The 111,082-nt window shown below is 42.3% G+C and overlaps 2 protein-coding genes and 1 long non-coding RNA gene across 11 annotated transcripts; 1 reads left to right on the forward strand and 2 right to left on the reverse strand.

Moving 5' to 3' along the window:
* Positions 1-2,136: 2,136 nt before the first annotated feature.
* On the reverse strand, positions 2,137-54,825 carry Tmem87a (transmembrane protein 87A). Of its 6 annotated transcripts, none has more exons than XM_028854473.2 (20): positions 54,614-54,825; positions 53,358-53,418; positions 48,173-48,258; positions 42,457-42,570; positions 41,826-41,879; positions 41,694-41,738; positions 34,106-34,223; positions 29,643-29,704; positions 28,480-28,663; positions 26,992-27,091; positions 23,912-24,005; positions 21,971-22,039; positions 20,128-20,236; positions 19,065-19,123; positions 17,858-17,961; positions 12,037-12,110; positions 11,589-11,650; positions 6,716-6,768; positions 6,222-6,252; positions 2,137-3,356 (listed from the first exon to the last, which is right to left on the reverse strand). In XM_028854473.2, exons 1-20 carry the CDS (start codon positions 54,767-54,769, stop codon positions 3,315-3,317), a joined length of 1,677 nt encoding a protein of 558 aa, XP_028710306.1. In that variant the 5' UTR covers positions 54,770-54,825; the 3' UTR covers positions 2,137-3,314. The 6 variants fall into 6 exon arrangements, 5 of the variants coding, with proteins under 5 accessions (XP_028710306.1, XP_028710305.1, XP_028710307.1 ...); XM_028854472.2 differs by having other exon boundaries at positions 6,716-6,771; XM_028854474.2 differs by lacking the exon at positions 21,971-22,039 and adding an exon at positions 23,072-23,143 and having other exon boundaries at positions 6,716-6,771.
* On the forward strand, positions 54,355-109,480 carry Ganc (glucosidase alpha, neutral C). Of its 3 annotated transcripts, XM_028854468.2 has the most exons (24): positions 54,355-55,779; positions 57,022-57,084; positions 59,725-59,833; positions 64,588-64,715; positions 67,842-68,024; positions 69,345-69,390; positions 73,361-73,427; positions 74,462-74,558; positions 75,813-75,993; positions 76,193-76,346; positions 78,928-79,163; positions 81,099-81,225; positions 82,092-82,171; positions 85,061-85,204; positions 86,951-87,047; positions 89,995-90,096; positions 91,930-92,173; positions 95,235-95,299; positions 98,090-98,166; positions 101,336-101,410; positions 104,640-104,753; positions 106,045-106,157; positions 106,914-107,017; positions 107,604-109,480. In XM_028854468.2, exons 1-24 carry the CDS (start codon positions 55,751-55,753, stop codon positions 107,711-107,713), a joined length of 2,745 nt encoding a protein of 914 aa, XP_028710301.1. In that variant the 5' UTR covers positions 54,355-55,750; the 3' UTR covers positions 107,714-109,480. The 3 variants fall into 3 exon arrangements, with proteins under 3 accessions (XP_028710301.1, XP_028710302.1, XP_028710304.1); XM_028854469.2 differs by lacking the exons at positions 85,061-85,204; positions 86,951-87,047; positions 89,995-90,096; ... (6 more) ...; positions 106,914-107,017; positions 107,604-109,480 and having other exon boundaries at positions 55,691-55,779; positions 81,942-82,170; XM_028854471.2 differs by lacking the exons at positions 81,099-81,225; positions 82,092-82,171; positions 85,061-85,204; ... (8 more) ...; positions 106,914-107,017; positions 107,604-109,480 and having other exon boundaries at positions 55,691-55,779; positions 78,972-79,075.
* LOC119087880 lies at positions 65,240-87,640 on the reverse strand. Of its 2 annotated transcripts, none has more exons than XR_005091390.1 (3): positions 87,488-87,640; positions 82,106-82,195; positions 65,240-65,315 (listed from the first exon to the last, which is right to left on the reverse strand). It is a non-coding gene; the product is annotated as an uncharacterized LOC119087880 (long non-coding RNA). The 2 variants fall into 2 exon arrangements; XR_005091389.1 differs by lacking the exon at positions 65,240-65,315 and adding an exon at positions 81,449-81,647.
* Positions 109,481-111,082: the final 1,602 nt, after the last annotated feature.

Raw genomic sequence — 111,082 nt, forward strand, 5'->3', positions numbered from 1 at the left:
TTACAGTTAGCCAGGCTAGCAGGCCAATGAGCCACAGGGACCCACCTGTCTTCAGCCCCAGAGCAAGGGCACCAGCTTCATCACATAGGTACCGTGGATCCAAACTCAGATCCTCAAGCTTGTGTGGCAAACGCTTTACCATCTGAGTCACTCCCTAGCCCCCTGGGCCATTGCTTCTTAACGTACTTACAAACCACCTGGAGATGTTAGTAAAATGTAAACTGGATTCAATAGGACCAGAATGGGATCCTCAACTGAGAACCTTGAATATACTTCCAGGTATGGCTGACGATACTGATCTCTGAGACCACATTTCAAGTAGCAAGAGTTCATACATGTGCAGCCTTTTGACAACTTTGGACCAATGTTGTCATCTAGAGTTTATATTTGAGAAATATAAAGTCGAGTTACAAAGATAAATAAATCTTGTTTTAAGAAAGTTTTGAACTACACTCAGTTATCCTTGCCTGCATGCCTCTAGCCACAGGTTATACATGCCTGAGAGTTGATTCACTAACTTTTAGAGGGCTTTGAAATTGGTGATAAAACTCCTAAGCAACTTGATTCTCCCATATATCCTAATACTCATTTTAGGAAAGCAGGTAACATGGCTCTTTACTCTTGGGGGTCCTTAATGTTAGAGGATAACTTTATTCCATTTGTAGAATTAAAAACCAACTCATTTTAAGCTGTGCAAATGGTCTGTATCTAACAATCAGGCATGAAATAAACTTAAGCATTTGGGTATAATGCAAAACTAATAAAGGGTGAGTATGATATTTGATGTCCAAAAACTGGTCCTGGAGTTTTTACTTTTTGTACTGTATCAATTCCTTCATATGTAAGGGTTGCTTGTCCTGTCTTTATCAAATACTGTTCAGATAATCAAAGTATACTGTCAAGCAGTTAGAAACACAGAATTTCTAATCAAGTCTTTTCTTGGAATTTTAGAATGCCAATTACTATGTTAGGGAAAGATCTAATATTTTGAGTTCCAGATACAAGGACTAAGACCAACCAATATTAAACTCTAAGAAAGGAAGAGACCAATTCTGCCCAACTAAATTACCTTTCTGGTCTGTCCTTAAAGTCACACTCTATGTCCAACCCCAGTATCATAATACCAGGCCCAAGGGGCTATAAACTGTATTGTGTTTCTGCTTAACACAACAGTTTTTCCCAAAGTCCCAAGTTAGCATCCAAGCAATCCAAAGAATCTGTGAGTAGCTACCCTGCTACACTGTAGTGATGACTCCATCTGGTAAGCTTTGCCTGCAACCAGCCATTTACACTGGGTTAGCTTCAGAATACACTCATTTCCTCACAGTATTTTTTGTTTGTTTGTTTGTTTTTTGTTTTCCGAGACAGGGTTTCTCTGTGTAGCTTTGCACCTTTCCTGGATCTTGCTCTGTAGACCAGGCTGGCCTCAAACTCACAAAGATCCACCTGCCTCTGCCTCCCAGTGCTGGGATTAAAGGCGTGTGCCACCACCGCCCGGCACATTATTTGTTCTTTAAAGGCACTGCCTAAGGTAGGTTTCAAACAAGCCACCATAGCAAAAAGCTGTAGAGAAATGTTCCCTAGATGCTATTAACATTTTACTATGGAAGGTGAGTTAGTTTTTTGTCAACCTGACATAAACTAGGGTTACCTGGGAGGGGAAACTTCAGTTAAAAGAAATGTCTCCATCAGATTAGCCCGTAGGCAAGTCTGTGGGACATTTTCTTGATTAATGATTGATGTGGAAAAGCCCATCCTGCTGTGGGCGGGACCACCCCGGCACGGCACCCCAGGGCAGGGTGTAAAGAAAAGAAAGCTGACAAGGCATGGAGTAAGCAGTTTCCCCATGGCCTTTGCTTCAGTTTCTGCCTTGATGACTTCCTGCCTTGGCTTTTCTCAATGATGGATTATGATAGGACGTGAAATAAATGCTTTCCTCCCCAAGGTGCTGTTGGTCATAGTGTTTATCACAACAACGAAAGCAAACCAGAACATATAGTGTGTCTTATTTTAAATTGTGGTCATCAGTTTCAATAGAAAATAAGATAATCTGTAAAGCCACAGAGAGAAAGTCTCCTCTAGCATCTGAAAGAAGAGTGTACAGAGAAAATTTGAAATAAATGAGGAAACCAGTAATTTTGTTAAAATTTTTATATTAAAAAGTGGCATGAACTTTTCATGTAGAACAAAAGTCTTGGGAAGGCAAAACTGGACAGAACTGTTAAAACAGAAATTCAGCGCTTCAAGTGAATCCCAACACCTGGTGATGCTCCTTATAAGCAGTCTCTAAACCAACACCAGATACTAGAACAGTCCATCTTAAAAAAAAAAAAAAAAAAAAAGAGCAGCAGTCAGGGCCTCCATACCACTCATGCAAGAATAACTGCTTGAAAAGCAATGGGGCCTATTCCCTTTCTATAAGCTCCCCCTTCTGAAGCAGGACAGTTCCCTCCTACAGGGTGAATAATCCTAGCACTTAAACAGAGTGCCTCTTGGCACCTAGTGCAATCCCAAAGAATGACATGAAGGCAAACCAAGCATTGTCTGTGACTCTGCAATGCTTCCCTTGGAGGCCAACTAAACGGTAGTTAAAATTTTTGGAGTGTGCACCACATTGCCAGCAATGGGATGTGTCATAATATCAGATGTCAGAAGAGTTAAGCTAATATTTCTCTTTAAAGCACATCTGAAATAGAAAAATCTTTAATATACACCATTTGTAAACAAAATTGCACTTGATTTTCAAACACGTGTAACCTTCTCTCTCTTTTTCCCTCTCCCTTTTGGTCACTGATAGGTCTATGGTTCCTTAACTCAGAAGAGCCTATTTCACTCAAACTACTTCTGCAGATGTAACCTTGACTTCTCGGGAAACTGAAAGATAAATGACAATTTCTCCCATCACCGATACAACTTCCTAAATAAATGAAATCACAGGCAGTTGCTCCTAGAGATGACAAATTATGGTGCAGATTGACATAGTCCTTTCAGAAATATTAATCTTCCTAGTCTGACAGATTAAACAACTGAAGAGAAAGTCCAGGGACAACATGTAGGTTGCAAAAACAGCCACGATAGGGTTTGGGAGGGAAGGGTGTCAATGATGGAAAGAAGCTTGTAGATTTTCTCATCCTATGAACATGTTTTCAGTAGGCTGCTCTTGGCTGACACCTCTCCCCAGCTCTGTGCATAAAGATCAAGGAACAGAGCGAGATGCCGTTGCTTCCTTGAATCCCATGGCGCAGTGCAGAAGACTGACGCCCACGCTGGTCTCCTCCCTGGTACGAGCCATCTTCAACACAGTCTCCCGTTGCTCACTCCATCTTCGACCTTTCAAAGTGTGTGATCATTCGTTCCTAAGGAGGGAAAAGATGTATTCTAAGTACAGAACTTAAAATGGTCTACATTCCAAACAGTTTCAATAAAAATGGCTCAAACACATTTTTCCACAAATACTTTTCTGTGTTAATTATTTACAGCAGCGTATCTATGACAATACTGAAATATTTCAGGCCCCAACCAAGGTTAAACAACTTAACTACAACTCGGAAGGAAACTTAGTATCCTTACAGTTTTTAGTGTATAATACTGTATTGTCAAAGGTAAACACAGTGTTATACCGTAGATATGTGGAAATCTTATTTTAACTAAACTGATGTGTGTGTGTGTGTGTGTGTGTGTGTGTGTGTGTGAGAGAGAGAGAGAGAGAGAGAGAGAGAGAGAGAGAGAGAGAGAGAGAGAGAGAGAGATCCTTGTACCTTCTTCTGGCCTCAGGCACCAGACACGCTCATGATGTATATACATACATGCAGGCAAACACTTACATAGAATAATAAATAAATAGGTGCTCAGATCTAGGGTCACACTGCCCAGACAGTCTGAAATATCAAGCTGCAGGTTCAACGAGATATCTTGTCTCAAAAAATAAGGTGGACATACACGGAGTTAGACAATGACATAGACCTCTGGCACACATGCGCGCGCACACACACACACAAGTATTGTACACTAAAAAAGATTGCAAGGTTGCTGGGCATATGGGAATACACCTTCAATCCCAGCACTCAGAACTCTGAGTTTAAGGCCAGCCTGTTGTCTAAATTGAGTTTCCAGACAGCCAGGAATATACAGAGAAAACCTGTCTTGGAAATGAAAACAAAGATTTTAAAGATATTAAAGTTTGTGTTTTCTTACCACATAGAGGACTGTGGTAGCCATTTTGTTTACTTGCAAAGTCTTACAGTTTTTCCACAAAAGCAAATATTAAACGGTGAAATCAATTCCCAAAAGCACTGTAATAACCCTGTATTTTCATGTAAGCCATAGATGGCTTCACACAGACTGTCCTATTTAGCTGCACACAGTAGAGCTAGAGAGATGAGACCAAGGGGGTCCATGATGGTAAACAGAAAGCAGAAGAACGTTGTTTTTTAACAAAATTTCAATTGTTCGATTTTACCAACAAAGGCTTAGGAGCCAGATTCTGAGGTGAAAGCCTGCTAGCTCAGAGAGGCAGAGAAAGCACCCAGCTGGCCTTCCTCCTCAGCCTACTTCCAGAAGCCTCTCCCCTTCTCCTGTGCTGTCTCAAACCCCTCTCCTCAAACTGAATGTCTCCTCCCTTCTACTTCCTGTGCGTCTTTCTATCCGTCCTCCTGACTCCCTTTACTCTACGGTTTTTCCTAATAATCCTATGTTCACTTCCTGTCAGCTGGTTGCTTGCTCCACCTCCTGACCTATGGTTGACTTGATTTAGTCCTGTTTACAATATTCAAGCAGAAAGCTCTTGGATTAAAGGTGTGTGCTAGAGCTGAGCCAAACCACAACTAGAAACAGGTTTTTCTAGTAAATAACGCAATCTCGGGGTCCACAGTGTGATATACTATCCTGCAACAGAGGAAGATCCTGAGAGAGATCCAGGAATCTAAAGAATATAACCCAGAAACCAAAGTGTTGTGTGGAATAATTCAGATCAGAAATGAAGGGTATTCATTGTTCAATATATCCAACAGCTTCAGGATTTGACATTTTTATACTGTCATACAGCAGGCCAGTAAAAAAAAACAACAACAACAACAAATTGTTTTGGTAGACAGTTCAACACAATGAGTCAGAATCAGGCAAAATGTTTCTAAACACTTTGTAACAATGATTAGAACACCCTAACACTCAAAAGATGTACATAGCAGGTTGGTGGCGCACACCTTTAATCCCAGCACTCAGAGGCAGAGGCAAGTGGATCTCTGTGAGTTCAAGGCCAGCCTGGTCTACAGAGTGAGTTCCAGTGCAGCCAGAGCTGTTACAGAGAAATTCTGTCTTGAAAATAAAAAACAGCACACCAAACGATGTATATAGTCAGTTCCGTAGGGTCAGGTCATAATTCTTATATAAGACCATGTGAAAGCTTCTTAATAGACTGTATGGAATCAAAGTAAGAGATTAAAAACTTCAGCAGGAGAGATGGCTCAGCAGGTAAGAGGACTAACTAGCAGCTCTCTCAGAGAATCCAGGTTCAGTTCCCAGCACCCACATGGTGACTAACAACCACCTGTAACTCCAGTTCTAGGGGACCAGATGTCTTCTTTTGGTCTCCAAGGGCACTAAGCACACAAGTGATGCACAGGCATACATGCAGGCAAAACACTCAGACATATCAAACAAATTTTAAAGGGAAAATAGATTTAAAATCAGCATAAATACGAGGTGCTAATTATAATCTCATTTTATAGAACAATAACACAGAAACACTGAATTTAGTAGTAAGTTACTTGAAATAATTTATAATTTGTTCTAATCTACTATATTCTTTTTTCAGCATTATTCCTAGTTTTGCCAAGATTAGAGTACGATAAATTTGAATTTCTTAAAGACAAAGGAACAGAGTTCAGTGTCCGTTACCCAACTTTTTAGTTTTGTTTTGAGACAGGGTTTCTCTGTGTAGTCCTGGCTGTCCTAGAACTCACTCTATAGAACAGGGTGGTCTCAAACTCAAGAGATCCACCCGCCTCTGCCTCCTGAGTGGTGGTATAAAAGATGTACATCACTACACCTGGCTTGTTACTCAACTTTTAAATGAAAATATTCCTAAGTCTGACCACATAACTCTGGAAAAGGGAGTATGTTACACAGACATACAGAAAGGATAAGACTCCTCAATAGAATATTCATGAATACTATTTAGTTACCAGATCCACAGAGATAATGTCCGTGATTTGATTACTAACCTCATCTGAATCCAGCAAGGCCGGAAGTGCTCTGCAGAGAAACATGACATTTAATAAGGCCATAACCAGTTCATGAAGGACAACAGAACAATAAATGCATTTTAAAGCTTTTTTACAACTCAGCTAGGATTTTACCTTATTATAGCCCTTCAAGAGGAGAAACAAAAGCAAGTAGAGAATCAGAGTCACTCAAGTTCTATAGAAAGAATAAAACATACTCTACAGTGCAGCAGGATCAACGCCCCATTAACATTACATTTTAAAGGCATGCCCTATGGATTTTAGACTGACCTAGATAGAGCTAAATGTTTCTAAGCAGATGTCATTTGAATGAATAATCCTAATTATTTTTGTTTTTATGTTACTCCTAATCTTTCAACCAGTGCTTGATCCATATTCTCATTAGACTTCTCTTCAGTTTGTCCACTGAACACAACAATGAAGTAGTACCAGCACTGAAACAGGGCTCATATAGTAACGATTCGAACACTTACACATCAGTCACGGAAGAAGGAACGTTCTCCTCCACCCACTTCAAGTCATCTTCCTGCTGCGAACATAAATACCAACCGTTACTAAAACATACCAATATGTCTCAAGAGCAAATCCGAGTTCATAAGACCTTTGTTCTTTTAGCAGCCTTTTGTTATATAGTACATGCACATGCCAAATGAGGCTGACAAAAAATTTGATTAAAAATGTTCTTCAAATACCTTTGACTAACCCTCCCCAGTATCCCAACCCCTGACTACTACTCAACTTTCTTTCCCTGTGAGTTCAACATTATCGGATTTCATACAAAATGTCTTCTAGTTCAACAGTGTTACTGAAATTGCCAGGATTTCCTTCTGTTTTAAGAATAAATGCAATGTGACTGTGGATATTCTCTTCATTAAGTCATCCACTGAGTGAAATTTTTTTTCCTTTTTTTTTTTTTTTTGGGGGGGGGGGTCAAGACACAGTTTCTCTATGTAGCCCTGGCTGTCCTGGAAATTCTATTTGTAGACCAGGCTGGCCTTGAACTCAGAGATTTGCCTGCTTCTGCCTCCTGAGTGCTGGAATTAAAGGTGTGTGCAAGCATGCCCTGGTCACTGAATGAACTTAACTGAAGTATCTTTGCTGCTGAGGCTGCCACAATGAGCCTGGGAACACGGGCATCCTTTCAGCACGCTGACTTCTTAGGACTGCATGCCCAGCAGCAGGATTCTAAGTCACGGAGTAAGTAGCTTTACTTGATTTTCAGGGACTCCCCACACTAACTCATGCTTAGCAGTGCACATATAGGTTCCTGGTACTCCCCCTTCTCACCAAGGTTTTCATCTTTGCCTTTAGGATAACGGCCACTCTACCAGCTATAAGGTGACAGACAGCTCACTGGGGTTTTATTTTGCACTTCTTGATTAGCTGTGGTGAGCATTTTTTAAACATACATTTGTAACATCTTCCTGTGAGAATTTCTATTCAAGTCCTTTGCCTCTTTTTAGTCAGCATGTTTTCCTGCTACTGACTTGTTGTGAGTTCATTATATATATAGATATTAACCATATTTTCTCTCATTCCACAGCTATTTACTGTCGACCATATAGCTTTCCGGTTTGATGCAGTTTTATGTGACAGCTGTTCCAGTTTTGGTTCTGTGGCCTGAGCTGCTTGAACCAAATTAAAAAACAAAAAACAACTCATTATCAGACCAATATGATGCAATGTCTCTCCTGTCTTCTTCTATGAGTTTTACAGTTTCAGGCCTTATATTTAAGACCTTAATCACACACACACACACACACACACACACACACACACACACACACACACAACTCACCCCATTTATGGTCCTGGGGCTTGAACCTAGGACCTCATTCAGGCAAGGCTGGAACTCTACAACTGAACTATATCCCCTAGAGCCTTTACGTCATTTTGACTAGACTCCTAGTTTCTCTAACATGACTTACTGAAAAAAGAAAAAAAAAAAAAGTCCTTTTCTTACTATCTGTCCTTAGTACCTCTGTCAAAATTCAAATGACCAGGAATGTATAAATGTAACCTCTAGGCTCTCTACCATGTTCCATTGGTTCACTTCTCCATTTTCATGTTTTGATTATGATGGCTCTATAAGTTTGTTTTGTTTTAGCTGTCCTGTGGGTTATACCTAGGACTCATGCATGCTGAACATACTCTACTGGGAACTAGAGCTCTATCCCTGTGGAATGTTTTGTGGAAGTATATGTGTTTATATACACGCAGGTATGTATAAGTGTGTGTGCACTCAGGCCAGATATTAATAATAATATTAATATTAATTTGTCCTTCTCAATTATCCCTCACCTTAGCTAATTGTTTTTTTTTTTTACATTTATTCATTCATAGCTTTGTGGGACAGTTTAGAGGAGTTCTCTCTTTCCACCAAAACTCGAGTCATCAGGCTTGGCAGCACAAACCTTCAACTGCTGAGCGACCTTACTACCCACTTTTTTTTTTTTTTTTTTTGTTTTGTTTTGTTTTGTTTTTCAAGACAGGGTTTCTCTGTGTAGCTTTGCGCCTTTCCTGGAACTCGCTTTGTAGACCAGGCTAGTGGCGCCCAACGAGAGGGCAAGAGTTTCCACCTAAAACCTGAGAAAAGATTCTAAAATGGAGCTAAAAACAGCTTCCTAATTGTCTCTCTCAAATGAGCAGCAGCTGCCGGTTTGAGTTCCTGTCGGGTTCCTGGAGTGTGCGCTTGACCTGCAGTATGGCGGGAATGAGGCCTCTGCAAGTGGCACATTAAGCTGAGTGGTGGATTTAGCCTTTGCTAGTACAAAACAAAAAGAGGTTTCTGGGCTACACACTGCTTGGATAAAAGCACAGACCCACGATGGCTCCCAGAGCTGGCGGAAAATGTACCACCGCCATGTTGGGAAGCTGAAGTGGGTGGAGCCAGCAGCCACAGCACCTTTTCAGTCTTAGAAGGCTGCAGTTTAAAGCAATAGGCTCAAGGTAATATAAAACATAAGCCATGTAAAGATGGCTACCACATAGAGAATCTGGATTATGTTCTCTTTGATATTTGTAACTGAAGAAAAACATTTGATTGCAAAAGCTGTTGAGTTATGCCAAAATGTGTATTTTAAAGGTACCTTGACTTCAAAATTTGGATATAAGGATATGTTGCTTTGGAAAAGAGGCTCTGCTTTTGTTTCTACAGAAAGCCAGAGGCTATGGATTTGTTCCAGATTAAGATACATCAGGTTTGACCAGCCAAGACCCCCTGAAAGGTCTCTGATGACACCATGGCCCAGATGATCCAACATCCAGAATCGTTTCAAGGCAACTGGCTCAGACGATACAGTCTCACGGACTACTCCATGATCCTAAAATTTTCTTTGTGTCCCCATAAGATACAGCGCCCCCCTCCAGCAGGAAGTAGTAAGAGAAGCTACGCCCAAATTCCCAAATATACCAAGCTGACTTTGGAGATGTGTAAAAGTTAAAACCTTCCTTTTAAAAAAAAGAAAGGGGAAGTGCTGTGGGACGGTCTGTATGTCAAATTGCTCTGATTGGTCAATAAATAAAACACTGATTGGCCAGTGGCCAGGCAGGAAGTAGGTGGGACAAGGAGAGAGGAGAATTGTGGGAAGCAGAAGGCTGAGGCGGAGAGAGACACTGCCAGCTGCCGCCATGACCAGCAGCATGTGAAGACACCGGTAAGCCACCAGCCACGTGGCAAGGCATAGATTTATAGAAATGGATTAATTTAAGCTGTAAGAACAGTTAGCAAGAAGCCTGCCACGGCCATACAGTTTGTAAGCAATAGAAGTCTCTGTGTTTACTTGGTTGGGTCTGAGCGGCTGTGGGACTGGCGGGTGACAAAGATTTGTCCTGACTGTGGGCAAGGCCAGAAAACTCTAGCTACAGGCTGGCCTCGAACTCACAGAGATCCGCCTGCCTATGCCTCCCAAGTGCTGGGATTAAAGGTGTGCGCCACCACCGCCCGGCTCACCCACATATTTTTTGAGACAAGGTCTTTCACTGCATCTGGAGTGCAGTGATTAGTGAGATTAGCTGGCCAGCAAACACTAGAGATACTCCTACCTCCACCTCCCAGGACCTGGGTTACACATGCTTGCCTGGCTTTTATATTGGGCCTGGGTATCTGAACTGAGACCCTGATGATTATACAGAAAGTGCTTTACCTATGGAGCAGAGCCACCTCCTCAGTCCCACTGTGGTACATTTTGAAGTCACATTAGTGTGATGCCTTCAGCTTTATTATTTTTCTCAAGAACACTTTAACTACTTAGGTGTTTTACTTGTATTTTTGAGGATTCTTACAAATATTAGTTGCTTTCTTAAAAAAGTTGTGAAAAATGTCCTGGAATTTTGATAGTGATTACAATAACTGCTGTAACGGTTAATTCACGTAGGCCAGCAAGATAACTCAAGGGGGTCAGGGTGTTGCCGCCAAGCCTGAAGACCTGGATTCAATCCCTGGAACTCACATGGTGGTAAGGGAGAACCAACTCTCTCTCATAAGTTGTTGTCTGATCTGTACACAGGTATAACACATACCCTACTCCACTCACACACACACACACACACAGACACACACATCCACACACACACACACACACATCCACACACACACACACATCCACTCACACACACATACACACACACATACACACACACACATCCACACACATACACACACACACATACACACACACACAGACACATACACACACATACACACACACACAGACACATACACACACATACACACACACAGAGACACATATACACACACACACACACACACACACAAATAAATAAATAAATAAATAAATAAATAAATAAATAAATAAATAAAAAAAAACAGAACTAGAGTAGCCAAGCGGTGGTGGTACACGCCTTTGATCCCAGCACTCAGGAAGCAGAGGCAAGTGGATCATTGTGAGTTCAAGGCCAGCCTAGTCTACAGAGTGAGTTCCAGGACAGCTATGACTGTTATATAGAGTAACCTTGTCTCAGAAAACCAAAAAAGAAATAGAAACATAGTAAAATTAAAATATTTAAAAGCAAACATAACAGCCAGGTGGTGGCGCACGCCTTTAATCCCAGCACTTGGGAGGCAGAGGCAGGCGGATCTCTGTGAGTTCGAGGCCAGCCTGGTCTACAAAGTGAGTTCCAGGACAGGCTCCAAAGCTACACAGAGAAACCCTGTCTCGAAAAAAAAAAAAAAACAACAACAAAAAAAAAAAAAAAAAAACAAAAACAAACAAACCAAACCATAGTTACAAAAAACCATTAAGGCCTACCCCTAACAAGCTTGGGTTCCACCATGGGCCACAGACCAGGCAGAGATCACAAAGAAAGGAAGAAAGTCATACTTACTGCTTTGCTGACTTTACTATTTCCATTTGGTTCCTGCTTGGTACTTCTCATTTTCATTCCTTCTGTAAAAGGGAAGGAAAAACAACAAAAGGCTCGCGGATTGTTAACTCTGTCAGTACACCAGCCACCACAGCAAAACCATCCTCAGACTTATGTTAAGCTCACTGACTGAATTATGAACAGATGCTCCTCTATCCTAACACCATGTGTAATAAAAGTGCAAGGCTAAATGTGTGTCTCCTTTCTACAAGGGATCTGGACATCATGCAGAAGTGTTACTGGGTTCATCATGGCTCCCCTTAAAGCTTGGTTGTTCTCCCTGCACCCTAACTTTACCAAACAGGAGAACTCACATCGTTTTGTTTTTTCTTTTAAAATTATTTTCTTTGAAAAAAAAAAAAAATACTGAAAGCCCAAATAAGAACAGTGAGTTTTCTCCAGAGCTCACCAAAGCTTTCCTTCAGCATCGGTTCCTTCTGCTCATCCTCTTCATCTTCCTCTGACAAGGGTGAAAAGGCAAACCTGGCGGAAGAGCACAGAGGGAATGCCACAGGGAACACTGCTCTCTGAGCGTCACAGAACTCAGATTGGAAGTGCAGCCGCAACAGCTCTGCCCTTCACAGTTCCTGATGCCTGTCCCTCAGCTCTGCCCTTCACAGTTCCCGATGCCTGTCCCTCAGCTCTGCCCTTCACAGTTCCCGATGCCTGTCCCTCAGCTCTTCATCACACAGTTCCCGATGCCTGTCCCTCAGCTCTTCATCACAGTTCCCGATGCCTGTCCCTCAGCTCTGCCCTACACAGTTCCGATGCCTGTCCCTCAGCTCTCCTCACAGTTCCGATGCCTGTCCCTCAGCTCTGCTTCACAGTTCCCGATGCCTCAGCTCTGCCTCACAGTTCCTGATGCCTGTCCCTCAGCTCTGCCCTTCACAGTTCCTGATGCCTGTCCCTCAGCTCTGCCCTTCACAGTTCCCGATGCCTGTCCCTCAGCTCTGCCCTTCACAGTTCCTGATGCCTGTCCCTCAGCTCTGCCCTTCACAGTTCCTGATGCCTGTCCCTCAGCTCTGCCCATCACAGTTCCTGATGCCTGTCCCTCAGCTCTTCATCACAGTTCCTGATGCCTGTCCCTCAGCTCTGCCCTTCACAGTTCCTGATGCCTGTCCCTCAGCTCTTCATCACACAGTTCCTGATGCCTGTCCCTCAGCTCTTCCCTCCACAGTTCCCGATGCCTGTCCCTCAGCTCTTCATCACACAGCTCTTAAATGCCTGTTCCATCAACTGAGTAGTTGATGGTATGAGCCACAGACTACCGGGGGACTTAGACAAGTTAATTTCCTCGTCTGTAAATGGAAACAATAGACAGAGTCCAAACACTCAGTAGTGTTTTCTGAAAAGTAAAGTCAAGCTAGGTGAGGCAGCACAAACCTGTAATCCCAGAACTAGGGAGGCTGAGGCAGGACAGTTAAGAGTTCAAAGCCGCTGGGCGGTGGTGGCGCATACCTATAGTCTCAGCACTTGGGAGGCAGAGTTCTATGAGTTCGAGGCCAGCCTGGTCTAGACAGCGAGATCCAGGACAGGCTCCAAAGCTACACAGAGAAACCAAAAAACAAAACAAAACAAAAAACCAAAAAACAAACAAACAAACAAAAAACCCCAAAATAAAATGCAAAAAAAAAAAAAAAAAAAAGAGTTCAAAGCCAGTCTAGTCTGGATGGCACAGCAAGACTCTGTCTCTTATTAAGCAATAAAAAACCTTCAATTCAAGTCACTATGAAATGTTTAAAACAATGTATTTCAAAGACATATATTTAGAAAAATAACTCTAATTTAAAACTTCAACTTTCAAGCTGACTGAAAAAAGGAGATCTAACTTTAGGTGCCCCGGGTAATTTAAAATCTCAGTCTCCACACGAGAAAGCTACTAACTGAGCACATCTCCGATGCCTTTCCACAGTATTCCCAACAGACTTGGTGATCCCTAGGCGGCTTTAGTTTTGACCTCATTCTGTGCTTCTCATTTTATTCCTAACACTTTCATTTTATTTTGTTTTAAAATCTCTCATGAGGGAAAAAAACTATTAGTAAGACAGGAACAGGGAATGTTGGTCACTTAGTAAGGGCTAACTTAACTGGAAAAGATCACACTTAATGTTTGAAAAACACCTGAAGTGACAGTAAAACAGAGACCCCCTCCCCACATAACAACGTAAGGATGAGAAGGAAGGCAGAGACTATTGCCAAGAAGGACTACACCAGGCCCAGGCCAATCCCTAGCACCACTGCTCAAAAAGGACAGAGACTGCCTGAAATCTAGCATGACCACAGTTTAACACAAGGAACCACAGGTTTAATTATAATCATGTGTTGGGAGAGTGACTTAAAAGAATCCCCAAGCTGTAACAATCATGGCAAAGGGCTGTCCATGGAAGAAATGGGTTTACTAGAAGCCACCTCAGTTTTATGCTACACAGTCTATATAAATATCTTCTAAGTATCAAGCCTAGAAGATCAAAGGATTAAATGAATAATTACAGCAGCAAAAAAAACATAAAAATGTTATGTAATGTTTTTATTTATGTGTGTGTGTGTGTGTGTGTGTATAAACAGTAAGTACATGGAGGTCAGAGGACAACATGGAAGAGTCAATTTTTCCTTCTACCAGATGGGTTAGGGGGATTGAACTTAGGTCAGCAGGCACGGTGTTAACAGGTGTCTTCACCAAATGAGCTATCTTGATGGCCCTGCAATGGTTTGAGAAGACATATTAGTTAAGATATCCCTACCACAAACTGACTCCCTTACATGCTAGTTATATTCATGGTGTGTCTGTGTCTGTCACATAAATGTGGTAGCATCTGTATAATGAAGAATCAATCTTACATGAAGCAAGGTCTGATTTCTGCCCTTGGACATTGGGAGGGGATCTCCACGCCTACAGAAGGTTCTTTATTTTTTTATTTTTTATTTTTTGGGACAAGGTTTCTCTGTGTAGTCCTGACTGTCCTGGAACTTGCTCTGTAGCCTAGGCTGGCCTCAAACTTAGAGATCTGCCTACCTCTGCCCCGGCCTGTACTGGGATTAAAGACATGTGTCACCACCACCCAGCCAGAAGGTCCTTGCTTAATGGGAATATCTTTGTTTCCCTTGGGATCTAACAGTGTGGTCTGTAAAAGGGCCTCAGGTCATATCTTATTAGAACTAATATCCATGTTAGTTCTGACCTGTCCAGGAAATGGAGACTAAAGGTGCTGTTGGATAATGCTCTTGTACACTGGTTTAATAAAATGCTGATTGGCCAGTAGCCAGGCAGGAAGTATAGGTGGAGCAAGCATACTAAGAGAATTCTGGGAAGAGGACAGGAGAGTCAGAAGTCAGCCAGACACAGAGGGAGCAGAACTGAGAAAAGGTACCAAGCCATGTGACTAAACATAGGTAAGAATTATGGGCTAATTTAAGTGTAAGAGCTAGTCAGTAATAAACCTAAGCTAATGGCTGAGCAGTTATAATTAATATAAGCCTCTGAATGATTATTTTATAAGTGGCTGTGGGACCCTGGGTATGGGTAGGACCAGAGAAAACCATTCAAGTATATAAAGGTATTAGCCTGACCACCAGAAAGTGTTAAAAATGTAAGGTCAGACACATAGCTACATGTAATAGAGGCCCAACAAAAATTCTGGGTGCCTAAGGTTCAGGTGGGTTTGCCAGACTGGCAATACTCTGCAGTCTTATTCGGCCAAGAGAAAGTATAGTACATCCTGTGATACTGCAGGCAGCCAGCCGGAAGCTTTGGTTTGGTTCCTCCAGACTCAGCATCCTCTGTCTTCTCCTGGCTTATGACAGCTTTTCTTCTTTGTTGGAAATAAACAGAGGCCATAAGCCTAACACTTACAGTGATCTCTGTGTGTGTCTGTCTAGTGAATTACCAAAGCTATTAGAGGTGACAGGAACCATAAGTTTGCAATTAGCAGGAGACTGGGCACAGTCTTGTCAGGGCTCTTTTCCCAGACTCTGGATCTTGAGTAACTCTGGTTAGAAGTAGAACAGTTCTTTGCTATTACAGGATCACATCTGGGGCTTTGTTTGGGGTATGGGAGGATAAGGCAGATATTAACTAATAAATGAATGAAATATATATGATTTAAAAAACTGTTAAGTAAGGGGGCTGAGAGGAAGTGTAGTGTAAGTTTCTATCCTGCAGGGGAGGCTCCTTAAACAGGAAGGCAAGAAACTCAAAACAGCTTCCAGAAGTTCCTGAAATCAACCAGATTCACTAAGCCCCTCCCTGCCAGAGTAAGCAATAAAGGTTGAGAGTCCCTCTCATAGAATGAAAGCTAAGTTGAAAAAAAAAAAAAAAAGATTCAAAAAAAGCGAAGCTACAAAGACTCTCTGACCAGCCAAGCTGCAAAGATTCTGATACGAGACCAGCTGCCAGAAGAAGCGGAAACCAGCCAAGCTGCTGAAAGAGACTTAGACCAACTAAGGCACCTGGAAAGTATGTTCTCCAACATGCCAAGCTCCCTGCAGGCTGTGCGGTGTGCTCCAGGTTCCAAGCTTTTGTGAAATGTGACCCATGTTGGGGTGGGCTTTGGTGATGCAGCTGTCTTTGAGTCATTTCTGCTCCTGGAAGTAACCCCTCACCCATATTCCTGTTAGTAACCCAAATAAAGCTCATTGGTTCACCAAGTTGGAATTTGTCTGTGCTCCCTATCTGGAGTAAGTAGACGTGTGTGCTGCTTTCCCAGGAAAAGTTCTGTCACCCAACAGGGTGGGGAGAACAGTACAAGGGGATACTGGAGTACATCATCAATATACAGGCTATTTCCCTTATCTTCCTCATATATAACACTGTTAACATAACTAAGTGATTAATACGAAGTCACAGGGAATGCAGGCAGTGTTTGGAAAAGAAAGCAAGATGGTAATACAAAAAACTTTTTTTTTTTTTTGTTTTTTTTGTTTTTTGAGACAGGGTTTCTCTGTATAGCCCTGGCTGTCCTGGAACCAGGCTGGCCTCAAACTCACAAAGATCTGCCTGCCTCTGCCTCCCCAGTGCTGGGATTAAAGGCATGTGCTACCATGCCTGGCTAATACAAAAAACTTTTAAAGACTGAGGAAAGGAAACATGTTAAACCCAATTACAGCTAATGAGCAACAAGCTCAGGGTGGATATAATAGAGGCTCCCAAAGTTGTACAGTCTTCCCTACCAGTATGGCTTCAGCTTGCTTTTATTTTCTTTCTTAGCTTTTCTCTATTGAGTTTGTGTATCCGTCTGATTATTAAGTTCTAGCCCTTTCCCTTTTGGGTTATGTGGTTTAACATAATCTTTTAATCATCTAAATATAAGGGAGGGAAAAACAGAACAGAAACAAAGGTATGGACTCTGATAAGATAAGGATAGGGCAGCTCCTAATCAGGATTTGCCTGCACTGAACCATAACCTGATGACCTTAAACTCCACAGTTGGTAACATGACTTTCATTTCACCCTATCATCACAGTAAGCTAGATTTTTTATTTCTATTATTTTTATTACAGAATCTTTTTTTATTTCTTTCTGAACACCAGAAAGTAGAGAGATCCTCATTTATTTTCTCCCATATTTGCAGAAACCAATGATTTATAGTGTAAAACGTTGTCAGAGTTGAAACATGTTCGGCTGGAACCTCCAGCTCACGCCTGCTTGATCCAGAAAGCCCCATTCCTCTCTCTCCAAACCTCAACGTCTCAGAGAATCTCCAAGAAAGAAAAGGCGCCAAAAAGCCCAGTTCTTCATTCTCACTGGCTGCTGCAGCTCCTCCCGTAAAGTTTCCAGCCATCCAAGTCCCCATGTGTGGGCATAAACCCAGCTTATGACGGACGGACACCTCACCACTGCTCGCCTATAGGCCAGCTTTATTTTGGGCGTGTGACTTCTCCTGCCTCGATCTCTGGGCTGGAGATCTCACCCAGGAGTTGCTCTGCTCAAATAAACCTGTTCCTTTACTTTTCCAATTCGGCCTGATCTGGCTTACTGCCTCAGCAGAGAAACCTATTATCAGGGGGCAGACAACCTATTAAAAAGGACCTAAGTCACTTGGTTTTATTCTCTTTCATTACAAAAAAGAAACTAAGACCCGAAGAAGCAAAAGAGACAGCATGCCAGAACCACAAAGCAGTAAATGGAAGGGCTGAAGTGTCCACTATGCAACCCAGACCTGACACTGCCCCTAACACAGCACCCCTACTTGACAGCATGGTCATTCTGGTAGCAGAATAAAGAGTCCCAGTACCTCTGGTTATTTGCTGATGGTCGCCAGAGAATCATGATGACAAAGAGGATCATGGAGAACAGCAACCGCCAAATGGCATCATCCACCCACAGCTCCCGCCAGTCCTGCAACAAGGGGAAATGTGCAACAATTATCACTGTTCACAATCCCTTGGCATAGAACAAAAACCCCTTATTTATACACTTGAGCTATACTTACTAGAAGCTACTGTACTAGGCACCTGGCAAGTGCTGGGGCTATAAGCTTGGAAAGAAAAGCAAGTCCTTGGTCATGCCTACTGTTGCTATCGCAAAGGCACGGGCAAGCTGCATAGAGTACCTGTCAAAGTGTCACAGCTCATATAATCCTCAAGGAAAGGAACATTTGGCTGCTAATTTTAAATTTTTATTTATTTACTGTTTTTTTACCAGGCTGGCCTTAAACTCACAGCGTTCTGCCTATCTCTGCCTCCCAAGTGCTGGAATAAAGGTGTGTGCCACTATGCCTGGCTTATGTTTAAATTTCTTTCTTTCTTTTTTTTCTTTTTCTTTTTTTTTTTTTTTTTTTTTTTTTTTGGTTTTTCAAGACAAGGTTTCTCCATGTAACAGCCCTGGCTGTCCTGGAACTCACTTTGTAGTCCAGGCTGGCCTTGAATTCAAAGATTTGCCAGCTTCTGCCTTGAGTGCTGGAACTGAAAGCGTGTGCCACACTGGGCTCTAGGTTTAGATTTCTAATTCTCCTGCTGGATTAAAATTGTGTGCCATCATGCCTGGCCCTATTGCTAATTGTATAGTTGTCATCTGTCACTTATCAGTATAAACCAAAAGAGAATTCTATCTCCAGAGAAATCCTATTGGCCACAGTCTCTGTCCAGATCTAAAGGATATAGCTTCTACTCAGATAGGAATCATTTACACATGATGTTCAGCACTTCCTGAGATTTTGAGTTAAGGCAAACTTGCAATAATATCACAGGCTGTGGTTACCATCCACAAAATTCTTTTTCTATGACAAGTATGATCACATAAAACATACCAATAGGGCTGGGAGTGTGGCTTAGTGGCAAAGCTTCTTAAGACCAATAAATAAACCAAAACAAGCACACCACACAACATGGCAGCACAGAATACTGAGGGGTAGAGACCTAGCCTTAAATTCTTACACCTCTTAAGAATCTTGGACTATAATCAACATTATCACGCTCCTAACCACAGTGTTTATAACTTACCGACTGGCAAGTCACGATTCTGAACTTCATGGTTGTCCAGATGATGAACACAATAGATGCTAGCATAAAATGAAAAACCTGGTCAGATGATGAATGACCGTTTACAACCCCAGTTACATTCGATGATCTTAAATAAGTACAATTCGATATTCCTGACCCAAAACATTACTATCACTTAGTTATTTTCAATATAAATTTATTAAACACCTACCATAAGCAAGGCCCATAATACATACTATTGCCAACATTTTCTGTAAAGTAGATTTACAGTTTTTGTCATTTTGTCTTTACCATCTGGCTACTTCAGTAGCTAATGGAATTTATGCTAACTGTATTAGCATTATCAGAATAAATTTCTCCTTCCTCAACTCATTGTTTGAGGAAGTACTTCTCACTGAAACTGGAGCACACGGGCTGGCTAGACTCGAAGGTCACCCATCTGGAAGTCTACGTGACCAGCAAACTCCAGGGACTCTCCTGTTTCCACCATGGCTGCGGGTATCAGAACTGTGGTCTCCAGGCTTCTCTGACATGTGCTTTATCTACTGAGCCACCCCAACCCACAGCTGGCTTTTCCACATCAGGACGGGGGTCTGAACTGTTGGCCTCACACTTACATAGCAAGCATTTGGCTGAGCCATCTCCTCCCCCGACCCCCTTAATCTTTATAAAAGATCATAAACCCTTTAGAGAATTTGATTAGAACTATGACTGCTTTCCTTCAATGAAAAACAAAACTTTCTGTAACTACCAATGGCCCTCTCAGGTTAAGAATTTCTGTTCCAAGGGCTGGAGATACGGCTTAGCAGTCAGGAGCACTGGCCACTTTTCCAGAGGACCCACGTTCAGTTGCTAGCCGCCTACACAGTGGCTCACAACTGTCCATAACTCCAGTTCCAGGGGATCTGACACCTTCTTCTGACTGCATCAGGCACACGTGGGGTGCACAGATACATGCAGGCAAAACACTATTCAAATAAAATATAATAATAAAATTTAAAAATTCCTGTTCTAAAGGAAATCATAGGATCATGACATAACATTTAAAAAGTTCCAAACTTACCTGCCACCGCTAAGATCAGTGTATTGGTGAAATGTCGGTACAGAGAGAGCTTTACAATGTTCCTCCGAAGTTTTAACAGCTTCATTGTTTGAGTGAGGCTAATGAATATGTGTTTGCAAGTCAAGGAATAAAACATTCAAAAAGGTAAGTAAATTAACTCTCAGGTTTGAGGATTTAGGGTCATCCTTGTAAAGTTAGATTTCAGAGATCTTCTAGCTCTTGCTTTTACCTATTCTCTAACCTCCCTAACCTCCCCATGATTAGTGAGAAAAGACTACAGAAAGAAGGTGAGAATGAAGAAAAATACAGGGAAACAAAGAAAGGTAGAGGCTGGCTAGAAAATTTTAAAAGATTAAAAACAAAACCAGGCAAATGGAAATGATCAAGTGAGTGACATGCAAGGGCGGGTAAACACCATCTCTCTTTGAGGAGATTCTATCTGCTCGGCTGATCCACTGTAGGATCACAGTCACACTTGTGCCCACAGCTTCCCAGAGTTCTATACACATCCCCAAGTAGCACCATCAGCAGCCCACACTGTGAATTAACTAAAAGCACCCAACAATTTTCTGAGAATCCCAGGCAAGTAGGCCACCAAAGCAATGAGGCTTGATTTTAAGAACTTCATTTCCAAATAAGAGTTCTCATGAAAGGACAAAGAGAACTGATGACTACTACAGATGATGCCTGCTCTCTCTCATGCCCAACTATCAGAGAAGCAGATATAAAAATGAAGGAGCTGGGGGCCGATGAGGAGCTCACCATCCAGCAATCAAGCCTGGCAACCTGAGCTCCAGATCCAGAACCCACATAAAGGTGGAAGGCAAGAACTCTCTAGGAAGGTATCTTCTGACCTTCATACGCTGTGCCACGCACTCCCCAACAAATAGAAATTTTAAAATAAAGTATAAAGGGCCCGGAGAGATGGCTCAGCAGTTAAGAGCACACACTGCTCTTGCAGACAACCAGGGCTAGGTTCCCAGCACCCACAGCAGACAGCTCACAGCAGTCTGTAACTCTAACTGGAGGGGACCCAGCACCCCCTTTCTGGCCTCTGCAGGCAATGTACTCATATACACATAATTAAAAATTACATCTTAAAAAGAACATAGAAATAAGACAAATTAAGGGAGCCAGAGCTTACTGTAACTTATCAGAGCTGTCACTGATACCAAGCCCACTTTACCCTTCACTACCCCAGAGCTCAAGGATCACAGTACTTGGCAGACTGGGCCCAGACACCCGAATTACAATCGGGTGACTGTACAACTGAATAACTGAGTGGTTCCTAAACACAATTTGGGGATCAAATTCTTTTCACAGGCATCAATTTCATAATTGGTAAAGACCAAAAGAAAGAGCAGGACCAGAGTAGCCAATGATTCTAATACAGAGAGATGAGCAAACGATAAATCCAAAATCAAGGTGAGATGTCCATTTTAAAAAAGAGAAAGCAAACAAAACAAACAAAAAAGCCAGGTGGTGGTGCACGCCTTTACTCCCAGTACAGATCTCTGAGTTTGAGGCTAGCCTGGTCTACACAGAGAAACCCTGTCTCAGAGAGAGAGAGAGAGAGAGAGAGAGAGAGAGAGAGAGAGAGAGAGAGAGAGAGAGAGAGAGAGAGAAGCAAAAGCTTTGATCTTGTGCTTAGCAACCAAATTCTGTGATTTTTTAAGAATGATAAAACAAAAATAAGCGAAACTGCTTACCTGAGCCCTCAGGCCGTTAACATGTAAAATAAACCACTTCCCAGATCAAGGAGAAATCAACAGAAAGATTAATGGAAACCCATCTCCAAGGGAAGAAAGTGTACGGCCATCAAACAAGCCAATGAGAAGGATATCCACCAGCACAGGGCAGTGTCTAGGAAAGCCAAGGGTATAAAGGCCAAGGAAGCAAGATCAGTCTGGGCCTGGAGACAAAGAAAAAGAAGTGGTGAAAACAGATGAATAGAGAGGCAAGAGAAGAAACCAGCACATGGCTCTGCATTTATACTGACAGCTGGAATGGGTTTGCATATGAACTGAAGAAAACCACAAGGGCTAGCACTGGGCAAATAAACATTCCTCCCTTCTACACAGCTGCAGACAGCAGACAGCTAGAAATGATTCATATCAACTATCAATTCTTCTTAAGTCAATGAAACTGCTATAAAATACTACCATAGAGTTCCTACGTAAAAGAGAATGACATGGGGCTGGAGAAATGGCTCAGTGGTTAAGAGCACTGGCTGCCCTTTCAGAGAACCTGGGATCAATTCCCAGCACCCACATAGCAGTTCACAATTGTCTGTAACTCCAGTTCCAAGGGATCTGACACCCTCACACAGAATATATACAGGCAAAAACAAAAAAACAAAAAACAAAACAAAACACATTAAACAAAAATTAAACCAGCGCACATTAAATAAATAAACATTTTTTAAAAAGAGAGAACACAAATGTCCTTGTATTTATAACCTCACGCCATCTTGATTTCCTACTCTTATTTTTATACTAAAATCTTAAAAAGATATACCTCACAATTTTTTTTTTTTTTTTTTTTTTTTTTTTTAGTTTTCCAAGACAGAGTTTCTCTGTGTAGCTTTGTGCCTTTCCTGGAACTCGCTTTGGAGACCAGGCTGGCCTCGAACTCACAGAGATCTGCCTGCCTCTGCCTCCCAAGGGCTGGGATTAAAGGCGTCCGCCGCCGCCGCCGCCGCCGCCGTCGCTACCACCACCCCATCCCTCACATTTTAAATAATTATTGCATCATTAACATTCTAATTATTGACTCTCAGAGGAATGTGATGAAATTTTACTAATAAAATGTTAGCCTACCCTAACATACAACATAAGTAATTATCTTTCCCCAAAACATCATTCCTAGTTTCTACAAATTTGCATCTAAGCTGCTTTGTATTTAATTCTAACAACCCAATCACCAGAGAATTATTAAAGGATATCCACAAAATAATACAGGCATCAACTGCAGAGAGGGCCAGGCTTACTATCAGAGCCAAGGAGTAAGAAAAATACTATAGCAATGGTGGAGGAGGGAAAGTGAAATTGACAGTTAAAGCCGCTGAGTATCTGCAGAGACTGCCACGGGGCGGGGGCGGGGTGGTTTGGAAAACAAATACTATTATCAAGTGTTGTAGGAAGGGGAAGTGCCGAGGGCAAAGCCAAGTGTACAGAACCCAACACCTTGAATCTAATGGGTTATGACAGAATCTGATTTTTTACTAAATGAAATAATGGCCCAGGAAGGCCTACTTCTTCCTTTTTGGCAATGGGCTATGTGAAAGTTAACTGAATTTAAGCTTTTAAATTTAAGTTCTGGGTAGAGAGCACTGTTGCTTTTGATTAGATGAACCAGTAAATGGGGGAAAGAACCAAATAACTACCTATCTGGGACAGGTGGAAAAAAGATATTCATTACAGATGAATTTATGAAGCTCTAATAGATGAGATCAGAAAAATGGAATTATACAGGCTGAGCATTCCTAAATCAAAACTCCAAGCCCACAACACCCAAAGTTTTCAGATTTTTGAAGGAGTTCAAATGTTGGACTTTTAGATTAAGGAATGCTCAACCAGTAGGTTCTATGCAAACACTCTAAAATCAAAAGCTTCTCAAGTCTAAAACACTCTTGGTCCCTAGCACTTCAACCTGTTCATGTCTACTGAAAATCGGAACCCATGGGTGACAGAAGAGCAGCCCACTGACTCAAGACAGAAACAAAACAATAACATTCAGACTAAGGGAAAAAAAGAATAAGTAATTCAGTCGAGGCAATACTGACCCCTGTGACTCTGAGGACTCCTTCCATGCCAGAGAACAAAAGATAGAGGGCTCCTGCCACCACTACCTTGTGAAGAGTGACTCCAAGGCGAGGCCTGAAACGGAAGCAAAGAGACGACGAGTACAGAAACCGCAAGCCACAGAACAAACCAAGTGAGAGTGTCAGTGGCCATTAGTGCAGCGCATGAACTAAGGGAGGACATGTTCCTGAGGGGAAGAAAAGCACTCCTGAGTGTCTGTGTGGGAGTCTGAAGGTAATTGGCCCCCATAATCTCATAGGAGTGGCACTATTAGGAAGTGTGGCTTCGTTAGAGTGGGTATAGCCTTATTGGAGGAAGTATGTCACTGTGGGAACGGGCTTTGAATTTCCTATGCTCAGGATACTGTCCAGTGTCTCAGTCAACTTCCTGTTGCCTGCAAGATGTAGGACTCTCAGCTACAACTCCAGCACCACATCCACCTGCACGCTGCCACGCTTCCCATCATGATGATAATGGACTGAACCTCTGAAACTGTAAACCAGCCACCCCAATTAAATGTTTTCTTTATAAGAGTTGTCATGGTCATGGTGTCTCTTCACAGCAATAGAAACCCTAAGACAGTCTGGTCATAAATGATGACAAAGAATACTAGAACTTAAAATGTGGTCCCTGGTTACTGTATTAAATATATACATATTGTATATGTTAAATATACAATATATAATCATTATATATTTTATTAAATGTGTTTTCCTAATGTAAATATACATATATTACTTATCTATACATAATATATATATTAGAAAAATTGGAAACATTCAACAGTATAAAAACCCCCAGTCAAAAAGCTCATCACTCGGTCTTAACAACAACTGGTCCATAGCGAACTCCACCCCATGCACACAATACTCATTTGCCATCTTTTCATACTATCTAGAAAAAAATTATAAATAGTGTAACTATTTGTGTATGTTTTTTAAAAGATGAGGACTTTAAAACCAAAACAATCAAAAAAGTATATAGACACACACACACACACACCCTCAGCAAATAATCATAGAATCAGGCTTGGCAGTGTAGTCCTCATCTCAGCACAACTGAGCCATATGATACCCTGCTTCAAACCAAAATGCATGACAACAAAACAACCACAATATCATTAGCAAATCTCAAAATGTTAACAATTCCTTCACACACTCAAATGTCGTGTTGTAGTCCACCAAATAAGCTCAAGCTCAAAACCCAACTAAGTATAAATCTTTGAGCAATCTCTATTCAAAGGTGGAAAAGCCTCAGATCTTTAATATTTAAAATCCTACTCCACCAGAATCTGTATTTTAACAAAATTACTAGGTGGTTCATTACAGTGCATCTGCCTAAGGCAAACAAATCTCTATGGCTATTTCCAGTTAAGAAATGTCCATAATGGTAGGGAATTACCTTAAAATCTTGAATACTTCATCACATGTAGAAGGCATTTAAATATTTAAATAAAAAATGTTAACCATCATACTCCTTACTCTACTTAATGTCTCTGGACTATTCCTGTCCTAGTCTCTCTTGAATTCCCTCTAATTCAGGAGACAACTTCTGTCCCTACTCCTTCCCTCAAACTGACTTGTTATGGCCACTAACACTCTTCATTAACTAAATCCGATAGTTAATTCTCAATCTTCTTGCCCGGCCTATCCGATCATCCGATTCAGTTAAGGACTCCTCCTTGGAACAGTCTTCATTTTGCCTCCTGCCTCCAACGGTTACTCAACGTCCTCTTCCCGTCACTGACATCTAGACAACAGAAGATATCCTAACACGCAGTCTCTGACCCGTTCTCTCTCCAGATTCACTTCCCTGGTAACCACGTGTAGTGTCGTAACCGAGTACCTCCATCTTGATAAGCCTAACCTAGCCCTGGCCTCACTCGTGCTTACCTAGCCTACCTCCTAATCTTGCCATTGTGCCAAGCCGACTCCTTGATCTTCCTGGGCTTGTTAAATGGCAACTCCTTCCTGCCACATGAGCAGACCATCAGTTGGCACCATCCTCAGTTCCTCTTCTCTTTCATACCCCACATGTGACCACCATGGAACTCCACTGGTTCTACCTTCAAAACATGCACAGGATCCAATCACACCCCAGAATCTCCTTCTCTAGGTGAACTAATAGTCCCTTTGCTTTTCCCGAACCCTTGTTTGGATGTCACTAAGTGAAGCCTTCCTGGGCCACCCTATCTACAGCTCCAAGTTCCAACACCTGCCTGGCATCCTTCATTGATTACTAGATATTTAACTCATTTACTTCAATTTTGTCTGTGCTCCCTCCCTCCCTCCACAAATGTAAAACCCAAATCTTTTATTTGTTGTATGGCAGGGGCTTAGAACCATGAGTGCCTGGTGTGAGGAAGGAAGGCACGTGGTAGCTCTGGCTTAGGAAGAGTTTGCAGAGTGCATCGCAGGGAGCAGTGGGCTCTGCAGTGACTGCAGCACTGCATGCTTCAATAACTTTTTTTACTAAAAGAATTAAAGTTTCCTAAAACAATTACCATAAGAATATTCTTTTGATAAAAAATCTAATTTGTGAGATGGAGAGATGCCCAGCAGTTTAGAGCACTTATTATCTTGAAGAGGGCCTGAGTTAGATTCCCAGCATTTTCATGGTGGCTCACAACCATACGGAACTCCAGTTCCCAGGGGATCCAATGCCCTCTTCAGGCTTCCACGGGAAGCAGGTATTTACACACTCATACACACACACACACACACACACACACACACACACACACACACACCACCCATAAACATAAAATAAAATATATCTGTTTTTAAAACTATGACTTGCAAAAACAGTTTCAAATAGTCACCAAGTTCATCGTGAAAGTCTGGTTTTTCTGCATTATTTCCCCCACTGTACATTTTTCTACAGGGGCACTGAGTTTTTAAGAAGACGCAAAGTAGCATTTCTAACACTTAAAACTGCTATGAAACTTCATACATTTTTCTTATCTCACTACTATTTCTTTTATCAACCTTCTCAGAACCAGCACTGCCTAGTGGCTAATGTTTCAATCGAACTGGCATTTTCATTCAAAGTGGATACTCACTTTACTATGCCATATCCCAGACTGACTATGATGACCAGGGTTCGAGCCAGTGAGCGTTTCACTGCTGAGAGCAGCTCTGCAAGGACCAAGGCATCCTGGACTATGTGAAAGAAAGGGAGAAATGGTGCTGAGCTCCAGTTTCAACCTCCTCACCACAGAAGGTCGTCTCTTAACACTTCAGAATGAGCACGAGTATCAGACTTACTAAAGAGAGACTATGTCTTATACAATTTTTACATGCACACACCTGATATCACTAATGAACTTAGTTGTGTACATAACAATCTGGGTGTGCTCACTCATCAACTCACCCTAACTTCCCTCAAACCTTAGTAGAAGTAGACTATCTTACCCTATATAGAAAGTTTGTAGTATCAAGGGCATTTCTCTACCATTTTCTTTGCAAACTGAAATACAGTTATGCATGGAGAGCACACACACATACTCTAGTGCACGTGCATAGTTTTCAACTTTACATCTTCTACTTTCAAGTCTTTCCAAAGACCCGGGTAAGATCTAATTAGCATATCTTGCAACAATAATTATTAATGAACAAATAGTCTGAGAGAAAACTAAAACCATCTCAATAATCTACAATACCAAGTAATTTGTGATAAGCAGTCAACCTTACTAAACCATAAGCATCTTCCCAGTTTCTTGGTATTACTGTATTTTATTAAGTCTAAGAAGCACCCCAAACACACAGGCACAAAAATCTATGTGTCTTGCAATCAGTAGCATCTTACAATTAAATTGGCATTGTTTACTTTCTTTCTTAATAGTGGCTTGGCTAATCAACCACAATTGGGATTTAAGAAATATGATGATCGTGTCCTAAATGACCACTTTTCTGTGTGTGTTTCAACAAAATTATTTTTGTATCATTGTACCCATGAAACATGAGATTGAGAGGAAAAGTCACAATGACAGTGATTCTGCTTTAGTTATTTTAATAAGTAACTTTTGAAAAGCAGACCTATGTAACCATTGCTGACTTGACAGAAGTTGACATGCATTTCATCCACCATCAAAAAGTGGCAAATCAGGGGCTGGAGAGATGGCTGAGCAGTGAAGAGTTTGTACTGCTCTTGCAGAGGACTTACATGGTTCCCAGCACTCACACTGGGTGACCCTTAACTGCCTATAACTTGGGTTCCATGAAGATCTGCTCCCTCTGATCTCCACAGGCACCTGCACTTATGTGCATGTAATACCCTCCCCATCCGCCCACAAATACAGTTAATTTAAAAAATATAAATCTTTAAAAAAAAAGCAAATTTGGGTCTGGTGAGATGGCTCAGCAGGTAAAGGTGCTTGCTGCCACACCTGACCGCCTGAGTTCAGTCCCCGGGACACTCATGGTGACAGGAGAGAACTGACTCCCATAGTTGTCCTCTGACCCCCACAGGCACACGGACCATGCCACAACACATGGACCCACACAAAATAAACAAACACAATCTTTAAAATGGCACTTTTTTAACATACCAGATTCTCCTTTGTATCGGATATTCTGAAATTCTGCATAAAACACGGCTTTCTCAAACATTCCCAGAAAGATGACAGCACCAATCCAAAACTGAATTCTCAGCAGATCTCTCCAGTAGCAAGCAGACCACGCCAGCCAGAGAACACCAAATAGGACGTACACAATACACATCACCATGAAAAACTGTGGTCAATTGGGAATGAAATAAAAAAGGAGAATTAGGATCAAGAACCAAGTATTTAGATTTAAAATCAACATATGGTATAACAAACCCCAAAAATAGACTCGACCTGCTTTTTGAAAAGAAAAAAAATTATATCTCTAGTGTGTAATACTAATAAACAAGAAAGAATGATCCAGTCTTGAACAGAGGCAGACTACAGAAGGAAGAACTTGTCCTCAGGCATGTCTGCTCTTTGCATTAACTGGGCCTTTTTAACTCACAATCCAGTGATAAAATGAAGACAACAGTGAAGAAGAAGAAGAAACAGGCCTGACAAGCTGGGATGCAGAATCATGAGGCCATGGAGCACAAATGAAAAGGAAAACTATTAAAGGGCAAGGAAGAGGGAGCAACTGTGAGCAGAAGTCTGCACACTCACGATACTAAAGAAGACTCAGGCTTTAGTCACCATGAGTGGGCTCAGAGCTAGATGACAGCAAGGTGTACCCTGCTCAGAACCCAAATCTGAGTTGTGAGGTGGTCACTGAGATCTTTCCGAGTCTACAGGAGTCACTGGCCTTTTCATTTACAGATAAACGAGGCCCAAGGGCTAACTCTTTCAAGGTCACTGTCTGGGTAGATGGCTCAGCATTTACTGTTCTTGCAAGGACCTGGATTCAGTTCCCAACACCCACATGGGGGCGGGCTCGCAACCATCCTTAACCGGAGGTCCAGTATATCCAATGCTTTCATCCTATCTCTGCAGGTGCTAGGCTCTCACGTGGTAAACATGCAATCAAACAGACAAAAACATTCACACCCATATAAAATAAGAAAATCTCTTTTAAAAAGAAAAGTAAAAACCTCAAGTAAAAATTTCTGAACAGCACAGGAATAATCTTTTAATGAGACAGTGCTACAAAACAGACAATTTTCATGCTAAATTAAATTTCATGCTAAATGAATTACTGCCAAGGTTAAAAGCACATGTTGACTTACAATCATCAGTGGGTAGTCTTCAAGAGTGAGGTATTCATAGGGACCCTTTACTTCAACAGTCACTGGCAAAACACAGGCCTCAATTAATTTGATAGATTCAGTAATTAAACAAAAAACCCTGATTAATGATTACTTTATTAAATTAGTAAAAGTTTCATCAACTCACTTTTAAATACTTCAGTCACGATGAATAATACATTAGATATATACAGTAACTTGAAATCCATGTATTAGTCTCATGGTTCATCCACAATCTAGTCTTTTTGTTTGTTTGTTTGTTTGTTTGTTTGTTTGTTTTTGAGATAAGGTCTCACTATGTAGCTCTGGCTGTCCTGGAACTCACTGTGTAGACCAGGGTGGACTCACAGAAATCTACCTGCCTCTGCTTCCTGAAGGCTAGGATTAAAGTGTGCCACTATGCCTGGCTCACACTCCTGTCTTAAGTGGGAAAGACTCCTTCCAGATTCATAGTCTCTGTGTGTGTACAATGTATTTGTGCAGGTTGTGTGTTCATGTTGGTGGAGGCCAGAAAACTGTATCACTCTTCAGGTGCTATGCCTGATTTCCCGATACTTTCTTTTTTGAGACAGGGTCTCTCACTGGCCTAGAAAGCACCAAAAAGGATAGGCTGGCCAGCCAGTAAGCCCAGTGGATTCTGCTTTCACTGCCTCCCCAGTGCTATGATTACAAGTGTACACTACCACACCTAGATATTCCCCTATAAGTTCTGGGAATAGAACTGGGATCCTCCTTGTAAACACTTCACAAGCACTTTACACACTGACCTCCTCAGTCCCACACTCACATTCTTTAAAGACTAAATGACATTCCTTCGCAAAGCCATCCCTGAGCTTCCATCTAGAACTATTCCACCTCCTTTAAATTCCAAACACTCAGCCAGGCGGTGGTGGCGCATGCCTTTAATCTCAGCACTCAGGAGGCAGAGGCAGGCGGATCTCTGTGAGTTCGAGGCCAGCCTGTGCTACAGAGTTCCAGGAAAGGCGCAAAGCTACACAGAGAAACCCTGTTTCGAAACACAAACAAACAAATTCCAAACATTCTTGGTACACTTCTTACAATGTATTCCTAATATTCTTGTCTTCTGTCCATCTTTACTATATTTCCCTAATGTTTTTTACTTATTTTTTATGATCTTGCAAGACAGATATCACTTTCAAAATGAGAGTATTTTTTAAAAAGCTTAAATTCATAAGGATTTATACAAGTAATACACTGCCCCTGGTAAAATAAGATATAAAGACAATCCAACAGCTCCCTAATTATATAAGCAGACTCTTCACTCAAGAATGAAAACCAAAGCTAACAAAACGAACAAGAACTCACACAAGTTCAGATCAAAGCACAGCACCATTCACCAAACCAGAACCGACCTTTCCCAGAACTTGCTATCAAACATTTTGCAGAAACCTGACTAATACATAGCATTTACGGAACAACAACAACAACAAAAAGTGTTATCTACAAGATGAATCAGAGAAATTTGCCTCATTGAAGTAACTCTACTGATCATAAGATGAACTGTTTTGAGCCAGTTATGGTGGTACATGACTACAATCCGAGCATCTGAAAGAAGCAGGAGGATTCAGAGTTTGGAGCCAGTCTGAGCCAGGAGACCTGTCTCAATAAAAGACTGATGGTTTAAACACAGTCACTGATAAAAGAGTTGAATAAACTAGGAATGATTGATAAGTGGAAACTGACGTAGCTAGCTGGGTTTGGTGCCTGACCGTAACTGTAGCACCTGAAACACAGAGATCCAGGCCTCTGATGCCAGGCTCCATCAAAGGCTTTAATGAGGCAATGGAAGAAGTCACAGACTTATGCTCTCAGCATTTGGGAAACTGGAGAAGGAGGACTGTTGCCAAGTTTGAGGCCAACCTGGATTATACAGCTAGACCTTGTCTCAGAAACAAATCAAACGAAGACATCTGGGCTAAGTACAATACTTGCACAGCATATGTGAGGCCCTAGGTCCAATCCCAGCACTGGAAAACAAACAAACAAACAAAAAAGATGAAAGAAAAGATCGTTCAGAGAGATGATTCTAGACTTTCAGGTGGTATGTTAAAGCATGCTTTAATGTGTCCCTCAGTTCCAAAAAAACAAGTATGTAACAAAAAAAAAAAGGAAAGAAAAGAAAAGAAAAGAAAAAGCAAGATATTAACTGTGAAAACAAGAGAAATATTTCCAGGAGTCGAAATGGAATGGAAACACAGACCAGCACAGGAGGCTAAAGCCACAGTCATGTTGTACTCTGGTCATGAAAACAGGGAATGGCAGTTTATTTGTAGTTCTTTCACACTCGCTAAAACTAGTGAGATTCAAACAGGAAAAAGGGACCAGAGTCTGGTTAGATGCATAAAGTGGGTGAAGCAGGGCCTCTCTCCCTCTTCTTTATGAATTGATTAAAAGTAAATACCAGCAACTGCTCTCTTCTGCCTTTTTTTTTTTTTTTAACGTGTTAGAAAGTTATAAACCTAGAACAATGGTTCTTACCCTGTGGGTTTGCAACCCCTTTTGGGGATGAAGGGCCTTCACAGGGGTCACATATCAAAAATCCCAAATATCAGATATTTACATTACGATTCATAACAGTACCAAAATTACAATTATGAAGTAGCAACGAAAATAATTTTATGATTGGGCATCACCACAACATGAGGAACTGTATTAAAGGGTCACAGCAATAGGAAGGCTGAGAACCACTAACCTAGAGAAATACATATTCCAAGGTCCAGAAATTATGTCAGGTCACTACCTGGTCTGTCTAGATCTGCTATACCCCTATATCACTATGGGGCAAAGCAAAACCTATTTCTGAACTGGGAGTTAAGGACTCACTATAAGGATCATAAAAATTTAAAAGCGAATCAAATAAGAAAGGTCAATGAAATACACAAAATAGTTGGGAAAATTAACAAAGCCAAAGCTAGTCCACAGGGATAAAAATAAAGCAAACTTCCACAGAGACTTAACAACCTAAGAACACAAAAGCAATACTAAAAGACTATCATTTACATAATTCTTGGGTTTGTGTGTGTGATATGTGAGTGTACACGCTGTGTGTAAGCATGCACACATGTGTGGAGGACAGAGGCTGATATCAGGCAGCAGCATCCCCAGTTGCTCTCTATCTTAAATTCTGAGACAGAGTCTCTCACAGAACCTGGCACTCCCCCGCTACGCTGGCTGGCCAGCAGCTCCAGAGATCTAACTGTCTCTGCCTCTTCTGTGCTGGGATTACAGAGGTTCACCGCTGGGCCAGCTTTTGAGCTGAAGGCTAGGAATCCAATCTCAGTCCCCCACGTTTGAGCGGCAAGGACTTTACTGACTGAGCCACCTCTCCAGACATCACTTCTGGGGTTTTGTGACAGGGTCTCATATACTTCAAGCTAGCCTCAAATTCACTGTGCAGCCAAGGATGGCCGTGAACTCCTGACCCTTCTGCTTCCACTTCTTGATTGCTGGAGTTATGTGTACCCACCATGCCTAGCAATATTAAAGATTATAAAAAGGAATAAACACAGATACTTGTAAAGAAGTAAGAAAAACTTGTCAATAAATTTGAAATCTTGAATACAATCAACACTTTCTCAAAACACATGTATGCCTCTGATATGAGGACAAAGAACTAGAATAAAGTCCTTTTTCCTATTAAAGAAAACCTACAGAGGTTGGTAGACACTGAGAATCAGATTCCAACAGTAGTGTAAGGAAAGTTCTAACAGAAAAAAACAGGTTAGTTTACTCTTTACAACTGTTTGCAAAATATAAAAATAGGGACATTTCTAATTCACTACATGAGGTTATCATAATCTGGATGCCAAATCAGTGAATGACAGTGTGAGGAAAGAAAATTACAGGACAACTTATTATGAACAGAGACTTAAATAAACAAAAATGGAAACCACAGAAACTACAACAGTTACTGCAAAATTCCAGGTAAAAGGTAAAGACTCGGAAAGTTACGTAGCTACAGAAGAAAGGAAGACAAGAAAACTCTTGAGGAACGGGAAAGATGGCTCAGCAGATTAGAGTACAAACCTCTCTTTCAGAGGACCTGAGTTCAGATCCCAGCCCCATGTTGGGAGGCTTACAACCACCTGTAATGCCAGTACAGGATGCCCAGCTTCTATGCACATAATTGCACTGTGACACATAATTTAAAAGTAAATTTAAAAAAGAAAAACTTTTCATGTTAAGAAATTATCAATGATAATTAATTTGAAATCAAGTTTTTAAAAGTCTACTTCAAAATACTACAGAACACTAAAGATATTCATAGCAAGAAAGCCAAAGCAAGTAAAATAAAACCAAGTATCTGATCCATAGAAAGTGCGTGGGTTGTGCCCAGATGTACAAAAGTGTTTCTAACCTTCCCACTTCATATCGCTCATGCATGAAACAAAGAATCTATTTTTAAAAGACATGATTGAACTTACTGGTAAAAAGATTGCTCAGTGCATTTTCCTTTGGTGATTCCTTTGAGGACGAAATGCCAACATGCACGATAAAAATATACGGTGCATCTTGCCAAGTCTGCAATGGTTCATGCAATGCCTAGGGAGGAACAGAGGCATCAAACTTCAAGTCTCAAGGACTCAGAGCACACGATAATAATACAGTACAAAAACACTGCTCCAGATTACAGCCCAGAAATGCAGTGGAGTACTTCAGTTTGCATCCTCTGAAACGAGACAAGTCTATAGAACACACAGCAAAGTAGGCAAGATCATGAATTGATATAACACAGTCCTTTGCATTCTTGCCATAACAAAGGTCTAAATTTAACATTTTTATTTTTTACAAAGAAAAACCACAATTAAGTCACTAAGTTTAGTCTCTAACTCATGCTAGGATAATTTTATTTTATATATCTACTGTGAAATTAATTTAAAATAAAGATTACATCACATAAAAACATTGTTGATGTCACTACAGAAAAAAAAAACCCACATATATGAGTATAAACACTCTCTCTCCCCTGAACCAAATTCCTTTTTCCAAACTACCAGAATCTATTCTGACATGGTCTCACATTTAAATAAAAACTTTCACCTTAGCCTACTCTAGGTGGTGAGAATGCAGTGATTTTTGCCTCTTTAAAGTCATGGAAATTAATAGTCCTTGACTCTAAGAGACAGTGACCCTTGCTTTCTTCATTCAAGAGTCTTTACAAACAAGATTAAAATATAAAGATAAAGGAGATGTGGAGGTGCAGGGAATCATGGAGTTGGCCTGGTCTAGCTGCCTTGAGAGGCGTTCATCGTAGGTTTTTCAGGTTAGGGTCCATGACTCCTGGGGCACTGTGTGCCTTTCAGTTCCTGAGAAAACGGGGCACACCCTCAGGTAGTAGAGCATCCAGACCACTTGTGCATTCTGCATTCCTAGAAGTCAGTGAAGGATATAGAAGTCTGACAGAATTAGTCTTAGACATTGACCTTGTATACCCTGTATAGCTTGCAAACATCATTTTATCCTGGCAACTACAACTGTATTCTTCTTGGCAACCACCATTATGTTCTGTTTCTGATAAGGGTATAAAAAGTCTGGTTGCTTGCAATAAACTTGTCTCAGCCTCAGTCTTGCTGAGACCTCTCCAACCTGACCTGATTTTAATTTCCACCAACTGTATCAGGAGACCCTGGCTCAGTAAGTAAGCATTGGCACTTACCATGAAGGAAAGTCTCTTCACCTGTGAAAGGAGGCACCACTATTTAGACTTGCAGCTGGTTACTATGGTCTTAAAAGGAGGTTTTACCCAGAGTTCTCTAGGTAAGCATTACTGACCTAATGAAACCCAACAGATTTTACACATTGGTACATTTTACCCCTGTGGAATCATGCTTTTCCTCTAGGAATCAAAATGTCCTGCAACCCAAGAAAACTTAGAATGCAACAGATTCCATGATACAAATCCCAAGTCCATGAACAGATACATCCTTCAACTCTACATTCACTAGTTATTTCACTAACAACTACATGTCATGCCGAAACCATACTTGGATCCCTGCTAGTCTCTCTCTTCAAGGAGGATGCTGGGAAATGTACAGCTTCAAAGTCATAAGCATCCTATGTTCTATTACTCACAATTACTGAACCTTTCCTGAACTTAATCATTAACCAATTAGAGCAATAAACTACTCTGCTATTAATTTCTTACATCTTAAAACTACCTCTTATAAATTTCAAGATGTACTGATTAATTTTCATAGTTAAGATTTGACAAATGTAGTACCTTTAGCTCTCAGATCTAGAAATTTTTAATCTTGCAAAAGCAGCATCTATATGCCAGGCACTCTGTTAGGGATGTAACATTTGCTACATGTTTAGTCTTAACAAACCTGTCAGCTAAGCAGTTACTATTGTTTGATTTTATTAATTGAAGTAGATTTCATATATGTCATAATCTTAACCATGTTACTGGGCATAACATAATTCAATGGAATGTGACACCAAAACTTTTTAAGTCAAGGTCTCTCAGGCTGATCTTTAACCCTTGTGCTTAAGTAACTCTACTGCTTTGGGTTTCTAAGTAGCTGGGACTCTAGACACATGCTGCAGTGCCCAGCTCCACAATACTGCTAACCTCCCAAAAAAGTAGACCCTTGTTCATTAGGCGTCAATACTCCACCTCTCCTTCCCACCACCACTTGAGACAACTACGCCACTTCCTGCTTCCATAGACTTGTCTACTGTGGACGTTTCATATCAGTGGGATGAATTAAACAGTGTTTATCCTTTAACATCTGGCTGGTCTCATAGTTTTCGAAGTTATCTATGTTACGGCACATATAACTACTTCATTTTTGTGAATGAATAATATTATAACTTAGAAGCATAAAACCTTGTTTGTTCACTCCTACTTGGAATCCTAGAAATTCATGCTAAATGTAGAAAGTGTTGGCTGTTGTTTCTTCTTACACCTCTTTTCTCTTCAGATTTCCATTACGTGCACACTGATCTACATGATGGATGCATAGGTCTCCAAGGCTTTGTTCATTTGTGTTCATTCTCTGCTCTCTCGGGTCCTCTCAACAGTAACTTGAACTGCCCATCTCAGGATGCACCTGCTCAAGCAGTGACAGCACCTCATCACTTCTTCACTTCAGTCAATGCTCTTTTCAGCTCCATGGTTTCCATTCTGCTGTTTCATGACAGGGTGCCACCATGAATCCCAAGCTGGCTTATTGGAATCCTCCTGTCTCAGCCTCCCAAGTGCTGGTTTACAGCACTTACAGCCAGAAGTCACTATATGTGTCTCAGCTGTGCGATTCCTACTCACTCCTTTTTATAACTTTATCTGTTTCTTCCTGGTTCCCCTTTACACGTTGTCCATTCTTTCCTTTCATTCTTGTGAGCACATTTAAAAAAGTTCATTCCAGGCCGGGCGGTGGTGGCGCACGCCTTTAATCCCACTCGAGCAGGCAGGCGATCTCTGTGAGTCGAGCACTGTCTCAAAGCGAGTTCAGAAAGCGCAAGCTACACAGGAACTGTTTCGAAAAAAACAAAAAAAAAGTTCATTCCAAGTCTTTTCTAGCTGGAGAGATGGCTCAGAGGTTAAGAGGACTGACTGCTCTTCCAGAGGTCCTGAGTTCAATTCCCAGCAACCACATGGTAGCTCACAACCACCTAATGAGATCTGGTGCCTTCTTCTGGCATGCAGGCATGCATGCAGAAGAATACTGTATATATAATAAATAAATAAAACTTAAAAAAAACTTTTCTACATCTAATGTGTGAATGTCTTCAAAGGCTTTCTAGAAATTCTGTTTAAATTCGCCACTTTCTTTGCATAGCTCATAGCTGTTTATTGAAAACAGAACATTGTGGATGACAAAAGATCCTGCCCCTTCACTGATGGTAGTGTGTGTGGGGGGGTGCTCTGAAGTTTTGTTTGCTTAGTGGTTTTTCTAAACTATTTTTATCAGTTCTATAGACTCTGCCCTGTGTGGCTACCAGCATCTGGGTTTGTTTATCTGCCTGCCTGACTCCTCCCTTCCTTTCATTGTTTTCAGTTCTGGAGGCTGAATCTAGGCCCTCACACGTGCCAGGCAAGCATTCTACCACTGAGCTCCACCCCAGCCAACACTAGGTTTTTGTAGCTGAAGTGGCTAGCCACTATTTCAACAAGATTTCCTAAAACTTCAGGAGCTAAATAAAAAGGGAAAGAGGAAGATGCAGTCCTAGTCCCTGCGGACTGGAGCAAGCCTTCACTCCGCGTGCAGTGAGGCCAGCTGGCATGAAAGCTAGTTATAGTCTCCTCAAAGCATGTGTCCTGCCCTGCACACAAGAGCTTTTCAAAGCTTGTTGCCCCCCCCACCCCAATACCTCCTTTTGGTCTTGTTCTTTCCAGGTTTTGTGGTCTTATCTATTGCTTGCCCACTTTCCCTATGATGGTGCAATCCAGAACTTTGACTCTAAATACATTCGGCAAACACAACCAAGATGCCACTCAGTCTTATGAATGCTGAGTGCGGCAGAATACAGGCAAGTCCTTAAACAGATTTTATCTGTGAGCTGTCAGTCCAGACAAAATCACAGCCAAAATAGTTGAGTAAATTCTATATTTATATCCCTGGCACCAACAAACTTATCAAGGACTGTAAGTTGCCATTATCTGGGCAACATGCCTGATCTGGGAAGCAAAACACCACTGCATTCATCAATGCAATGCAGCAGCTTCCTTCTTCAGTGAGATGGATCAACCAGTTAAGATCTTGCCTCAGAAGCCTGGTGACCTAATTTTGATCCCCAGAACCAGTATAAAGGTGGAGGAGAGACATAGCTCCACAAAGTTGTCCTCTGACTTCCATGTGTGACCATGACATGTACACCCCTCCTCCCCCATCTAAGAGATCATGAAAGCTGCATGTCATAATTTAAAACACAGATACTCTGAGAAAGATATACTATACATGGGTAACTGTGTCTCTAATACATTATATCTTCAGTCAAGTAATAAACTATGAGAATTAATACAAAACTAAACACACCTTTACCATATAATCATCAATTATGCTCCTTTGCATTTACCCAAATAAACTGAAAATCTATATCCACACAAAAACCTTACACAAATGTTTACAGCTAGAACTTAAAAGCAAGCATGATGTCCTTCAATAGGTGAATAGATACCAAACAGTGATATAAACAAACAATGAAAAATTACTCAGCTCTAAAAAGAAATGAGTTATCTAACCACCAGAAAATATGAAGGAACTTCAAATGCATATTATGAAGAAGCCAATATGAAATCTGAAAAAGCTCTAAGTTCTCTGACTATAATCAGGTGATATTCCAGAAAATGCGGAACTAGATAAACAGTAAAAAGATCAGTGATTGTCAGGTTTTAGGAAGATAGAGATGAAAGGCAGAGAGTAGGTTATTTCAGAGCCCCGAAGCTAACTCTGTGTAACAATACCATGGTGGAAATGTTATTGTACAGCTGTCAAAACAGATAGGATACACAGACCAGGCTGCCCTGGAACACACAGAGATCCACCTGCCTCGGAATGCTGGGACTAAGGTGTGTGTCAGCACACCCTGTCCGATTTATTTTTTCAAGTTATGATCAACTATACGGCAGCCATAAGAAAAGGCAAAACAGCCTTAGAGGTCCCTAAAAAGACCATTCACTTGCGTTGACTGGCAAGTTGCTAAAACCCTCTAATCTATGGGGTTCTTTCTGCCCTGACTTAGAATTCCTCAGGGTACATGACACCTGTCCAAACCACTCAACAGCAGTTGTTGACCATCACAGCTGCCTGGTGTGACACAAGCGGCTGCACTTATCAAGAAGCTGAACAAAACCTCAGAAGAAAAAAATTATAGAATGGGGCACTTGTGTGGAGTCTCAACTCCAAACTACTCCTGGAAATCTCAACAGCCACACACGTGCAGGGCTATGCCCAGGCCCTGGAGAGAGCCAAGAAGGCTCTCATCACTCACCCTGGGCGGGTCTAAGCAGGCAGGAAGAAAGGCTAAGGCAGAATTGTTAAACTGAGAAAGAAGTCACACACAAAATCATGTGTGGTATGATTCCATCATATAAAATGCTTCAGACAGACAAACTCAGGGAGATGGCAAGTTTAGTGGCTGAGGACAGAGAGACCCTGGGGGAAGGGAGAGGTATGGACTGATGTGGGTGCAGAGTGGTTGTGTAACCTGTGAGTACACTAAAGCCTACCAAATGCTGTCCTTTAAAGAATGAATGTGTGATGTGAAGTATGTCTTGATAAAATTGGTACAAAACTAGAAACATAAGCCAGGAATGTGGCCCAGGCCCATAATTCCAGCACTTAGGAGGCTTGCCTGGGTTATACAGCCAGTCAGATTTTGTGAAGTGAAGAACCTCCCCGAAAAACATAAAAAAAACTTTAAAAATCAAAACTTTAATAGCTTTGTGAAAAACATGATCTAAAATGGTTAACTATATATTTCCTCTATATTTTAAACTGGAAAGGTTTAAGGAATTAGTTATATAGTTTTTTTTGTTTTTGGTTTTTTTTTTTTTAAATCTTACATGTATGTCTTCCAAGTGTGTGCAACTAGTAGATTCCAGCAGAGGCCACAAAGGGGCGTCTGGGGCTAGAGTTACAGGTGGCTGTGAGCAGCTCACATAGGGTCTGGGGCTAGAGTTACAGGTGGCTGTGAGCAGCTCATATAGGGACTGGGAACCAAAAAAGAACTGGGTCCTCTGGAAGAGCAGTGTTGCTCTTGATTGCAGAGTGATCTCTTACAGCTCCAGGAAACAGTTATAAACGAGCCTCACACATCTGTATTCATAAAAATCACAACTAGTTTTTGGTCTGATTTCATTTTTCTATAGTTTCTTCCAGTTATATTCTACCACAGATAATTTCAGATTGAGTTTAAATTTCTTTGAACTAGTTTCTTCTTGTTTATAAATATATATTGACAGAGGGGAAGGACTCCCAAGGCAATACAGGTGAAAGGAAGGAAGGAGGGAGGAGGGAGGGAGAAAGGGAGGGAGGGAGGAGGGAGGAGAGAGAGAGAGAGAGAGAGAGAGAGAGAGAGAAAGAAAGAAAGAAAGAAAGAAAGAAAGAAAGAAAGAAAGAAAGAAAGAAAGAAAGAAAGAAAGAAAGAAAGAAAGAAAGAAAGAAGGATCAGGTGGGAGAGCTGCCCCTGCCCCTCACCAACCGCAGCACTCGGGAGAGCGGGCCCTGCACCTCATCTGGGCACAACAGGAGCTGGCCCTGGAGGTGTGGGTGCAGGTGAGCCAGTCCCAGGAGCATGAGAGCAGGAGAACTGGCCCTGCCCCTTGCTGCCTGCTGCAGTGGGTGAGCTAGCTGGGGCAGTGCTGGAGAGCTCACCCTGGTGGTGATAATGAGGGAAGGCTGGCAGCCTGACCAACCCGGCTACCATCCAGGCCCAGAACCAGGGCTATGGGTTGGCCCACCCCAACATCCACCTCATAAATGATCTGCTGGAGCATGTGAAGGAGCTAGACCTGCAGATCCAACGCTGCAGGATCTCCATGACACAGGGCAACAACAGGTTACCCAAGAGGAGTCCCAGTGAGGGCCCAGTATCGAGGGTGTAGCAGAAGCCAGAGGCCTTGAACCAGACCAACGAATGAGTCATTGCAATGAACACTTGCACGTAAAGACGTACAGAATGAAGGGTAGACTGTGTGACCCACTGTGTCATACTACAGTTTCCATGCCAAGACTTTTTTTTTCCTTTTCCTTTTTTGTTTTTGTTGTTTTATTTTATTGGGCAGGGGGCGGAGGGTTGCAAGGGTAGAGGGCAGATATGAAGGGACGGGGAAATAATGGGATCAGGATGCAGGATGTGAAATCCATAAAGAATCAGTAAAAAGTTGAAAAAAAATCTAGAAAATACAAAGAATAAAAACCACTCATAGTATCATCTAGAAACAGCCATTATCACCATTGTGGTGTGCAGTGTCTAGTCTTAATTTCCTTCTTAAATGTTATAACACCAAAAGAAAACTATCTGACCATCAAACATACATGCTAATGCCCCAAATGCCCAAATACTTACAATTCTGTCTCCTGTAAAGGTAAGGTTTGTTCCATTCTCCTTAGACTTCAATTAAAAAAAAAAAAAGGAAGACAGAAAATTACTTCATAGTTTTTACATTGTTCTCAGAAATATGTAAGGAAAAATAATTACCTCCTGTTTTTCTCCTAAAAGAGGAAGTCGATGCATAAGATCCCCAGAAAAGCTCTATTAAAAAAAAAATAAAGATGTATAAATAGTAAAAGTTCAAAATACCTAGAAATGGTTAAAGCAAAACATACAACAATACAGTAAAAAATAACAGCATCAGCAAACAAAAAATTTACAATTAATTTCAAACAAGTGAAGAAAACCCTGCTGATCATAACATGATCCCAAGTGCCCCACAGTCTTTCCATGAGGAGAGCAACCTGGAACGCCAGAGCCTTAGACAGAAGACACATGTGTCAGGTGGAGATCAGCAGAGTCTCTCTCATTCAAATCAACAAAACGAGACTTAAAGTCATTAGTACTTGAGGCAACAGACAGTGGGGATGACTATACAGCATGAATGAACTCAAAGCTACCCAAGCCAACATTCAGAAATACGTAAGACAGCAATGTAACTTTCACAAGAATCTGCACACAGATCAAAAGTGCAGCTCTCCTTAACAGGATTCCGATCTCTTCTAGAAGAAAGGACTAGCATAGAAACAATGGACACAGGAGAAGTTCAGACATTACGGTTTGTTTTGTTTTGTTTTTTCACCTCTTCTGTTTCCTCCCAACCACTGCCAGAGGTTACCTGTGCTTTATAGAGTTCACTACAGTTCTGAAATAATTTTGATGACGTTTGATATCTTCCAGACAAGCCTTTCTTTTCCTTGAGATTTTCCAAATATTTCTCTACTTCTTCTGCCTAGAAAAACAGAAGATACAAAGTTTTAGCTCACCTGTTGCAAATCAGGTTACTTGGAGGACAACAAAGCATGAAACTGTAGTACAAGTATAACTGGCACTTTAAAAACCAACAGGAGAGCCTGGGGACATGGCTCAGGTGCTAAAGTACTTGTCTTGAAAGCACAAAAACTTGAGGTTGGGCTTCAGAACCTATCTAAAACAAGCTGGTCATGGAGGGGAGTCTTTGTGATCCTAGGGTATGAGACGTGGAAACAGGCAGGGTTCTGGGGCTCACGGGCTGGTCAGCCAGCCTAGCCTCTTGATGAGATCCAGGCCAATGGCAGACCTTGTTTCAAAACCACAAAGGAGAGGGCATCTGAATAACACCAGAGGCTGTCTTCTGCACACATATGTGCCTGGACATGCACAGGCACACAAGCACTCATTCTCATTCTCTCTCTCATTTTCTCCATTTTCTCTCTCATTTTCTCCCTCCCTCCCTCCCTCCCTCTCAAGATTACATGATGGCTGGCAAGATGGCGTAGTGGGCAACCTGTGACAACCTGAGCTCAATTCCCAGAACCCACGGTGGAAGGACAGACAACTCCTGAAAGTTTCCCTCTAACCTCCCCCACAGTGTGCTGGGACTCGGACACTCGGACACACACACACACACACACACACACACACACACACACACACACACGTTCAATCCCCAGAACCCATGCTGTAGTGGAGGTAGAGAACAGACTCCCACAGGCTGTCCTCTGACACACAGTATTGTAAAAGAAGAATCTACAATTAAACTCTGAAGTACAGAATTCTGGGGCAGGAGCATTTGCTGTTGTTCCCGAGAACCCACGTTCGGTTCCCAGAACACATATCAAGTGGCTCACAGCAGCCTGTGACTCTAGCTGCAGAAGACACAGCACTCTCTCCTGGTATACATGCACTCGGTTGGCACAAACATGTGTAAGCACACACACAAATAAATAAATAAATAAATCTTTAAAATAATGCACAAAATCGTAGTCTTTGGCTCCCAAAAGGTAATTCTCTAACAGTTCTGAGAAGACTAGTAAATTTTCAGATACAAAGGGGTTTTTAATCACATGGTTACTTGACCAAATTAACAAAATCTACAAAAAGATCATTTATGCTCATAAGCTTAGAATGTAAAACTGTTGTTGCCAATCATAGCCCATTTCTGATAGTCACACACACAAAAAAATATCATGTATCAGTTCTGTGATTTTTCTCTCATATCCAAACCATAGTCATGAGAAAGTCTTCAATATTTCAAATCTGTAACCATCTGCTTATCATCTCCATACTTTAAAAACAATCACGTATATGGTATATGGTTATGGAAACATGACACCCCCAGAAGCCGTAGTCACAGGCAGCTTGGCTGTGAGTTGGGTGGGTGCTGGAAACTGAACTCAGAACCTCTGTAAAAGCAGTATATATGATATTCTGATATGGGTCATGAGAAAAACAAAAATTTAGGGACTATTTTACTGCCAATAATCTCATAATCCTTTGGTTTTATTTTGACTCTTTAACACTTCTTAAGGTATAAATATCTCATTCGCAAGAGGTGGGGTGGGTGGTTTTTGGTCTTTGAATGGGTTATGGATATTTGTTATTGTTTAGAGTGGTTGGTTACAAGTTGTTATTGGTAATGGTCAGGAAAAAGTTGAACAAAGAAGATTAGATTCACAGTTTTTGAAAACTGAAAAGAAAAAAGGGGGATATAAATATGATAGGATAAGGGTAGATTATTTAATCTACTTTTAAACCAAAAAAAGCAACTAATAGTCTTAAATATTTTACATCAATATGGATCTTTGTATACTGATACAAATTTAAGATTATTTTTGTACAATAATACTGTACATATTTTTGTACAATATACTGTACATACATTTCTAATCTTATTCAAGATATTGTACCTATGCAAGTCATTAAACAATGTAATGCAAATTTCTAATCCTTGAAAGTTATTATTACAAACTATTTAGGATAATAAAGAAGTGCAAGTTAGTAGTTAGTCATTTGTTACAATTAAACTTGTAGTCATGTTAGGAATGTTTTTAAGGTCAAACAGAGATACATTTTAAGTAGACAGGGGGTCTTCAAACACTTCAGAGATCTACAGAATAGGCATTTAAGATGTTTTAATAACACAGTTTCTTTTCTTTTCTTTTCTTTTTAATGACAATGAGACATGTCTGCTCCTGTCAGCACCAACCTACTTCAGAGAAGATGATGGGCATCGAAGAAACTCCACATGGAGTTTACTTTCTTTGCGGCAAAAGTCAGCCACTGGGCAAGAAAGTGTATGCTTCCTGTATGTAAGACAGTATGCTGTCCAAATGGGACAAGCAGGACACAAAGAAAAAGACTGCTGAACTTTGCCAAGACAAGATAGGACAGCCCTTCAGAATATCCTGCTTCACAGGTAAGTCTGTGAGATATCCTAGGCCTGTAGGCCTTGGGTGACTGTCCAGGCAGTCGTTTCTGTCATTTCTCACAATTTTTGGAAGTCACTTGCTTGCACTTCCTGCTTACTCAAGTAATAATATTTCCTATGGAAGTCCAGCTCTTACTGTTCCCACCTTTCAAAGGGTTCTTAAATGGAGGAGAGAGGAATGATAAAATATCAGATAGAAAGAGAGACCTAGATGAAGAGAAAAAACACAGAAACACAGGAACACAGCTTCGGGAGGGCCTGAGTCAATACCCAACAGCCAGCATACAAAAGGGCTTTGTATAACAATGCCAAGGAGAGATGCAAAAGACCTCCCCCTTGCAAGATCAAAGTACACTGTATAGCCAAGTGTAGACCCTTCAAACACCTGGCAACCACACCCATGGTCAAATCATCCATTATGCAGCCCTGCTGGGTAAAGCAAGCCAAGATTCTCTGAACCTGAGTAAGTTCTCACTAGGAAGCCTCTGTGGGTCCCCACAATTTCCTTTTCGGGTCTCTGATGGAGTTGAAGACTTTATAGTCAAAGTTATAGTTTCCCTTGTTACCAGATTCAGAAAAGAAATTCACTAAAGGAATGCAAAATGTATAAGGTTGAAAGACATAAAGATAGTTTTGGTAATGCAAGTTAGAATAGAAAGTGAATTAGGTACAACCTTTTGGACTCACCAAAATAGGATAGATAATGGAATATTTTCTCTGAATTTGTCAAATGTTTATGAACTAGACATTGTTGATATATTTATTGCCTGTATATATTATATATAGTTATTGTACTTATTGTATATAGTTTTTCTTATATTACTTACAATCTCTTTTTTATTGTGGACATAAAGGGGAAATGTGGTGATATTTTCCTTGTGCTCTAACAAAGTTTGCTTGGAGATCAGAGTGTGGAACTAGCCACTAGTTAACCACAGAGGCCAGACAGGGGTGGTACACACCTTTAATCCCAGCACTGGGGAAAGGAAGCAGGAAGATCAGGAGTTCAAGGCCACCCTGGACTACATGAGATTGATTCAGTCTAAAAGAGAAGAGAAACAAAACTAGGCAGTGGAGGCACACGCCTTTAATCCCAGCACTAGGGAGGTGGAGATGGGAAGTGATATGGCTGGGCAGAGAGAGGAATATGAGGTGGGAGGAGACAGGAGCTCAGTCCCTTCAGTCTGAGGATTTGGCAGAGGTAAGAAGTCTCTCTAGTGGCTGGCTCCTTTACTTCTCTGATCTTTCAGCATTTACTCCAATATCTGACTCCAGGTTTTTATTATTAAGAATAATTAGAATTTGCACTACCGTATTCTTAACTACTGAGCCATCTCTCCAGCCCATCTCCACACTTTTATCCTGTAGCAATCCAAAATAACTATTTTTATGTCTTATGAAGACAAGCTGTGTGTGTGTGTGTGTTGTGAGATATTTATAATCATGTGTAGATCAGGGAGTGCCCATGGAAGCTAGGGTTTTAGATCCCCTGGAGCTAGAGTTAGGGCGGTTTTGAGCAGTAAACAAAACTCTAGCCCTCTGCCAGAGTAACATATGCTCAACACCTCAATGTTATATAATGAGAGCAATCACCAACACTGTCAAATGTTCCTATAAAACTTCAATACAGAAGCCAGGGATGTAGTTTAGTCGGCAGGGTTTGTCTAGCATGAATGAAGCCCTGGGTTATATCCCCAGCATACAGAAATCAAGCAGAGCTTAGCAGTCAAGAGAATTAGCTGCTCTTCTGGAGGACCCAGATTCAATGCCCAACACCCACACGCAAGCTCACAGCTGTCTGAAACTCCAGTTCCAGAGAAGCTGATGCCCTCTTCTGGCCTCCAAGGGTACTGCACACATGTACAAACACCCATACACATAAAATAAAACACCCATACACATAAAATAAAAATAAATAAAATCTTTAAAAGTACAATAAACATGTATTTATATTACATAATGTAAAAAGTTCATTAATATGATTTCAATTCTGTATTACAATTAACCTTTAACACCACATAAAAAGTTGTGGTATAAAAACAAAGGACATCCTGATTACATGAAAAGGTCATTAAAATACCATTTTCTAACTATATATCTTTATGAAATCAGATTTTTCTCAACATATGTTTCAAGCAATTTATCACAGGACTAAGTAAAAAACCTAGCTGTCTTCTGTCGTGCCAGATTTTAATTAAAGACATCTAACAAGACCACAAAACAATGCTGCTCTTCTGTGACTTTTTTTTTGAGACAAGACCTTATGACTTTATTATTGCTACTTTAAAATAATAAATTTCTCAATATTTTGTTTTACCTTCTTTTTAAGAGTTATTTTATATGTATGGGTGTTTTTGCTGCATGTATGTCTGTACACCAAGCGTGTGCCTGTGGAGACCAGGAGAGGGACTCAGATCCCCTGGAACTGAAGCTATGGGAAGTTGTGAGTTGGCATGTGGGTACTGGGAATTAAACTCAGGTCCTCTAGAGGAGCAGCCAGTGCTCTTAATCACTGAGCCATCTCTCTAGCCCACGTTTTAATTTTCAAAAGAGGAAACCACAAATAAAAGCCTTGTGGAGGACCAGAAAATTTGTTCAGCAAAGAAAGGCATCTGCTGCCAAGCTTGGCGCCCTGTGTTCAATCCCTAGAACCCACACGGTAGGAGGAAACGGACCCCCTCAAGTTCTTTTCTGACATCCACACTCCTGCAATGGCTTCTGTGTGTAAATATACCTCAATAAACACAAATGTTTAAAAAATTTTAAAAACAAAGGCTTTTTGAGTCCATAATTTTTTGTTTTTGTTTTTCAAGACAGGGTTTCTCTGTGTAGCCCTGGCTGTCCTGGAACTCACTGTGTAGACCAGGCTGGCCGTAAACCTGGTATCTGCCTGCCTCTGCCTCCAAAGTGCTGGGATTAAAGGCCTGCACCACCACATCTAGCTACAGTTTTTTTAAGGATATGAATTGAGACAAGAAGCCTGAGAACTGCTGACACAGGTCTGCATACTGGGCCGAATGGGCTATAGTTTCAGCTCTGCAGCTCCACAACTACATACACACTGCTCTTTCTTCTGTAAAGTTAAGAGGTTGGGGCCAGATGACCATTAAGTCCCAAGAAACATATATACTTTCATATTCTTTACCTTGAAGTTGTAGATTTCATTGTAGCAATCAGCACTTTTCAGAAACCAGGTTATATTCAAAGACAGATCACAAGGCTCTCCATCAACTATGGAAGAAGAAATACTTGTAAACACAAGAGAATTCCAAATGAAGCATTCTTCCAGCATTTTCTACTAATAGCCTATTTATTTTCCACCCTAAACTGAGATACTCAATATTCCTTCTTTAAACATAAGGAAATCAAGTCATATAAGCAAAAATAACTGTTCTTTCTTTCTTGGTGTTTATTCTGAAGCAGGATCTCATTGTGCAGCTCAAGCTGGCCTCAAATTCACTCAGGCTCCCAAGTGTTGAGATTACAGGGGTGAGCTAGCATGCCCAGATGCCCAGGCAGCCTTTAGATAATATCACTGCTCTTTCAGAAGTGGTACTGTAGCTAAGGGGTTTTCTTTCTTTAACCCTTTTGGAAATGTAGGTCTATCTCTGTGTCCCAAACCTCTAGATCTATATTGAGAAAAACCTGGGCATAAGGCAATCCTAACCTAAAACTAGACTTTTATTATTCAAGTATTTACCAAGCAGAACACACATATACAAAGGTTTAATAGCAGAGTGTTAGATTAAGAGGGAAATGGGAAAAAGAAATGGTCTAAGATCTTTTAAAAGGCCACAACCTTACTGGAGAAATACAGAATAATGGTATCAGGGATAGCAGAATATTCATGATTGTTAATGGTGTTTTAAACAGATCCACTGAGAGATATTCATGGCTTGGACTTGGAAAGTCAGCAAGAATGCATAAAGGGGGCTGGAGAAATGGCTCAGCAGTTAAGAGAACTGGCTGTTCTTCCAGAGAACTGAGGTTCAATTTCTAGCACCACATGGTAGGTAGCACATGGCCGTCTGTCACTCCAGTTCCCAAGGATCTGATCTGATGCCCTGTCTAAACTTGATGCCACCAGCCTAGTTCCAGGTTCAGTGAGAGACCCTGTCTCAAAGAAATAAGTGGAGACTGACAGATATAGCACGACACTCAATATCCTCTGAAATGCACAGGCTCAACCTATGCAAATAACTGAACACATATATACCCTATTACATACACACATAACAAAACCCCACATAGTTTGGAACACAATGTTCTAAAGAACCAAAGCATCGGTCTGAAGATTTAAGAAGGTAAACTCAACTGTCCTGGGAGGTGGGACAAGATACTAGAGACTCCTCTGTGCAAACATGCCCAAAATAAACATGATGGCAGCGGGTGCAGCTTTGCTTGCCTGTAATTCTAGCACTTGGCAGGTGGAAGCAGAAGGATCAGGAATTCAGGGCCAACTTCAGCTACATGAGACTGTCTCAAAACAAACAAACAAATAAACCTATAAAATAAAAAACAAGTATGACTGCATTTAAGAATTTATTTTGAGGGCCGGGCGTTGGTGGCGCACGCCTTTAATCCCAGCACTCGGGAGGCAGAGCCAGGCAGATCTCTGTGAGTTCGAGGCCAGCCTGGGCTACCAAGTGAGCTCCAGGAAAGGCGCAAAGCTACACAGAGAAACCCTGTCTCGAAAAACCAAAAAAAAAAAAAAAAAAAAAAGAATTTATTTTGGGGGTTGGGGATTTAGCTCAGTGGTAGAGCACTTGCCTAGCAAGCGCAAGGCCCTGGGTTCAATCTCAGCTACAAAAAAAAAAAAATTATTTTGTTTCACAACAAAAGAAACATCTAATTAAAACTTCATCTTTGATTCCAGCTGTGGAAGAAAAAAAATATGGAAGCTGCCTTATGTTTTGCAAGAATAAGAACAATAAGTATGACTGCATTTAGAAACCTACTCTTTTTTCTTAGATTTATTCACTTATGTGCATGTTTTACTCACATGTATGCCTGTGTATCATTTGCATCCTGGACCTAGAATTATGAACAGTTGCGAACCACCATGTGGGGTACTAGGAATTGAACCTGGGTCTTCTGCAAGAACAAGTGCTCTTAACCACTGACCCATCTCTCCAGCCCCAGGAATCGACTTTCATTCACAACAAAAGATGCAATCAGGAGGTTATAACCTATACCTTGAATACTAACACTTAGGAGGAGGCAGAGGCAAGCAGATCTCTCTATGAGTTCTAAGCCAGCCTGGTCTACATGGTGAGCTCCAGGCCAGCCAAGGCTATATAGAGAGACCCTATCTCAAAAAGCAAACATTAATTAATTAGTTAAAATTTTAAGATAATAAAAATAATTAGCAACAGAATTAAAGCATTCCTAGCTTTGTTTTAAACTGTTTCCTTAACTAACCCTTAATAAATTTTTTTTTTTTTAAATTTTATGCGTGTTTGTTTTGCCTGTTTTGTCTGTGTACCACTATGACCCTGATGCCCAGGAATGCCAGAAGAGGGCGCCAGATCCCTGGAACTGGAGTTACAAATGACTATGAACTGGTATGTGAGTGCTGGAATCAAACCAGGGTCCTATTAGGATATGCAAAAATCTGGTCAGCTGAGAATTTATAGGAAAGATAGAAAGATTAACAGTTGACTACTAACAGGAGAACACAAGTCGATAGGGTATATTAGTTTAAAGTCAGAAAACAGGGCCAGCAAGATGGGCTAGGGAGTCTGTTAAAGAGCTGAGTTCTATCCCCAGGACCCACATGGTGGAAGGAGACAACTGACTCTAGCAAACAGCCCTGATTTCCACACATACACCATGGGATGCCTGTGTTCACATACAGAAGTGAGGGAACAAATAAATGTAAAGTTTAGGTCCTAAAGAAAAGATTTGCTGGGAATTTTGTTGCAAATATAAAAGTAAGTTAAGTGTTAAAAGACAGGTAAGACAATGTTTAGAACTTTAAATGACAAGCTCTGAGACAAAGAACATGGTCCCACCTGTGTTATGGAAGTCATACACCATAAAATCAAAGAGAGTAAATATGAGAAACTATAGGAATAACAAAAAATAAAAACAAAATTTAAGGAACCTCAGATCTTCCACAAAACAACAAAATGTAGACATTTTTAATGTGGAGACTGTTAAACTTGGTAAAATACCATCAGGTCAAAAGCAAACTAGAAGAGGACTGTACATAACAGGAGTAGAGCCAAACCACCAAACTATGCTAAGCAACTAGATTCTTCCACTCCTCACATCTCTGAGTGAACAGCCAGTAAACCAACCTCACAAAACAAGAGTCAAATCAAATTGAAGTCATTAGGAGATATTGTCATGGATAGTGTGTGTTCCTAGCTTTGTTTCTTTGGCTGGATAAAACATTTGTGACAAAAACCAACTTAGAGGAGAAAGGGTTTATTTTAGTACAAAATCCCAGGTTATGGTCCTCACTGGAATGAAGTCTAGGTGTCGGGGACTTGAGGCAGCTACTCACATCATATCCACACTCAAAGGCAAGGAGGAATCAACGCATGCATTCATGCTGTTCAACTCAGATTCCTCTATTCCTACACAGTTCAGGACCCAAAGCTAGGGAATGGTCCTGCCTACATATATGTTGGAATGCCCCATATCAATTAACACAATTAGACAATCCCCCACAGACATGGCCACTGACGGACCTGATCTAGACAACCCCTCATTGAGATTCTTTTCCCAAGTAATTCTGAGTTGTGCTAAGTTGACAATGAAAACTAACCATCACGAGTGTATTTGTCACAGGAATCTGACCTACTCCGTTCACTCCCACTACAGCGTAAGCTCAATGAGAGAAGAGAATTTTTCAACTTTTCTAGTATCTAAGAGTACTCAGCACACAGTAGTTATTTTATAACCACTTCTTAAACAAAAGAATAAAATAACTCAACTATGACGTTACTGTATTTTCAGGTAGAAAGGTATGTTCAAAACAGACATGAAACAACGCATGGTAGCCTATGCCTATAATCTAAGCACTTAAGAGCCTAAGACTGGCCTTGAGCTACCTAGTGAGACCCTGTTTTAACAAACAAACAAAAAAGATCACACTACAATGGTGATCTAAAGTATTATCCCATCTCCAAAATAGAGCAACCCATGATCATTTGCTTCCAAAAATAAAAAAGTCTCAAAATTAAAAGGAGGTTTTAATACACACAGGACAATTTAGCTCCAGATCCTGTGGTTGTCTCACTAGACAAACTGGTTTTCTTCTACATAATCCCTATTTCCTGGTAATATCCCTGAACTCATTGTTCCTTGAAGCATTAAACACTCCCTTGGTAAACAAAGGATCTACTGAATATCTGAGCCAATGTCTGACAAGCCTAGACCATGTTTCCAGTAAACAGCTAACAAGTACACAAGAGTTAAATCAGTGATACTTCTGACTCAGAACAGATTTAAAAATAATGTAAGCAGTCAACCAAAAAAATTAAATACAACTAAAATATAATTAAATATAGTCATAATTTTCATACATAAACATATATATACACTCTGTGTAGCATTATAGTCAACATATGAATTCAATAGAGTATGTAATATATAATACAAATATGTAATATAAGCTACATATAATAGTGTATCTATACATAATAAACTGAAAAACGAGACTAAGACAATAAAAATTTATACAAGTATTCTGAATATTATTCACTGATAGAAATTTAGTTATACTAAATGTTTGTATCTAAACAGTGCCAACCTATTAAATTTCTAGACTTAAAATGTATTAAGGGGCTAGAGAGATGACTCTTTTGGTAACTTGCTCCCCACACAAATATCAGGACCTGAGTTTAGATCCCCAGCACTCACATTAAAATTTGATCCATGGCCGGGCGGTGGTGGCATAGGCCTTTAATCCCAACACTCAGGAGGCAGAGCCAGGCAGATCTCTGTGAGTTCGAGGCCAGCCTAGTCTACAAAACGAGTTTCAGGATAGGCTCCAAAACTACAGAGAAACCCTGTCTCAGAAAAAAAAAAAAAAAAATCATCATCCACGCCTGTAATCCCAGTGCTGGGGAGAAAGAGACAGAAGATCCCTGAGGCTTGCTGGTCAGCCAATCTAGCCAACCAGCAAGCTACAAGTTAAGGGAGAGACCTTGTCTCAAAACAATAGGGTAGACAGGAACGGAGGAAGATACAAGTAATTGACCTCTGGGCTTCATATGCATATACACACATATTCATACACGCACACACAAGCAGACTAAGGTAGAAAATAAGCTTCTAAGTTTAAGAAGCTCAAATAACAACAAAATTTAAAAACTCACATTTCAGTAAGATAGTAGTATTTCTGAAAAGAATCTTTCCGAAACTAAAGTAATTTTTCCCCTGCAAAGATAAAAGAAAGATAGTTAGCATCAGGGCATTTTGATTTTCAAGACAGAATATGAATACCTAAATTTATAAAATATTCAAATTAATTTTCTTAATCAAAAGGACAACATCGTTTCTTTTAGTGAAAGTCAATCACATCCAAACTACTGGCTCTTGCCCCTCAGTGTTGTCATGAATTCCTCCCCAAAGGCATAAAGCTGGGACTATACATGGGAGGCTACCTCAGATTTCAACTCAAGCTAAAAGCATCACTGTAGAGTTAAAAAGGGCACAAGCTCCAATGCTTACAATCATGAGATGTGCAGTTCCTTTTCTTTATTCCTCAGAACAACCAGGCATAGCGTTCAAATAACCTTTGAGCAGTTTTTACTTTTAAATTTAAAAGAACGATTAATCATTTCAGTAACAAATAGACAACTATAATTCAAAACTCAGAAACTTTTGCTAAAATGAATAAAAGCTGCAAAATTTGCCATATAAATGTAGAGTGAACAGGACAAAAGCAAAGCAAGTCAACAAAACAGCTAATGGTTTTTAAAGCAGTTCTTGCCAAAGTTTGGTTTTTGTGGTTCAAAATACTACTCTGACTCAAACGAGGTCTTAAAACCGAGAGGGGAATAGGTCAACGTATCAGTTAACTATCCAAACGAAAGGCTATCGTTACCACATTACATTTTAGAACTGTTCCGTTTTGGCCATTCCCATGTCAAAACGCATTTAAAAAAAAAAAATCCCTATGTCCCCCTAATCACAAAAACATTTCGAAGTTTAAACCAGATCAAGCCTTCACATCCGTAGAAATATTTTTATAAAATATAAAACCACTACAGTTAAAAATAAGGACTCCTATTTACAGATCCCTTTCATGCAAGCGTAGGTTACTGGATTTTGTGACATTCTAGCTGAAAGAGAAACTACTATGTACCTGTGCATCAAGTTTCTCTCAAGTTTGGCGCTGAAAGTTCCGTACTTTCCCGGTGAGAACCCACTAGGCTCTCAAACGCCTTCTAGCTACAGCAAACAGAGCAGCTCTCAGCTCCGGGCAGGTGAGACCCCGTCTGCACAGCACACTCAGGGTATCCCACCCCCTTTGGAAACCGACTTTCCTGAGACCATCCTGGACCCCTTGGGCCACCGTAGCCCCACCTCTCATCCCCCTCCAGGCTCAGTAGGGACTCCTAACACTCACCGACGGCATCGGAACGTGCCACTTTGATCTATCTGCAGCAGACACGGGTGCTGGTCCTGCACCAAAAAACGACAATGGGAACGGCGGCGACCCCAAAAGAAGAAAAATGACAGGAGACACCTGAAGCCACGCAGCTACCGCCATCTTCACAGCCATGAAGCGACTACCCAAAGCATTGAGCCTGCTTCCGGCTGGCTAGTCCCGCCTTCTTCCGGCTTGTCCCACCCTCTTCCGGCTCTGCTCTGTGGGCGGGATTATCCGGGTCCTTGAAACTGCGACTCCTCGACCATCGGAGCGCTCCCAAAACTTTGTGCCTACTGCGCAGGCGTCTTCCTGTCTCGATCCAAGCGTCGCCTCGGGGGCGGGGGGTGAACTAGCCAAACCTTTTGAGGTCCGCTACTTCCCTCTGTCCTTCCTACCATTAAAGGAGTTCAGTGCACTGTCAAGTCTCTGCTCCTCCCGCTTCTTCCGGCTCCTCATCCTTTCCAAGTCAAGGTCAGGCGCCGGTCAGAAGTCAACAGAAGCGCGCACACTGGATGCATGATTGACATCCAGTCGTGAGTTCGCCGGCTGTGGAGCTGTGGAGGCAGAGCCTGGAATTTGGCAGGGTTGGAGTAGAAGCGATCCATGAGCTTCGAAGTCCCCTTTAACTCCGAAAGACTGTAGGTCAGCGGCAGCAGGTTGACCGGCGACGTCAACGTCCAGCAATGATCCAGATGGCGCTCCCTACCCAAAACTAAACGTGGGGAGAGATCGGGTCAGCTTTCGGTATTATAGAGCCACAGCCACTGAGACAGACCCTAACTAAGACTGTCTTAGTGCTTCCTGTACTCACGCTCTGGATTTTAACCTCTAGGGCTCTTTGCGTGCACGCCTCCTCCGCCAATAAAAGCAAGGTTCATCCGTCACTCTCAACCAAGATAATTTATTAAGTATATCCCTGTAGGCGCGCTAGTTTGCACCTGAGAAAATCCCAGGAGAAAAGGTCAGGATTTGTCCCCCAGCCCCTTAAACATCTGGAAGGGACTCCTATTTTCTATAAATCTGACTGTGAAGTCTGCTTGTTACCTTTTTAAAAAAGACCTCCAAAGGCTGTGGCCTGAGAGTTAGGAGCTAGGCAGAGTTAACAGCGAAGCCATGGAAGCAGCTGAGAAAGAGGAAATCAGGTAAAGACCAATTGCTCCCTCAGGAACTGACTCCTACAACAACCTTTCAGTTTGAAGGCTTCGCTTAATGTTTTAATCGCACTTCCTTGAATGCTTGGTATTTGCTTCAACGTTCTTTCTTGCTTCTGCAGGGAGTTGGATATTGTTAATAGCTAACCTCTCAAAGTATTTCCAGGAGGGTTAGATAACTTTAACAGTGGAAAGACTGCCTTCCAAACTCTAAGACATGGATCTTAAGCGTGCTGCATCCCACATTTAGGTGGTTGCATCTCTTCCTGTGCCATTCCACAGCTCATTGTTCAAAACTGGAAAGGAAAGACGGCAAGGTCTCCTAATGTTTGCACACTTGATTAAAATAAGCAGTGCCAAAAAGCCGAGTTTAATACAGGGTTTCCTTTTTTTTCCACGATAAAACAATTTCTTGACATGGCTAAGTGTTTCTATCTGTCCAGGCCTGTTTTCATAGTTTAGCTTCCTTCAAAATCATGGACATGCTAACTGCAGGTGCAGGAAGCCACACCTCTTTACCAAAGCCAGTGCTCCCTCCCCCTGGTAGTTTATAGTTGTTTTAACCAGAGGAAGACTAACTGAATACATATATATTCAAGTAGCAATGTACATCTTTTTACATTTTATTCCAGATGCAATTCTTCTGGAAACTTGGTTTTAAAGAACATTAATCTCTAGATTGTTGGAATCCTCCGGGAAGTTTTTTCTTCTTCTATGTTTGTTTCTGCCTCTAGCACCTGGCACATACCTTTCTTAGATGATTTCGAGCTTTATCTTGTGGTTACCTGTTAGACTTTAACAGACCGTTTAGGCGCTCTATGTCTTCTTCAGGTCTAAACTCTCAGGAAGTATATGTTCTGAAAATACTTTGCTCTTTAAATAGGTGAGTAGGTTGGTTGTTTGGTTTGGGTTTGGAGTTCAGATTTTAGTGTTGTGGCTGTTATTTTAAAAGCTCCCTGCCTCGTATCTGGCAGTGCCCTTTTTTCCATGGCTTTCAAACCAAGCCCATGAAGATGTTTTGTTGTTCAGTTTGGTAGTTCTACAAAAGGGTATTCTTCTACAGTATACATACGGTTGCCCCGTGAAGTCTTAGGTTACAGCAGCGGCGGGGTTTTGCGATGCAGAATAAATTCCAAAAGTTTATTTTGCGCATTTATAGTATAATTAGGGAAGGTACAAAAATTGAACTCACAGATCCTATGTAAAATATAGTTCTTAAAATGTCTTATTTAGTGTTGAAGATGAAGCTGTGGATAAAACCGTCTTCAGAGACTGTAGCAAGATTGCTTTCTATCGGTAAGTAAATCTGTCACCCAGAGAACATTCCTCACAATGTCTCCAAGTTAATTCCACTGTGCTTTTGAGAACTGAGGGGCTAAGAAGATGGTCTTTAGGAAATCTAATGAATCATCTTACATACTACTATTAAAGAATTTAAATTGTATTTTTTTTTTTGTCTTGGTTTTTCAAGACAAGGTTTCTCAGTGTAGCCCTGGCTGTCCTGGAACTTGCTCTGTAGACGAGACTGGCCTCCCAAGTGCTAGGATTAAAGGTGTGCACTACTACCACCCAGCCTGTATTTTATTTTAAAATCTAAAGCATTTTTAAAATGTGTGTCCTTTCAAAGATAGTATACTTACCTGGTTTGAATATCATATAAAATGATACATATTGAAAATATTACTCCTACCTCTACTTTTCTATCATCTTGTCCCTTCAAGTAAGCATATTTATTAATTTCTTATATATTGCTCCAGTATTTTTTGTAAATACATATATTCTTCTATCACCTCTTTCCTTACACCTACAAATAGGTTTTTGTGCACAGTGTTCTATGTCTCCTTCCCCCTGCTTTATGTTTTAGTCTGGAGGGCTTCCACTTTAGTACATGGAGGTCCCCTCTATTTTTGTGCTCATGCTATTCCACTGGGTAGATACACCATAGTTTATTTTGTTCTAGATCCATTCGCTAGAGCCTAGAGTTGTTGTTTCTTTTTCATCTTTTGCTATGAGAGCATCACCATATCCTATACTGCAAGTGATTTGGAAGATAGATTTTTTAGGAGTGGAGCTGGAAATGTGGCTCAGCAATAGGGGACTTCCTTGTCTTGTGCAAGGCTCTGGGCCTGGTCCTTAGCACTAATGAAAACAAAACAGCAAAAACAAACAAACAATAAAAACTAGGATTTCTAGGAATTTTGTAACTGAATCAAAGAGTAAATATACTTGAAATGTGTTGACTATTGATTGAGTTCCCTCTGTGGGGATCTTACTTTAATATTCTATGAGGTTATTAGCCTAGAAAAAAAAGCCTTTAAAATCATTTTTAAAACACCTACTTTAGTGGGATTCATGGCTTAGTTGGTTCAAGAGCCTGACTTATATCTACTTTTATGCGATTCTGAACCGAAATCATCAAAAATCATCAAAATGAATTTTTTGTTTATTTGATTAATTTGTGTTTTGTTTGTTTGTTTGTTTATTATTTGAGACATCATTTCACTATGTCGATCTGACTGACATTGGACTCTAACAACAGCCTGCCTGCCTCTGCCTTCTGAGTGCTGGGTTTAAACATTGTGCTATGCCACCGTGCCCAGAATAAAAAAAAAAAAATGTTTCATATATTTTAAGTTTCTATTTCAGCCATTCTCTATTCTAGAAGAAAAAAAAATGATGCTGTAAATGCCCAATCACCTTGTTAAGCCTGTAGCCCACACTGAATTTCCACTAGAATCTATTGAATTACTACTAAAGTTCCATTCCATGAAAAGGAGGAGAAAGTTTAAGTTCATGAAAAAGTTTGGGATGGGGAATGGCTTAGTAGGTAAAGTACTTGCAAGAAGCCCTAAGTTTAATCCCTAGAACCTATTGTAAAACCAGTCCTGGGCACTTGCAATCCCAGCACTGGGAGGCAGAGACAAGCAGGCTTCTAGGCCCTGCTGGACGGCCAGCCTAGCCCACTCGCCTAACCCCATGCCAGTAAGAGACACTGACTTAAAAAGATGGACAGTCCCTAAGGAATGATACCTGAGGTTGTTTTCTGGCCCCGACTCACATGTACATATACCTGTATAGTCACATGCACCTGTACATGTGCACACACATACACATATGAAAGAAAGAAAATTGCCCCACTTTCTCAATAAAGGAGACAAGATGCCATTCTTGAGCAGTATTATGTTGAAATTAATATTATTTTAGCGATAATTTTATTAGAACTCAGCCAGCCGGTGGTGGCGCACGCCTTTAATCTCAGCACTCGGGAGGCAGAGCCAGGCGGATCTCTGTGAGTTCAAGGCCAGCCTGGGCTACCAAGTGAGCTCCAGGAAAGGCGCAAAGCTACACAGAGAAACCCTGTCTCGAAAAACCAAAAAAAAAAATTATTAGAACTCTAGTAATGTATTCGTGGAACTTTATAAGAGTATCGATACTATCTATGCCAGTCACTTATTGTGATAGTGAATTTTACTGGCATTGACATGATGATGTGGTCTATTAGATGAAGACAAGTCACAAGCAGTTCTCATAGATCTGTATGTCCTAGTTGGCTTTTGATTGCTGTGATTAAAGACCATGACCAAAAGCAGCCTGGGGAGGAAAGGGTTTATTTCATCTTATAGACTCCCAATCACAGCCCATCACTGAGAGAAGTCAGGGCAGGAACTCAGTGCAGGGACCTGGAGGCAAGACCTGAAGCAGAGACCATAGAGGGGTGCTCCTCCTGGTTTGCTCAGCTACCTTTCTTATGTCACCTTGGTGTCACCCACAGTGGGCTGGACCCTCCCACATAAATAAGTTAATCAAGAAAAAGCTCCCACAGACTTTCCTACAGGACAGTCTGATGGAGGCATCTTCTCATTTAAGGTTTCCCCTTTCCAAATGACTCTAGTTTAGGTTGACAAAACTAACCAGCACAATATTCTGTATCTGTAGGCGACAGAAACAGCAGCTCTCCAAGAAAACCACCTACCAGGCATTGTTAGGCTCAGTCACAACAGAACAGGACAGCACCAGATTCCAAATCATCAGTGACGCAACTAAGGTGAGTTGGAAGAACGATTTACTTTTGTATTTATTGGAGATGAACTATATACATTTTTTTGTTTTTGTTTTTCAAGACAGGGTTTCTCTGTGTAGTTCTGGCTGTCCTAGAACTCACTCTGTAGACCAGGGGGGCCTTGAACTCAGAGATCCGCCTGCCTCTGCCTCCTGAGTTCTGGGATTACAGGCCTATGCCGCCACCACCAGGAAAATTATTTCTTTTTTTTTTTTTTTTTTTGTTTGTTTTTTGTTTTGTTTTTTTTTCGAGACAGGGTTTCTCTGCCTAGCTTTGCAAAGAAAATGAGGCAGAATTACTTCAGATACCAGTAATAAACCAAAACTCAGTTCTCAGCACTGCTTGACACCAATGCAGTGAGTGCCAGACTCCTTCCTGCACATGCCTCCTGAGGGTACAAGAGATCATTTTTTTTTCTCTTTGGAGAGGCAAGGCAATTCAAGTCAGGCACCAACCAGAGCCAACAGATCTGGAAGTCCTCCAAAAAGAAGACTTTACAGTGCAGAGAGCCCCCAGAGAATAGATCTAAACACAAGACAGCACATGGCTCAGAGGGGAACCAAGAAGTCTATTGAGAAAACAGATCATCTGCAATGTTAGCACCAAAGCCCTCAGGACTCAGAACTTTGTGGATACTTAAAACCTACTCCACATTCGGTATTGGAAATACCTGAATATCAAAGCTGGATAGGAATCTGTGTACTGTAATCTCAAGCAAATGTATCTTTTAAAAAGTCACCCTAAAATTGTGCTTGACTCCATTTTAATGTCCAAGTGATGTGTAGAGTTGAGCTAACTGGTAGGGACGTAGAATTCCATGTCCTCTGTTGGTTTCAGAGGCAGTGAAGATAATAATCTTCCAACAGTAACCTGAGAAGCTGTCTGTACTTTATAGCCATCTCACTGCATAGGAACAGGGTCAAAGGTTATTTCTAGGCTGAGACAAATGCATTAAGGAGATTGCACACCAGTTATCAGTGTGGTCCAGAGATTTAAAGCAAGCTGCATGTATATGTGCACCTGATAAAAATGATAGCTTTTTTCTCTCGGGTTCAGAGAGATAGAGTCCAAAATCCAAGAGGATCATATTCAGCTCACAGCTGCAGTTCTCAAATTGCACGGAAGAGGCAGATTCTGACAAACCAAGAGCTCCTTGTGCCCGCCTGCCCAGCTGTCTACCCCCACACGCTTAAAGCCTTAAACAACTGACTTCAGAGTTGGACGCCTTGTCATTCTGGAAATCCAATTCCTTTCCCCAGAGCCACTCCTAATAAGCAACTAAGAACAGAATCAAGCTTTATTATTAATATTGTCTTAGTTTGCTTTGGCTGCATAGCAAGATACCATAGACCAAGTGACTTAAGCAACAGATGTATCTCTTAGTTTCCAAGGTGCCAACACTCACATTGGGAAATGGCCCTCTTCCTGGCTTGCAGATGGCCATCTTGATCCCACATGACTGAATGACACGGGCGAAGGAAATTCTGCTCTTTTCTTATAAAGGCAGTAATGCCATCCTGAGGACTGCCCCCATGAGCTCTTACAAGCCGTCAAAAATAGTACGTTTGTAAATGTACAAGTAAATGTTCAATAAAGAAGCTGTTAGAAGAAAAATTTAAGGAAAATGTTTGGGAAAGTGTTCACTTTTAAATACTGTTCAGGTTTGATTTTTCCCTCCTGCTGTTACCAGCTTTTTGCCTTGAATGAAGATGTGACAGGGGCTGAGCAGCAGAGAGCTGGTCTTTCGGTGCCTACACAGGGAAATGCATGCTGTCCTCTGCAGCGCCAGCAAGGCTGACCCTACTAGACCCATTGCTAACTTTGGGGTTCTCTGCTGATTTGGGTAGACATCTTGTAAACATTTTTACTTTTTTTTGCAGTCTGTTATCGTGGTTGCACAAGAAATGCTTCTAGAAGCTTCTTTGAGGATCCAAGTATATCTCTGAGCCTCTGTATGAAGTTACTCCTTCCCTCCTCATCTAAGCAGGATTAAAATGAGACTTTGTCAACTAGCGACCTCCTCAGCAAGCTGCTCTTTAGCAAGTAGTGTTTATCCTGAGTGGCCAACAAGCAGTTAATTAGGAACTGGCCAAACAGAGCCAAACCTGAATAGGCTAATTGCCCTCTGGAAATGGGCTAAAGGAGGTCACCATTGTTCTCCTTAGAGATGCTTGCAGTTATCACAAATAGCTGAGACTATCTAAAAAAAAAAAAAAAGCAAAATAAATAACACGATATAATACACAAACAAATAAGGTGGAAAAAAAGCTTAATTGTGTATCTGGAAAAGGAGTATGGCATGCTTGGGCTCAGGCTGTAATGCCACTAATCACAGCAGCTTCCATCCCCACCAATGAAAGCTATTGCATAACCACTGCTCGGGGTTTTTGCTGAGTTACAAGGGAGGCGCTATTCCTCCTCCTGACCTAATTAAGGACTGCTATTACAAGATCTAGAGCAGCCCTCCAGAGAAGCTGGAGGCATACTCATCTGGTGACCATCAAGGCTTGTCCCAAGCTCACATGAAGGTTTCCACACGAGAGCCAGGCCTGCTGAAGCAGAAGGGGGTGGCTGCAGCAGCGTCTTGGTGGCAGTGTTCTCTGCAGCTGGGGTGTAGTTTCCACAAAGCCTTTCCTGGGTCGTTTGAGGCGGCTGCTGTGCCATAGTGACGGCTGCCAAAGGAGGGAACGTCCCAGTTATACTAGAGGACAGTTGGGCACAAGGGAAAGATTAGACAGTTACCAACTAAAGGCTCGAAACCGGGCCCCCCAACAGCTCGCTTAGCTTATTTAAAGAAAACAAACAAAAAACACTAGAGGTTGCTTACAATAAAGGCCCATTGTTTAATTTGTTTTGTTTTATTCTGTTTACAGTCTTAACATTATTTGATGGTATTTAACTCATAGACAGAAAACATTAGGAAGACTCTGAGCCAGGGTCATCTGGGTGGAGAAAGAGCTTCCACTGAAAGCGTGCCTCCATCGGATTAGCCTGTGTGGTGGGGCATTTTCTTGATTAATGACTGACGTAGGAGATCTCAGCTGTCTGTAGGTGGTGCCATCCCTGGGCTGGTAGTCCTGGTTCTATAAGAAAGCAGGCTGAGCAAGCCAGTAAGCAGCACTCCTCTATGACGTCTGCCTCAGTTCCTGCCTCAAGTTCCTGCTCTGACCTCCTTCATGGTAGACTGTAAGATGCAATGTAAAATAAACTCTTTTCTTCTGTAGTAGTGTCTATCACAGCAATAGAAACCTAACTTATTCTCCTACCAACTCCTGAAGGCCCTCTTTAAAGCTCCCCCTCCCCCTGCTCCCAGAGAGACTTCCCAGGCCTTCTTCACCTCGCACACATTAGTACTCCCTTTCCTATTTTGCCTCTAAATCAGTATTTATACTTTCATCTCCGCTTTATGTAAATTTTATGTAGGTATCATCTTCTCTAAATTGCAACCCCTCTAGGAGTTCAGTGGTCTTAATATTTCATATAAAATAAATGTTAGTTGAATTAAAAAGAACCATGAAACTATGTCTAGCTTGGGAGAGAATAGATCATTTGAGTTTCAGCTCTGTTTGTATTTGGGCATTTTCAAATGTTGGGATTCTAATGGCATGCTCGGGACAACTCGCATTTGTGAAAAAGTAAGCATGGAAGCAGAAATTAGAATCAGTTCTGTAACAGTCCTGTATTAGAATGACTATGAATGCACCTGCGGCCACAGCACTAGCTCTTCAGGACAGTATTACCGACACTGTGCCCTGACCGCTCCTACAGTCCCAGAGGCAAGGTTCCAGTCACATGGCTTTTCAAATGCTGCCTGATGTTTTCCATGCTGCCTGTCTTCTGATTTCCCCACGTCATGTCGGTTACACTACATCACGTGACCTTTCCCGCTGAGCCTACATCACAGCAGACAGTCACAATGTCCATACCCATGTACAACCAAAGCTCAGCAGCATGCTTCGTGAAGAATTTGCAGTAGAGACTAGTGTGATACACTGGCTAAAGACTTGTCTCAAAGTCGTCCTCTGATCTAGCTGCTTCATTTTGTGGCCCAAATCCAGCCATTTCTGTTCCTGTGGGGTTTCCCCTCTTGCTTTGAATTTTATTTTTCAGGTTTACTCTCTTTGTAGTTCTGTGTTGTTTCCATCCCTCTTGGAAATTTTCACCTAAATTTCCAGCCCCATGAAAAAGTTCCCTAGAAGTTTATTATTTTTCCTGGCTGTAAAAAAAAAAAAAATCTGTTGATTTTAGTGCAGTGAACCTCATTTCACCCACGCTTAAGAACTGTAAAGATCATCATTTTTCTCAGTTCTTTCCCTGAGCCTGTTTCTTTCATCTTTCATTCACCTGGAGCCTGGTATCACTGAGTTTAACACCCAAACTCTTAGTTACATCTGTGCCTGGTCGGTCATACGTCCCAATTTTTTTCAAGTCTGATTGCAGCTTATGCAATTATCCAGTTCAATTCTTAGTGGAGACCCCTTTCACTCTAAAGATCCTGGTTTGGATAAGCCTACGTTTACCTAGCCACAGACACACAGAAGATATTTCTTGTGCTACAGCCATAACCAAGCAAGTACAAGCATAGATTTGGGACATGTCCTTTTTACTGCAAGCATTCTCCAGTTTACTTGGCCTATGCTAATTTAAACAAATGCTTTTCTAATGATTGTCGCTTGACTATTAGAATAGATTATCACGGAGGTAACCTGTTAAAGCTAGTCTCACACCTCTGCTCCCAGACTCCTCTCCTGGCTGAAGTTTATGGTATAGAGAAAAACATTTTCAGACTTAAAATCAATGAAGAAACCCCACTGAAACCAAGATATGAAGTTCCTGACGTCATCACCAGCAAGCTAGAAACTGTAAGGTAAGCTGAGGGGCAGGGTCCATTATGCACAAGCTCAGTGTGTTCTTTAGTCAGACCTTGAATGCACCACCTATTCTGTGTGTTCAAAGTTATAATCAGCTAGTTACAGGGTCAGTAGCCAATCATCTGGGGATACGTTTATAAATTTTCTATGTTACCTATTCTGTTTTTCTTTATCTCCCATTCCAAAACTGTTTTGTACCTCTGAATAAGGAGAGACAGAAATTTGGGCCTGCTCTGTTTCTCACCAAAAAAAAAAAAAAAAAAAAAAAAAGTTTATTAGGCTGAGTTTGGAACCAAGTAGAAGAGAAACTATTTAATTTGCCCATTCAGATTAGCACCATGACTCAAGAGATCTAATACACTAACTCTCCCAGTGATTTATACAGCTAGACGGACTCACTTTTAATTAAGGATATTCTCAGAAGCCTAACATTTAATTTTACTTAGAGCCAGAGATAAATTAATGATCAGTATATAGGTAAAAAAAAAAAATCTCTAGGGATTAAAGTATTTTTTAAGTACCTGCAAAGTTTCTATCAGTTTTCCATAGACATTTGGGTAAAGCATGAGCTGCTTTGCCAGGCGGCTCTTGTTGCTCTGTCAGTGAAAGAATGTAAGGTTAAGACAGATGCTTTAATTTCCTCCAGAAAACCACGGTTGTCAATAGGTAGTGAAGATGATATAAACATTGTGTGATAAGTGTCGCTGTTAGTTCTGCTTGGGTGCCGACTACTTTCTAGGGGACCTTGAGCTACCAACATCACTGAAACATTGAAAGCAGCCTTTTGCCCTCCCCAGACCCCTTTCTAGCTAGAGTTTCTGATGTGATTCCCTTTCTGCCCTTCACGTGTACTTAACAAAACTGTTCAGTACTGTCGTGCCTAACTAGATCTGGCAGCTGTCGATGGCTGTAAGGCCAGTAGTTAGGGCCACGGGTCCCCAATCTTCATATTAGAGCGAAGATGACATGACCCTGGAGCCAAGCAGTAGCCACAGTGACTTCTGATTTCTCAGCTTCCTGACTATAGCTGAGACAGAAGTTCACTAACTGTCCATTTATCCAGTTTCGTGCTTGGGAGCTTTTACTGCAGAGCTAGCCTGAACCCTATTACCTAAACCCTCCCAATGATGTTCTAGACAACCAGTTCTCTTTGGTAAGTTATGTATTTTCTACTTAAAATAGCCAAAACTGTTTCTGTTATTGACAGTCAAGACCCGGTTGACGACAGTAGTTGGCATCAGAAGTGGGTATAAGCAACTGACCATGGGTATGAGATTAACCAGCTGACCTAGCTGACGGCGAAGGCGGTGAAAACCTGGCTACCATTAAGGGATAGAATACCAGTGTTGTGAGCAGAATTGTGTCTCCCTGTCCCCCAAATTCAGATGCTGAAGCCCTCATCCCCAGTGCCTCAGAACACAACTGTATTTAGAGATATAGAAAAGCAATAGTTGGGTTAAATTGGGAACATAATAGTGGGGCCCTAATACATCATGACTGCTGTCCCTATAAGATGAGGAAACTAGGGTGACACATGCACAGGGACACTCACAGTGACAAGGCAACCGTCTGCAAGCCATGGAGATAGGCCTTATAACAAACCCACCCGCTAACAACACCTTGGTCTTAGCTTTCCAGAACTGTGAGAGAATAAGCTGCTATTTAAACCCCCCGGCCGTGGTAATTTGTTATGATAACCCAGTGAACTGATACAAGCAGGAATAAACCACAGCATTCTGTGCTCTTGCTTAAGTTCTGCTGATAGTCGACCGAAATAAGGGGCTTACTGACAGCAAACCAATCGGTAGGAATATGGCACCTTGTGACCGTCCCTCAGAATGCACGCCTCTGAGCCTCTGAGCCTCTGACATAAAACAACAGTCTCGGTCCCTAACAATGTCATTGTTAGAAACTACCTAGTTTCTATGGCTATCTCACGTCTCGTCTAGCTACAGAGTCTCTGTAGCTGCAAATGCAGACTCAGAATTTTATATTTCAGGTTGCTGAATTAAATCATAGGCTGAGTTCACAGTCCACTCAGATCTGTGACTTAGCGCATTAACTGCAAAACTTATTCTAAATACCCAAACTTCCAAACTTCATTGAGCCTTCCATTCCAGCAGAGACCCCCCTCCTCCTGCTCCTTCTGTGAATGTTTCTTAGGTGCACTCACACTCCACAGGTGTGGTTGCCTGAAGAGGACAGAAAACGAGGTCAGATCCCCTGGAGCTGGAATTACAGGCAGCTGTGATCTGCCAGATCTGAGTCCTCTCAGCAGCAGTAATCGCTCTTGAGCACTGAGCCATCCCTCTGTCGCCTTCCTGTTCCTTCACCATCCCTGCCAGGCCTTGACTAGACCTCGACTGAGATAGACTCTGCAAAGGGATTTCTGTGTTCCTTATTCCTCATGGTTATCAGCCCTCACTGCCTCCTAACCTCCAGAGAGCCTGTTACGGCCAAGCTCATGAGAAGAAGAGTTGCCTGCCTGAAGACGTGTAAGATTTCCATAGTGCCAGTGAGAGGCTCAGCAGAAACAGGCGCTGCCTCTACTTCTGATGACCTGAGTTTGGTCCTCGGCTCCTGCAAGCTGTCCTCACCTCCACACGCACACTGTGGCACCCACACACCCCTACACACACACACACACACACACACACACACACAAAGTAGAACTGTCATAGGTAATTTAAAAATGAAAAATAAATGAGACTATTTAGATTCTGTGTGCCCAAATGTTACTAGACATTATAGACAGAAATGATGATGATGATGAACATTTGTTCACATTTCCAACCTATACCAATTACTTTGAATGTATGATTTCACTTAATTTTTTCCAAAAATTCTATTAGTTTTTAATTTCATTTATATCTCTTAGGTAAAGAATTAGTCATAGAAAGGTTGACTAACTTTGTTACCTGTGGTTATGAAGTATGTGGTAGAGTTATGTTCTGTCCAAGCTCTTTTCTTTCCTCTCCATGATGGCTCCCTACTGTAGACCTTACCTGTTGTCTGTCACAGGAAGGCTGATTTGCTGGCCAACCCTCTGAGTTACAGATCACATAGACTTGTGTAAACCTGTAGCAGTTTATTTATTTTTCTCTTTCTGGTTCATTGTCCAGGCTGGTCTCATGCTCAGGGGATGCCGGCAGCCTGATACTGACCGATGGAAAAGGAGATCTGAAGTGTCGCATCTCAGCAAACCCATTCAGGATAGACTTGGTGTCTGAGAACGAGGCTGTGATCAGCATCAACTCCCTGGGCCAATTATACTTTGAGCACCTACAGACTCCTCGCAGGCAAAGGTATTTGTAGACATCTCTTGACCCTTGAGGACCTACCTTAACAAATACCAGCTGCCTCAAACCCTGCTCCTCCTGCCTTGCTGGCTGAGCTTTCTTCCTTCTCCCTCACACACACAAGAAGATTTTAAAGGTGGCTGAAGAGCTTGTGTAATACATTTTTTGTTATGCTATTTTTAATGTTTCTCAGTTAAAAAAAAAGTTGAAGAATGTGGTGGTTTGAATAAGATGTCCCCAGGGTCTCCGGCATTTGAATGCTTGGTCCCTATTTGGTGGTGCTGTTTGAGGAGGCTTAGGAGGTCTAGCCTTGCCGGAGGAAGTATGTGACCAGAACCAGGCTTTGAGAGTAGAAGGACATACACCATCCCCAGTTCACTTTGTGCTTCCTACTTGTGGTGCAAGATGTAGCCCTCAGCTCCTGCTCTAGTGGGTCATGTCTGTCGATTACTGCCGCCACTCCAACCTCATGGACTCTTACTGCTCTAGAATCCAACACCAAACCAACTTTTCCATCTCCGAGTTGCCCTGGTCATCATGTTTTATCACAGCAATAGAAAAGTAACCATTAGAAAGGCTATTTATATGATAATGACAGAGTAGTTGGCTTTTTAGGTATTTTTATTTTTCCTTCTTTTCACTACTTCTTACTTTTCCCACAATGAGGACATATTACTTTTATGATAAATAGTAAGTTTTTCCAATGCTAACATTTCAAAATAAAAATAACTTGCAACTTAAAAAAAAGTTATTGTGTGGAAATAAATAATGCAAAATGTTTTATGTGGACCACATAATCACTTATTCTGATGATAAAAACAGCAAGTATAGACTGGGAGATTTTAAACCAACACTTGGTGAAAATGGGAGAGGCCTCTCTTCCAGACCATCCCAGTCTTGACAGCAAGTGCCTTTGCCCACTCAGACATTTTGCTGCCCCTACTTTCTTTTTTTTTTTTTTTTTTTTTCTTTCTTTCTTTCTTTCTTTCTTTCTTTCTTTCTTCCTTCCTTCCTTCCTTTTCCTTTTTTTTTTTTTCCTTTTTTTTTTTTTTTTTTTTTTTTTTTTTTTGAAACAGGGTCTTGTAGTTTAGACTGGCCTTGAAGTTACTATGCAAGCAACAGTGACTATGAACTTCTGATACTCTGCCTTAGCCCTCTAAACTCTTGGATTAGTTATGTGCTGCCATTGCCAGGCCTATAATGATGTCATATTTAATAAATTAAAGGATAGAATTTATGAAGACTTGGAAATGAGACTCTTTGTTACTGCATTAAATCCTGCCAGTCTTCCCATTGACTGAAATAACTTTATCTGTGTTTAAACAGAGCTACCCAAGGGAACGAGGAGAGTGCTCCGGCTGACACCTCTCAGGTAATTTAAATCTAGCAAGTTACCCTTGATCTTCTTTAACACTCCTGTCAACAAGTAGTGGATTCTGCTCCCTTCTTCTCCAGAGGGGTGCTTGGTATATAAAAGGGGATTTCTTGCTGTAGTCTGTTTACTAACCTTAGCATCTTGGTCTTTTTAGTGGGTGTGCGCATGCCAGGAGTGGAAGCCAGAAATCAGTACTGGTGTCTTGCTCAATTATTCTCTATTTACCTTTTATTACATTTCATTTATGTGTGTGTGTGCGCGCGCGTGCGCGTGTGCGTGTGTGTGCAGTATATACTATGCATACTGTATCCATATGTTTCTTATATTAGGAGGAAGGAACTCAAAGGGAAAGGAGACAGGTAAAATGCTAAAGAACTAGTCAGGCTCTTCTATGGAGAGACCAGCAATGCTCTTTACTTCACAGAATCTGTTGAAGACCGCCTCCTGCAGGGCAGGCACAGTTGAAGGCACTGGTAGTTCATCACTAAACTGACCTAAGGTCCTTGTCCATCAGAGCGTGCCTTCTTTTAAGGCAGCCTTTTTCAGTTTACCCTAAGCCCAAAGACAGTTTTAAACATAGGGATAAGTGGTCTCACTTCTGTTTTTAAAAGGTTATTTTGGCTGAGTTATGAAGAACAGACCCTCTAGAACTCAGTCTTTTTGTGCGTTTGTGTATGTGGGTGTGGTGTGTACATATCTGTGCATATGTGTCCATTGGTGTGCCTGCATGCATATGTGGGGATCCGAAGCTGACACCAGGTGTCCTTTTCAATCACTCTCCACCTTATAAAGCAGTCTCTCACCCGAACTCAGAACTTACCAATTCGGCTAGTCTAACAGGCTTTCTTTTGGGCCACCAACCTGCTCCCAAACCAAGACACAGAGACTTCTTATTACTTATGAGTGCTTGGCCTTATCTTAGCTCTTATTTCTTGTTAGCTCTTAGAACTTAAATTAACCTGTTTCTCTTCATCTACATTTTGCCTCGGAGCTTTTTACTTTTCTTTCCTCTGTAGATCTTACTTTCACTGCTTCTTGTATCTGTCTGGCAGCTGCCTGGCTTCTGGCCTCAGGCGTCTCCCTCTCATTCTCCTCCTCCTTCTTTTCTCGAGCCTAGATTTCTCCTCCTACTTATTCTCTCTGCCCGCCAGCCCGCCCATCCCCCTCGTGCCTAGCTATTGATTGTTCAGCTCTTTATTAGACCAATCAGATGCCTTAGGCAGGCAAGGGGAAACAAATGCAACATACCTTTATATAATTAGACAAATGCAACATAAACAAACGTAACACATCTTTAGCTAAAATAATATTCCCCAACAAGCTAGTCTTCCAGTCAGCTTGTTTGAGGATCAACTGTCTGCCTCCCAAGTGCAGCCCACTGTGTCTACCCAACATTTACATAGATGCTGAGGACTGAACACCGAGTGCTTTACCCACCAAACTGTCTCCCCAGAACTCTGTAGCCCAGGCTGCTCTAAAACACATTATGTAGCCTAGGCTGGCCTCCAACTCACAGCTATTCTCCTGCCTCAACCTCTTGAGTGCTGATGTTATGTGTATGTACCACTGTACCTGACTAGAAATCTTTATTCACAGCCACATAATTCCTGACAGAGTCTTGACAGTAACTGTGGCCATTTGCAATGATAAAAGTATTTCTTGTGCCCTAAGGACAAAGTCTTCTTTTTCTCAAGACTCGTCTGTATTGGTGAACATAAGAAAACTTTCTGTTTCTGAACAGAGAAGATAAATGCATGACTATACACTGTGTTTGATGAGGTGTCAAGTCCACTTTGGGAGACAGCTGATCAGATAGCTTGAGCAGCAGTTTTGAGTCACAAATCCCTTCACAAAAACTTGATAACATAGCTGTAGGAAAATGTTCAACTGTTTGAGGGAGTCCCCAGACTCTAAAGCCATGCCTGGCCCCAGGGTAGCACAGTCCCTACCTCAGACATTCAGATGTGACTCCAAAGAAGCACAGACTCGCTTTACAGAAGCTTTGATGATGACGAAGGAAGCTAGAAAAGGACAACTCATTTTCAAACACATTTCCTTTCATGCGGTTTATATTTTCTCATTCTTATGTAAAATTGAGAAAATTGTAGCTATAGAAAAAGGTAAGACCTGAGAATTCACTGTCTTCCCATTTTATCTGACATCTCAAACCATCACAGACACACACCTGCTTGACAAGGGGAAACTCAGTGAAAACAAACATCTGCTCTGGTCTCTCTAAGTTGGGCCAGGAAGATGGCCCAGGGGGTGCTGCCGACGTTATAGCCTGAGTTTAACCCTCAGGCCCCACGTGCTAGAAGGAGAGAGCTAATTCCTGTAGGTTGTCCTTTGACCTTTACACATGCACTGTGGCTTGTGTACCCCTCAGACACATAAATGAGTGTGAGAAAAAAATTAGAACTGACTTAAGTGATCAGATTCTCATTGTTTTACCTCATATGTTCACATGAAAATTTTTTCTTTTCACTGGGTGATGGTAGCACATACCTTTAATCCCAGCACTTGGGAGGCAGAGGCAGGTGGATCTCCATGAGTCCATAGTAAATTCCAGGACAGCCAGGGCTACACAGAGAAACCCTGTTTCGAAAAGCCAAAAAAAAAAATTTTCCTTTTATTTCTTTTACATGCAAAGGCTACATTTTTCCAAACACCATCATATTTTAGTTCATATGAAGATGTTTTTTACAAGTAATGTATCAGTTCTTCAAAAAATTAAACATGGAATTGCAGTATGACCCAGTAGTCCTGCTTCTTGTTTGTTTGTTTGTTTGTTTGTTTTTCAAGACAGAATTTCTCTATGTAGCTTTGCGCCTTTCCTGGATCTCACTCTGTAGACCAGGCTGTCCTCGAACTCACAGAGATCCGCCTGGCTCTGCCTCCTGAGTGCTGGGATTAAAGGCGTGCGCCACCACTACCCAGCAGTCCTGCTTCTTGTATGTACCCAAAAGTGAGCGCCTTGCAGCACTGGTCACAGTAACCATAAGAGGAAGAAACACATGACAAAACCAAAATGTGATCTGTGTGTACAATGAAATTGTATTCAGCTTAAAAATGAAAGTTCTGACGTGTGCTACAAAATGAAGAAGACCTGAAGACGGCCTGTGAAGTGGGCCAGTCACAAAAGAATAAATACGATACGATGAATCATGACGATTCCACTTCATGAGGTGACTGTCGTCAAGTTCCTAGAGTAGAAAATAGAATGGTTTTTGCCAGGGATGCACATTGTTATTTAGTAGGGAAGTCCAGTTTAGGCCAATGAAAAACTTGTGGAGCTGGTGGTTGAGGATGGTCATCATCATACCACAGAGCAAATGTACTTGGTGGCACTGGTTTGCACACTTGGAAATGGTTAAAAGATAAAGTGTATGTTACATATTTTAACACAGAAAAAAAAAGGTTCATAAGGATGAGTATTAACTTTGTAGAAAACACAAATTTGTTTTATTAAATATACATTATAAACTGGTCTTCAAAAATATGGACTCATTTCTCAGTTTGGTTTTTTTTTTGTTGTTGTTGTTGTTTTGTTTTGTTTTGTTTTGTTTTGAGACAGAGTCTCAGTATGTAGTCCTAGCTTACTATGTAGACAAGGCTGGCTTTGCATTTACAGAGATCCCCCGGCCTCTGCTTCCCCAGCGCTGGGATTGAAGGCATGTGCTAACACACCCTGCATTTTCTGTCTTAAATTTTTTGTTAATAATAATAGTAAAAATGTGCACGATGCATGTGTGAGGGCGAGTGTGTAGGCCGTGTATTTCTTGCCTTCCAGCCTTTGTGGGTTCCGTTATTGAATTGGTGTTGTCAGGCTTGCATTATGAGGAGGCCTTTACCTGCTGAGCCATCTTGGAGTACCTCACTCTTAGTAATCCAGATAAGATATACTATTATGGTAACCTCATTTGTTGCAGTTTATAAGCTCATTTTGATCTCCATTTTATGTGATTAGGAAAATCAAGAGGACCTAGGCCTGTGGGAAGAGAAATTTGGAAAATTTGTGGATGTCAAAGCTAATGGTAAATTGTCAAAGCTAAGGATATAGTATTAAAAAAATATATAAATCATTCCAAAATAGCCAAATATTTATGTCTAAAAGTCACTTGAGGGCTTGGGAAATAGTTCAGTGATAGAGTACCTGGCTAATGTGGGGTTGCCCTAGATTCAATCCCCGGTGCCATAAACAAACAAACAAACTCCTTGAGCTTTGGCACCTAAAACAAGTAACTTCTGTAAGGTGAACAAAAATCTCTGGGTGGGGTTTCCTATTCTTCAATCATGCATTGCAACAGAGAAGTAATTATATATACCTTGTAGAAGAATGAGAACGCTACATGGGCCACATGCAGCTTATGGTCTCAGGAAAGGGCCTGGGCCAGCACACTGCTTGCTGTTCTGAGTAAATCAGACAGCTATCAATTCCACATTCTACTTTCATGAGATCCAAGTGATGAGAACCCAAGTTATACAGCTCATCTGCTCTAACAGTTTTAGCTAGTAATTCTCAATATTTTCAGACCTCCTCATCATTGTCACAGATGCCACATGCCTGTCTGGGACATTTCTCACCAGCTTAGCAACATGGTTGGGAGGATGGGCTCACATATCAAGGTCATGGGAAGTCATACACGGAGGATCTAGGAAAGCCTTCTTGCTGTTCTTATTTAAGAGTTCTTGTAGAGAGAGAGAGCCACAGACAAGGCTGGCAGGAAGCTTACCAGGCAGAAGAGAAGCACAAACTCATCCAGCAAAGATTACATGTGCTCAGTATCAGGGGAAAAGGAGCTTCCGCATACGGCTCAGGCAGCATAAGCAGTAAGTGAGCAGAGCTTTTCATACGTATGTATACATTACGTATAACCCTCACTTTTGCATACACATACATCCACCAATCCCCAAACAGCACGGCATCTTACTATCAAAATCAGTGCGCAGCATTGGTCAGTCGGGGCAAGTTCAGCTCTCTCTGTCCCAGTCTAGTTAGCTAAATTTACTGAATCTTTTAGATTGATCTGTTGAGAAGCAAATTCAGCCATGAGTCTGACCCCTACAGGTCCTTCCTCTATTGGTTTGGATTTCTCCTTTCATGGGTTTGAACATCTCTATGGGATCCCTCAACATGCAGAATCACACCAACTTAAAAATACTAGGTAAGTGGCAGAAAGAATTCTTAAATCATCTCTGGCTTGATATTACTTATGGAGTTAAGAAACCTTCGTAGTAGTTTTCAGGGTACTGAACAGTAAAAGAGAATTGAAAGCTAAAAACAAACAAGCGAGGATCTGTATGTTTATTCTCTCTCTGCTCTTGACTGTGAATGTCTGTAATAATGGACTGTAACCTGGAACTGTAAGCCAAATAAGCCCTTTCTCCCTAGGTTGTTTTGGTGTTTGTTTGTTTGTTTGTTTTTGTGAGAGTATCTGTCACAGCGACAGAAATGAAAGTAGCACAGGACATAAAAATGGGATCCAACGCCACCAAGCTGTCCTCTGACTTCCGCATGTGTGTACACACACTCATATTAATAAAAAAGCTGTAATAGTGAACCCAAAAATACAGACATAAATAAGGAGTAATTATAATTGAAGTGGAGGATCTTTTTTATGGAACCCTGGGAGAACAGTAAAAAGAAAATACTGATCTAGAAAAGGACTTTCACTCTAAAGAGGACAGCATGCCTGAGAATGTGGCATCTCCAGTTCCCTGTGATTCCCTGGAGAGACCATTTCAGGCTGACACTACTGGCAAATGGATCCCAGGGGCATCTGCCTAAGAGGAGCCAAAACCAAAGGGAAGCAGAGGTTGTTTAAGGTCGTCAGGGCTGGAGACTGTTTATTTAGTAGGTAGGCATAGAGACTAGTTCCTCCCCCACCCGAGCTTGGAGCCCCCCAGCTTGGAGCCCCCATCTCAGTCCTGTTCCAGACCTTCAGGTGGGTTAGGATGCACTTCTTTTCCTTAGCTGCAGAGAAGTCTTCACACAGTCCATCAGCAGAGGGGGCTTATGTGTCTGCTATTCTGGAGGATTCGCAGGGGACCTTTAGAAAAGGTATCTCAGGATCCGAGCCTGAGGTTCCCAGGGAGCCAACAGAGACAGAGGAGGAGCATCACATGCACAGGTTGGGCCAGGAAACCTTTAGGCAAGTGATAAGAGATGAGTCTTTGTAGGGGAATGGTTTTATATAGGGTGGTGTTACATGCCCAGGCTGACCTAGAACTTGCTATATAGCCCAGACTGGCCTCTAACTCACAGTTCTCCTGTCTCTACCCTCCAAGTGCTAGGATTATAAATGTGTGCCTTCAAGCCTGGCAGGGGGTGAATGATCTGTTTACAGGAGACAATGAAGCTGTTCTATTCATTAACAACCCACTTGTGTATTGGGTGATAAGCCTCCTTTGTGTTTCAGGGACGGAGATGCATACCGTCTTTATAACCTAGATGTCTATGGATATCAAATACATGACAAAATGGGCATTTATGGCTCCGTGCCTTATCTCCTGGCCCACAAACAGGGCAGGACTGTAGCCGTTTTCTGGCTGAATGCCTCAGAAACACTGGTGGAGATCAACACGGAGCCAGCAGTGGAGGTGAGCTATGGAATGTGCCTGCGCGCCACACTACCACACTGCAGTCAGAGCCTTTTCTGTGCAGCAGCATTTTCCCGTGACCAAGAGCTTTGCTGTGTATTTGGCGAATGTCAGTAGGAGCTACCAAATGTAGATAGATTCCCTTAGAACTGGGTGAGAGAGGTGAAATTTCTCAGATTTTCGTTACGTCCTTTTCCAGCACACACTGACCCAGATGGGCCCAGCAGCTGCCAAACAAAAGGTCAGGTGTCGGACTGATGTGCGCTGGATGTCAGAGAGTGGAATCGTTGATGTTTTTCTGCTGACAGGACCTACACCTTCTGACATCTTCAAGCAGTACTCTTCCCTCACAGGTACTTGCATGGAGATGGCTAGTTCCTCACTCCATTATGTTTCGTCTGTCCTGTGTATCATCGCTGCAACTTAATATTTGTTCTACGCTATGTAGAAATCACAAGCAACATCCCTAAGCATTTTAAGTAGCAAGCGTTTTTCTTCCCATCCTCATTACATCCAGGCAAGCTAAACATGACACTAGACTGCCCACTCTCCAATCCTAACACTTGCCGCATGCCTGCGCCTGCTTGGAGCCTTTAGTCTCTGGGAATAATCTCCCTGTAGCAAAGAGTATTCCATCCTAGACTTCTAAATGTGTTCTTCTCTGTTAAAATATACTACTGGCTTTAGCAGTAAAATATTTGTTCTTTAAGAGACTAAAGGTCAGGGCCAGTGAAATGGCTTTGGTGGGTAAAGACGCCACCAAGCCTGAGGACCTGGTCACAGGGACCCACGTGGTAGAAATAGAGAACTAACTCCCACAGGTTGTCTACACACGCGCACACACACACACACACACACACACACACACACGCACGCACGCACGCACGCATGCACGCACGCACACACACACACACGCGCGCGCACTCACACGGAAATGCACACGCACGCACACTCACACGGAAATGCACATGCACACGCGCACGAGCACACGCGCACACACGCACATGCTCTGCTCCTTGCAGGATAAGCCATCTTTCTCCCACCTTCACCCCAGGCTGGTAACTGGGTCAGCTAAACTGGAAGTTCCTCAGAATTCAGAGGCATTTCTCTCTTGTCCTGTCTTCTTACTTCAAAACCATCCATTGGATTTCTCTTCACATGATCTGTCTGTTCTCACTGAACCACCTTCCTTATCACTGATATTGGGAAATTTTACAGTAAGTTCCCTTGATGCATTCCTTTCGAATGGTTTCTGTACTGAGGGCGAGACGCGGACATTCTCAGGCTTAGTGTCCTTCAGCCCTGGGAAACAGTCTCTACCGTTCCCTTCAGGGTTTCGCATCCTTGTTCTTCATCCTTTTTTCTTTTTGCCTCTTCCCTGAGAAATTTTCTCATCGTATCTCCCAGGCCTTCCATTTATGTTGTCATGTTTCTGATGTGAAGGACATTCTTGTCTCTGATCCTCCCCTGCCTGTACGCCCCCCCCCCATGTACTCTGTTCCATGATGCCTAGTCTACTTTGTTAGTCTTTTATCTTTTTTCATCCTTTGAGATACTGATGATAATAGTCTTTTAAAAGATTATATTTTTCCTAGCACTCAGGAGGCAGAGGCAGGCAGAGCTCTGTGAGTTCGAGGCCAACCTGGGCTACAGAGTGAGTTCCAGGACAGAGAAACCCTGTCTCGAAAAAAAAAAAAGATTTTCTTTTTTTTATTTTAAAATTGGAGATATTATTTAAAGTGTTGAGATAAAGTTCCTGCAGGGCCCAGAAGAAAGTGTCTGAGCCCCTGGAGTTACAAGTGGTTATCAGCCACCCGACATGTGGCTCTACATGGAAGCCTTGGTGCCTGGAGGGATCTGGTACCCTAGCACTTGAGGAGCATGTGGGGCCCCTGGCTCTGAGATTTATGGAGCAGGGAAGTGCTGCTCTCCACCTTTGTGCCTTCCTCACACACTCTGCGTGGTTCAGCAGACACCACCTCCCTTACCTCCCACCCTCCAGATTATGCTGAACATACTTTCCTGGCCTGTTCTTGGGTTTCAAAGCTTCTTTTTTGTAATAATTTTCATGAGTCAGTTCTCTACTTCCACAATGTGGGACCCAGGGATTGAACTCAGGTCAACAGGCTTGCTAGCAAGAACCTTTACCCGCTGAACCATCTCACGGCCCTCATTTTTTTCAAAGACAGGATCTCATGTACCTCAAGCTGACTTTGAACTTTCCATGTAGCCAGGGATGTCTTTGAACTTATAATTCCTCTCCCTCTACCTCTCCCAAGTACTGGGATTACAGACATGCCTCACCACCAGTTTTATAGAGTGCTAGGAATTTTGAACCCAGAGTTTTGTGCATACTAGACTAGTACTCTGCCAGCTGAGCTGCATCCACAGCCCCACTTTGCCGTTTGTGACTCTAAGTAAAAATGATGAGAAGAGTCTGATCTTGAAGTACAGGGCACTTTATAAACTGATCCTTGCCAGTTTCATCTCCTCTCAGTCTCTCACATTGTAATCCCTGCAGGATTTATTTTCTCTAAGACCACATGTACTTCTCTGCCTGTGTCTCTAGTCTCTGTTCTTATGAGCGCTACCTGGTCTCCCTGCCTGGCATCCTCCTGCTTATTCAAAGCCTCCACCCTTCTCATCTGCCTTGGGAAACCTCTGAAGATCGCACATTACTCTATAAGCAGAGTGTAGGTGTTCCCACAGCACTAGGCTGATACCGTTAGCATAGCAGTTATACCTCAGGATGGGGTTTATTTATAGGCCTGTCCCATCACCCTAATTGCCACTGTCTTCAAGGCAGGGTCTATTTTTTCTTATCCTTTATAGCCTGTGCAGTAGCAAGTCCATTGCTTAATCCCCTGTAGAGATTGGGGAGATGTTCGCTGATTGAGTAACATTAGTGGCCTCCATTGTCATCTTCTTTTTGAGGCACACAAGCCATGCCCCCTCTTTTTTCCCTGGGGTATCACCAGTGCCGCTGGAACTATGAAGATGAGCAGGATGTGAAGGCAGTGGATGCAGGTTTTGATGAGCACGACATTCCATACGATGTCATGTGGCTGGACATAGAGCACACCGAGGACAAGAAATACTTCACCTGGGACAAAAAGAGATTTGCAAACCCCAGAAGGATGCAAGAGCTACTCAGGAGCAAAAAACGCAAGGTGAAGTCAGCCTGAGGCTGAACGCTTTTTAATCCCAAAGTTAGATTTGTCTGGGCACACCAGCAGAGGAAGACCCTCTGATGAAAAAGTCATTGTGGAAATAGTAACTGTGATAACAGAAGACGGGTGTTCAGAGGTAAAGACGGGTGCTGAAACGCGGTGACGCCATCCATCCCTGCCACAGCGTGTGAACCCCCAGAACAGTGAAGGGGCCCGAGTCTTTCCGTCCTGTTGGCGGCAGCTACCCTGCTGGGATGGCGTCCTTCTCCCCTAAAAAGTTGACCCCATTGTCAAAATGTTTGGTGCTACACAGACATCAGAAGCAGAAAAGTTTCTCACATAGGGAGGCATCTGGGGAGAAGCCCGGCTGTCTCCCAAACTACTTTGAAAATGGCTTGAGAAAGCTGGGAAAGGGGACCAGCTTGGTGTCCCTGGTGGCTAACAGCTGGTGCTGGCCTAAGAGTTCTTCCACATGGGCTGGGTCGTTGGAATCCCTGCCACTAACGGCAGAGCTGGTTTTGCCAGCTTGACTGCAGGTGGGCAGAAGGGTAGGAGGACGTGGTAGGGCTTGAAAGTCTTAACAACGGAGGGTCAAAAATGGAGTCATGGGGACCAAGGCGGCTCAGCAGGTAAAGGTGCTTGCCCCCCAAGTCTGACAACCTGAGTTTGATCCCAGGATCCCACGTGGTAGAAGGAGAGAACCAACTCATGCAGCTTGTCCTCTGGCCTCCCCATGCACACCATGACAGGCATGTGCCTCCCCCTGCTCCACACACAAATAGACAAGTGTAATTAAAGGGAAAAAAGTAGCCAGATTCTCTCTCTTTTTTTTTTTTTTCATACGTTTCACTGACAGACTCTCCCTGTAAATTTGGCCAAGGAAAGAACTGAAATTTAAAGGAGAAGGAGAGAAACCACCAAGAAGTACATAGTTGCTGTTACTATTTTGACGGTTTGGTTTGGTTCTAACGTTAGTTCTGTGGTTTCTGTGGTTTGGACGGGGCTCGTGAGGGGATGGGTGCACACATATGCCTGTAGAAGCCAGAGGACGGCCTCATATAATTTCCTAGATGCTATCCACTTTTCTTTTTTCTTTTTTGTGAGACGTGGTCTCTCACTGACTTGGCTGGCCAGGGGACCCCACAGACCTGCCTCCACCTCCCCAGGGCTGGGATTACAAACCTGTGCCATCATGCCTGGCTTTTCACATTGGTGCTGGGGCTCAGATTCAGCCCTCATGCTTGCAAGGCAAACTCTTTATTTCCTGACTGAGTTAAATCCCCAGGCCTGCTCTTGATTTCTTTAATGATTTATTTCATCGGTGTTATAATGTGCCTCTAAATACCTAGGGAGTTAGGATCTTGCCTATTTAATCCCTTCTTATAGCACCTGGCATCACAGATAGAAGCTTAATAAATGCCATCTTAGATGTGTATGGGGGCTGCTGAGCTGGCTCTGGGGGTAAAGGCACTTTGTCACCAAGTCTGCGAAACTGAGTTCAAGCCCCAGACCACACATGGTGGCAGGAGAGAACCATCTTCTTTCAGACCAACAGACAGACACACACAAAATAAACAAATAACTGTAAAATAATCATAAAAACCATAAACCATGGCAATTAGAAGAGAGGATTTATCTCATCTGATAACTTTTTGTTTTGTTTTGTTTGTTTTTCAAAACAGACAGGGTTTCTCTGTGTAGCCCTGGCTGTCCTGGAACTTGCTCTGTAGACCAGGCTGGCCTCGAACTCACAGAGATCTGGCTGGTAACAACTTTTAGTGAAAGGTTATAGGGATTTAGCAATGTCCAAAATTTTCAGTGAGTTGTAGTTTCTGAGTAAATCTCGACTCTCCCCATCCCAAACTATGGTGAAAACACCTGAGTGGACATAAGCCTCATAAAACTGACATGGTCTTTAAACCTCTGTCCCGACAGCTTGTGGTTATCAGTGACCCCCACATCAAGGTGGATCCTGACTACTCAGTATACGCCAAAGCCAAAGAACAGGGCTTCTTTGTGAAGAACCCAGAAGGTGGCGACTTCCAAGGAGTGTGTTGGCCTGGTATGGTAACCCTTATTTCCACTGGTTCTGTCCCAACTGATAAAACATCTGTGGTTACAGTCTCATTCCCTGTGGGCATCTCTTTCTCTTCCAGACACATTTTCATCACCTTTAAGGGAGATACGCCATCACCTTTTTGGTATCTTTAGTAACACCTGGTAGAGTGAGCTGTGAGTGCATTTATCAGTCAGTGACCAGAGGATGAATGAAAGATAAGCAAGCAGACTAGTCTCCATGGCATGTTAACTCTCTAAGCAAACAGAGATAAGAAGTAGGGAGTGAGGAAAGTGTCTCAGGAGAGGGCGGGATGCAGAGATGAAGTGTCTGGCAGGCAGGCTCTCCCTTGTGGTTGCTCTTGGTCCTTTTAGCCCATAGTTTTGACTTTCAGCCTCTCATGAGTGGCCTCAGCTGCCTGTGGAACTCTAGATGCAAAAGTTGTTAGTTTAAAGCCTTGTTAGAAATTCACCGAAGACCAAAAGAAATCCCCACTGTGTCATAAATCCAAGTGCTGTGGAGAAACCAGTACCTTCCTTTCCTCCCTTGAGCCATTTGAACAAGTCCACGTTCTCTTGAAACACTTGGGTCACCGCAAGGGATTGGGCAGCCTTTCCTGCCTTTCTCAGCCAGTAGTGAAGGCCAAGCTCCATCCTGACACCTGCTCAGTGGCATGCCCATGGGCTCTGGGGTTGAAAGGTTTAAATTTTCTCTCTTTAAAGATGGCTTCGTTCACTTGCCGACCATGCCTGTCTCAGTTGTCCTTTGTACTTGACACAAGGTGTCCATTGGTGACCTGACTCTCCCGTCCTCTTCCCCGCACGTCTAACTGTGAAGACCACTGTTCCTGACAGACTCTCGTGCATCTGCAGGTCTCTCGTCTTACCTGGATTTCACCAATCCCAAAGTCAGAGAGTGGTATTCCAGCCTTTTTGCTTTTCCTGTTTATCAGGTTGGTTTTTATTCTCTTTGTTTCCTAGTTAACCAGAAAGATGAAAGGAAAAGGTAGTCGCTTAGAACTGCTTTAACTAAGTAGCTTTTGATATATTGCACACATAAAAGGCTAGAATAGATACCACATTATAGACTTTGATGGTATTAGGAAGGGTACTATATATATTACTAGATGTATAAAAATTGTGGTTTTTACCTGTCATAACAGACTATGATATATCAAAATACAGTATAATGTACTTTTATTCTATTTTCTAAACACTATGTACATTTTAATATAAAATCCTATTATATAACTATTATTGAAAATTAATATGAAGTCAGGCATGGGGCACAGTAATCATAGCACTTGGGAAGATGAGCAGAAGAATTGCCTTGAATTCAAAGCCAGCTTGGGCTATGGAGTTAAACTCTGTCTCCAGAAAAAAAAAAAAATGGTGATGCACACCTTTAACCTCAATTGGCAGGCAGAGGCAGATGGATTTCTGTGAGCTGGAAATTAGCCAGGTCTACATAGCAAGTTCCAGGACAACCAGGGCTACATAAAAAGACCCTATCTCAAAAAGAAAAGACAGCTGGGCGGTGGTGGCGCACACCTTTAATCCCAGCACTCGGGAGGCAGAGCCAGGTGAATCTCTGTGAGTTTGAGGCCAGCCTGGTCTCCAAAGCGAGTTCCAGGAAAGGCACAAAGCTACACAGAGAAATCTTGTCTAGAAAAACCAAAAAAAAAAAAAAAAAAAAAAAAAAAAAAAAAAAAAGAAAGAAAGAAAAAAGAAAGAAAAGAAAGAAAGAAAAAAGAAAAGACTTAGGACTAGGGAAATAGCTCAGTTGACAGAGTACTTGGCTAGAAGGCCTGATCCCCAACACAGCAAAGACCCATGGTCGTACATGCCTGTAATTCCAGCAGCATTTAGGAGCTGGAGGATCAGAACTAATGTCATCTTCAGCTAATCATCAAATTCAAGACCAGCCTAAGCAACATGAGAGCTGGAGAGAGAGAGAGAGAGAGAGAGAGAGAGAGAGAGAGAGAGAGAGAGAGAGAAAGAAGGAAGAGCCCCATCAGCAATAAAGTGGCTATGGCAAGTGTGAAACTATCTTATAAACCAGTGGTTCTCAAACCTGTGTCAAAACCCGTTAGGAGGTCAACTGACCCTATCTCAGGGGTCACATATCAGATGTCCTGCATGTCAGATATTTATGTGATGATTCATAACAGTAGCAAAATTATAGTTATAAATGAGGAATTGTATTGAAGAGTTGCAGCATTAGGAAGGTTAAGAACCATAATGTATTGTTAAAAGAAAAATATAATAATCAAAATCTTAAAAGAACCATAGAAAGAACTGAGGTCACTTCAGAGACCTGTTTTCAATCAGTTATGGTGATGATGACAATCACAGTAATATCTAACACAAATTGAATGCAAGCCACGTGCCAAGGGCTGTCTTAGGCATTTGATGGGCATTACCCCATTTCTTCTTGATAAAAATGCTCTAAATTGGAACCATAATTAAATCTTAACCCCACGTGTAAGAAAATTGAGGTGTGGAGAGTTTTAAAACTGACAATGTCACCCATTTATTAAGAGATGGACCCAAGATTTGAATTCAGGTCTGTTTGTCTCCCAAGCTCAGCTTTTAAGCACAAGATACTTGCTTCTGAGTATCATTGAATAGGAGATTAGAAAAATACTTAGAATACTATAGACAACAATCCTTAGGCAAAATATGGCTATAGTCATTCACTTCATTATTGTCTGTGGCTGCTTTCATAATACTGTACCAGAGTAAAATAATTAAAGAGCTCTTATGATGCATAAAGATGGAAATGTGCATTATCTAGACCTTTATAAAAAGAAGAGGAGGAGGAGGAAAAGGAGGAGGAGGAGAAAACTTGCTGATCTTTTTGCCTTAGAAGTACTAAAAGAAGACTGAAGGCAAATATTTGGAAACTATACACCCTTATTCTTAGAAATGCATTTGCTTAGAAGCCAGGCATGGTGGTACACACCTTTAATCTCAGCACTCAGAGGCAGAAGCAGGTGGATCTCTGTGCATTCAAGGTTAGCCTTGTGTACATAGTGAGTTCCAGGACAGTCAGAGCTACATAATATAGAGTCTCCAAATAAAGGTGCATTTGCTTAAAAATAGTTAAGGAAACACATAGGCCACATTCAAACACTGGAAATATCATCTATCATGTGGATAAGGTCTCAGGTGTGTTCTATAGTGTCATAGAAGGAAGCTAGGCCTTATTAGGACATGGTGTACAGAACACAGCATTAAGAAATAGTGAAATGAACTGCCTGAGGCTTCCTGTAATGATATTCAAATGCTGAGAGACCATGAATTTTATAAAAAGAATGTTAATACAATTTTCAGTAGATGGAAAGAACACAAATTATATGTCAACAAACAGATAACTCAGCTGTCAATTCTTTCAGAGTATTAGAGAAAAAAATAAATTCATGTATAGTAATAATTGCTTTTAGTTAAGAGTTATAGCAGAGATTTCTTCTCAGCTTTTTGGATAAGATCATGCAAAGACTTGTAGTAGATAGTGGATGATACAGAGCCTCATGGTGAATATTCACAATTTTTCTGGCACATATTCCCTAAGGATGTCTTTGTGTGAACTTTCAGAGCAGTATGTATTTCACAGATAATATAGTGCAGCATTCTTATCGAAAAAATATTTATTGATAGCTTTCTTTGAGTCAGATACTGTTGTAGGTGCATGGAAATTTCATTGGACAAAACAGAAAAAAATTTACAACCCAATTGGCTTAAAAAAATAAGAAAGAACGAAGAGAGGGAAAGAGCAGGGATACTATCCTGTTAATATCATCCCTGGAGAAGGATTCTCATGAACAGGGTTCTCTTCCTAGGGATCTACAGACATCCTCTTCATATGGAATGACATGAATGAGCCCTCAGTCTTCAGAGGGCCAGAGCTAACCATGCAAAAGAATGCCATTCATTATGGCAACTGGGAACACAGGGAGCTTCACAACATCTATGGCTTTTATCAGGTAAGTCGTCCCAATCAGAAGCCAGCCAGAGTCATATGCCCTGCTTTAGACAGGGAGTCAGTTCTGTAATCAAGAGTACTCCAGGTCTCTTTGTGTGTGTTTGCTGTCACCTACAGTGAGTCTCAGATGACAGCCAGTTTATTATTTCTCCCTCTACTTCCTTTTCTGTTCACAATAAACCCAATAAATCTAAAAATATTCTATATGGCATTTGATACTACTAGAAGACCTTTATTGGCACAGGCAATCTATAAATATGTTAACGAAAGTAATTAAGGCAAGGTTTTAAATTTTGTATATCTCCATCTATTGCTAGCTTAGTTGAGGTCGGTGGCACACATGTGCAATCCTAGCATTCATGGTACAGAGGGATTGTGAATTAAAGGCCTGCCTGACCTACGTAATGAGTTCTAGGCCAGCCTGGACTATGCAACAAGAGTCTATCACAAAAGCAAAAAGCAGACAAGGGCTAGTGATGGCTCAGTGTTTAAGAGTTCTTGCTGTTCTCCCAGAGGACCTGAGTTTATTCCCAGCAACTATACTGGGCAGATTACAACAGCCTGTGACTCCAGCTCCAGAAGATCCAGCACTTTCTTCTGGCCTTCGGAGGCACCCGCACAGGGAGTATACACTCACATATACATAAATTTTAAAAATATTTTTAAAGGGGCTAGAGAGATGGTTAAGTGGTTCAATCCCCAGCACCCACATGTCAGCTAACAACCATCTATAATTCCAGTTCCAGGGGATCCAAAGCCCTCTTCTGGCCCCCATGAGCAGTACATGCCCATAATACACGGAAATACATGCAGGCAAAACACCCACATATAAAACAAAAAAATACTTAAAAAATTTTTTAAAAAATCTAACAACAATTTCATATATGTATATACATATTAATCTCCTAACATTCACACCAGAAAAGCAAGACTTAATATATAGATTTATACTTTAATAAGTATATGTCATAGTTTCCATTGCAGTGATAAGACACCATGGCCAAGGTAACTTATAAATGAAAGCATTTAATTTACCTTATAGATTCAGAAGGTTAGAGACCATGGTGGGATAGCAGAGGAACGGCTGAGAGCTCATATCTTGATCCATAACTACAACTTTAAGAGGGAGGCACACTGGGAATGGCTGGATGTAGCCTTTTCCAGATACTACATGTTTATCTCTCTATCAGCTTTTTGCTTTAATTGCCAACTGCCTTAGGGAATTTCTTATGTAGGCTGAAGTGAACACTTAACGTCTCTGAATTTATTTTTTTAATCAGTGAAAACCATTTGACTCACAGATTATTGTGCAAACCATAAGGAAATATATTATAAAATGCCCACCAATCGTTCCACTGAATAAATGGTAGCTTGGTTTTTGTTGTGTTGTGTTGTGTTGTGTGTGTGTGTGTGTGTGTGTGTGTGTGTGTGTGTGTGTGCGTTTTCTGCAGTGCTGGGGACTGAACCCTGGGCCTCAGGCATGCTGGGTAGCCACCCTTCTACTCATCTGCATCACTGCTCCTCTTCACTATTATTTCATTGACATTGCTAACAGAATAAATGTTCCATCTTTACTAGGCAAATTGGTATCATTCACTGTATCATCAAAAAGACCTGATGGGTTTATTATTTCCCTTTTCGTGGTCCCCCCAACTGCTACTTTTCTCATGTTAGTAGTCTATTGAGGATGTTGGCACAGTGCCCTCACCCTGCCTCCTCTTTCCAATCTTTCTTCACTGACTTACAGCAAATGGCTACTGCAGAAGGATTGATACAGCGATCTAAAGGGAAGGAGAGACCCTTTGTTCTTTCACGGTCTTTCTTTGCTGGATCACAAAAGTACGGTAAGAAATGGCTCACATTATAAGACACAAGAGAGCTACCCACCCTTTTCTTTAAAGCACATTTATGATATATGCTACCTGCTGCCTGCTGCCTCTGTGTTCCTCTCCATAGCCTTCTAACTTACAATGTAGAACATGATGTGCTCTGGCATGTGTATTTTATGCTATGAATAAATGGTTTGTAGGTGTCTCAGTTGGTAGAGTAGACTGCCTGGGTTTAATGTTCAGCACCATATAAACCCAGGCAAGCTGGTGTATGTTTGTAATCCTAGCACTCAAGAGGAGGAGGCAGGGAAACAGTTCAAGGTCATTTCCAAGGCCATCTTGGGCTTCTTGAGACCCTGTCTTGAGACCCTGTCTCCCTCTCACACACCAAAAGACAGTAAACCAATTTTCATCAAGTTTAGTACTTTTTTCCTACTAAAGAAATGGCCACTTACTTGTTGGGAGAGTGACTTCAGAGTGTTCCCTTTTCTGTCATGGTCATCTCTGATCCTATCTTTTTGACTTAGGGAATCACATCTCTAACACACGGCTTCAGCCAGTGTTCCTCTTAGCCATGTGGCTTAAAATAGACCTGGCTGTTGCTTGCTGTCAGGGTCATCCATGACTGGATCTGGTTTACCAGCTAATACAGATCTAGTTCAACTTCACCACTCTGTGGCAGGAAGGCTATTTTAAGGCCCCTGGCCTTGCATAAGTAACTGAGAGCTTAGGTCCTAGTGTAAAGAACCTTACCTTTGTTGTATCATAGACATGTTTGGGTCTCTCACTCAACCTCCCCAGACCAGCTCCTGTGTTCTTCAGCCAAAGGACAGAATAGTGTCAACAGAGATGCTCATCATAGCATTAGACCTTGAGACCGAAAGAAAAGTTTACATGTGTAACAGTAAAGGAGGGTTACAAAGGTGTGGTTAACTGCAGGACACACTGTCATGATAAAAGCAGTTTATAGTTTAAATGTTTTTTCATTTATTTTAGGGGGTGTGACACATGCCACCTGTGTAGAGGTCAGAGGACACCCTGGGGTGGTTAGTTCTCTCCTTCCTTAAAATGGTAGTTAATTTCATGAGAATATGTTTGTAACATTATACAGAAGTGTTACAATATTTTTTATTTAGCATTGTTTTTTAACATTTATTTAATATTGTTTAACAATATTTAACATTGTTAAAAATGTAAATGTAGTAATTTAAATCAGTAAATAGATTTCGGTAAAATATAAATTTAAGCCTGTAATCACAGCATTTGGGAGTGGAAACAGGACGATCAGGAGTTCAAGGTCATCCTAAGCTACATAGGAATTTGAAACCAGCCTATGACACATGAGAGTCTGTCTCAAAAATAAATAAATAAGGGCCAACAAGATGGCTTACGGGATAAAGGCGCTTGCTGCCAAGCCTCATGACCTGAGTTCAATCTCAGGGATCCGCATGGTGGAAGGGGAGAACCAACTCCTACAACCCAGGCTGCAGAGTGAGTTCCTATCTCAGTAAAAAAAACTACAGGGGAAATCACGGAGGGGGAATTAACGGAAAGGTTTATAGACAGCAGTTCAAAACTGTAACAAGAGAGATATGAGCGTTGATGTCTTGACACAGGGCCTCCCGATGCAGCCCAGGCTGGCCTTGAACTTGTAGTGGTCCTCTTGTCCCTCCCTCCCCAGTGCTGGAACTGCAAGTGTGTGCTGCATGCCCCGTGCTGTCTGAGCTGTTTCTGGTCTCTTAGATGCTGGTTTTCTAGTCTGCAGGACTCTGGTGTAGCAAGGAGAACGTGACTTTTTTTAGTCACATGCTTGACCAGTAGCGATAAAGAGCTTGTGAATGAACAATCGTGTTAGCCATGATACATCTGTGTGTCTGCAGGAGCTTTCTTGATGGAATTGTTGCCATGATTTCAAAATCACTGTGTAGGTACTTCCCTAGCTCAGCTGATGTCGAGGAAAAATTACTAGAGTGTTGTTTTAAAAAATGCCTTGAAAATATTTTTCTCAGGCTGGAGAAATGGTTCAGTAGTTAAGGGCACTGCTGTTCTTCCAGAGGACCTGAGTTCAATTCCAGCACCCACACGGCAGCTCACACGGTCTGTAACTCCTGTTTCAGGGGATCCAATGCCTTTATACAGACATACATGCAGACAAGACACCAATATACATAAAATTTTGAAAAAAATAAATCAATTATTAAAAAATATTTTTTTCTGCTTATAGGACAGTTCAACATTTCTACAGAAGATTAAAACAAAAATATCTACTGAAACCGTTTTGGTAAATGATAGAACAAAAAAAAAGGCTTCAAGATTAATCTAGATGTCATAAAATAAGAGTATTTTATGTGTCTCTTTAGTAATATTATAATCTGTCATCATAAACTCTTATCAACTATAGTGTGAACTGGAACCTTGGCTTTAATGGTCTGACATCTTGCCTCAAATCTACTTAACGACTACATAACTAGGTAGACAGACTATGGAGCCACTGTTAATCATATTTCCCTAATCTTTAAAGCAGAGCTAATAATAGTGTTTGCCTGGTAGGATTGCTGTGATAAGAAGTGGGACAAGAAACCCAGAGTATTTAGTTATGTTTTTTTATTTTGTTTTTGTTTTTTTGTTTTGTTTTGTTTATTTTTGAGACAAGGTTTCTCTGTGTAGCCCTGGCTGTCCTGGATCTCACTCTCTAAACCAGGCTGGTCTTGAACTTACAGAGATTCGTTTGCCTCTGCCTCCTAACTGCTGGGATTAAAGGAGTGTGCCTGTGTTTTATGAACCTTAATAACTTTTTCACATTAGAAAATTGATACTTTTTGCAGAAAGATCAGAATTTGTTTAAGGTGGAAATCTGTCTCCTATTTTATTATTTTTGTCTTTTGCAAATATGGATGTAAATGAAATGGAGTGCATTGGATGATTTGTGTCTGTTTCCATGCCTTGTTCTGGGCAATCTAAGGTGCCGTCTGGACGGGAGACAACACAGCAGAATGGAAGTATCTGAAAATTTCCATCCCAATGTTACTCACCCTCAGTGTCTCAGGGATCTCTTTCTGTGGAGGTAAGCTGATTCCTGACTTGAGGTTTCCAGTGGGAGGAAATGAGAAGTGAGGGTCCTCAGTGGCCGTTAGCCGTTTGGGGCAAGGACGGATGCAGGGAAGAAATGGGAGGAGAGCAAAGGGGTTGTTTCAAAATTTATTGTACAGCCCGCTGTGGTGGCGCACACCTTTAATCCCGGCCCTCTAGAGGGAGACATAAGAGGATCTCTGAGTTCAAGGCCAGCCTGGTCTACATAGCAAACTCCAGGACAGCAGGCACTACAAAGAGAGACTCTATCTCAAATAAATAAAATAAACGTCTTACATGTATCTTGTCTGCATTGAGGACATGAAGTCAGGCAGGAGATGGGGAGTCTGTTTCATTCCCTCGTTCCCACAGCACTACCTCCAGAGACACAGTAACGGAGAGTTCCAGAAACATACTCTTCTTCTTGAGAGAATGAGAGCACTGCAAACAACTTAGCAAACGGAAAGCCAGCCTAGGTCTGAGTGAGCAGCCCAGCAGAGTGCTAGCCTGGTGTGCTCAAGGCCTTGGGTTTGATGGGCAGCAGCGTTGCCAAGGATCTAAGAGAGCCAGCCTTGACAGAATCACTTTCTGCTCAGCAGATGGAAGATTCTGTGACACAATTTAAGTGTGTTCTTCATTAAGATGTGCTCAGTTGGGACAGCGCTTGCCTAGCATGCAAGAAGCCCTCAGTTTGATCCCAGCCCTACACAAAGCCAAGTATGGTCACACATACCCAAGATCCCTGCACTAGGACGTGGAAATAAACGGCTCAAAGGTTCAAGGTTGTCCTTAGCTACTAGCAAAACCGAGGTCAGACCAGGCTATAGAAGACCCTGTCGAAGAAGATGTGACTGGAAATGGCTCTGTTAGTGATGTGCTTGCCACACAAACATGAGGACCTCAGTTCAGAAGCCCAACACACCTGTGAAAGAGCCCGGCACAGCGGCACATCCCTGTAACCCTGAGCTGGGAAGCGGGGCTACGAGGGTCCCTGTTGCTTCCTTGCCAGTCAGTCTAGCCAAAAATAAAGTGGAGAGTGATTGAGGAAGACACTGAAGTCAGCTTGTGGCCTCTACCTGCACATATACCTGCACACACACACACACACACACACACACACACACACACACACACACACACACAAAATGGATTTAGTTTCAAATACATGTCTGAGGGCATGCCTTCCCTGCCTGCTGAGAATTCAGTGCAGATAAGCAAACCAATATGAAGGTGCTTGGTATATACTGGCTGCAGTTGTAGCTGCAGGTCTGAATGCTTTTTATTCTCTTCAAAGATTAAAAAACAAATTAATATCACTTTTTGATAGATGTGTCTTTACGACATTGGTCCACATGCAAGAAATGCATGTCCTGCTCAAGGGGTGAGCATGAAATTCCACCTAAACCCCCAAGGCTGATGATTTGCTTTTTCAGTGATTGATATTGTTGTAGCCTTTGCTTTCAAAAGAAATAAATTACCAGCAGCCTTTCCTTTAGTATATAGACACACACCTAACCAGGGAGACATTGTGCAATTTCTGGGTAATGGAGGATCCAGAATACACAGGACAGCTGCTTTTACAGAAAAGCCTGTGACCTTTCCACGAAAAGGAAAAAGGAAAAAAAAAAAAAAACCAGAGCCTTCTGCCAGATCCCGGCATGGGCTGGTTTCCGTGGCTCAAACTCCTCTATTTGAGGCCATAGGTTTGCCTGTTGCATTGAGTGTGCACGTCGAGCATCTCCTCTCAGTTTTCAAGGCCTTATTTTACCTTAACACATCATTTATTCCAAGTCTGGTTTCTTCATCCCGTCTTTCTCCGTCTCACCAGCCGATGTGGGCGGCTTCATTGGCAATCCTGAGGCGGAGCTGCTGGTGCGTTGGTACCAGGCTGGAGCTTACCAGCCCTTCTTCCGTGGTCACGCTACCATGAACACCAAGCGGCGAGAACCCTGGCTGTTTGGGGAAGAGTACACCCGGCGGATCCGGGAAGCTATCCGAGAGCGCTATACCCTCCTACCCTACCTGTATTCTCTGTTCTACCGTGTGCACACGTCTTCTGAGCCTGTCATGAGGTAAAAGGGCGTCCTCTGTTTAGAGGCTCCAACAACCTACCAACAGATGCCCCCGTGATGAGGGACTGGAAAGGGGACAAAAGCCATGTGTTCAGTCAAGTTTCAATCCGCTTCACTGCCTGTTGTACACAGGGTGCTGGCTGCTGTGTGTGGGGTGCTGGCTGCTGTGTGGGGTGCTGTGTGTGGGGTACTGGCTGCTGTGTGTGGGGTGCTGTGTGTGGGGTACTGGCTGCTGTGTGTGGGGTGCTGGCTGCTGTGTGTGGGGTGCTGGCTGCTGGTGTGGGGTGCTGTGTGTGGGGTACTGCTGCTGGTGTGGGGTGCTGGCTGCTGGTGTTCTGTGTGTGGGGTACTGCTGCTGTGTGTGGGGTGCTGGCTGCTGGGTGTGGGGTGCTGTGTGTGGGGTGCTGGCTGCTGTGTGTGAGGTGCTGTGTGCTGGGTGTGGGGTGCTGGCTGCTGTGTGTGAGGTGCTGTGTGCTGTGTGTGGGGTGCTGGCTGCTGTGTGTGAGGTGCTGGCTGCCTGGTGTGGGGTGCTGGCTGTGTGTGGGGTACTGCTGCTGTGTGTGGGGTGCTGGCTGCTGGGTGTGGGGTACTGGCTGCTGGTGTGGGGTGCTGTGTGTGGGGTACTGGCTGCTGGGTGTGGGTGCTGGCTGACTGTGTGTGGGTGCTGTGTGCTGTGTGTGGGTGCTGACTGCTGTGTGTGGGGTGCTGTGTGCTGTGTGTGGGGTGCTGGTCTGTGGGGGGGTGCTGGCTGCTGTGTATGGGGTACTGACTGTGTGGGGTGCTGACTGTGTGTGGGGTGCTGACTGCGGTGTGGGGTGCTGACTGCTGTGTGTGGGGTGCTGACTGCTGTGTGTGGGGTGTGACTGCTGGGTGTGGGGTGCTGATGCTGGGTGTGGGGTGCTGATGCTGGGTGGGGGGCTGACTGCTGTGTGTGGGGTGCTGGTGTGGGGGGTGCTGTGTGTGGGGTGGGGTGGGGTACTGGCTGCTGTGTGGGGTGCTGGCTGCTGTGTGTGGGGTGCTGGCTGCTGTGTGTGGGGTGTGTGTGGGGTGCTGGCTGCTGTGTGTGGTGCTGGCTGCTGTGTGTGGGGTGCTGGCTGCTGTGTGTGGTGCTGGCTGCTGTGTGTGGGGTGCTGGCTGCTGTGTGTGTGGTGCTGGTGCGTGGTGGGTGCTGGCTGCTGTGTGTGGTGCTGGGTGCTGTGTGTGGGGTGCTGGGTGCTGTGTGTGGGTTGCTGGCTGCTGTGTGTGGGGTGCTAGCTCTTGTGTGTGAGGTGCTGGCTCTTGTGTGTGGGGTACTGGCTGCCGTGTGGGGTACTGGTGCCGTGTGGGGTACTGGCTGCTGTGTGTGGGGTGCTGGCTGTTGAAGACACAGAAGCTGCTGACTAGATCCTCTACTTATGATTATTGATATTTGCTGAGAGATGGAAATGTAAAGAATAAGGAAATTGCAGCTAAATAACTTTAGCATTTTATGCACTAGCCTCCTCATGAAAAATAACTTCCCACCGGGCAGCGGTGGCGCTCACCTTTAATTCCAGCACTCGGAAGCAGAGCCAGGCAGATCTCTGTGAGTTCGAGGCCAGCCTGGTCTACAGAATGAGATCCAGGAAAGGCACCAAAACTACACAGAGAAACTCATCTCAAAAAAAAAAAAAAAAAAAAAAAAAAAAAAAAAAAAAAAAAAAGGAAAAAATAATTTCCCTCCATCTGAGGCTTGATCTTACCCATAGAGTTGAACTTGAGGTGGGGATTTTTTTTTTTTTCCTAGCAAATAAATTCTACTTTGAAGGCCAAAACCAACTTTCTAGTTAGAGAAGAACATGCACAGAGTTCAGAGTCAGCAATTCTTAAACTTGCTTCAGACCAGACATTTCCTGGTGATTCTAATCATCAGCCAGCGTTAGAGACACCTGCTGTGTTACCATTAATAAATAACAAGTTTCATTTACTAAAAAAAAATAAATTGGGCTGGAGAGTTGGCTCAGCAGGTAAGCAGTTGTTGCTCTTAATAAGGACCTGGGTTCAATTCCCAGCACCCACATGGTACCTCACACCTGCCTGTAACTCCAGTCCTGGGGGATCCAATGCCCTCTTTGGGTACCCACAGGTACCAAGCATGCGTATGGTGCATCTCCATACATGCAAGCAAAACACTCATACACATAAAATAATTTTAAAACTCTAAAAACAGTTTTTCAATTAAAAAAATATCTTTTCCTTGGGCTGGAGAGCTGGCTCAGCAGTTAAAAGTGCTTATTGCTCTTGTAAAGGACCTAAGTTGGTTCCCAGCCTCAATGTCCAGCTCTAAGGGCTACAGTGCCTGCTTCTGCCTCTGAGAGCACTTCATTCAAATGGTACACACACACACACACACACACACACACACACACACACACACACTTAAATAAAATCATTCTCATAAAATTAAAGATGGTTAGAAGCAATAAGTTGCTATCTAAACACAGATATTAAAAGTTTTGTCATTTTTATGAACCTAAGTGACTCCTAGATGAGTTCTGTTAAACAATAACTATTTTAAAATCTTGGCAATTTTTCATCCTCCCCAAAAGTGTTACCAGCTTGAAAGCAATGAAAACTAGTTCCTTTCATCTAAATAAATAATGATTAAATGATACATGAAAGTCAGTGGCTGCAAGAAGTGGCACAGAATTGTCATTATAATAAAATGTGATTTTTTTTTTTTTGGCAAACATTTACTTTACAACAAAAAAAAATGTAGGCATTTAGGCTTGCCTTAGTTTTCACCTGTTAGAGTGATAGTCACTCAAAAGCTAGGAAAGCAGCACATAATAGAATTCTCAATGTTCCATTAGGACATCCAGGTCAATAGAAAGTTCTTTCACATAATAAATACAAAGTAACCTAGCAACTGCTCATAAGTTCTTTGGTCATATGAAAAAATATCTTGGCTCTTTGGTGCTTTCCAATTCCTTTTGGAGAGTGATAACACTGAAAAATAAGAATCTAATAAAACACTTAGCACCAAGAATAATAAAACATAATGATATTTTAAAATATGAATAATCCTGTTTCCTTTCCCCAGGCCTCTGTGGGTCGAGTTCCCTAATGACTTAGAGACTTTTGGTGTGGATGATGAATACATGCTGGGTAAGTATATATAGGTTAATTTTAGTAGTGATAGATGCTATAACTATGTTTTTATTATATTTTCTAATAAGACTACTCTAATCCCAAGAAAGACAACAATTAAAAAAAAAAAAAAGATTCCTTCACCCTTTTTTTTTTTAATTTTTGAGTCAGAGTCTTATTTCGCCCAGGCTGTCTTGGAACTTACTCTGTGATGATGTTGACTTCTGATCCCAAGTGCTGGCATTACAGGCACGCCTCATTACATCATACACATGGTGCTGGGGATTGGACCTAATGCCTCCTCATGCGTGCTAGACAAGTACTCTACCAACTCAGCCACAGCTCCAGCCTCCTCACCAAGTTTTAATTTGATAGTGAGACTATGGCTCTGGTCTGTTGTAATGTAGCCCTTACAATATAGTTCTTTTGATTTGGTGTTTTGGGTTTTGTTTGTTTTGTTTTGTTTTCTGAGACAGGGTTTCTCTGTGTAACAGCTCTGCTATCCTGGAACTTGCTCTGTAGACCAGACAGGTTGGCCTTGAACTCACAGAGATCCACCTACTCTGTTCTCAAGTGCTGGGATTAAAGGCATGTGCCACCACTGCCTGGCTTACAATATAGTTCTTATTAATGCCAAATAAATCCATTGTATTGGTGGGTGTGATCTGAGGGTTCTGCTTGGGGCTATTACCCCCAAAACCTGGTGATACTGCTATAGGAAGGGAAGTATGAAAAGTAGATCAGGTGCTATAGTAAAGACACAGGTGCCTGGACGGTGGTAGGCTCATCCTTTAATCCCACAACTCAGAGGCAGAGGCAGGTGATCTTGTGAGTTCAGAGCCATGGGCTAAATGAGTTCAGGAAAGGCGCAAAGCTACACAGAGAAACCCTGTCTCAAAAAACAAAAAACAAAACAAAACAAAAAAGAACAGGAACTTGCTCATGTGGTAGTGCTCATTTTTTTCCGATTGTGAGAGACAGGCGCTTTGTAGCTCAGAGCTTGCTGCTCTTATCAATGTCCAGAGAAATGCGCATAGCTACCATGAGCTACTGTCTTTGAGAAACCCAAATCTAAAAAAAAAAAAAAGAATGGGGCTCAAAAAACAAGGCTAGATATTGAGACCCAAAGAATGAATTACATTGTAATAGTAGAAACCTCCGAATATAAATAATAATGATAACGATAATAACAATTACAGTAACAAGAATCCTTGAAGATATCATTCAGGGCATGCTCTTGTATAACGTGCCAAGGCTCTGTGTTCAATTCCTGGCACTTGAGGCTTCAGCTTAATAGTCACTGCCTTGGAGAAATGTCTTTCATCATTCCTTACTTCCTTATACCTTAGTTTTATCCTCCCCACTCAAAGTCAGTCCTGCCTCTTAGGTAATTTTCATTTTGCTTTGTACTTTTACCTCTTTCCGTATTTGTTTTAACCCTAATTCACTTTTATTTATGTAGTTACCTTTTAATGTCTGTCTTCCTCATTACTACAAACTCCATGAAGGTTGGAGCCATGTTTATTTCCTTTACTCCTATGTCCTCACAGCCTAGCATGGTGCCTGGAACTCAGTGAATAAATCTTTATTGACCAATAGAAACAATTCAAGATAGGCATAATGGTGCATGCCTATAATCCCAACACTCACAATACTAAGGCAGGAGGATCAGGAGTTCAAGGTGCCTGGGTTACATAGTGAGACACTATAAATAAAGCTTTAAAGTGAATTAATTAGTAGATGCACTTTACACATGTGTGACACCAATATGAAAGAAAAGTAACACTCCAGGCTGTCCTTGAGAGAAGTACAGATCTGCAATGGTAACTGTGTATTGGGATAATCTTGTACACTGTGAAGATGTGTCTCTGCCAAGGCCCCTTCTGATTGGTTTAATAAAGAGCTGAATAGCCAATAACTAGGCAGAAGAGGCCAGGACTTCCAGGGGGAGAGAGAGGATCTCTGGGGAAGAATCTGAGAGGCAGTGAATTTGCCAGTGAGACCCAAAGCAAGTTGGATGTACAATATGGAGGAGAGGTAATGAGCCATGTAGCAGAACTTAGACTAATATAAACGGGTTAATTAAGTTATAAGATCTAGTTGAGAACAAGCCTAAGCTAAGGCCGAGCTTTTATACTTGATAAAAAGGTCTCTGTGTCCTTATTCGGGAGCTGGTGGTCTAAAGAAAGTCCAATGACAATAACTTCCCAAGCAAAGGGGCCTGAAGCGTCGCCCTGGCCAGACTTCTAGATAGCATGAGGCCCACTCTAACAGCGTCTTTGTAGCAAGCCGTGAAGCACTTGGGGAGGTGCAGTGGTGCTTTGGGATTGTTGGCATACCAGTAGGGATGCAGAAAATGACACTGAAACTGAGCATGGCTGCTCAAGCCTGTAAGCCTAGCATTCAAAAAGCTGAGGCAGGAGGATCATCCCAAGGCCAGCCTGGGGTGCAGAGCAAGTTCCAGGTCAGTCTTGGCTACATAGCAAGACCTGTCTCAAAAAAAAAACAAAAAAAACAAAAAAAACCCTAAAAGTAAAAAACTAAAGCAAATAAGCACACAAGGTGCAACAGAATATTTCAGAGTCCCTGCCCATCATCCTAACAGCCACAAGTGGGTTGAATCTGGTACCTTTTTGAGCCCTGTCCTTTTTCTACCAGTGCTTCTCTCTGGTGAATTGTTCAGCTCACATAGTCTCTGCCTTATAGAAGATCATGTGATCTTAAGATCACAGTAGTGTCCAGTGAAGTGAGAGGAGCTTCCAGATCTCCTGTAATGATGCTCAGTGTTATCTCCTCTCCATTTTTCAGGAAGTGCTTTCTTGGTTCATCCAGTCACAGAACCACAGACCACCGCGGCCGATGTATTCCTGCCAGGGTCAACTGAGGTAAGAGCAGTAACAGACATATCCTGTGTCTCCTAGCTCTCATGCCTGCATCTCTCTTGGGAAAGAGATTGCTTCAGCTTGCCGTTGTGAATTTGCCTCAGGTGACTGTAGGTTTTCCCCGGTCATGACTGTTCTCTGAAGTTGACAAACTTGATGGGGGAAGGTGGAGAAGATGAACAGGTGACGACAACCTCAGGGAGGTTTTTGCTTTCTCACTTTGATTTGTATAAGTGAGTCCTTATGGAGATGGGGGGCATGGCCTTAAGGTAGAGGATTTATTCCACCCAGTTACTTTGTGGGACTCTTTTTGATAGTTGAACAACTAACCTCCTTTGCTAGGGCTCCCAGATAAGAGTTAGGACCTTGTCTTGGAATCTCCTACTCATCCCCACAAGAGGCAATGCTGCAGGGGTAATCAGGTTCCCGTGGGTTTCCCTCCAGGTCTGTTTCTTCTCTGATGCTCTTCTTTTCTCTGCCTCGTGTCTGGTTGATTTGTTTGCCGTGTGCTTTCCTTTCCTTGTTTTTTCCTACTTACGGTTACAAGTGTTGAGTTGGTTTGTTTATTGTGTGAGCATGATGAGGAAGGTGTGTGTGTCAGTGTGTGCACAATGAGGAAGGTGTGTGTGTCAGTGTGTGCACGATGGGGAAGGTGTGTGTGTCAGTGTGTGCAGTGGGGGGTGGTGTCAGTGTGACATGGGGAAGGTGTGTGTGTCAGTGTGTGCACGATGGGGAAGGTGTGTGTGTGTGTGCAGATGTGTGTCAGTGTGCACGATGGGAAGGTGTGTGTGTCAGTGTGTGCACGATGGGGAAGGTGTGTGTGTCAGTGTGTGCACGATGGGGAAGGTGTGTGTGTCAGTGTGTGCACGATGGGGAAGGTGTGTGTGTCAGTGTGTGCACGATGGGGAAGGTGTGTGTGTCAGTGTGTGCACGATGGGGAAGGTGTGTGTGTCAGTGTGTGCATGATGGGGAAGGTGTGTGTGTCAGTGTGTGCATGATGGGGAAGGTGTGTGTGTCAGTGTGTGCATGATGGGGAAGGTGTGTGTGTCAGTGTGTACACGATGGGGAAGGTGTGTGTGTCAGTGTGTGCACGATGGGGAAGGTGTGTGTGTCAGTGTGTGCACGATGGGGAAGGTGTGTGTGTCAGTGTGTGCATGATGAGGAAGGTGTGTGTGTCAGTGTGTGCACGATGGGGAAGGTGTGTGTGTCAGTGTGTGCATGATGAGGAAGGTGTGTGTGTCAGTGTGTGCACGATGGGGAAGGTGTGTGTGTCAGTGTGTGCAGGTAGAGATCAGAGACCATCATGGAGTCAGTTCTCTCCTCCCCCTCCGTGTGGGTTCTGGGGAGCAAATTCAGGTGTCCAGGCTTCACCATTGTCTTCTGAGACACCTCACCAGCCCAAGCAAGAAGTTTGTACAAGTCAGTGGACTACTGTGTCACACTGCAACTTCCAGGACGAGCGTTTTAATATTTTTCCCTTCCCTCACCCCTTTTTTCTCTGAAACGTTGATTTACTTGGGGAGGGAGCATGCAGAGACAGAGGGCAGATGCAAAGGGACAGGAAAATAACTGGGATAAAGATACATGGTGTAAAAGACACATAGAAAGAACCATGGAGGCATCATCTCATCTTTCACCCACACCAAGTTCCTAGCTATCATGCATATCTCCCTAGCACAGTGGTGTGATGGTGGAAGTTTCTGTCCTGCCAGCAGCTCCCAAATACCCAGCAGCCACTTCCCAAATAATTAACAAAGAGGTTTAATGTTACTTATAAATGCTTGGCCTATAGCTCAGATTGTTACTAATTAGCTCTTACATTTAAATTAACCCATAATTCTTATCTCTGTTTAGCCACGTGGCTTGGTACCTTTGCTCAGTACAGCATTCTCATCCTTGCTTCCTCTGTGCCTGACTAGCGACTCCTGACTCCACCTTTCCTCTTCCCAGCATTCTTAGTTTGGTTACCCCACCTACACTTCCTGCCTGACTACTGGCCAATCAACATTTTATTAAACCAACTCGAGTGACAAATCTTTACAGAATACAAGAGAATTATTCCACAGCAGTAGTGGGTTGTTAAGTAATTAACTTTTGAATGTACAGATGGACAAGGAATGGTCTTTAGTCTATCAATCATACCCCTTTGGTAACTTCTTCTTCTTCTTCCTCCTCCTCTCTCTCTTCTTTTTGAGATGGGGTCTCATGTATCTCAGGCTATCTTTGAAATTTAAGATGAACTTGAACTTCTGATCCTCCGACTAGGGTTACAAGCATGTACCTCCATGCCCAAGTACTACATGCCCAAGTGCTACATCCAAGTACCATGCCAAGTCTACCATGCCAAGTGCACATGCAAGTACACATGCCCTACATGCCAGCTCATGCCCAAGTGCCACCATGCCCAATTTATCCTATGCTGAGGATTGAACACTGGGCTTTGTGCATGCTTTGGGATTTTCTCTTTTTTTCTTTTCTTCTTCTTCTTCTTCTTCTTCTTCTTCTTCTTCTTCTTCTTCTTCTTCTTCTTCTTCTCCTTCTCCTCCTCCTCCTCCTCCTCCTCCTCCTCCTCCTCCTCCTTCTTCTTTTTGTGACAGGGTTTCTCTGTGTAGCCTTGGCTGTTCTGGAACCCACTTTGTAGACCAGGTTGGCTTCAAACTCACAGAGATCTGCCTGCCTCTGCCTCCTGAGTCCTGGGATCAAAGGCAGGAGCCACCACTGCCCAGCTTGGATTTTCTTAAAAGAATATGTGGGATCTGGTAATGCAAGCCCTTAATTCCAGCAGGAAGATTATAAGGCCTAGCTGGGCTACGTAGTGAGTTCAAAACCAGCCTGGGTAACTTAGTAAAACCCTGTGTCCAATAAAAAGTAAAGAGAGCAGGAGATACACTTCAGTGGTAAATTCCTTAGGATGCCTGAGACCTTAGGTTCAATCCCAAGTAGTACATGTGCATGTGAATTACACACACACGGGTTTGGGGGGTGTTCTTTCTAACTTCTTCCACAAATTTTAATTATATGTATTGAACTTTCTTTTTATTCCTTCCTTCCTTCCTGGTATTGCAAGACAGCTTTATTATAGGGCAAAAGGAAGTAGTCACTGGGTAAGTGCAGGCTTCTCAGGACAGAGATTGCTCATACTCTCTTTTCAATAGAGTCTGCTACTTTTTAGGTCTGGTATGACTCTAAGACATTTGCACAGTGGAAAGGAGGCTGTACTGTGAAGATTCCAGTAACCTTGGATACTGTAAGTTATTTTCAGAGTATTATTTTTACCTATTTAGCTGCATTGGTCTGTTCAGAATACAGCCTGGGTGGTAGACAACAGAAATTTATCTGCCCATAGTTCTAAAGGTATAAGACCTATACCAAAGTGCCAGCTGACTCAGGTCCTCCTGGCACGTGGGGGTAATGGGATGGGGAGAGGAAGGGGACAGTGCTCTTGTAAATGGGGCTGGGGAGTTGGCTCAGTGGTTACGAGTGCTGTTGCTCTTGCAGAGGACCTGAGTTTGCTTCCCAACACCCATATGGTGGCCACAACCACCTGCAGGTGATCCAACACCTCCTATCTCGCCCCCACAGGCACCAGGCACACGTGCGGTGCACATACATACATACAGGCAAAACACTTACCCAGTTAAAATAAAATAAAAAATAAGAAAGTGTTCTTGTGAGGATACTGTTCCTATCATATCAGGACTTATCCTTATGACCCTGTCTCCAGATATAGTCACTTCAGTGTGTGGGGCTTCAGCATATGAATGGGAGGCACAAGCATCCTGTTTATGGTGTATTTCTGTAAAAAGCGAACCAAGGCTGTTCGCGTTTGACGTAACAACACATACATGTACACACAGCCTTGGGCTGTGCTTGGGAGAGGATTTGGGAAGCAATGGGAGTGACTGCTGAAGGGTATAATTTTCTTTTAGAGGGGTTGATAGGGTTTTAAAATTGACTGTGGCTACAGTTACAGGACTCAGTATATTGAAGTGGTTTGTGTAGATTTTGAAGCATATGAATTATACCAATAAGCTGTTAAGATATGCAAAGAGTTTAAAAATATATATACTCTGACTCATGGCGTGGAATATCGAGGATGAACAACTCTTTCCTGTATATCTACTCAGTGTCTAAGAACAGTACACTGAGAACAGAAACAGTGGGCTCTGGGATGCCAAATCCAATGTCAAAAAGTGAGAGGAGTAACTCTGGGCCTCCAGACGAGAGAACGCATCAGTTACGAGATTCTACTCAAAGCGGCCATCCCACCGAATCACGAGCATGACCACAGGCCCTGTAGAATGAAGATTAATAGGATGGTGGTGTTATTTTTCCAAATTGTCATCCAAGGTTTCTTATAAAGAAAGTGGTTCCAGACATCAACTTTCAGATCCAGAGAAGACCTTAGTAACCTTCTAACCTAATTCCTTTGTCTTAGTCACTGTTCTGTTGCTGTGAAGGGACACCATGACCAAGGTAACTCTTATAAAAGAATGTATTTAATTGGAGGCTTGCATACAGTTTCAGAGGCTAAGTCCATCATCATCATGGCAGGGAGCATGGCAGGTTGCAGGCAGACATGGTGCTGGAGAACTACATCCTGGTCTGCAAGCAGAGAGAGGCACTGGGCCTAATGAGGGCTTTGAAACTCCAAAGCCCACCCCTAGGGACACACTTCCTCTAAAACAGCACGCCGCAGTCCTCCTAATTCTTTGAAATCATACCACTCCCTGGTGACCAAATATTCGAATATATGAGCCTATGTGGGCCATTTCTATTCAAAGCACCATGCCCTTCATTTGCACATGAGGAAACTGATAGAAGTGAATTTTTTTGTCCAGAATCACTACTGGGTTGTGGCAGAGCTAAGACAAGTCCCTCCCACTCCCTGGAAGTTCTCTGAACTCTGAGTCTGCAGCCCATCCCACTGTAACTTTGTTCTTTGGGTTGTTTGTTTGTTTGTTTGTTTAAAGAAGGAAGGAATAAAAAGAAAACAAGAAGAAAGTTGGCTTTCCTTCTTGCTGCTTGTGAATTAAGTTGGGGGGAGAATATCTTGACTACGGTCTCTCCAAATCACACATGTTCTTGTCCTCTCCTCTTTGCTAACACTTTACTCAGAGAAAAGCACAGGCACTCCTGTGATCTGGGTGACTCCTTACCAGCAGCAAGAAGCCCACCAGGCTGTCCTGCAGAGAGCCATGGCAAAGGGCTGATGGTGCAGCCACGCCCACACCCCTGCCGTCAGCTTCACCTCATGTTCTGTGATGGTTCCTGGAGCAGAAGCAGCTTCTGCGCCTCAGAACGGAGGCGGTCATCCTGCTGACCCAGTCAAGCAGGAAAAGAGAAGTGTGCAGACGTGGTGAGAAAGGGCATAAGTCACCTCCTCAGACACAGGACACTTTGTGTACACTAGTGCTATTGGGCCCACCTACATAAACAGAAAAATCCACTCTTTAGCATGGCTCTAGAATAACATGCTTGTTATTTTATTGACAAGGATGTTAAAGATCTAAAATAGAAGTCCTTTCTGATCAAGTTGAAAAACGAGTTATTATTTTTTTTTTATTCCTCTGGGCCTCTAATAGGATGAGCAGAATAAAATTCATCATTTAAATGAAAAAGAGGCAAGTTAGTTTTTGTCACCTTGACATACACCAGAGTCACCTGGGAAGAGGGAGCCTCAGTTGAGGAACTGCCTCGGTCAGATTGGCCTGTAGCAAGTCTGTGTGGCCTTTCCTGGATTGTTGATTGATGCTGGAGGGTCCAGCTCGCTGTGGGTGGTACCACCCCAGGGCAGGGGTCCTGGGAGGTATAAGGAAGGTAGCTGAACACACTCCCGAAGGAAACCATTAGCAGTGTTTCTTGTGATCTCTGCTTCAGTTCCTGTCTCCGGGTTCCTGTCTTGACTTCCCTTGACCAGGGACTATAAGCCGGGAGATGATATAAACTCCTTCCTCCCCACCCCCAATTTTCTTTCAGTCAGTGTTTTATCACAGCAACAGAAGCCAAGCTAAGACAGACAAGTGTAGTTAATAAATTGGGGGATGGTAGATAGTTGCCCCAATAATTTAAAATATGATGACTTGGGACCAGTGAGTTAGCTCAGGGCCTGTCATGCAAGCCTGACAACCTCAGTTCAATTCCCAGGACCACATGAAGACACGTGTAAAGAGAGAACTAACTTCACAAAGTTGTCTGCTGACCTTCACACACATGCCATGACATGGACGTGTCACACACACATACACACAAAGCAGTAGTAACGAATAATAAATACACAATCATTTTAATGGGCCATTAAAGTTTTCTTTTAATTCCACAGTCCCCATGCTTGCCATTTCCCTGCCCACAAATATTCTTTGCTCGAGTCTATATCTGTAAAGAGTTTGGATCTCATACGGTGAAATATTTAAAAATTCTACTTGGAAACTTTCTTGTATGGGTATGTCGCCCCTGAGAGTGCTGCTCTGTTGCAGATACCAGTGTTTCAACGAGGCGGAAGTGTGGTGCCAATAAAGACAAGTGTGGGAAAGTCCACAGGCTGGATGACTGACTCCCCATATGGACTCCGGGTTGCTCTAAGCATTCAGGTATTTGGAAAGCCCGGTTACCTCTCCCCCTTCTATTCCATCTCTTGGCCTTTTTTTTGTTTTGTTTTGTTTTTGTTTTTCGAGACAGGTTTCTCTGTGTAGCTTTGCGCTTTCTGAACTCATTGTAGCCAGGCTGGCTCACAAGATCCGCTACTCTGCTCCGTGCTGGATTAGCGTGCGCCACCGCGCTCATCTCTTGGCCTTTTGAGGGTATGAAAAAGGAATGAATCTCATACGAAACAGTGCCCCTGGTGTTTATCTCAAAATCAAGGGCTGAATCATTTCTGAATCTCTGTGAAGTCTGCCCTTCCTGGCATTTTTCTTAGGAACGCTGAGATCCAGGAATATGCAAATGTGTTTCTTGGGCATGTAACGTCTATCTCTCAGGTTGGCGTTGCTACTGGAATAACATTTATTATGCAGCCTGCCCCTGAAGATTAGTTCTGAAACTCAGTCTCCTACAGAAGAGGGCCATAAAACAATGTGTCTTAACTATTTTGGGTATACCTAACCCATTCAGTGACTTCTGTTCTCATCAGGCAGCTCAAATCACTAACATCTCCTTGAGTATGGCTTGGGAGTGTTGAGAGTGTCTTCTGAGCCAAGTGAAACCTGTGTTATACACATCTCTTATCCATTTACCCTAATACCTTACAGAGCCAAATACATATTCTTGTTATAGTTATGTTTATATTAATATTGTAAAATAGGTAAATTACAGCTTTCTTTTCCATGCATTATTGAAGCTTGTCTTCTTCAGCCAAACTGTGGTCTAGGGTCCATGTGGGGTCCCAGAATGAATGCAATCAGCTGGAGACCCATCCTGCAGCAAACACTGTTGATACGTAACCTGCCATGAGGAGGACTGTAGTGTTTGGCTGCAAAAGGCTTCCTCCCCACTTTGAGTAGGAAGGGCTTCTAAAGACAGTTGATTTCATCTATTGTACAGTGATATTTTCCAGCTTCAGTTCTGTGAACTTTCTTGTCACGTTCTAGGATAGTATTTCACGGAAGCCATTACTGATCATACTTCACATTTAAATTTCCTTCAGCAAAGTCTAGCTCTTGGTGCTCCTCTGTGTAACCTCGCTGTCCGTGTTATTTTATTACCTGCTCAGGAGTGACTGGATAGTGAGTGTGTAAGGAACTTGTGTGCAGTTGGGCAGCTTGGATACTTACCTTTGCAGACTTGTCACTGATTTTCAGAAGTTACTCTTTCCTTTTAGAAGATGACTTTTTTTTTTCTCTATAAAACTTGCCGTTAGCCGATCCTCTGTGATTCGCTCTGCAGGCTTCTGCTGAGGGAGAGCTGTATCTGGATGATGGCCATTCATTCCAGTACCTCCACCAGGACCAGTTCTCACGCCGCAGCTTTTCCTTCTGTTCCGGCGTCCTGACCAACAGGTGAGGCAGCGAGCTACAAGGCCGCGACTCTCCTTCCATATGCTACCCTCCTGGCATCTTCAACTAAGTGGATAGCTCAAGTTTTCAATTGCTGTTTAGCGGTTTGAGAGCTGGCTTGTGGGTTAAAGAGCCTTGGTTGCTCTTGAAGAAGACCCAAGTTCACTCCCCAACATCAATATGGTCTGTAACTCCAGCTGCAGGGGATCTGACCCCCCCTCTTCTGACCTGTAAGGGCATGTACTTACATACATGTAGCCAAAACATTCATGTTTGTAAAATAGAGATTACTAATAAAAAGTCTTGAAGCTATTATTTAGATAAATGAGTGGTGAAGGCCATTTGTGTTTTCAGTTACTGACCCTGAAAGGTCCTTATTTCTTGTCCTTATCTTCTTTTCCCCAGCTGCCTACAAAATAAAACTACTTAGCTTAAGTACTCACTAATACCATCCTTCTTCCATGCACCAATTAATTAAATACCCGCTTTCCTTCGGTCTGATTATAATGTCCAAGCTATGCTGTGTCTTTCGTGTCCTTCAAACAATTTAGGGAGATTGATGTGGTCCCTGATTCCCTAGTCCCTGGTGCATACAGCTGTCTGTTTTCATCTCTTTGTCCCACTGAATATGGCTCCTGTATGGACCGTGAATCCATAGAGACAGACAGGAAGAACTCAAAAGGATAGGGATGTTGACCCGGTGACCAATTAAAAACCCCATGTCTCTCCTTTTCCTAATACCATCTGTATGTGTTCCAGGTGTGCTGATGGGAAGGGTCATTATCCCAGCAAGTGCATAGTGGAGCAGATCTTGGTCTTAGGCCTTAGGGAGAAGCCATCTTCTGTGACTACCCACTCATCTGGTAAGCAAACAGTTCATTCTCACTTCAGCATTTGTCCTGTAAACACAGAAGTATCTGCTATGAAGAGATTTGTTCCCAGACTGTCAAGCAATGGCTAAGGCAATCTCTGCCCTTCTGGGTTGGTTCTCTAGTCTCCAGAGTGAGCAGGGCTAACCTGCTTCTCTCCATGAATTGGTCTTTCTGCCCACAGTTAACATAAGAGACATTATTGAAGGCCTGTAATAGTATTCTAGGTGTTTCTTAATTTGTAATAGGGTACAGGCATCTTCAGCTCTGGAGATTCTTAGTGTTTTAAAGGACTAACGTGAGGGATGGTGTAGAATTGTGCCCTCCCTCACCTCCTGCATGTCTTGAACAGATCACTCTGTTCCTTATAATTTCTTTCCAACCGGGAGCATACTCCAAACAATTAGACTTTTCACGTTTTAAAACATTCACAGGAAGTCATGAATAAAAGTGCTACCCGGTTCTCCTACGTGAGGTGTAACATTGTTTGAGAGCACCAGACAACGCATCAGATTTGGAGGGGAAAAAGGGTTTTTTCTCCTGGTTTCTCACAGTGCCTTTTTATTGTTTTGCTATTTAGATGGTAAAATTCAGCCTGTAGCTTTTACATACTACGACAAAACATCCGCCCTGAGTCTGGAGAGGCTTTCCCTGAGTGTCATTGATGACTGGGAGGTCCACATCAGATGATGAGCCGGTGTCCTGGTGATGAGAGTGGAAGCCTCCTGACCGCCCACCCTTCTGTGAGATCTGTGCCGCCATCTAATTTCTTCCCTGGAAAAACTGATACTGTGCTTCTCTCTGGTGTGCGATGACCAGTAGATTTCAGATTTGAAGATTTCAGGTGCAGTGGCCCACTCCTGTAATCACGGCCCTCAGGAAGCTAAGGCAGAAGGATCGTGAATTCAAGACCAGCTTAAGCTCTATCACAAGACCTTGTCTCAAAGAGTCAAAAAGAAGATTTCAAATTTCACATCTGAAGATGTATTGTTGACACACTGTACACACGGTGCTCTTCCCACAGATCTGCAAAGCCCTGAGCCACTGATAGAGCAGCCTGACCTGGAGCCACTCAGGAGGCCCATTTGCGGGGCTTGCCTCGGGCTGTGCAGCCCAGTCTCTCTGGCTGTTGCAGCCATGGAGTTGCCCAAACCAACCTCCAGATAGATGGCAGTGCCTGGTACTCTCAGGGTGCCTTCCCCGACAGCAGCGCAGGCCCAACGGTGCCCTCTCCTGCAGACACTACATAGGCCTGGCTTTGGAAAGTTCTCCCTAGAGAGTGAGTCGGGAGTGCAAGGGTTCGTGTCCCTTTCTTAGACTCCAAAGCACCAAGTCAATCTTCAAATTAGATTTACTCCTTTTAATTATATTTTACTAAGTACTCTCTACTAACCAAAGAATATTTATAACATGAATAAGCTATAATTAGTAATAATGAAATAAATATCCATGTCCCACAGGTGAACTTCAAAAATAGAGCACAGGCTTGGGACTATAGTAACACAAGTAAGAGGCCCTTGTCTCAGACACAATCAGTAATCAAAATAAGTAATATTTAATACACTGTCTTTAAAAATCAAAATGAATACAAAAAAAAAAACCCAAAAAACTCCAGGCTAAGCAAAAGATTTTAAATGAAGACAGCTCAGTGTTACTGGCTTCCTTTAGCACTGGATTACCATACGGCTTGGCGCGGGCTTGAATATTGCAACCCAGCCCTTGCATCAGAGCCTCTGGCTCTGGGGACCCCAAGACTCCCTGCTGTCTGCTTCAGCAGCTATTGGGGGGCCTCAGTTTCTCAGCAGATGGGCCTCACTACATTTCTTCCACTTAGCTACCTGCCTCCCTTTCCTTAACCTCAGTACCCTCCCTTGCCGCCACCAACACAATCTTACCACCCTCCAGACCCAATCCAAATCCTGCTTTTCCATGAAGACTTCTAACCTATCACCCCAACCCCCCAGTGCCCACTGGCAGCGATTTTGCCCTTCTCTGAAATGCTGCCCCACAAATAGTTGTGCCCTGCTTTGCATCCGCAAGGATGTGCCTTAGTCCTATAAGTAGGACTCTGTATTTCCCTACTGGAGTGTATGTTCCTTAAGATCATGTCATGTTCCTCTCATATCTCATATATTTCAAACTGTGGTACTTTGAATGAAAAATGCCCCCCATAGGCCCATATGTTTGAACACCTGGTCCCCCATTGGTGGCACTGTTTGGGGAGGTTGTGGAACTTTGAGGAGGTACATCCTTACTAGAAGAAGTGTGTCACAGAGGGTGGGCTTTGATCAGCTATAGCCTCATTCCAGTTCCTGTTTGTTTGCTCTGCTTCCTGTGTACTGTTGAGATGTGAGCTTTCTCTCAGCCACCTGCTCCAGCATCTGCTGCCAATGCCTCCTTTGCTGTTATGGACTCTCCCTATGGAATGTAAGCCAAAATAAATTCTTCTGTAAGTTGCTTTTGGTCATGGTGTTTTATCACAGCTTTCCTCTTCATTTGCTTCCTGGTCATGAGGTAGATGTTTTTGCTTTGCCACAAGTTTCTCCAATGGGCCTTTTTACAGGCCCAAAACTGTAGACAAATTTCTAAACAGTCTTATTAAATAAGAAACACAGAGCCAAATACAGGGGTGAAAGCTGTAGAGATCAGAGTGAGAGCCACCAACTAACCTTAGCTCACCACTCCATCATAGCTTCCCAAGAGAACCAAACAAGCTTCTTCCTGTCTAACCTGCACCTTTCTTGCCTTGCTCATTGACTTTAAGCCCAGCCATCACTTCTCCTCACTGCCTGTCTATACAGACCTCCAGGTCTCTATGGTTGGTACTGGGATTAAAGGCGTGTGTCACCACGCTTGGCTATGTCCTTGAACACACAAGGACTCTGCCTGCCATGTGATTGGATTAAGGGCATGTGCTGCCACTGCCTGACTTTTGTTTACAGCTGGCTATGACCTCTGATCTCCAGGCAAACTTTATTTATTAACATACAAATAAAATATCACCACACAAAACAATGGAGCTAATTGATATGGGCACGAACCTCTAAAACTGTGAGCCAAAATAAACGTTTTTGTCCATATAAGTTAATCATCTCATTTATTTTGTTGTAGAGATGGACAGCCAATTGATACCATGAATGAATAGCCATTCAATCCAACCTAACCCCAAAGTGATATTAAATTCAGACCTTTTCTAACCACTTTGCTGAGTGCTTAAGACATCCTAACACAGTTTTAAATGTATTACATGAGTTAACTTGTTTAATCCTTACACAAGCCCAACTATGGAATGACTCTCATCATACCAGTTTTAGGTGAGAGAAGACTCATAGGAGGAAAAGTTGAGGTAACTCAGCTAAAGTTACACACTCGCAGCCCGGAGTGGCCAACCTAGCCTTTGAACCTGGAGAGCCAGCCTTCAGAAACTGCTCTCCTCTAGTCTCCTTCAAGAGCAGTGATGCCTCGGGCATTTTCTTGGAGGGACAGGAAGATAAGCTGATGGTTCCAGTAACGGAGACATAGGGTTCCTTCAAGTTTCATTACCAGGATTCATAAGCCTATCATACTCCCTTTCTTTGTGTGTGTGTGGGGGGGGGTGTATGTGTGTATACATGTTTTTGTGTGTGAGTGTGGGCATGCACATATACACATGTACCTTGGCACACAGAGGACAACCTGGGGTGTTGGTCCTTGCCTTCCACCTCTTTTTGTTGTTTGATGCTGCATAGGTTGGCAACCTGGCCTGTGGTAGGGCTCCTCTGTCTGTGTTTCCCATCTCTGTAGATGAGCTGGGATGGCAGACATGCTACTTCACGGGGGAGCTCAGATCCTCTCACGTGTCTGGCCAGTGCTTTGTCACTGATCCATCTCTCCTACCCTGTGCCCCCTATTTCAGCTGCCACTTCCTACCCTTTCCTGCGTCTTCTAAACTTGGATCTGTGAAGCTGGTCACTTAGGAATAGGCACAGCTGCAAGCTGAGACAAGCCTCTATTAGGCCAGACAGATGTATCCATCTCATTATGATGTGGAGAGCAACCACCATGGGTGAAAACCAGGGG

Source organism: Peromyscus leucopus, chromosome 4 (genome assembly GCF_004664715.2).
Source record: "Peromyscus leucopus breed LL Stock chromosome 4, UCI_PerLeu_2.1, whole genome shotgun sequence".
Taxonomy (NCBI): Eukaryota; Metazoa; Chordata; class Mammalia; order Rodentia; family Cricetidae; genus Peromyscus; species Peromyscus leucopus.

What these genes read in the sequence shown, in the direction of transcription:
- Ganc (XM_028854468.2), top strand. Translation starts at nt 55,751, where the DNA reads ATGGAAGCAGCTGAGAAAGAGGAAATCAG. An exon ending in AGCAAGCTAGAAACTGTAAG is followed by an intron (nt 64,716 to 67,841) that starts GTAAGCTGAGGG and finishes TTCATTGTCCAG; the next exon opens with GCTGGTCTCATGCTCAGGGG. An exon ending in TGTGGATGTCAAAGCTAATG is followed by an intron (nt 73,428 to 74,461) that starts GTAAATTGTCAA and finishes TGACCCCTACAG; the next exon opens with GTCCTTCCTCTATTGGTTTG.
- Tmem87a (XM_028854474.2), bottom strand. Translation starts at nt 54,769, where the DNA reads ATGGCTGTGAAGATGGCGGTAGCTGCGTGGCTTCAGGTGTCTCCTGTC. An exon ending in CCTTTACAGGAGACAGAATT is followed by an intron (nt 34,224 to 41,693) that starts GTAAGTATTTGG and finishes GTTCCTCCCTAG; the next exon opens with GCATTGCATGAACCATTGCA. An exon ending in ACTGATCTTAGCGGTGGCAG is followed by an intron (nt 19,124 to 20,127) that starts GTAAGTTTGGAA and finishes ATTTTATGCTAG; the next exon opens with CATCTATTGTGTTCATCATC.